The sequence below is a fragment of the Denticeps clupeoides genome, chromosome 16 (genome assembly GCF_900700375.1).
Source record: "Denticeps clupeoides chromosome 16, fDenClu1.1, whole genome shotgun sequence".
Taxonomy (NCBI): domain Eukaryota; kingdom Metazoa; phylum Chordata; class Actinopteri; order Clupeiformes; family Denticipitidae; genus Denticeps; species Denticeps clupeoides.
Genome location: NC_041722.1, coordinates 8,567,010 through 8,711,188, shown reverse-complemented (window position 1 = coordinate 8,711,188; position 144,179 = coordinate 8,567,010). Strand labels below are relative to the sequence as shown.

Here is a 144,179-nt window from a genome sequence, read left to right as displayed (position 1 = left end):
TACACAGGAGTCCACAGACAGTTCCTCTGGATTGCAGCATAGATAATACATAATGCATGTGTTTATGGAGTTCACACATTAGAATTTTGTAATTCTAATGTGAAAATCTTCCATGTGCACAAAACATACCAGACAGACTTAGACATAGTGGTGGAAGCAATAAACTTATCTAAAAGTGACTACAGGGCTTGCACTGCATTATCCCTTGTTGAGGAAGGCTTTACTCTGATAGGATTTGCAAAAGAGACACACTCCTTCTGAGCATATGTTGTCAGCTGGCGAAATGGGATTGGCAGTTAAGACAATATGTTTGTCTCGGTGAGCTTTTATTCCATGGATAATCCCCCGCTTCGGCACAGTGGGGCCTCAGCTGTGTGCTAGGCCTGGTACAGCAAATTCCATTCTGTCGGTAGAGCCACAAGAGGAGGATCCGCTCTCCCTCCCCGGCACTTTCTTCCTCGAAAGAGCATTAAGAAAGGAGGCCTTCTTTCATGTTGTGTTCAAGGCTTGAGAAGGATGCTTCTTGCTTTTGGGACTTTGTTTTTGTGGAGTAGAAGAGGGGGCGTTTAAACAATTTTTTGGTCTCTACCTGCTGTGGAGACTGCTGTGTTTCTGGTAGAGCGGTTGCCATAGTAACAGGGCGTTGACAGCTGTTGGTGTTTTTCCCTTCCCATGGGAGTCATTGTTTAGAAGATGTAGTGATTAACTGGAGTCCAGAACCTGGGGTTAATGCTCTCATACTCTGTTCTAGAGCTGAATCAGACATTAGATGAGCAAGTCAGCCTCCGAGTAGCTAACAGTAACTAAACTCATTCAGGTTTAGCTCACTTTGCACAGTATGGGAATGAATGCTTTTGTGGAGTGATGGAAGAATGGCTGAATGACTTTTTAATGTTTTCTGTGAATTTGTTCAAAACCTTTTTGCAGTACATTATTTAAATGTGTTTCTATTTACAAATATATCTCCATAATGGTGAAATTGCGCAATTTTCAAAATGGAATAGTTGACTGACTTGTTTGCATCGGGAACAGGAACAGCTTTTTTTTAGTTTCTTTGCATTTTATCTTGTGGTAGACTCAGGACATTTTTCCTCGTCTCTGTCTGCACAGTCGTTGGTCAGCTGTGTGTACTGTAAGCGAATGAAATAAAAATTATTTGCTGAAGCTGAAATTCTTTTGAACTTTAATAGACAAGGTCCTTTCACATTCTCAATGGAGTGAAGTCCATTGGAGTCAAGTCCATTGAGATTTTTGTATGCCTGTTTATAAAGTATTATGTCTCTATAAAGTATAACAGTGGAATCCCTTTATTATGTTGGCTGGATATGAAAAACACACACACACCCACCCACACACACACACACATCCATCATGATATCCATATTAACAGATAATCTTTTTGCTTTTAACTATGTGTCATTACTTTTCTAGCCTTTCCTGAAATAACAGGAAGCCTGCATGTGTTGCTCTCTCTTCGCTCTTCTTCTCACCACCTCCATTGGCACACAAGGCAGAGAGTTGGGGGGTTGGGTTGTGGGGGGAATCAGGGACATGTTGGATTGTCACTGCCTCCACACCACCTCTCTTTAATCAGTCTTTAAGCAGTAATTCAATTAGCCTCTAATTCTGAGGGAGGAGAGAGAGAGTGACGTGTTGAACTCAGCCCTCCTTTTACAGAAGAGTGCCATATTCATGAGCGTATCACCAGCCACATCCATTATCCTCCCCTGCTGTAAGAGTGCCATTCATTTCCCTCCTCTGATTGTTGCCAAAAGCAGAATAGCTTGCCAAAGCCCATTTTATGTGAAATTTCAGTGTTATCAGCCCTTCATGGTCACAAAGAAAATTAATTAGCCATTAATGAAGCCTCTCGCATTACACCAAGCGTTCTGTATTGAGAATCATGATAACATGAGCAAAAAACCTTCATTGTACTGAATATGTAGACGCATGGGGAAGGATTCATACTGCATGCTGTATTCATACTGGTGGGGGATGGTGGGGGGGCTCAGTGATATTAGGACTAACGAGGACAGAAATATTGCACAAACAATTTATACAGAGGGCTGACATTTAATGAACCTTGAGCAGTTTATGAACAGATTTTTAAAGTATATATATCGAAACATATAACATATGAACAATAGCACACCAAAAGGATCATCAAAACCTGTATGCTATATAGTAGGGCTGCAACCATCGAATATTTTTGGAATCGAGTATTCTGTCGATTTTTTCATCGATTTATCGGATAAATCATACCTTTGTGTTTTTAAACATCTCTATCGATAGTGTGTTATGCAACATGAAAATCCTCTTAAAATGAGCAAGCAATGGGCTGTTATTCCTCACAAAAAAGCCCATTTAATCAACCTTTCTGTGAAACATTCATGATGTACATGAAAAAAACAACAACTAAGAAACATAGGTTAGCCTATTTGTCCTTATTTTAGGGGTGTACCCCATGGGGGTGTACCCTATGCTATAGCCCATCTGAGAAAAAAGTATAAAGGTACAAAATTGTAATAAGAAAAAATAAATAAACAATTCAAGTATTCAAGTATTACTAATAATTCAACAAACAATACAGTTAAGTTTCCAGTTGTATTCAGATGAGGTAGGTCGGTAGAATGTTTGTCTTTGTGCAATGTGCATAATAGAGAGAGAGAGAATTTGTCTTTGTGCAATGTGCATAATAGAGAGAGAGAGAATTTGTCTTAGTGCATGTGTGTGCAATGCATGTGCAATGCATGTGCAGGCCTGCGCGGCTGTGATGTACTGTGGGGAAGAAAAAAAAACATTGATTTGTGCAACAAATGCTATAAACTTGCCTAAAAGTAAATCTTTATGCTAATGAATGTCGATTTGTCAATCTGTTGCATTTATTATTACAACCTTATGTATAGGGAAGGCGTGTTTTCAGATGTAGCCTATCAGTGTGTGTGTGTGTGTGTGTGTGTGTGTGTGTGTGTGAGAGTGTGGTGCGTCTGTGTGGTGTATTTGCTCTCTTGCTACTTATCATGCCTCATCACTATCGACTCATAACACAAATAATTGCAAATAATGTACGTTCTAAGAAGCGCTAATGTTAGTTAGCAATCCTAAGAATACAATACCTTGTAGAAGCTCTGCTTGCGATTCACGTGAGGATTTGTTCGGTTAAGGTGCAAGATAATAGATGCGATACGATAATAGATGGACTTTGGTGATGAATTAAAATCGGATAAATCATACTTTTGTGTTTTTAAACAACTCTATCAATAGTGTGTTATGCAACATGACAAATTAAACGAAGCCTCGATGCAAAGAATTTTCCTTGAACATTAACTCGAATCATTCGAGTTATTCAAATATTTCTTTCAGCTCCTTTCACTATATAGACTAGATCTGGAAATCTTGGCCCGGGTCAGGTCGGGTTCGTACTCAATTTCTATCATTTTAGTCGGGCTCAAGTCGGCTCGGCTCGGTAAGCAAACACAAAATTCCCGTCTATAGTACCCATTCTTTTGGTTTGATTTGCTGCCTTGTAAATTTGTTTTGGTAATTGGTAAAAGGGTTGTAAATTTGTTTTTTGTTAAATGTTTGTCTGATTTGCATTTCTTGACCACCGTGGCCAGATGATGCATTTTAATTATTGCCAGAGAGATGGAAAAATGGATGCTGAAACAGAATGGTGAAATGGAGACAATCAGCTGGCGATTAAACCCACACATTTCCCTGCCCGTATCGCCCACAAAGAAGGCAGCGGTTTTAAAAGGCTGAACATTGCAAGAGCTCATAGGGTCATGGCTGTATGGAAATGGCGCCGTAAAAACCTGACTGGGGAACATTTATATAAAAGCACCCCACATCCTAACAGTCGGTCCAGGTCAGGTATAACTTTTTAGGGATTATTACAGCTCTAACATAGACTCTAACTTCAGGAAAAAAGGTTGGGAACCACTGGCTTAGGCTATAACCCCATGAATTTGGCCACAACTGCTCACGTCTGTCCGTCTGTCTCTCTGTCTAAACCTCCACTGATGCTTATCAATACTGTGGCTGTTTTTTTGGCAAGTAGCAAATGATGATTACCGCCAGGCCATTCAAACTGATATGTAATTGTGAATCACATTAGATATGTCATACAGACCCACCTCCCAGATTGGGCCTAATAAAACAAGAGATAAACTGCACAGGGTGAGATGCGCGTAGAATGAAGCTGCCTTCAGCAGAAATGTCATTTCATTCCACCTCATTTTTATTAGCTCATAACGGTCTTTACTGTCATGTCATTTTCCCTGTTAAATAATTCATTCATTCTATAATTCAACTGGAGGGAATGTTTCGCATCCAGACTACCCTTCTTCACTCTGTTGGAAGACCAGAGACAGGGTCTCTGTACAGGGTCTGGAACTTGAAAACGTACAGGTTTCGTACAGGTTCGATTTTTGGCTGAAGAACCAGTGTATTTTGAGTTTGGTTCTAAAATATCACAAAAATGTGAAGTCAAGCTTTTGAGCCTTCCAGTCTAGTGCCTGCTAGAAGAAATGACAGTCTCTAAGGTATCATCCACCTACGCGGGTCGAGATTAATGGGATGTTGTGAGTTTCCACTGCTGCTCATGTTTGATAATTTGATTCCCCTGAAGAAAATCTCATGCAGATAAGACAGGGATATCGAGGATTAAGTTATAGACTGGCTGGAGGACCCACCGCTGCCACTGGCTCTGGGTTCCGTGTGTGTTTATCTGTTTCCCTGCTATGGGCAAATGCTCACTTTATCTGTTTGCTGATAACTGCAGAACCAGCATGATAGGAATGCTTCTTCTCATCGGCTGTGCCTTTCTTCACATGAGCCGGTCACAGTCCAGACTGGCCTCGTTTCTTGTGTATTTTTCGATGGTGGAACGAGGATCTCCAAAACAACTTCTACACTGTTAACATGGCTACACCTTAACATGGCTTTACATCATATTTGAAAGTGAAGTGACATGTGATACACAGCAGCACAGCACACAGTGCACACAGTGAAATTTGTCCTCTGCATTTAACCCATCACCCTGAGTGAGCAGTGGGCAGCCATGACAGGCGCCCGGGGAGCAGTGTGTGGGGACGGTGCTTTGCTCAGTGGCACCTCAGTGGCACTTTGGCACATTACCGGGCCGCTTCCTTAGGCCACCAACTGCCCCGTTCATGTAAAGCGTGTATAGCGTTGTCCACCTAAAGTCCAAAGCTTTATGTTTGGGTCACCAGTTGACATTGGTGACCAGGTTAATTGTTTGCTGAATTCAATTGTCACTCATTGATAATCACCTCAATGACATCACATTAGAGTTCCCAACTTGGTACCCACCTTTTGATCTATGTCTCGTATTTCGCTGGCATTTTGTTTGAACTGGCCACCTCGTTTGTTAACAGTCTCTTCCTGTGTTTTTAATCCCATTAAATATGGGAACATGGCTCATGCTGTTCTTGTCACTTGTCTTATTATCATATTGTCAAATAAATACAAGGTACTGTGTCTAGCAGCACACCATTTTACGGTGGCCGCCTTGAGATCAGGTAATGTGCAAGGCAGGAAGAGCCATTAGAGTCCCATCAAGTCATAATGGCTGTCCGAACACGCTGGAGCCCCGGTAACGAGCCCTGCTCTCCCTCTAGGGAGCCGGGGAGCGTGCAGGAGGTTGGAAATGAATAAATGCATACATGAAAAGAGAGAGGAGGGAGAGGGAAGATCAGGGCGATCAAACCAAAGCTTTTAATCTGAGCCTGGTGCTTTTTTGCGCAGGCTGAATTATTTTTCTGATCAGAGAGAAGGAGAAACAGAGATGGGGAAACTGGAGTGGATCAACCAGAGTGTTTTAATTCTTCGGCAAGGCACCTGCTTTATGCACGATATTGGTGTTGAGCTGGAGCCGTGTGTAGTGGATCATGAGCCCACCTCCCTCGGGTCGTTCTGTGGTTTGGGTTTTGCTTCAGGTGATTTTTTTCCACCACCAGAACGCTTCTCTCTAGATGCTCTCAGGGAACAGAGATGGGGGAATTGGGAGCCCATGCGAGCGTTTGAACAAATTGGGCGTGTTTCTGAACTAGGCTGTGGTACGGTGTCTCAGGCGCGCTCTCCCTCGCTCCATCTGTACCACAATTCGCCATCGTCAGTGTCCTGGTTTTCCAGTCATTTCCTTCTTCTGACTGCATTGCTGCAAGTTAACTGTCTGTCTGTCTGTCTCCTTCTGCCTCTCTCTTTGCCTCCTCTCCTATTTCTGTTCCTTGCTGGAAATGTCACCGAGTGGAGTAAGGGGCTTCAGGATGTCCCAGAATACATTATGGTGAGGCGGTGCTCTCATGTGGAACCGCCTGGGGCGGCTGAAGTTATTTAACTTCCGGAATGAAAAATCATGACAGGACCCCCATCCATCCTCCCATTTTCTTCACCCGTGTCCTCCTGCTCTCATATTCAGCATTTCAACAATGTGTTTCTCAGTATTTCATTCATGCAATGCCACATCAGGAAGTTTCTGCCTTTGGCACAAAGAAAAGATGGTCAATGCAGTCCAGATCTATCGGAGATCACTTTCCAATGATTAGATTCTGACCTACTTTGACAACCTGTGTGTGTTCATGTGTGTCTGACAAGTAGCTTTCAATTACAGGGCTGGGACATTGCAGTCTGTCAGCATACCTGCACGTGAGTGTGTGTTTGTGGGTAAAAAGCTCCTGACAGAGTGCTGAGGAAGGTGGGGTCGGATGACTCCGACCTTATTTATGTATGTGTTGATTGACCGGAAGGTCTGCACCATGAACAATGCTGGATTCTTATTTTAATGTTTATTATTAAGAACTAAAAAGCACAGAAGCCCCACTCATGAGCCTCTGGGTGTGTATTATGGTGTGTTTCGTCCTCCAAGGGTTGAAAAGATCCTCAATGTTTTTTTTTTTAATACATTCTCAGTTTGTCTCCGTCGCTATAGTAACCAGCCCTGGTACTTTACGGTTGCCTTCAAGCACCTCTGAGCTCTTTTGTAAGGTTGTACCTGGATGAAGTGCCCATGTTCGTATTATTTTGTTTTCATATAAATCTGCTGGATTCTCTGCGGCTATTGCAATTAAATATAAGAGCATTGTAATTAGCATGCCACTGCTCTGAACCGGAAGAAGGCATTAAATTAAAGTTTATGAATGTAGAAGGAGGGGATTTTTAATGGAACCACTTTTGGTTTTATTTGTATATCCTGTCCATGATGTAGGTCTCTCCCCCTAAGGCCCTTTGCACACAGCAGCAGTCTGAAAAAATGGCAAGAATATCAGCAATATAAAGATTTAAAAGGTTGAACTCAGAGCTGCAGGTTGTTTTTACGACATTCCCAGCCAGGCAGTGCAGGGCATTTTCCAGAGAATCACTCAGGGCAGACTGCAGATTATATAGATACAACTATTATATAAGATCATATAAGGTCTTTATTGTACCGTTACCTAAATTTACTAATTTACAATTCAAAAAGTTTATATTATGAATTAAAATTAATATTATCAATGCACTGCTCAATTGTCAAAAACCTTTTATAATTTAAAGCTTTTTGCTACAGGATCCAACTACCGGCTGATCAGATTACCCAGCATCCTCCAGGACTGTGAAACATCTGTTACACCAGCCTGATCGGTGAAGAGTTCCATTTGCTTTTGGCTGTCAGGATTTGAAAGCTGAAATATTTGACAAGAACATAAAATTTGACGGATGGAGTATGGATGTATTGATGGGGGGATGTACTTTAAGATGGGGTGTGTGACGGCAGTGTCTACTGATATTGACAGTGGTTTGTGTTTATTAATTTTAATCCATGGCTACAATATTGTGTCGATTCCAATAAAAACATTGTTTATTTCATTTTAGTTAATAGTAGAGTTTGTAGAACCTCACTGAAGAGAATTTCTAGATAAATTGTAAACAGGTTGGAGTATTTATGTTCGGCTACATTATGCAGATTTGTAATTTAGCTGCACATCTTGTCTCACTCTAATGAAGTGCAACAGAAATCGGTCAGGTGCTGGAGTTTTTCCTCTGTGCTCTTTGATCTTGTTGGGGGTGTGCTTTTTTTTTACTATAAATCTCTTCTCCCACCACCAGTCTGGTATTTGTAAAGGGATCTCAAACCTGTGGGGGCTCATTAGTGAGTGTTAAGTGTTGCGCTGCTCATAGCAGGGAGGCAGTTAGCTGTTTAGTGGAGTTTGTGTGATCTCCCGGCTCTCTGTAGCCCTCTTTAGATGGTCATTTGCATCGGCCCAGTCACCGTAGGATGGGGAATCAGCCCTCCAAGCTACTTGTAATGGTTTTAGAGAGTGAAAAATTCACTTTGTGAGATTATTTAACATTAATACGAGTTCCCCCAGCCTGTCTATGGTCCTGCAGTGGCTAGAAATGCGGATAGGTGTGTAGAGTGCTTTGACCACCCTGCTTCGCCGTTTAGAGAACGGCAGCTCAGATCTGGAATTTTGCCCTTTATGTCGTCATAAGGGGAAAGATTAACTCCCCTTTTGTTATGCTTACTAAGGTAATTGGTTAAATGCAGAGGACACATTTCGTTCTGTGCACTGTGTGCTGTGCTGCAGTGTTTCACAATAACAATCATATAATTTTCACTATTGCTCTTTTAGAATATTTCAGATCCAGACCTATTTTTCTAATTTGACTGAGAAAGGTGATAGCAAGACTCCTGATGGTTTCACCAGATGAGAGACAGAGAACGTAACTCCAACATTTCAAACGATCAATTCTCTGAAGCGAGGGCCTGACTGGCATATGGATGGGAGATCTATTTAAAGGCTGCTGCTGCAAGAGGTGCTGGTGGAGCCAAAAAGGCGCATCACCATGTGGTCTGAATGCATCCCAGTGCCCTAGCACAGAGATGTACAACATGCTGTAAAGAGATTCAGTCCTTAAGCGAAGCTCACAAATTCCTGAGGTCGTAGAAAAATCCCTGAGTGATTTTTTAAATAAGAGTCATTTTGAAAAGAGTGGCTCCCCAGTGCTCAGTGCAGGACCCCTCCCCCTCATAGCTGGTTTGTGGTGAGTGGGCTGGTTCGACAACCACATCATCCAGGTGGATTCTGTACATCCGTCGTGGTCAGATGCCCCCAGTGTCTATAAAATGCTGTGTGCTTCAAATAAAGTGCTCAATTGAAAAAGTTCTTTGTCAGATTTTTTTATTTGTTTTTTTGCTTGTAACCTGCTAAAATCCTTGGGATTTCTCAACTTAAGATAAAATATTCTCATGCATTTAGGATCAGGTTCTTCATTGCATTTGATCACAGCTTTAGGTCTAATAAAATGTCTCCTTAGTCAGTATCCCACAGCCCCTCTTCTCCACGCTGTGTGCATGCGATGGTGGTGGACAGAGAAGATGAGGCCATTTTCCTGAAGTGACACGCATTTCATTCCACAAAGTCAAAGTGTGTAACGGGGGGTGCAGCTTGCTTTGTGTCCATCATATGTTTGTCAGATGCGGTTGGCTGCAGAAGGATGAGGAAACAGCCGCCGCTGTCTGCGGTTATAGAGATTTCTCATGTTTTTCATGCTCGGCTGGCCCTGTTTCACGCCGGCTCCATCTACCGATGTCCAACAAAAACAGTGGCGTGTCAGAGGTGATGGCAGGGCAGTGTGCTGTCCATCTGGAAAGTGAGGACTGATAAAAACAGATTTCCCCATGCTACAGTTTCGCTCCTGCGCCGTTGCTTGAAGGCTCCTCTGGGTCCGGTGTGAGTTGTTAGCGGATTGGGCTGATGTAATGGCGAGGCTGCCGCAGTGTTGGCAGGGATATCATATCCTGTCACACCACAAGGATAATGGAGTGTGATGCCTCGCCCAGGAGCCCAGAAAGACAGACGCTGGGCAGAGTGGATTGCAGCCTGCATCCTCAGCATGTTCTGTCCACAAACCAGAGAGGGAGGGACAAAGAAAAAGAACACCTGAGATTGCATTTTCGAGCGACGGATACGTGTGAGGTCAAGTAAGAATATGCAGTAATATGCAGTGAAAAGGCAATGTCAGTGTCTTGGTGTGTGTGTGTTCAGGTCCAGAAGCCTCGTGCAAGGTGACTTGGTCTCCAGAGGTTGTCAGGGAGCCGGTGATTTATAACCCCCCAGGGCTGCTCTTGGCCTGGGGGCCTTACCAACTCGAGGACCAGGCTTCAGCAGCAGTGAAGGCCGTCCCTCATGCTCTGACAGAAGCCCTTCCAGCGAGGATGGATGGTCCATCCTCTGAGATTTGGCTTGCTGCCACTGAATGACCCGGTTTGCCATATTTAAAGATAAATTGTTCATTATGTGTCCATTTTAGCCTGTCACCACTCGGCTCTTATTTCAAACCGTCTTCGGCAGTCAATGTAATGAACCTGGGTCAGGTTATGTTCATTAACGAGCTTTTAACTATTGTGGGGGAGGCACTCTGGATCCCTGAACTGGTTTCGGTTTCATGTAAGACTGGGGTGGGCAATAAATTTAAACATTATAGCAATTTGCAATAAACGTGAAATCCTTTAGCACACAGCACTCACACAGAAACAGGCCTTTCGAGACGGACACGGCTCGATGCGTCACAAGATGTTAATAAAAGCTGTGCGCTTTACATTATATTTCAGGCATTATATCTCTGTTTGCACTGTACATGATACTTTGCTCTTTCCTTTGCATCTGAGGTTACCTTGTGTGCTTGGCACATGCAGCGTTCCCCTTGAACTCTTATTTCCTTCGTGGTGGTCAACAGTAAGATTAACTTTCTCTCCTTTGTCCCGCCGCTTCTACAACGCTTTCGTTGCTGTGAGTAACATCCTGTCTGGCAGATTCATTTCCTGTCTGGTTCCCAGAACCCTAACCCTAACCCCAGAACCTTTTTTGATTCCCATCAAACTGAATAAATCTCACTGATAGAAGAGATAATGTGCGTGAGGTGCGTGAATGAGGTAAATATTCAGTGACCGTTTGCAATCCCATGTGGTGCTCAGGGCTCATTTTCAGCTCCCCGAGGCTCTGTGAGCTGTTTGCTCTCCCTCCTGGGTAATTAACCAGCGATGGCACCGCCCCCGCGGTGCATAGGTCATTAGTCCTCAGAACAGTTGTGCTCCGTGGCCCTCCTTTAATAACCTCATTAATCCTCATTACATGATGGCCAAACAGGGACAATAACGCTGGTCACAGGTTTCCTCTTTTTCTACATTTTGTGTGAATCACTGCGCTGCTAAACACTACGTCTTCAAAATGTACTGTAGTTCTGTTGCTTACTCACAAGAAACTGCAAAATATTGACATGAATTTTAAGGTCTTTGCACACTATCAATTTCCTGAATATTCAGAGACATTGCATCTCTTCTGAGGAATTAGCACCTACCAAGATCAGAGCAAGAAGGACACAATGTTGATGTGAAATGTTTGTTGAGGTGAGATCAAATGTCGGGTGATTTCTAGATATACCCTCCATGTAAAAATAATATAACATTATAATATGAGCTGTTTCAGTATATAGGCACTTACATAATACTGTCAGGATCCAGTCCGGACGGGGCTATTCCGGGTCCAGAGTTTCATCACTTTGCACAAAATGACTGCGCTTTTTACCTTACTGCTCTTTTTTTTTTTTTGTTTATGGCCCTTTTTCTCCTTTCTTTAAACATTGTAAAAAAAAAAACTGTAACTCATTTGCACAACTTCACCCTACCAGTTACACATATTTTATGTTAAAGACGTAAAAGTGTAATATTTGGTTATGTTTGCAATATTTGCATATTGGTTCATTGTTTACTTGCAACATTTGCAATACTGTGGTCTGTAGCAGTTGCAAAAAGCATTTCATTTCACTGCACATCATACAATGAATAGGAAGAATTTAAATGGAATATGAAAATATGTGTCACTACAGGTGTTCGAGATTATTTTCAGTAAAAGAGGTTTTACTTGCCATTTAGTGTATAGGGCTGCATGGTTTCAGATATTTTAACTCAAAGATTTTAACACGATTTAAATCACACATTCTTTGCTGTTCTCTCTTCATTATTTGCGACTGTTCTTTGCTTGTCCCTCTTGGGGTTCAGATCATCTGTTCAGTCATCTGCTGACCAGCCTGTCATCAAGTGCCAGCAAGAGATGCTTTATTTGGATGAATGGGGAAACCATCCACCATGATCAGAGAAGAAAAGGCCACTCCAGATAAACAGCAAAAGAGGGGCAAAAGAGAAATCAATAAGCTGCCGAGGGAGGGAAGGAGGGAGGGAATGAAGGTGCATTTGGGGTCAGCGGTCTGACTGTTCGAGTTCAGAGCCAAGTGAGTATAAATGGGGATCTTTTAATGCACTTGTTGGTGCTCTGAGGAGGTTTTTCTGCTGAAGTACGCAACATTGTGTGTGTGTCTGTGTGTGTGTTGGCAGTACATCTTTACTGAAAATCAAATGTTGTTATAAACGTGACACAAAAAATCTGGTCCCCACTAGATACCAGCATGGGACAAGCATAGATTTTTGCCTACATGCACATGTTTCTTATTTATGACTGCAGATGGAATAAGCAGGCACATCAAGCTTAAAGAGATGCAAGTAATAAGTATCACTGATTCTGTTTGATTAATGGTTAGGTGGCTGTTAAACATCTCTGTCGGTAAGGGCCGTCTGCTCTTTTCCATTCACTCTGTGTGCGTTAAATTATGAATGAAGAGCACCGGCCATTGTGACAGGAAGTGAGTGAGTCAGCGAAGGAGAGAGAAGGATAATGTGGAAGATGAAGGGAAGGAGGCATGGGATGGGTGGGTATCTACAGAGCGAATGCTGGGATGTTGGACTGGATGCCTCACATAACTATCCAAGAAAAGATGAAGGTCCCACCGGCTCAAAGCCTACAGATGGCGAGAGAGATGGCGAGAAAATGTCCATGAATATAAGAGAGAGTGAGTGTGTGTAAGTACAGTTGCTGTTTGTTGCGTTGTTTATTGGGCTTGTGTGTTAATAGTGTCTGTTCCCTGAAACTAAAGACCGCAGACAGATGGGGAGAGTGCAGTAGGGAAGCTCATTACAATTACTGCACAGCAGGGCAACCTGCCCAACCTGGCAACCTTGTTTTTGCCTCTATGCTATTTTCCCATTTGATGCAGCAAGCAGGACGGAGTGAAAAGCTCTGGCAACCTGAAATAAAAAAACATCCGTACCCTCTACCTGTTCGGAGCTCATTGGCATTCATGGTCTGCGGCTAACGCGCCGTGAGCCCCCTGAGCGATCCGTCATCTTGCTGGCTTTGAAGGTGCAGCGGAAAAGGAGGTTCAGACTGTGCATGTTAATTGAACATCACTGGCTGACTTACTCCACTGATGGGCTGATATCTTAGTGCACACCGTGTCCTTTAATTAAACAAACGGGACATGAATAGTGATAGAGAGCAAGTGTGGCATAGCGGAGAAAGAAAGTACAAAAGACAGCAAGAAGAGAATTGTAGTCCTTCTTTAGAAAAAAAGGTTTCTGTTGCCACCTGCCAGAACTAGTGAAAACCATGCTGAGTGCCAGTGGAAAGATGACGATAAGCATCAGCCTGGCAGGGATGATTTGAGTCTCCTGTTGCCTCAGTATCTGCAGGGCCACAGCTCCCCTGTGGAGTGTGACTAACAGTAAGACGCCCTGGAGAAAACGACCCACCACCTCTCCCTGAGAGGTATCACAATTACTCTAAATACTGAAATAACTCGATTAACAAACGTCTTTCACTCATGTGGCATGAATCAAAATTTCATGAGGCAGCAAATCAGATGTACAACAATTTTACGTTGGCAAATCATAGAAAATTCCATGCATAAAAGATCTGGCACCTGTTTTTAAAGTGTATATTTTGTATGAAATTTTTTGCTTATTAAAAGTGGAGCCAGCACAGGTCTTGTGTCCCTGCTGGCAGTTGTACTGCCAATGGTCACTTTTCTTTCTTGACAAAATTAGCTACTTACAACCATTGTGTCCCTGAGCAAGACACTTAACCCTAAGTGTCTCCAGGGGGACTGTCCCTGTAATTACTGATTGTAAGTTGCTCTGGATAAGGGCGTCTGATAAATGCTGTAAATGTAAATGCCACCGCACACCAAGGGTGATGGGTTAAAAAGAGGACACATTTTGTTTTGTGCATCGTGTGCTGTGCTGCAGTGTTTCACAATGACAATTAATTCACATTCACTTCACTTTATGGATCCATGTATGATGGTCCAGCCCAGTGGGATCTTGCTATTGATCACCCTTTTCTATCAATCTTTACTGGCAACACATCCATGTTTTTGGCCATTATTGGTTGGTTTTAAGGTGAACTGTAATTGTATTAATTTTTTCAGACATTTAGAATTTAGTTTTATACACGTGGTTATTTGTGTGATAATGTTCTGTTGTGACAATTAGTACATTTTTACTCATAGTTTAGTTATGGTTATAGTAAATTTACTGCTCAAGCTATGTCCAACTCTGCTTTAGAGGGGGAGTCTCATGTCCAGGTCAAATTGGAGTTGCTTGACACTCTCGGAGAATTAGCTGAAAGTTCAGTTTTGGAAAATTTGACTATTAATACTTTGGTTGATTAATTTTTTTTCTAATTTTATGTTAACATTTTGACATGTTAATATCTCTTTAGCAAGGATAGGACCTTACATTTTTGTCTGTGCCATTTATTTAATTTTTTACTTCAGTCACACCCCTTCGTACCCCCTGAAACTTGCCGCCTCGCACTAATAGGCACATTACACCAGCTCTACCATCTCGCCCCCTCACTCCCACTGTTTCTGCCCGAGGGGTGAAACACACCCCATATTTAACCCTTCCCTTCTGCTCGCCTCATGAGCCCCAGTTGGAGCAGTACAGTAACCAGACGACACACCCTCCACGCTGCCGGGTTCTCCGCGCTGCCAGTAATGAGCTGCTTGTGTTACCTCAGGTTATATCACTGGCTTTGTCCCATGTGTGCCGCGGTGGTTGATGTATATCCCTTCATGGTCCTAATTCAGGCAGCGCTGCACGCCCCACTTGCTGTTATTTACTTGTTCATTTTTTTTTAAAGGCTGATTGGTCTCGACAGCTTACACCTCCGAAGCTTTGAATGAGGAAAGCCTCCACGGAGTGCATACGCTCTGCTTCTTGCTCCCCTCCCTCTCATTTTTGTAGGTTTCCAAGGATACCCCAGTCAATCATTCACTCGCTCACTTGCCCGGCCATCCACGTCCTGCTGAAACATCTACGGAGTCCTTTAATTGGGTTCAGCCCGTTACCTCCTCCCCCCTGTCTCCCCACATGCCAAGAGTTCTGCCCTGTCTGAGTATCCCCTCATCCTCCACGTCGAGATTTGAGGGAATATTAGATGGAGGTGCAGGAGGTCCGAGAAAACTGATTCTGTTTTCTGTTGCAGAGGAGATCCTCCTCACAGATGAAAGGGAATGTGTGAGGGATGCTGGTGAGAGGGTGTGTGAGGGAGAAACTGGTCTCTACTCTCCCGTTCAGAGGATCAGTAATATGAGGGGAAATGTTTTGTGGGAGGGGGGCACTTTTTTTTTCTATTTACTTATTTATTCAGATTTAGGGAATGTCATAGATTGTTGTTCAGTTATCGCTGTGTGGTGACCTGACACTTTTTGATTGGCCTCTGAGGGGTTTTTCAGTGGATCTGATGTCCACCAACGTGACAGAAGCAGGACTGACCCTCTGGGAGCCTGTTTTTCATAACAGGCGTGATGACCTCCTGATGATGACCCATGCAGTGGTTGTGGTGCTGCCACCTTGTGGGGAGAATGTATTGTGATCTATGTTTTCTCATCGTTTCGAGTATTTGTCTGGGAAAACGTTAGCACCTTTAATTTTTTAAATTTCAGAAACTCTCGTGAAGTTGTTTTGGAGAAAAGCATTTTAATTGAATACAAAATTAGATTTTTCTAACTAGTTACCTACTTACCAGACTAGTTACCTCCACATATTTTCTCCTCTTTTTTAGATACTTTAATTTCCCCGCATACTACACATACCTGCAGTCTAAGAAAAAGGTTCTTGTTCGGATCCTGCACTACCATGCAAACATAGGTTTTTGGGATAAGATACTTGAACTGAAGGAATGGATGGTTGCCGAATAGAAATGCTTTGTATGAAATGATACAGAGAATAGGGTTGCGTGGCAGCTCACAACTTCAAGCTTTGTGTTTGAAATCCCAGCCCCTGTGTGTATGTAGTTTGCCCATACACATCTCCCCATGTTGGCTCCCCACCATGTGCACCCTGTAGTGGGCTGGGCCCGCATTGCACCCTGTAGTGTCCTGGGATGATTAACAGGTTGAAGCTGTTAAGTCAGTGTGGATAGTTAGAAGCTAACTTTGTGATTGCTGACATTGCTCGTGCTTGTATTAATGCACCAGGGGGAGCTCAAGCTCACGCTGACTCTGCATCAGCGTAGATTTGTTTATTTTTACATTCTGAGTAATGACTTTCTCTGATGCCGCTCTGTGCACATTAGGATTTTTCTTGTGACAAACTGAATGGGACAAATGACCACCCTCTTCCAGTGAAAATTGCCACCCTGAATTAATTAAGGCCTTGCACCAGCGGCAGCCAACCTAAATCACTCATCTCAGCTGTATTTACAATGGGGGTGGGGGACATGCATGCACACACACTCACACACAGACACACACAATGGTCTAATCCTGGGAAAACAATGGCTGTGAAATTATATCATTGCTGGATGTCTTCAGGCAGAATTTAATCTTGTTAAACATGCTCAGGAAAAGCCGGCGTGATAATCGTAATGTTTTAATTAGAGTGGATTTCACTGTGGAAGCCAGACACAGCCATTTTTTTCTCATGGAGGGTCTTTCCACTTCGATCTAATCTCTTATTCAGTCACGAAGAGATTCAGGGGGCTCTCCTTTCTCCTCAGGGACTCGGGCTCTCAAAGACGTGCCCATGGTCTTTTTTTTTCCGTGAGATTCACTGTCAATTTCAGCAGAATTCAAACAGAATACGTGCATATACAAAATGTAATTTTGTATACATAGACACACATTGAACAATTATTAAAAATTAACAGCCTTCAGTCTTCATAATACTTTGCAGTGCAGAACTGTAAGCAGTAATTTATGATTATTTTACAGTGTGACGTTGACACTGGTGTGTTGTCCTGGCTGAGTTCAGTAGATCAGCACACCACTGCCAAAAACATTTTTTTTTGTAGATAATAGTGAGGTGCCGTTTTCAACACCATTTAAATCTATTCGATTAATTTGTTTTGTTTAGATTAAGTTGACTGAAATATACATTTCTGCACATTTAATTAATGCAAGTAAAGCATATAAAATCTGGCAACACATTTACAGCATTTATCAGACGCCCTTATCCAGAGCGACTTACAGTCAGTAGTTACAGGGACAGTCCCTCCCCTGGAGCAACTTAGGGTTAAGTGTCTTGCTCAGGGACACAAAGGTAGTAGGTGGGATTTGAACCTGGGCCTTCTGGTTCACAGGCGAGTGTTTTACCCACTAGGCCACCACCACCCATCAACACTGGTGATCATCTGACACTAATTACCTTCCTTAACCTAGCGGTTAAGGAAGCGGCCCCGTAATCAGAAGGTTGCCGGTTCGAATCCCGATCCGCCAAGGTGCCACTGAGGTGCCACTGAGCAAAGCACCCCCGGGCGCCGGTCATGGCTGCCCACTGCTCACTCAGGGTGATGGGTTAAATGCAGAGGACAAATTTCACTGTGTGCACCGTGTGCTGTGCTGCTGTGTATCACATGTGACAATAACTTCACTTTATTATTATTATTATTATAATTATAAAACATTGTATTTGGTGCAGCCCTTTTGTCCTACTTTCAGTATTTATTTGGCTTTTGCAAAAAGAAAACAAACAAAACAGAAACAAAATTTTCATAGATCCTAAGCAACAAATCATATTTCAGTGAGACTTGTCGTAATGTCGATGTTATTGAATATTGCCAGACAATCCGAATACAATCCGTTGAGTGGATTGAGTGTAGTAATTCCCAGGCTCCCTCTGTGATGTTAAGTAAAACTGTTCAGGAACCATGCTATTTATTCTCTGTTTGATTCTTAGAAAAATGCTCTTTTGGCTAAAAAGAGCACAAGTGGAGTAACAGTATTACTATTAATACTATTAGATAAAGAAGCTACGTTCCACCATTTATCCATCAGTCCAGTTTACCACTACAGAACTCAGCATTGGAAAGCGAGTGGCCACATCTCATACAAACTTCGAAATTGACTGTCTGCTCGGAGAGACCTTTGTTACAGTAGCTCCAATGTGAACACGAGGACACTCCAACTGAGCTATTTGTTTCCCGAGGAAATATTTGCAGAGAAAGAGAAGCCAGTGGAAGTTGTGCTGGACCACAGGGGGTTTGGATTTGATTCCAGATCGTCTGTGCACTTCTAAAGTTCATCAGGATTGAAATTCGGCCTGTAAAAATTCTCCTGTATCCATCTCTTCTTTTCATTTTATTCCCAAAAGCCAGATGTGTCCTCCCCGCTTGTGTTGCAGTGATCAGTGAGAGCTATTTTTGTGCTGATGTGTGAAGAAAGCCACTAGGTGGAGTTAAGTGCCCTTCAGCTGGTGAAGCTGACCCTGTCCTTCCACTGAGGGTTATGTTTAAACATAATTTTTTGGCTCTTGTGTCACCAATTTGAAGCATAACCAGCTTCACTGGACTCAGTAATTAGCTTTGATTCGATATCAATGATTTCAATGAATTATGATGAATTCTGTAATTTTCTACATTATGTTACAGTGTGTTTTTAGATACAAAAATATGCATTTGTAGTTAAAAACACCAAACAATGTAAACACATTGAGCTTCACATAAATTGTAAACATACAACCTATAGCCTCTGTACATAGCATCACATTGAACTGTAAACCTGAAATAAATAAACATGCTCACAGATACACAGATAAACGTGCACCACACCCACGTGGTTGCTCTGCAAGGTATTGGTTCCCTTTCATTTTTCTCTCATTTTTACACTTGTGTTTGCTGCACTGTGTTGTTTATCTGAAAAGAAAGCCGGCTGAAAGGATGTGTATATGTAGGGTCCTTTCCTATCCCCTCCTCTGCTCTCCAGTGGCCAGTCACACACTCACTCCCTCTGCCATGTGTCAACACAGCATACTGTATCCTGGCGCGTTCCCATGGCAACATCACCTCCTCCTGCACTATAGCAACCAGGCCCTTTCTGGGCTCTGCATGTCCAATTGGTGCTCTGTGTTCCTGCACGTATGCATCCTTGACTTGGTTGACAAAGGCAGTCAAAGCTCTTAGATCACCCACTACCAGTAACAGGATGTGATGTCATCTCGGGGGTGGGTGAGGTAGCATTTGTCCCTCAGGATGTGGTGTGAAGGCATTGGTGTGTGATGTATGGAGAGCTGTGGGTGTTTGTCCTTGATGGAGGTGGTAGAAGTATTCATACACACAGGCTATTGAGCAAAATTGTGTGATGAATGCAGGGATTATGAGTGTGTGTGTGCATGAAAAGAATAATAAAGTTGTATATATATATGTGAGACTGGGCAAAATAGGAATGGGAGATATAGGAAGTGAATAAGTACTGTGGGGTAAATGAAATATGTGTTTGATTGTGTGTGTATGAGAACAAAAGTGACATGAGTGTGTGTGTGTGTGTGATTGACACATCCCTGTGGAAAAGTGGTGTTACCAGTGCACATTCCCATCAGCCTTTTCTCAATTATTCTCACTTTGCTGGGTTACCAGCCATGCCACAAAACCACTCATAGTGCCTGTATTTAGCACAAACCAAAAGTTGCTGATCAATACATTTCAATGAAGAATTGATGGATTAATCTCTGTGAAATTAAAAATTAATCGGGAAATGCATGAGTCTAATAGAACACCTCATGATATGAATCATGATTTGCCACATTACCTGTTTATCAAGAGACCTCAGCATACAATGAATGTGGCTCTGTGCTTGGTGTGTGTGTATGTGCGTGTGTATTATGATGCTCAGTAAGATAAGATCACTTTTTGGGTTATTGTTGCAGCCCAAACTATCTGACTCTACAGCAACGTTTTAGCTGCAATCGATGAAAAATGAAACCAACTGTTGTGGTCAGGTCATTTTGGAAGGACTATGGATTGTAGTAATTTTTAGTACATACATTATTATGCATAAGTAAAAATAATTTGCATCCCTTTCATGAAATGTGCAATTTCTTATATTATAAAATATTGTTTTTCTCTAAATATAAATCTACCTAAAAACCAGTCCACTGAGTACCCCATGTGTTTAACAAATTTTATCTTTGCCTGTATTTCCTTGAAGACTTTAATTTTCTTTTTTATGCAGTAGGGTTTGCCACCACTTAACTTTTCTGTGTTTTTATGTGCTCACGTGTGTGCCATGCGCATGCTTGTTAAAAAAATCCCCCCCCTTCATCGAAGGCCCATCTGTGGCAACGTGGGTGAAGCTTTACGCACTTGCTCGTCGGTGTAAGTCTGGGATGCAGCGCTTCTGCGCTGAATGTGTGGGAGATGTTGCTGTTAACACCAATGTTCTTGGAGAGTGCAGTCAAAGTCGTGGGCTTTTTGTCACCATACTTCAGTTTAAATAAGTTTCCCCTGTTTCAAAGCGATTGAGCGTATCCATTTGCAGGCTTTGAAGGTCTCCTATTATGAAAACTGCATTAATACAAGTTCCCCTAGTTTATCTATGGTCCTGCAATGTATAAAGAGTGCTTTGGTTATTCTGCTTCGCCATTCAGAGAGCGGCAGCTCATGCGGTCTGGAACGTCTTCCCTTATGTCGTCATAAGGGGAAAGGTTACCTCCCGTTTCTCATGCTTTGTTCACCCAGAACAAAAAAAAGTAGCTCCTCCGACCATCATGGCATTGCAGTTGCTCGGTGATTGGATGAAAAACCTAGCACAAATGTATTTTTTTAGTTCCGTCACATGAGACTCTGAAGAACCAGTGGGTTAATAAAATTTTCAGGAAAACGCAGACACGGCCTCCCGTTTGCGCCAAACATTGTGGCTGGTGAATTGCGTTGATGCCGCCATTTCTACCTGTCGACTACTCCACTGTGACTGACGGACCTCAGAGCCTGCCTGCCTCTTTCTCGCCCTCTGTTCTTGGTTCGAGCACTAGACTGTAGGCAGTGTGTAATTAAGAATTCCCATAATAACTGCCATAAAGAGCTGACAAGGAACAGTGGGCCATCCAGCTATAATGCCTCATATCCGGCCCACATGCCCAGCGGTCTTTCAGCTTTATTCTCTTTCTGTGCCATGCTGTTAAATTTAATGCTTCCTTTCTATATTTCATATGTGAGGTGTGAGAGTCGACCAGAGATTGTTCCTGAACTTGGAGAAAAGAAAATTTGTTTACAATATTAGCATTTTATATTTTAAAATATAGGTTTTAACAACCAACAGATATTGCTCATTTCATGAACGTGCTCTGTCAGCTCTCTACCAAACATAGCCGACAATGTTGTACCTGGTATAATTTTGTAGTATTAATTCACTTTATGATATGTGTGCAAACCATGTATTTAAGCAATGCTTAACTAATACTGATAAATTGATTTATGAATCACAGCAAGATATAAAATGAACTCTTTGGTTCAGCATGACGAAGTCAATTAAGGCATTATGTGATTACTTGACACTTAATGGGGAAGTGGTGGCCTAGCGGTTAAGGAAGAGGCCCCATAATCAGACAGTTGTCTGGTGAATCCTGATCCACCAAGGTGCCACTGAGGTGTCACTGAGCAAAGTACTGTACCCACACACTGCCCACACACTGCTCACCTAATGACTCACTAAGGGTAATTAGGCAGAGGACACATTTCGTTGTGTGCACCATGTGCTGTGCTGCAGTATTTTCTAATGAGATCAAATATATAGATTCCAACCTGAAGTGGAGCTATTAATTAACATTGACTTAGGAGAATGACTACTGCTGATTGATTGATTTAATGAATCACAGCACGATATATAATAAACTTTTTTGGTTCAGCATGAATCAAAAGGAAGTATAAAGTAATCACTTACAGCCACAGTGACATCATCATTTGACAACACTTCAGTTACGAGTCCACTTCCTTACCTGAAAGGCCACCACTGCCCCAGCTGTTGAGCAGTTTTTGTCACCTGGCACCCTGCTGTGACCCTGCCAGGCCTGGATGTCTGGGCTGTGCACCAGGGGGTTGTCTGTTTCATTCAGATCTGTGTGGATGTCTCCTTGACGTGGGAGTCTGTGTATGTCTGCGAGTCTGTATTTATTTTGAGGAATGGCCTCGAGAACATTTGGGAATGCATGCATCTCCTTCAGCTGGGTCTCTCTGTGTCTGACAATTACAGGTCACCTTGTTAATATGACATTGCATTCTTTTTATTGTTAGAATATCTGCCAAGACCTTGACAGAGATCGAGGAGTGACGTTATTTTGGTAACATAACTGGAATATAACTAAGAACATGACCATGATATGATACGATGATATGAACTTTTCACTGTACACCGAGCAAATTGGTTTGTTAAGAAACTTGGAATGTTGTCTTATCAAAAACTGCAAGCCCTTTCCTGAGTATTGTAAGGTTATCCTGGGACTCATCACAATTGTGTACATCACCACAACACCGATAAGGGTGAACAACCTCTTGACAGCTTTAGCTGTTGATCCAAACAGCAAGACAAGGCGCTCCAGAATTGACACCAGTCACAATTAAAAAAAAAAATCCCTTTATGTAAGATTTTTTTTGCCCTGTGTGAACATTCATAATGGTCGTAGAAAGGTCTGAGGTTGAAACCTGCGGAAGCCCTTCTGCATCGTCATGAAGCTTGTTTTTCCAGAAACCTACAGCTCCATCACATAGTAAACATGGAAGAGGGCCTGGCTGTGTTTTTGCATGTGTGTGATCCTGCTGGGTGAAAACAGAACTCTTAGCTTGCGTCATTTCCTGGGCCAGTGGAAAATATTTAATGACGTTACACAACTGTGTAGACGAACACACACGTTTATGTCAAACTCAATCTAAAGATACTCATGGACTGCACTTGAGAGTGAGACACAGGCAGTACCACATATTTTTCTTAAATCTGGACCTAATAACGTGATTATTTAATCTCAGCCCCCCGTCTCTCCTCGCTCTCTGTTTCCATCTCCTTTGCACAGGGAGGGGTATGAATTTGGCCAGTGCGCTCTCTGTTAAATCTCTGCTGGTGGTCTTCGGCTGTGGGGGGTTTGCAGGGGGTGGCAGCTTTGTCTCTGTTTATTTAAACAGAACACACTCGCATACAGGCGCGCACACACTTGCGCGCAGACCCACCTTCTGTGTTAAGTGCGGGGCAAAGTCAACAGGCCAAAAAAACTTCAGCTCACCACTTTGCACTTCCAAGCAGTTTATGCGTTCCCCCTTGAAATGAGCTATATTTGGTAAAGACTTGTGAATGTGCTGCGCTTTTGCGTCTTTTGTTGACCCTTAAACCCAGGGATATGCTTTGCTTGGCCACCTCTATACATACACCAATAAAACTGACAGGTTTGAACATATTTGGTCACTTTGGCACCACCTGGGGTGACCAAGCCAAAGCCGCTGGCCTGAGGATCGGTCCTTCACACTCCACACAAATATGGCTCGTGAAGTCAGACAGACCTTTTTATTTGTTGGACGAAGGGTTCTGTGTTAAACTGAGTTCGAGTTTCCATAACAGAACCTTTCTATTAAAAGCATAGCCTCCTTACCTCCATCCCTGTCTCAAACAAGCCTCGCTGCACCCTCTTATGTGTCTCTCCACCCATGCCCCCCCAGCAACTCCTTGCGTGCCATCCCCGTGGCCAGGTCGTCTCTGCGTCTATTTTTAGCCGCTGTGTGGATGTCTTGGTGCTCGGCCCTGTTTAGGGTTTCCAGGCCGTGGCTGGAACGCGGCCCTCCTGGAGGCCCGCTGACGGTCTGGCCCGCCGGTGCTGCTCTAGTACGTAGAGTTGGGAGTGGTCAGTGGGAAATGTGCATCACACTGAGCTCCGTGTTCCTAATACACAGCATGCTGTTGTAAGTGAGCAGTTACGGTAGGCCGGCGTATGCCATCATCGAGATTATTTCCTTTGAGTGTGTTTCTTGGCTATACTTTTTTCCTTCTGTCTGCCTTCCACAGCTCATTTTAAGTCGTCTAAAGTGCAAATGGGCAAAAAATGAATGTTTCTTTCTCACTCTGCACCCATTATAAATGGCTGAAACAGTGTGGTGGTCTGCAGGTGTTTGATGTGTGACGTTGTGCTTGAACCTGGCCCCTAGGCAACATTTCTCCCGTCATCCTGCTGCGTATAAAAAGCCTCGAGACGTCCACCTGAAGTTGTCCCGTCCGCTTTTGCAACTTGTCAACGTTTTTGTGTGGAAAGAACGTTTTTTTTTTTTTTCATTGCAGAATGCAGGACAGGAAAGCCGAGCTGTCATGGGACACATTACGGCTGGGGCTGCGGAAAGTTTTGTCATTAAACCCGCTACGCACACATCTTTTTTTTTTCATGTGGCGCTTGCACACCCTGTTGGGCGGTTTCATTAGTCTTTTAGGGGTGCCGAAATGGAACTTTGCTCGGGTTTGAAGGGAGGCACTTGCGTCATAGCTGAGTAAATTAAGGTGCATTGTGGCTAAAATGAGGCTCTGAAGGGACAGCATGTGTGCATGTGTCTGCATGTGCGAGCTCATGTACAGTCATGAGCCACTTCATTAAAAATAGCACTCATATATCTATAGTTTTAAGCTATAGATCTGCACTGACCCTCTAGTGTGACCTGTGACCTACATGTCCATAAATTGTGCCATGTATTTCATTGTTCAATTGTACAAGAATGATTGACAACATTAAAAATCTGTTGACAGTGCAATGACTCTGATGCTTGCAGGATCAACATATTTCAAGACATTTTAAATTAAATTCAGTATATTAAAGCTGTATATTAGAGCTTTTTATATCCTTCATATAACAAAAGCTGTAGCCTGGATTTTTATGGCACAACTGGTGTGCTGTGGTGTCAAATAAAAAAAAAAAAAGTATAGGTGTTAGGTTATAGAATGCGCCACGTTGTGCCACATCTGGTCTCTTTTCTGAAGCATGCAGATCCCAGTTATTTATCAAGAGTCCGTTTCTGATCAGAAGAACACTGCTTCCCAGGTATGATGCTGGTCTTCTGTTAGGAGTGCATCAGGATATGGAGACACTTTTAGAGCACCTTCAGTGCACCATCGTTCTAAAAATATCCAGGCAACCTCCAGCCAGAAAATGACAATGAATGAAGGGCAGTTAGATTTATTGCACTGTAGAACAATAAAATGGCCACCGAGTGCACATATATGAGTGTGTGGCTGTTTGAGTCGTGATGTTTATTTAGAGATTCTCGTTTGTTCTGCTCCCATGAGATTGCATCCCACTGAGAAAACACTGTGTGTTTGGATTTGGGATAAGTGGGTTGTTGTGACCTCCGGGGGTCAGTGGAGAGGTAGGTCACTGCTTATTTGCATTGTGGTCTGGAGCAGGTGGCTTTTTTATTGGGGCCATAAGGACACTCAGAAACCTCCGTCCTTCATTTTACCTACAGAGTCTAAGAGCCACAGTAGTGTGGGTTTCTTGTCTGAACCCAGAAGAACAGGTGGTGTGTGCAACCTGAAGAAAAATGTGGAACTCCTCCAAGGTTGTGTACTCGCCCCTTCTTCTGCCCCCATTTTTATCGACTTCCTTCCTCTTACCCTTTGCTGCTTGCAGTGTGAGTGAGTTTGTGGAGACATTGTTAACTCTGCTGAACTCTGCCAGCCCAAAGCTGTGGGACTCTGTGATTCCTGCTGTGCCAGTCCCAGACATCACCCCGTCCGGCTGCGGCATTATGGGATGGAGTCTAAATGAACCTCAGCGGGGTGCCTCGGCTTACAGCATCTCTCTCTCTCTCTCACTCCCCCTTTCTCTCTCTATCTCCCTTCCTGCCTAATAAGTCCTGTTTCATCCTCCACTCTCTCTCCTCTGTTTACTTCCCTTCTCGCTCCGTTAAGCCGACTCTAAAGGACACTTCCTCTCAGCCTGGCACCGATCCACACATCGCCTCTTGCGACCTGAAATACTCTTAAGACCACCTCTATTTTCCCCTCGGCCGCTTTGACAGGCCAGGCCCATTCACCGTGTTATCTGACAACCTATAATATTAAGAGGGGTTGTTAGGGGGACTCCTGCCAGGTCGGCGGCCACACGCTCGGCCTGTGTGAGGGCTGCCCCCCCGGTCACACAGGCGAGAGCACCATCCATCTGTCCCCGAGATGCTAAAACTCGTAAGACACCCACAGCCCTCCATCCAGGCCTTATTAAAAAGCCAGCAGCAGTGTCTTAAAAACACGGCATGACCAGCGCTGGGCAGATTTATGGTGCACAGCAGACCACAGAGTTGTGTGGGTCTGTGTGTGTGTGTGGGGAAAGAAAAGAGCTCATAACCGCGCCTTGTTTGATTGAACCCCTCAGTAAATCTGGTTTATTGGTGGGCCGAGGGTGAGGAGGTGACAGGCCTAATTCAGCAGAGCAGCTCCTCGTGGTACGAGCACGTTTGTGACTTTCTGTGCCACAATGCAAGCAGAACCTTTCTAGCTGGCAGAGCAGTCTTGGCATCTGCAGAGATATGCCTCCCTTTAATTAATCTCTTGGTCCGGGAGGAGGAAGCGTACTTACTGCTGAGAAGCTAAATTAATAACACTGCTAGATAGGACACACAGGTTCATCTAAATAAGGACTTATTTTTTTAACGTAAGAGTTCCATTATGATGACTGTATTAAAAAAGAAACTCACAAGAAAATCCTCAAACAACCCTTCTAATTTCTCATTGCGCAATGCAATCTTTAAAATGTGTACCTTTAAAACCTGATCTGTCTGTTCCTAAGAAACATGTTGCAGCTTGTTTAAAGAGATATGTTAGATATTCTTAATACGATTATATCACAATATATTACATATTGTACATATTGAGAACTCCCCTATGAAGAAGTATTGCTAAAAGTTAAGTAAAAAGTCCCATCCATTTGCTAAACATGCTTGTCTTTCTTTGGGAACTCCTCAGTATGGTTCCATTAACATTCTTAATTTCCACATCCTAAGAATTGACCTTCTGCTATCTTGAGGTGAGCTGTGTTGTGTTTTGTAGGAGAGTGTGTGACGTCGGTTGCTTGTCATTACAGATATGTTTAGCGTCTGTCCTTGAGGAGACGCTTCTTCACTGATTGCTTAACAGGCTGAAACAGCCCAGTTTTGCATGTTCATTGTTTTCCATCTATCTGCTGTGAATTGTGAGGTGTGTTTCCATGGAAACTGCAGGCAAAAGTAGTGCGTGCTCAAGTGTGGGTGAGGTTTTCTATATTTGTGTCTGAGTGTGTGTGTCTGTGAGGGAGGGAGAGAGAGCTGTGCGTTGTTCAGACCACCAAACGTCCATTAGATCATTCTATAAACTCTACAGCTATATTAATCTCATAAATCACTGCTATGTCCTGCATCCACAGTATAAAAGCACGACTGTGAATCATGAATCCAAGATAGGATTATGATGCTGATTATGAATCACTGTATAGAAAAAACACGATTATGAATGGTAATGATTCATGGCTTTGTCACGTGGCTGTCTACTGTACATGGAGAGCAGTGTGACAAACATCCTGCCACTTGAATTTCAGTTTTCAAAGGCAACACAAACAAGGTATCTAGGAAATACGACGCACTAACTTTCATATAGATTCCTATCCCAAATCACCATGTGTTCTAAAAACAACAAAGCAAATCCCACAAACTAGAAATGTTTAATGCATGTCTTTAACGACTTGGCCAAATGACCAGCTTTCTTTCACAAAGCTGCTTATGTGTTGAGTATGCCACGTACTGCTATGATCCTCAGGATCCTCCATTTCAGGAATGTCAGGTTACTCTCACTGACACTGACTTGGATGGTTTAAGTTTTGTTACGTGTGTGTCTGAATAATTGCCAAATAACGAGCAATTATAACTGTTTTAATTATAGCTTAATGTTTGAATTGAGCTAAATCAGCTAAATCTAACATTTTGACAATATCAGATAAAATAGTCACAATTTCCTTATTAGTAGGTAGGAATTATGTGGCTGAAAATGCATTCTGAAGAAGGGTGTTAAAAAAATCAGCTAAATAAATTAGAGGCACAGCATTATGCTAATTCCAGTTTGGTGTTTTGGAGGATTGCTCTAAGTTATCACTTTGATGTTTTATTTTTTATGTTTATTTAGATGAAGATCAAAGATAACTACTTACTTGCATTTTTCACGTATACATTGTCTACCTATATTTTAAATGTACCTTGTATTCTGGGAATATTATTACTGTGTGTGTGTGTGTCTTTTGATGTTTTGACTTCTTTAGTGAATAGGCACTGTGTATCTGTGGATGAAAAACCTTGCATTCCATTTTATCTGAGCATAACTGAATAACTCTATAAATTTATAGTCCTTGATGGAAGTTCTTGGACACCTTTATGAAGCAGCGAAGAAGAGGAGCTGGTTCTGCAGTAGAGACGGCGTTTAAGTTTCTCACAATGGCGGTGATGCTACTGTCTGCAAAATTGTTTTGAGTAATTTCACTCAAAGGTCTTTTTTCTGTAGACAATCAGATTTTTATACTTGTTTGCTTTTCTTAAGGGCTGTATAGACATTCACCATATGTTAAAGGGGTGTGTGCATGTGTGTGTGATTGGGGAGGGGGACCCTTTTTAATTTTCCTTATTTCTAGGGAAATAACTTTTAATGCCATCCAGCATCTCATGTGGAGGATAGTGCAGTAAAGTCTCCCATTTACTGCTTTTCTGTTTTCTCTCCCCATCATATACCAGTCAGCATCTTTCTGTCCTCACTAAGTGGTCCTGGAACTGTGGAACTGCAACTAACACTTTTCCCAGACCAGGGGGAAGCAGCATTGGGCTGATCTCCAGAATCGGGGCATCTGTCCTGCTTTGTCCCATATGGTGACGCATCCCCACTGCCCCCGAGACTCTCCATGTTCCTTCAGCAGCATGTGACTCCTTCAGCAGCACTGGCCCTTTAAAACCAGCCCTCCATGTCCTCGCAAGCAGAATGTCAACAGCGCCTCAGCAGTGTTTCCTCTCAGCTGTGATTCATGCCCCTCGGTGCTGGAAAGTATTGTGGGTTGCGGGCAGAGGAACACCTCCTGTCACTTTGTGAATTGTATTGAGGCTTGCGCTGGTGCCTTCATGGTGCAGATGCAGACTAATTGCCTTTCAGTTCTTTCAGAACTACAACCGGGACCCACGTAACCTAAATCCAACAGATCTTACATCTCTGATGTAAAAAAAAAAAAAAGGCCAAGCTCAGCAGCCCTGTGGTCTGGTAATTGTCTTGTGCGCTAATAATGTCAAGGCTCGGTAAGACATAGACTCGCGCTGTGACAGTACAATAGCCTCAGGCTGTTTTGAACTGCTGTGTAGAGACCAAATGGTCCCCTGCTTCTGGTTTGAGGGGACAATATCAATACCTTGTGGTACAGCCGTATACGGGCTAACTTTAAAAATGCCCCTGTGTCCTGGACATCTCAGTGTACAAGTGTGTAACTTTGTGAGTGATGACTGCAATAACACTCCCATTTTCCATTGCACGTTATTGGTCTCCATAAGGACTTCGATTGCCAATAATTCAATAAACACACTTGGGCCATGCAAGTTTTTGTATCCAAATAGCATTAATCTCATGTAAGATTCTCTCAAAGCAGCTTCCATTTTTAGGATTGTCCTTTTGCCATTGGTCTTAGTGGAAGTACATCACCTCCGCAGGAGAGTAAAACCAGTGACCCCATTTTCTCTTATCCCCCTCGGAGTACTTCTCAGCTCTACTCAGCAACTAATTATTCTTTCCCATCACAGAATGGGATGGTGCAGAGGATGCACTCTACTTTGTCAGAAATGAACAATAATTACCAGGCAGTTGGAAGTCCTGGTCTCTTTGTTTTGCAGTCTTGGCTCTTTTTTTGGGACGGGAAAATTAGACCACAATAAATCATTTCATAACTATTAGTTTACAAGAATATATTGTACAGAGTGTAGAATAGAATATTTTCTCAATGTCAAAATTAACAGCAACTAAACTGTAAGTCAAAATAATAATTTTTCTGCCAAAATACTGGCATATAATAAACTGAATTATTAAAATGAAGGTTTCTCTTTAAAGGAAACGCTTCCTGATTCCCAGGAAGAATGAAGAGCCCGTAGTCGGCCACCACACACATCTCCAACACAGGCCTGCAGGGATGGGCAGCACGGGAGGCAGCCTGTCCAAAGCTTCTCTAATCTGGGTCTGCAGCAAAGTTTATCTGCTGCTGAGGGTGAAATAGTGGAAACAGCCGCGTGACAGAGACGTAGTTGCCAGGATGGTGAAGAATGAAGGTCGCGTGAAGGACTCATAGTAAAATTGTATATCTCCATTAAGTTTTAAAGACTAGTGCTCGATAATCAAGACGTTTTAAAGGAGCCTGACTGGTGCAGAGTCCCTCTCCCGAATCCTCTGTGTTCTTCCGCTGTCGGCACTGTGCGCAGGGAAAACCCAGTCGCGATGCTGATGTGATCTGACATGGGTGAGGTTTGCAGAGGACACTGCGAGGCCTTGTCGCCTTCTGGCACAAACAAAACAGAAAAGATTCTAAGCCCCGACCCTCGGTTCCAGCCTCTGCTGCACGTTTCTCTGATTTACGAGGCCTTTTTCTTTTCTGGGGTGATTTCATGCTCCTTTAGAATTGGTGTCATCGCGAGGTCATGATGTGCGCCACCCACCTCCCTTGTTTTAACCGCTGGCTACCATCGAGTGAACCACAGTATGATGTGAACACTGTAGCAGTGGATGTTGAACGTGTACCATAACACAATTCGAGTTGAAATGAAAGTTCATATAAATTAGAACATCTTAATGAGGATGGTTTTTAATTTGCAATTATCAGCATTTACTATGTATTTGGATATTTGTGGAAAATGTAACTTATTGTTGTTGTCACTTAATGCACTTTACTGGCATACTAGAACAATCCACAAGTTGCATGACTCGGTTGAGTAAGGAAAGAGCTGTCATGGTCCTAGTTGACTCGGCAATGGGTTTTTGTGTTTCTTTAGTTTGTGGGGTTTTTACCAAGCATTCATCCGGTCTGCACAAGCTTATCCCATCTAGCTCTATCTGTGCCTGCTGTGTTATCCGGGCAAAGGCAATCATGTGTTCTGGGAAAGAGAGGATTATGACAGCAGACAGAAAGGGAAATCTGTATTTTGTGGACGTGGCGTACGGCGGCACACAGCTTCTTTTAAGCTATTAAAAGGATTTGGTGCTGACGGGGCACTCGTCTTTTAATTTGATTGGGCACTCACGTTTTAATCTAATCATGGGATTTCCATGTATAAATTGGACTTGTATTGTAATCCTGTCTCTGTCTGAAGCAGTTAAAGGTGACTGGTTTGTGGGAATGCCGTGTGACCGTGCTGTCCCATCCCAATAAGAAAGAACTGCTTGGTAGTTTTGTGTAGTAACTTGTTTAATACATTTAATTGTGTAGATCTTTAATACGCTTGTGACGTTGCACTTGGAGCTTAGTTTGAAAAATGGTGCCCGTTGTGGTTATTAACTCCCACGCCCTTTTTTTTACAGCATTGATGATTATTCTGGGAGCTCTGTTCTTTCCCCTGCATAGCATGCCAGATAGTTTCCACCAATCTGCCGCCACTGGCACAGGCTGGTGTTTCCTTGCTCCTCTGTGGGCTCGTGCCAGAGGTTGTTGTGCAGATTTGGTGTGTGGTCCACCCCAGTCTGAGGTCTGCTTTATATGAACTCATTCCAAGCCCTCAAACACTTATCTTTCATTTCCATTCATTAGTTTCATAAAACAAATCAGCAGCCCCCTATTTCAGAGCAGCTGTGTGAGCACTCACTTCTTCATGGTGAAGTGAAGTAAACACAAGCATGTTCTAAAGTTAAAAAAAAGAAAGAACGAAATTCATTGGTTCTCTGCAGTTTGACTCTTTGCCTTTTCTGTCTCATTCACCAAGAACACACTGAACTGATCAGGTTCAGTGTTCTTGTGTGTTCTGCTTATGGTTCCATGATATGCAATAAAACAAAATGCAATCAGACCAGGCTGACATCAAAGCTGTGGCGTGGTGTTAGAGGTTTCCTCTGCAGTCTCATTTGTTCTCTGTGGTTTTCTCTCATCTTAGTCATGAATTTAGGCCTGGTCACTGGGAGACTTTTTTTTTAATCACAACACACGGACACATCCTGGTCTTGCAGATGTCTTCTGGTTCTGTTTATGGACAAGCAACGCACAACTCTTTCAGCAGACACCACCCAGAGGCTGATTTCATCTTTGTAGGACATTAAGGTTGAGTAATCTTTTGTCACATATTGTGCAGGTTTAGCTATAAGAGGATTTGGTGTTTGCTGTTGATCGCACAGCCTGCCAGGCTGGAGACAGGTGGGCCAATTACAAGGGGGCTGGGCACGGTAGTAACTGCACGTGTGTCGAGGAACAGGGCAGGGGGTCAGCTCAGGTCAGGGAGTTTTATTCAGTGCAACTCACAACATTGACTGACTCGTTCTCCATGATTACATTTTATGAACTCAAAATTGATTTTAGCTGAAACAATTCTAATGGCCATGGTATGCAAAAATAAATTCATCTGTTTCAATATGTTTAATATTGTTCCTTTGGAACAGTTAGGCGTGTATTTTGGTGCTTGAAATATAGGGGTATATATCTAACTCCATTTCTTCCTTTTTTCTTTTTGTGCTCCTGCTCTCTTGCTGTGGGACTTGGCTTTGCAGGTATGACACAATGCTTATCAGGTTATTGTCATTGGTTGTCTCCCAAACCCTCTCTTCTATTCTGGGCCATTTTCAAAGAGCTTTAATTTAGATTCATGCTGTATGAATCTCTGAGTCTTATATTGGAGTTTATTTCTAGATGTGATTAGTTCATTGCTGATGGAGTAGTTAGCAGTAGGGCTGTTTGTCACTGGGTATTAGTGATGCTCCCTGTTCATGTGAGATGACATGCTAAAGCTATGCCTTTGATCTCATGAGGGAACGCTTATGACAACTAAAGGTCACTCTGGCACCCTTTTCTCATTCATTTACTGGAGATTTTGGTGGGTGGGGGTGTATATGTGAAGGAAAGTGATAGACAAGGTCTCCTCTCCCCCACATGTAAGAAGCTTTTTTTCCCCATAGATGTGGAAAGCTTTGACATAAAAGATCTGAAGTAATCCGTCAGTCCTCCATCCAGTCAGTCACTCAGTTCTCTTAAGTGGGTGCTGGTGTTATCTCTGTGACCTTCACTTCCTGTGTGGGGCCTGAGGGTTTGTCATGTACAACAGCACGATGATGCATATCGAGAAAAAAAAGAGACACAGTCCCGATAAACACAGTAATGAGGTTTTTACTGCAAGGACATTTTTGATAGACAATCCGTTGTACTGTAATAGTGCATGCCTTCATATGATTTCCATAGATTGCATTTATGGGGAAGTGGGGGATGATATGTAGTGTGGTGCAGTAATGTATGATTTAACACTTGCATGTATGTGTCATTCCAGTGGTTTACCATGAAAGCAGCAGTTTTTAAATTGGTCAGGTATTCTCTCCTGGCCACCATTGGAACAAATCCATGTTTTTCAGGACAGATCTATCACTGACCATCACAAACGGCCTCTAAGAGCCCATGGTGGATTTTTTTTTTTTTAATCTCTTGAACGATAACTGTGCACCAGCCCCCGAAGCTGAGTTGGAGTGTTGCAGACCTTTATCTGCTGAGGCTTTCCAGCACTCTGGAACTGACTGGCTGATCAATATCATCCGCTTCGGTGATCAGACACTAACACGTAGACAGTGTTATCTTTTTTATTTCATTTAGATTCCTCCTCTCTCACAGCTCACTGGTTTAATATTGAACATATTCTGCTTCAGCAGACTGCCAGTACTTGTAACAGTCTGCATAAATATTTAAAGGAGACTGTGTTAACGCTTCCGGAGCCCTGAGAAACGGGGTTTTATTAATTAGCATTTACTGATTCTTTTCCTTAGGAGGGGCTCTAATAGGCAGGATACTATAATACAGACCAATTATTTGTCATTAATTATATATGCGTCATTAAAGATCTGCACACATCTTCAGATTTATATTGTGGAAAACAACATCTGATTGTTTATATCTGAATATAAATCATTCAGATTTATTTTACTCATCGCATTTATTAAAGGATACTTTGCAAATGTATATGCGTGATGAATGGATCTTTTGTGCCTGTGACTTTTCCGCTGACTCCTCAGTCTCAGGTTCATGTGTCGGGCTTCATTGAAATGCAATTAGACACAAATGAGTTTAATGCTGTCATATTGCAGAGCACTGCGCTTAGAGATTATTACAATTTTAAGATGATTATGGTAACAGGATTAGTCTTTGTGTATGTGTCTATGTTGGGTGGCTGCACAGAGGACACAATCTACAATCTGTTTTTGCCCATCATAGGATGTCATCAAACATTCCAAAGTCGTCAAATGATGATGTTTTTTGAAATACTCAAATAAAACAAAATTTGTTTTTACTTGCAAGCGTAAAAACATGTCATCTTGGATGTTTCAACTGAATTTTCTGTCTACAGCCACATGGATTGGCTAATCTTGCACATGGTGTAAATGACGGCATCGTTCCAGCTGATCAGTAGAATTAATTGACTAGACAGAAGTTAAAGTGTTTGCCGATTCTGTCACTCTGAGAACAATGACGAGACTACATGGCAGTGTATGGGTGACAAAGCTTGACACCCCATCCGGTTCTCTTATAGGTCGTTTACTTAGATATCTCGTTTGAGGCTGTCACTGGATGGATGGGTGTTTGCTGTTCACACCACGGTGAATGGAAAATAATCTTCCAAGCAGCCCAGAGACATCCCTGTCCTGATGGGATGAGTGACCAGACACAACTCGACCCCCTGATGGGCACTGGCTACCAAATCAAATTTCCCCCACACACCCTCTGTTGACTTTAGAGTGAAAACTGCAGTTTTTTTTCCAGTGCTGTCAATTTAAAAGTCATTAAATCTGTGCCAGGAGTGTGCCTGCCCTGCTTTTATAAGTCTAGGGCCTTTATTAAATTTTGCCTTTGTATTATGGTGTGCTTCAGTGTGAGTGTGAGTGTGTGTGTGTGTGCGTGTGTGAGTGCAAATAAACAGTCTATAGTCATTCATAGAGCCAGTGAAAATGTCAGCGCACACCGCTGAAGAATGTATGACGATGAATGCAAATACATCAAGGTTCACTGGAACAAGAAATGCAAACAAAGAGACGGGCAAGATATTTAATCATTAGTCATTAATCATAAAATAATTACATACATTCATCCAGTCGATACTCTGAACCCGAGTGAATAATGAAAACTATACACTTGAAGTAATCTGAAGTCTGATACCACTAGCGGTTAAGGAAACGGACCCATAATCAGAAGGTTGCGGACTCGAATCCCTAAGGGTGCTGGGTTAAAAGCAGAGGACACATTTTGGTGTGTGCACCGTGTGCTGTGTGGTGTTTCACAATGACAATCACTTCATCTAATATCTAGAAGAACGGCCGAGGATGTATGCACACGAAGCACACCAAAGGAAATGAACACAGCCTGTCTTTTTGCTCTTGTAGGTTTAGTTGGCTTTTGGTGGTGACTCTTCTGGTGGAAATTCACAAGAAGAGAAAACGCAGCCCTTACGTCGACCTTAGGTTGAAAGGTTAGACAAAGACTTAAGTCATTTGTCCTGAGATTCCACTATGGGATTTTTTTAAGGACTGTGTGCCTTTTGTGAAATCCTGGCGTTATGTTCACTAAAGGTTTGTTACCCCTGGGTTAAGGGAGTTGCCAGATTTGTGAAAGTGGGACTTGAACAAGAACAACCTCTCCTGTTTGCCTACAGGTTGTATTATTCCAAACTATATTTAGTTCCCGTTGCTGGTTCACGCTGAGACTATGAGGCTAATCAGTCAGGGTCTCCGGCAGCATGTTCCATGAGATAAGCTTCGTGCCCTGCACACGCTTACGTGTAGGGAACAGATCTGGTGCCAGGCCTTCTCACGCATTTGCAAAAATCTTTATGCTTGTGGCCCCTGTCTCCCTCGTCAATGCTGCCTTCATTTGCATCTCGTCCTGTGGGGCGGGGGGGGTTGTGGGGGGGGCAGGTTGGAGGACTCTAGTTTACGTAAATTGGATGTTCTGTCAGTTTTGCGGGCTCTAAAATTAGACCGGATCTGGCTGACAGCCGCGGACTTCAAAGTGACGCAGAGCGCTAACTGCTAGAGTCTTCTCTCCACTCCCTTTCCAAATGCAGCCGTCACATGCTCGCTCCGGTGAAACTGCAGGGTGAACCGTCGCGATTTCAGTCTACCTCTCTCCAACTCTCCAATTTCCCCCTGCGTTCGAGCTAAAGCCTGGCTAGCTGGTATTCTGCATTGGCTTAAATTATTTTTTTTTGCAAGGATCTCTCGGTGTGCTTCTTCTTGTGTGAATCGGAATCTGGCCTCTTCGCTCACCCCTCTGCTTTGGCAAATCTGTCGATCGGACACTTTGACACGTTGCACAGCCCATATGCGGTTGTTACGGCCTCGGAAGCAGAGTAGTGCTTCACAGAGCTGAAATAGTGCAAGTGCTGAGTGTGTGTGTGTGTGTGTGTGTGTGTGCAGCGTGGGCTGAGTCAGGTTTCTTACCGCTGCCTGCAGGGGAGGTTGCTGTGGGCATACGGAGCTTTGCTACCGCTCGGCTCTCCCGGCCTGCGCTGCGCGCGGTGCATGGGACGAATACTAAAGTGGCTGCGTGTTGCGCGTCGGTAAAAAAAACACTGTGCTGCTGCAAAAGTGATGCTCTGGTTGCCAAAGGGCTGCTGCCATTGCAATGGTGATGCCGGAGAATGACAATATAGGGGCTGCGCTTTTTTCAGTGTGTCGGGTGAAATGGGTTATATAACCATTGTATTGCCCGGAATGATAATTTTGTTGTACAAGCTGTGGTGTTGTACTGAATTATTGATCCATCATGGCAATACGAGGTAATGAGTTCCCTATTGTCCTCAAACTGACCCTAGTGGAGTTGGGGTGCTTTGAACTCTCCTTTTTCAGTAAGCGAGCAGAATTTGAGATACCAGGACGTCCTCTGTGATATCCCCCTCCTGAGTGTACCTAAGTGTGTGGAAAGACTTTATAGATATTACTCAATTAGCATTTTTTCAAAAACATAAAGATGCAAACTCAGATGATTTGCATGATATGGGATTATAGTAACAGGATTTCTGCGTGCAAATCCAAGTGCTTTTAGGGGATGCCGGAACACCTCAGAGACCAGATCACCCTCAGACATCGGAATCTGTGTGTGCTGCTGGTTAAAGTTTAATGTGTTCGGGCTGCAGCTTTTCACATCTTGTCTTTAAATGGGCCTGACGGGTGTAAAATGTATGTTGTTTTAAGATGTTGCAGTCATGCATGAATTATACGGTGGAACTGGAGTGGTTTCCCCTGCTAGTGTTTGGGTTTAGCTAGGCAACTCTTCTCTGCATGCTAGTGGTGTGAACCTTCACTGGTCTCACGATTTGATTACAATTATCAATGCCTCACCATGCATCCCAAACATTTTCTACATTTTAAATACAAAAGTTAAGGTCTTGTACACATGTGTGGACGCTTTGATTTGCTACAAAGAACAGAAAAACGGTCCTTGTAACCCTGTAACGGTTGTGTATACTGGCAGTACTCGGCACTATGCTGTGGGCGGAGTTAGTCAGTAACTACCACAGTCACTATGGGCATCTGTCGCCTCCAGAAAATCACCAAGCAACGTCATTATAATGTAAGCGATTACGCTCTGCACTGCATCGATGCAGAATCGCCCATGTCTGCATCACGATGCATCGATTATGCGCTTAATTTCAAACACCCTACTGTTTGTTGCCACAAAGGATGTGTGTATTTGTGTGTGTGGGTTCTAAAACTCGTCAAACAATTTCGTCCATTTAGAGTTTGATAGAAAGAGGACAAGAACAGGAGTGGGAGCAGACAAGGTCAAACGCTGCACGAGTAGAGACTGACAGGGTGAATGTAGAACAGTACGCAGAGTAAACCTTAAGGTTATGATGATACACAAAGCGTAATATAGAGGATTGCTACCCAGCAATGATGTTATCACATGTACCCAGTGATATCTGGCAATGACTTTTTAATCAATACCTCATCGGGCATAATGAGGAATCTTCTCCTTATTTATTATACATTTTGTTCTTTTGTCTTTTTGTGCATGATTCAGATAAACTGACTTCAGCCTCTGTCTTGCTAACAGCTTGTACCTCCTGACCAGCATAGCATGCTAGCACATAATCTTGCCAAATAAACCAAAAAGAGAACTTAAAATGGATAGGTATTGACATTTAAAAATAAAACTCTTCTTCCAACATAATCTGAAATTTGTATTGATTCCATTTTTAATCAATAAATTCCTATATGTGCACACAAATACACATACATATATATGCCTTCTCGCTTCTTTCAGAAACAGTTAACCAACAATTAGCAGATAGATTAAAACCCTGTTTTTTATGTATTGTGATTGGTGTCATGCTTTGAAACCAGCCCTAATAATGTGGTCTGAGTGTGTGTGTGTGTTTCGACTGCCTACACACAGCCTGCTATTGCATCCACCGCCTCTGCTGCTCACACACATCTCATCTGCTTTCACATCCACACGAGGGAGAGCGGGAAAGAGAGAGAGAGAGAGAGAGAGAGAGAGGGGAGGGGTTGTTCCAGCTGAGTGCAGAAATGTTCGTCCTTCTCTGAGTGTCGCTGCCTCCCCAGAGCCACACCTGCTACTGGGCAAGAGCGCGCGAGAGGAGGGCGTTACGACAGAGACGAGGTAAAAAAGGAGAGCAGCCTAATCCCTCCTGTCACAGGCTGAGCAGCCGCCGCGGTTAACGCACCTCGTTTGGCTTCGTTTGCGATCTTCCACCCGGTCTGTCAGCCTCCTGCCACGCTCCCTCACTCCGGACCAGTGGGCTCAGCCAGCGCCACTGCCCTTGCAGAGGGCTTCTCTGGAATCTGAGATGCGGTCGAATGGACGCTTCCCTTCACCCGGAGCCCAAACTGAGACCCGTGGCATCAGAGGAGATCTGCAGTCTGGAGGAAAACCCCGAAGCCTCCGATATCTTCTGACAACAGCTCTCTGCTGAGCTCTGCATCGTCGACCTCAGTGTGTCAGAGTGTGTTTCTTCTCCTCTCCTCCGTCCCACTGGCTGGGACGCTCATTCCTTGGCTCTGGTCGGTGGAAGATGCCGGCCATTCTGCTGGCCTCCAAGATGAAGTCCGGTCTGCCCAAGCCAGTGCACAGCGCCATCCCCATTCCGCAGCTGCCCACACGTGCCGTGGCCCCGCAGCCATGCGCCCTCAAGCCCCCCTACAGTGGCCACAGCTCCATGAAGAGTGAAGCCGGCCTGGGCACTGGCCAGAAGAAGAGCCAGTCAGCTGACAGCAGCAGCGTGGACACCCAGGTTAGAGGGACATGATATTTCAGTCCATAACTGATTGTGTGTGTGTGTGTGTGTCTCCATTCATGCTTTTTGCATTCAGGCATCTGGCTCAGTCCTCACATGGCCTCGCATGATAGTGAGAATCTGCGTCAGCCAGCCGTATTTATCGGTGTGCGGTCAGTGTGCCAGGCAAACCAGCAGAAACCTCTCCTCCACCAGTATGCATGCTTAACCATTTAAGGCTGTGTCGAGGGCAAGGTGTGTGTGTGTAAATGTGTGTTTTATAAGTGCATTTTGAGTATGTATCACAGACGATGTGTACTAGGGTCTTTGTCAGCCCTGTGAGACCAGCTCCTCTCTGTCAGTGGTGAGCACAGCAGGCGGGTGATGTAAAAGCCATAATAGCTGTACGATCCCCAGTCACGCCTCTTAAACCCTTATGCGACTCCTATACAGCTGTATATGAAGGCGGGAGGGCGGCTTTACCACATGAATATATAATGTGGGACCATGAGAAGTCAAGTACTGTCGAATGGAATAATGTTTGTTTAATTAGCAAAGCAGTCTCCTCCCAGTTCATCTTTGGTAAATCCTACAAGCGGGCACAAGCCTGTTCCATTCGGGGGTGCATTACAACTCTCACTCAGTCACAAAAATTCATCTCAAGATCGGCTTTTATCGTGTTGATTCCAGCATAACAACCCTGCTCTTCCAGACTTATTTTAAAATAATAGATTTATAAGACCATATTGTTTTCATGCAGAAGAAATCATCTTTTAGATACGTTTGTCACATTGAATTTTAGTAACATAGACACGTGATTATTGCAAACATCAATAATAATGAGCAAATAAACTGCGTATCTGGCAACACTGGTGGCCAGGGTGTCAGAAAATATCGTTTTTGGAGCAATATTTTTTGACATCCCTTTGTATTGTATTTCTGTGCAGTTTGAAAGAACAGAAAACATGCTATAGTTGGACTAATATCCGTTTAGTCCAAGCAGCTTCTCTGCAGACCCCGCTGCTTGTTGGAGGTAAATTTAGCTCAGGAGGGAGCTGTGCTTGGATAAATATTTCCTAGAGTTTCAAATGTGGGCTGCTTTATATATGGTGTGAATAACTCTACAGCAGCACCTGTGCTGGCACACAGGGTTGTGTGTGTGCGTGTGTGTGTGTGTGTGTTTCACCAACTGCTCTCTTTATTTGATCACCATCACGTAAAATTGCCCCCTGTAGGGTTACACTCTTAATTCCATTTGCTCCCATATCAGCAGCTGGTATTACAACACGGTTGATGTGTTGAATTCATTTTGAAGACGTTATAGCCAAACACGGGACTGCATTGGGGTCAACATGATTAGACGACCTATTGGTTGAAATTCAGGTCCCGAGCCCTGCTGTGAGACGGTAAAAAGCTCGGTATGTCTGTGCCAGTGCCTCCCGGACCTGTATGTTTATACACTGGCTTCATGGGGATTCTGGTGCAATTGAATGTGTGCGAGTCTGAATTAATAAGCAAAGACAGCTCAGTCTGAGGCTGCACCAATGGACACACAGAGAAACACTCATGCACAGCACACATGTGTGCTCGACCAAGCACTGAGATGTCACTGTTCATGTGGTGAGAACTGAGGCTGACCAGGCTGTTGTGACGAGTGGGATAGGTGTTTGTGTGTGAGTGTGTGCGTCCACGTGCATGTGTAAATAGGTCTGACTGTGTTCAGTGGTGTGTTGTTGGTCGACAGCATGGAATTATTCTGCTTTCAGTTGCACCAGCAAATTACACAGGCTGATTGCCTGCAACTGACGCTTCTCTTTCTCTCTCGTCCCCCTTGTCTCTGGGGAAAAATAAATGAAGCACGCTGAGGAGAGAGTGCAAATTGATGTTCAGGTGGCTGTTGACACAGTTTTCTGTCCTTATGGCAGTAAGGGACTGTGCCCTTCAGCATTCCTGTCCTCACAGAACAGTAGCACTGAAGGTTGTCTGACAGATTTTTCTTCCCCTTATCTTAGATCTTGATGGTAATAAATGTTATCTGATGCAATTTGTCATTGGCTGTATAGCAAGGTGTGTGTGTGTGTGTGTGTGAGGCTCTTTCTTGCTTTTTTTTTCAATGTGAAGCTGAACCAGAGTCTGAGGCTTTCCCCCGACTGAGTTCACCTTGTGCGCTCTACCCACACACCTACGCTGGAGAAATGGGTCAGAGTTGAGATGTGCAAGGCACGGTGGCCCATTGCAGAAGGTCTCCTGAGAGCATGTATAATGCAGTGTCTGAGAGAGAGAGTCTGGGTGGCTGCAGTCTGACTTGGTTCATGAATACGGAAGCATGCTCGAATACACACTGCACAGAGCCTCTGCCGTGCACACTGCTGGTCCAGGGGAAATGAGTTGGGGTAGAATGAGGTGGCTGCATGGCTTAATTTGAGAGGAAGTCGAGATTGGTTTAGGGTGTAAACATCAGACAGTAAAAATGTGTGTATTTTCCTGTGCCAGTTTGTCTGATATTGACCAGGATACCATCAATGGTCAGTAAAAAGTGGGACATTTGGCTGGTCTGCATAAGACGAAATGCTTATTAAGTTTGCTTTTGGTTACTGGACTTTATTATATGGTCGTTTAAATTGTTCCTCACAGCTATAATAATAATAAAAAAAATAATAATAATGCATTATATTTATAGAGCACTTTTAAAGGTATGCAAAGTCACTATACTAAAAGAGTTAGTTACATGTTTACAGTTTATTAATTATATATTCTAAACCAAGATCCTCACAATGATGCAGTCTGTGTGTGTGTGTGTGTGTGTGTGTGTGTGTGAGGGAGTGCTTATATCATGTCAGAATCTGGATCCTCTTGCTACATTGAACGAATGGGGTCATCTTCATGACCAGTTTGGTCATCTTCTAGTTCCCCCTAGTGGTGTTTTTCGGTACTGCTTGCTTTTAATTGTGACAGGTCAGTCAAGTTTGGGAGCTTTTGGGTTTGTAATCTATAAAAGGAAGACCAAAGTAGCCTAGTGCATTGGAACAGCATCTCTGTCTGTGTCTGTGTGTGTCTACACATTTAATGCATTTTAATGTAATTCATGCATTCACAACTATCCCTAACCCGATTGGGTGCTTTCAAACAGCACCGACATTCTGGTCACCTGGGTGCCCTTTTTTTACACCTTCTATGTCTTTCTTGATCCCAGTGAATTCATCTTGCAGTGCTTCTTAATAAACTTTAAATTTGTGCACACACAAAGTCATGGACATCTTGGGCAGAATGCAAAAATGCCAGTGGCGTGTATGTAAGTAGTGACCTGTTGACTATGTGCACCTAACTTCTCTGAACTATCCTATCTGTCGCAGAATGTAGACCTACATTCAGCAGCAGCCCCAGGAATGTGATGTCTGTCAAAAAACTATTTCTCTCTGTCTCTCTATCTCTCTCTGTCTATCACACACACACACGCACACACACACACACACACACACACACACACACACACACACACACACACACACACACGCGCACACACACACACACACACACACACACACACACACACACACACACACACACACACACATACCAAAAATTGGATTTCCCCTGACAGTCTGTCTATTAGGCCTTTGTCAGTTTGATAAGGCTGCACAATCATAATAAGAATTTCCAAATGATAAGAGGCCTCATTTTGAGGTTTCATATAATACAAAATGGCTTCCATTAAGACTGAATCCTTATCAGGTCCTGGGTCATATTGTGCAGCATAATGTTGACCGCCTATTTGATTTAATTTATTGGAAGGTTACATCTGTCAACACTGTCTCTCGGATATTAAAAGTAAACAGAAAAGACCATAGGCCCATTCACAACTAATGTGAACCAACCTGAACTGAAAACCTAAATATTTTATGACCTTTTTACTTTTTTTGAGGAGCTGAATGCAAAGCTGATTTGTGGCCAGGTTCTATTAGCCTTGTCAGACAGATTAAGCCAGGCGCCTCATTGGTAATGTTAATGAAGATTATTAAATTATGTCTTTATATCAGCCAGCGAGAAATTGCTCTAATTGAACAGCTTGCATGTTTCACGCTGATAGTTTGTTCTGCTGATTTGTACTACTGATCTGAGATTACTGTGTAATGTGGTTAGCATGGATTTGGGTTGGATTATCACATGACCCCTAGTCTACTCTTACCAAGTAATGGGGTTTTCTTGAGTCCACCTATGGTGACATCAGCATAAGTTCACCTAGTTACCCTCAAATTTGGGATGTTAACCATATGGCTGATGGCAAAGGATTATGCCGTTAAATGCAGTTGGTCTCTAATAGTTTCAATTACAGCTGTACAGCTGTTGTAGTGGTTTTTACATTGCATTTAGATTTATGGCTCTGAACAGATGCCCTTATCCAGAGTGAATTACAGTCTGTAGTTACTGGAGCAACTCAGGTATTAAATGTCTTGCTCTGGGACACAATGGTAGTAAGTGGGGTTTGAACTTATGACTTTGTGGTCTTCTGGTTCATAGGCTTTTGTGTTACCCACTAGGCTGCCTCCACCCCAAGGGTTTTAGACACTTCATATACATTTCTGGGTACTGAACTGCAAATATCCAGGCAGCAGTCAATGCAGAGTATCCCTCAGTCAAGGGTAAGTGGATATATGATGCAATTAATGGTATATTACATTATATACATTCTAATCCGTGTAGCAGCAGCTTGAGTGGGCACATCGACGGCCATAACGGCAGGGCTGTAAATCTTAGGTGTTAAAAGTCGCTTTATCCCTCCCTATCCCTCGCCATTCTAATCCACACAGTAAGGCCTGCAGCACTAAAAAACACTTGCATTGTCTCACAGCTCATTACATTTAAAGCTTCCTGCCCATGAGTCCGGCCTGCGGCTCATCTCCATATTGTCCGGTATTCAACACTGAATAAAATTAGCTAATTCAAGGTGTGGGGATCTCGACAAAAAGGTCAGTTTTTTTTTGCCAACATTAAGCTGCCAGGAGCACTTGCAAATTTAACTAATCATAGTTTGACAACCATGCATTTATAATGACTGTTAAAAATAGGCAATGTGGCAACGTTGAGCTTCTTTTGTCATTGCTTTAATGTCGTCTGTTTTTATATTGTTATATTTGCCATGCCTCAGTAGCCTACATTTCCCTAATGATGCCTAGCATGACTTAGAACTTGGTGAGAAGCTGTTTTTGTAGTTCGAATTGGTTGATCTCATGATGTGAGCTCAGTGGGTGGTCTAAATATGCAATGATTTAAATAAATAAAAAATTTCCTTGTACTAAAAAAATCTTAATAGCTGTTTTCTTTTTTCGTGCTCTTTTATCCGATGAAATGCAGGCACTGACTGACTGGAAATGAAAGAAGTTGTCAACTGCCGCTTCCTCCTTTTCCACAGCTGTGTGGAGTTTGATTATTGTTCCAGACATTTCTTGCTCCCAGTCTGAGCTGGGATGATAAAGAAAGGGCGGTGAAGCTCGCACTTCTACCTGCAAAGGTGTTAACTCAGACTGCACAAAGCTTTGATTCCTATCCCACCGTACGGCAGGCCAGAAGTGTTCTCAGTGTTATCAGACCAAAAAAAGTCAGCAGGAGTAAAACGTGTGGCATTCGCACCCAGGAAGGAATCACGTTTCATTGTCAACGTTACCCAACAAAATAAACCTGCTCCCTCTTATCACACAGTCCCAAACACGCACACCATGTTATCATCAAGTGTGTCTGTGTGTATCAAATGCATGAATAATTAATTAGTGCAAGTATGTGTTTGTGTGTAAAACAGCATATGAAAATGAAAAAAAAAAGAGAGTGAGGGAGCCTGTTTTGATGTGTAATTCGCGAGTCGGAATTTGGAGCGCGGAGATAAAGTGCGTGGTGGAGATGCTGTATTCCTACGTGGCTCAGTTAGACTCGCAGCTCGCTGTTTGTTCCTCTTAATATTTCAGATGCAGCTGTTCTCCGTCTGAAGCGGCAGACTCCTTCAACAGATTTTTATTTTTTTTAACAAATAATAAAGCTCATGTGTATTAAAATGAAATCATCGTTTCTCACCAGAGAAGTGGAGTGTTCATCCGAACACATGCGAGTGTCCTTCCTCCACTATGAAGAGGAACAAAAGATGTCAGGCCTGTGATGTGCCTGCCTGCCTGTCTCCCTTTCTCTAGCATTATTAAGGACTCTGTGCAGACATATTCATTAGTTTGGAACATCTGTTTCCTCCGTGTGAATTTGCTTTAGCGCCCCTCTTGGCTCCCCTCCTTATGGCCTTGTGACACTAAGTCTCCATCACCCACCCGTGGCCTTTGTGTGTCCCACCCTGGGGACCTGGGAAGGGGTGAGGACTGATCATTTTAAAACTATTTTACCCCCTTCTTGAGAATAAAAGACAGACAGTGAAAGAGAAATATGCTTTGTTTGCTTAGGTTCACTTGGTGTTTAGGTTTGAAGAAAGGTGAAAGGTCACCCGTGATGCCTGTTTGAGTTTATGACCCTGGTTGTCCGATTGTGATGAGCTGAGAGGACTGCATGCTTTTTGCAGGTGTTTCTTATCACCCCTCCCCCGTTTTAAAGTTGAACCTGACCATGCATCAGCAGTGAAGTCTGTTTGGGTTAATAATAATATGCTTTGGACCCAAAGATTGTTGGTTTGCTGTATGTAACTGCAAACTCTTTTACTTTTGACACCCACAACTGAAATGGAAACATAAAAATTTAAAAAATGACAAAATTATAGACAAGCTGTCAGTGACAGAAGTCTTATGACCAAAGGTTCTAATGTATCCATTAATATTGAGCATTATGCTGTCTCACTCCTTATTATTATTTCTTACATTTTATTTACGTCTCTTTAATAGGTTCATGCACATCAATCTAGATTAAATTGTACATGCATCTAGTAATAATAATAGTTTGTTTTATTTTATTTTGTTTTATTCATACAGACTTTTAGCTATCAATGTAACATTGTTCTTTATAACCAATTTTGTATCCATAGTAACCATAATCTCTAGCCATTATGAAGGATTTAGTTTTTTGTTTGGTTTACCAAAAGCTCTCAGGCAAAGCCTGCAGGTAAATGGCATTTCTACATTTTAGAGTGGAAGGTCCATCTGTACACCAGTTCTGGCTGTGTTGGTGTGACTCTATAGCGAGCCCAGCTCAGTTCCAGGACTCCCAGAGAGTTCCTGTGTCTCCACATTTTTTTTTTCTTCACAAAGCCCATATGTTACAAACCCCCTGCTCTACCGTGACAGCATGGCAGCATGGCCGACCGGGCCCCCAGCAGCCCCCCGAAAAGCAGATGAGAAGGGTCCCGGAAAACAAAGGCCGATCCCCACAAGGAGGTCCCTCATTGTTCTACCTACCCGACGAATTATTTTCTTGACTATAGAGTGGGGTGAAAAGAAAGTCGGGCATGTGAGTCAGTGCTCTTGTTCTTAATGAGCTTGTTCATTGCAGCTTAACACATGCCCACCATGTCACCTCTACTTCCAGACAGAGTCAGTAAATCAATAGCAACGTTGGCAACTTTCAGGCATTGGTATAAAAAAAAAAACATTGACTGGCTGGTCAAATGTGAGATTGCACAGAGGTTTGCTGAAAGTAAAAAAAACATGAAAATAGCATGAAAATTGAATATTTCTGGCAGTCTCCAGGCATCCCCCTAGTGTGGGAACTTGTGCTGGAAGCCGGGCCAAGCACAGAGGCTCAAATTCGTCTTGTAATTTTGCGGGTTGTGGGGGTTTGGAGGCCATCCAAGCGGAGGACACCCCGTGCCATTTCCTGCGTGTCCCTGTGATGTGCAGATCCCGGCTGCTGCCCACACGCCGCACACATCACAGGCTCCCCCAGAAACGCGGGGATCGGCCGCTCTGTTTTTGTTTTTATTTTAGAAAACAGGCAGAGGTTTAGAAGCCTCTCCTCGTACCCTGACGTGCACAATCTGTCCTCTTGGATTATTCCATGTGGGGGGTGGTGGCGGGGGTTAGCACCAGGCCCCAGAGAGGGCAGGAGGTTAAGAAGGCCTTTTTTTGCTGGCATCCTGCTGAAGAGGAGGAACACAATGAGAGGGCTGCAGTGGACACTGAGGAATAGGTTGGGAAGAGAAGGGGGCGGGTTAATGGGTGGGGGGAGGTGAAGAAGAGGACCCCCCCTTCCCCATTCATGACTCCCCCCTCCAACTTTCTCTCCTCTCCAGCTGGTCCCCCTCCCCGCCTCCTCCTAATCTACTTGTTTGGTTTGGCTCTGTTTTACAGAGACCGTGGATTCTCCCATTTTAGCATATTCTCCTCCTCCGTAGATTTGGGGGCGGGGAGATGTTGAAAGCGACCGCCCCAGGCATAGTGAGAACCGTGTGGCCGGAGCAACCATAAGAAGATGTCCAGCTCTTTGAATGCAACCCTTCCATTTTCTGTCTTTTTTTGGCTTTTGCTTTTTTTCACTTATGGACCTACCCCATGCCTCTAGTAAATGAATGAATGGATGTAAAGCTTGAGAAAGCTGCTTTGAGGAAGCCATAGAGGAAGATGAGTGTGATGCTCTGGCGCTGGGAGCAGAACAACCTCACCATGAAACTGGTAAAACGCTTCCTGGTGATTTTTCATGGCTGAACTTTGCTTCTGTTGCACCTTGCAAGTCTTCTATAAGCCATGTGCAGGATTACATATAACTCTCTGAATTTCATTAAGCATGACATACATCATTTAATTCATATTTTGTTGACTTTCTTTAGCTAGCTCTGCAACAGTAACTTTCTGGTTTTTGTTGAAAGCAGGCTAAATTTAGCTGAATTCAAACTTGTAATCATAGCACCTTGAGGTTTAAGGGCTTTTAAATTTATTCCCCTGCCTGGTTTGCATTGACAAATTTGCTGAATGGGCATTTTAATTCCATTTAAGTCCGTTCAGATTCTTTAAAGACTTGAAATAGATATGTGATTTCACATGTAAAATCCTCACCGTTGTCGCTGTCAATTTGCAGAATTTAATTACATTTTACAATATTAGTCCCTCCCAGGTTGGTGGCCCTTACGGATGAATATCTCTGCGGACCTCCCTCTCTATATTCCCCCCTAAGCTCTGAGCTTATCTTCACTTCCTAGAGCCCAAAAAGGCAGAGCTCTTCATTGCATGTCTGGAGATGTGCTGATAGGCAGGCTGTTTAATTATGCAGCGTCCATGTAGCGCAGTGTGTGAATGGCAGAAGGCTGGCTTTATAAGCTTTGGTGCGTGTGATGGATAGGCTTGGGGATGAATGGCCTTGTGTGCTGGCTTGCTCCAATCTTTTATAAGCATAATGACCTCATGTAAGATCTTTCTCCTGCAATATTGAGTGCATGTGTTATTGTTGCTGGAAACAAGTGACAACGGGACACAGAAGGTGTGGTTTAAATGGGACACACCCACTTGTCTGTGCTTCCTGCAAATCAAACGTGCAAAGTGCCCCCTTTCTGTCCACCTGGGGATTTTGATAAATTAAATGTGACCCTGTTAAAAAGCACTCACCAAGCCCACTGTGCGGCCCTCATCTAATTGTTAATAAAGTCTATTGATTATTGATCATATTGATCTAATAGTGACCTGCTGTGCACTGCCATGTAAGCATAAAAGGCCATAATTTCCTGGAGTATATAAGACCCAGCATATAATGTCACAAACAATATGTGTAATGAAGTTACATACACACTTAGTGGATTATAAAGTTTAAGAAGGAGATGTGTACACTTCCACTCCCCTCATTTACATTTACATTTACAGCATTTATCAGACGGCCTTATCCAGAGCGACTTACAATCAGTAGTTACAGGGACAGTCTCCCTGGAGCAACTTAGGGTTAAGTGTCTTGCTCAGGGACACAATGGCAGTAAGTGCGATTCGAACCTGGGTCTTCTGGTTCATAGGCGAGTGTGTTACCCACTAGGCTACTACCACCCTCCATTCTTTATTATACCTCCACTCAATAATACCTCTGGTCTACACATACTGTCTGTTATACTCCTAATGTTACATAGTGCCTAGCAAATGGTATCATATGCACAGTATTACATCAAAGAGTTTGTGTGCTACTCCAAAACACATACACACACTGTGTATAAGACAAAAGTACAATGATTTGATTACTCATTTTATACCCGGATTAACCAGAATCCTCCTCTGTTCTCTGTTATACCAACCAACTGCTGGAAATCATTTCCAGGATGAAAGAAACATTGGGCCACAACTTGACCGGACTGATTGCTGGTGTCGTTTCTTCATCAGCTGTACTAGTGAATCTCACTCACCCACTCACCAGCCACAGCAGAGGCCAGTGACAGGAGGCCCAGAATTGTAACGCTGCCACCCTGATGCTGGCACAGTCACAGGCACCAGATGGCATAATGATAAACTGTTGTGCCCCATCTTTATTTTATTATTTTAGGTGTGTCTGGGTATACTGAGGATAGGTATCAGGAGGACAGGTATCCCTCACTCAGTCAGTTGAACTTTGACCTCAGTCACTGGTTACAGCTTTCTTTCCCGGCTGCAGTGTTATGATTGACTCAGGGAAAAATGTATTGGCTGGAACTGCTTCAGAACTACCACAGCTTTTCTAAACTCTACACCTTTCTCCAGGATCGGGTGCGATCTGATATTCTCACTGGACAGAATGGCTACCGCTTGTTCTTCCTTCGTCCTGTTTCATTTTTATTCGGTCAGCTTTATGTCAGGCCCAGAATTTGCAGAGTGCGGGGGAACCTCGATTATTCAAGGCAAACGCCACTCTTTAAATCTTCAAGCCGCAGACATTACAACTCATCAAGAGTCGGACCTTAAGTTGGACTGCCACCTCGAGGCCAAAACCACTTTTAAAGCCCCTTTCACCACACAAAGAGAGGAGTCCCCCGACCAAAGCCTCAAATGCTGGCAGGGAGAAGCTGCTTATTCTCCACCAAACCTCACCTTCCGCTGGCCAAAATGTACACTGGATTCTGCCAATGTGCATATGAAAAGAGTTTATTGTACTCATATTCCTTTTTTTAAACTTTGTTCTTTTGTACATCTTTGTTTGCTTAACCGGCTAATTCCTCTGCAGCAGTTGAGGTTTCCACTGCCTGACGGGCGAACGGACACAGATCATTTAACCGAGCGGAAATCTAATCGCAGGTTGGACGGAGCGGGAGCGGCGTGCTGCTTTTAAAGGTCATGCTCCGGGGATAATTACAGTCTAGGCTAGCGGGGAGAGGAGGCAGGGACAGAGGGGGAAGGTCCCCACGTGGAAGCCTTGTCTAATTTTTCACAAAGCCGTTACTGTAGCCATGAACGTTTGTCAGATAACCACTGCATTTATTTTTCACATGGCTGAATGGCGGCGTGTGCTTCTTTGTGCACATATTGTCCTGGACCAGCAGTATGCCTCACATTGTTTCGGCCTGGTTAGAGATGCGGACCACAGTTTCTCCTCATTCTGTGCTATTCATCCCCTTTTTTATCCCGGGTCTTCCCCTGTCTCAATGTCTGGCGTTCAGTTCAGTTTTCACTACCTCTCCCTCATTTAATTTTTCCACTCTCTTCCTCACAGTTGTCTCCAATCAACCTGTTTTCTCTAAAACCATCCAACCGATGAGATATGATGGTAATTTCCATGGCTTACTCAAGCACTCACACACACACACTTCACAGTCACTCCCTCGCGTTCAAGCAGAACTGTTTTCATAGTGTAGCTGGGATGGATATTGATTTCCTATAAGCCATCTGTCTCCCATTGGTTTGTGCTGACTGTGAACCTGTCTTGAGAGTGTGATTGTGAGCGTACCTGTGATTTACCACTCTGCCGGCCTTCGTGGAAAGGGGGCTGAAGAAGCCAGGTGAGGTGAGTCTCAGTTCGGCTCGCGGTCAGCATGTCAGCACTGGAGCGAAAATGGCCCGGAACGCCTCAGCCTCCGTAGTGAGAGGACAGAAGACGTCTGTTGGCTGCTTGTGATTTACGTGAGCTATTACACTGTGTTAGAACAGACAGTGATCACTTGTTTCTTGGCCGGATGCCTTGATAAACGCTGACTGTAAATCTTCAGTGAAATTTTATGCTTTCTGTACCGGTGCACAGTTACGGTAAAGAAGTTAGCCGGCTAAAACAATGCACCTCACAATCATTATTCACATAATGTAAAAACAATATGCATCAAGTGAGTGAGTGCCAGCACTTATTATCTCATCGATATTTATTCTTCTATATATACCCCAGTACTCCTGCTACTTCATAGCAGATATGAAACCCTATTTTCAAAGCGTCATCAAAGACTTGGGTCATGGTTTTTATGTTTGTTTTCAGTATTTTTACAAAAAAATAACATAAGAAATGTTATCTCTACTAGTTATCTGTGTATTAGAGAGACAAGCAGTTTCTCCATGAAATAGAAAATGGAGGTCTGTCGTATCTGGCAACAGAAGAATGTGATTCCATTGCTCCTCTGCCATTGCCCTTCATTTTATTTGTTCATAATGACATCAGTGGACAAAACAAATGCAATCTCTGATTGTCATCTCTGCACTATGTCCATTGATTGGTGTACTAGGTGTCCCATGCAACATGTTCAATAACACCCAAAGATGTGAAGTGAAAGTGAAGTGATTGTCATTGTGATACACAGCAGCACAGCACATGGTGCACACAGTGAAATTTGTCCTCTGCATTTAACCATCACCCTTGGTGAGCAGTGTGCAGCCATGACAGGCAGGGTGTGGGGACGGTGCTTTGCTCAGTGGCACCTCAGTGGCAACCTTCTGATTACGGGGTCCGCTTCCTTAACCGCTAGGCCACCACTGCCCCATAGCTTTCACTGTCATGGGTCTTGTGATATGTAAATCAGGCCATACATGTCCATCACTCCTCTAATCAGGGACACCCTCTGTCCTTCCCTCGGCTACCGTACCAAGCAGGAGGTCTGCTGTCCACCACTGTTCATCATGTGTGCAGATGCTCCAGACACACTAATGCACTGTGTTATGCCATTTTACTTTGCATTTGCTGCTTCTTCAGCATCCAGTCAGTCACAGTGGCTGCATCATAGTTGTTTTTGTGCAATCTGAAACAGAACTCAGAATCACAATGTGATGTTGGGATGAATGACATCTTGTTTTGATTGGACAGCAGTTTGAGACTGAGGTCACTACAGTAAGAGTCTGCAGACCTAGGGTCAAACAGTCTACAATTGAATTTTCTCCATCAACCAGCCAGGGGAAGGTGAGAAAGGCCGACATCTGGGCTCCATGTGGCCTCCACACAGTTATTATATTAGAGGATAAAGCTCCTGTGGAGATTTGTTCAACAATTGATCCTGCCAGTGAGCCGATTTATCCAATCAGCCGCTAGCAAATATGTTGGACGAAAGGTGCAACACAATGAATTCAGATAAATTAACTTCTTATTGAGGGAAGATAATATATATATTACATTATGTATATTATATGTCGGTAATGAAAAGTGGGCCCTTTTTATAGCTGACATTCCCCTTTCTCTCTGAATCTGTCATATCATCCTCCTTTCCCTCTTTTATCTACTGACTATCTAACTATTTCCACTTGTTATGCACTTATTGTTATTGTCAGTCAGTAAAAAACAAGGGTTTAAACACTATAAGAGTTTAATGTAGAAGTTTATACATTATAAGCTGGTACAGACATACATCAAATGCAGCCACCTTATTCACATCCTCAGTGATGTGGCTGTGGCAGAAATATGAGAAGCAACAGATGTTGAAAATATTGAAAAACCATTAAGGCATCTATATATGTAAGAGGTCTCCACCCTCAGTAGGAAGAAATAAACCTTGGAGTAAACAAACTGGAAGAGGTGGTGCTGTAAGGCCAGATGTTTGACGTCTAGGACACGTTGTGAAGGTTTGGTTTTACTAGGCTGGCTTCTGCTGCAAGATCTTTTTATTCATTCACTTACGTGAGACTCAAGCAACTTTTATTAACTTAAATAAGTCTCACTCTCAAGACCACAGATAAATGGTCCTGGGGAAGTGTCTCAGGGCTGGCTTTATCTCTGCCAAATCAGACAACATTCAGAACAGGACTCTTGTTGTGTGTCTTTCTTGTACTGTCTTCACTTCTCAAAAGCCTGTCGGAACTCCCACGAAACAGCTTCTCTTTATCTTTAGGGCCAGGTGTGTGTGTGTGTTTGTGTATGTGTCACAGGGCAGTAAACCCTAATATGATGACAGGTCCCAATGGGAGTGTCTGGTGGATGTATGGCTTGTGTGTGTGCTTGACAGAAAGCACTAAACTCCTTACCTAAGGGCAGGGACCACCGGAGACTGTGTTTGTGTGCAAGTGTACAAGAGAGGCTCCTCTCTACCTAGAGAGGGAGGTGGAGATTGTGATGAAAGGAAGGGGTGGAGGGCTGAGTTAGGGTGGGCTTACAGACAGCCTGCTGGAGTCATCCTTAGTGTGTCAGCCAGACAGACAGACAGACACACAGGGGGAGAGAGGGCAGCATTGAGAATAAAGAGTGTGTGAGAGAAGACAGGAACGGAACGTCTAAAATTATCTCCTCCCGCGCCACCGTCAGCACCCCTCAAGGACAGTTTGGATCTGTGAGAAGTGAGAGGGGACAACACCCCCTGCCTGTGCCGGCCCCAGCGCTCACCCCGGGGGCGAGAGCATGGCGCTCAGAATGGGCCTCTGGGTGCCTGAGCGGGGCCACAGCAGGTTGTCCTGCGAGCACTACAAAACGGTAAGGCTCGTCGGTGCTATGCCTCCAAATGCAGTCAGGCTGGTCAGGCCTCGCGTGGGCTCACGACAGGAAGTGGCGGCTATTTTAATGCCTTCCAGCAGGTAGCCTGCTTTATTGTTGAATTGTACAGATTGTGGAACTTCAGCTACTCTGAGGTCAGACTCGGGGCCTGGGATCAAGATGGCTTTGATCCAGTACATTAGTGATGGCTAATTTATCATTGAACGACATCGTTATTCTTTTATGGTATATAGAGATATTGCAGGAAGTTCCGTTCCATGCAGACTGACAGCAGTAGGCGATTTGAACGCTGAACGCTGTGGTGATATCTACATGCGTCTCTCACCCCGACACTCATTGATGTTTTTTTATATGCGCCCCTTGCCTCATTTGACTATAATGGCCTGTAAGTGCTGTTATTGTAGGTACCTCTCTCTGGATAGGAGTAATGGAGGGGAACAGCTTGCCCGGGAGCCTGTGAGCATTTTTCGGTGCGCGCATGCATTCGCTTAACTTTCTATAAATTCCATCACCTTTCACACAAATGAATTATTTTGATTCCCCGCCACGGTACTGTGGCGAGTTTAATCAAAGATGATGGAAGTCCCCATCTCCAAATGAGCGGAAGAAATGCACTCACAGATGGAACACCTGTTCAGTTGTCCAGATTTGTCATGACAAACACTCCGAAAATCCAACTCCACATCAAAGGGTCCGTGTCTCCGGTGATTAGGCCATCAGCAGAAAGTCCCTACCGACATTAGCGGAGGGAGAGAGAACCGCATAAAGTACATCGTGCTGCGTGACCTTTCCTCTCTGACGTACGACTAGACTACAAAGCCGCGTGCGCGCATGTGTGTGTGTGTGTGTGTGTGTGACTGCAGATGACAGATGACTCAGGCGTCCGGAGCTCTGTAGTCTCTTGTTGTGGCACATCCTCCCCTGCCTCAGCATTAGTGTGGACTGACTAATTTGGCGTGAGAGTCGGTGTTTGAGGTTAGACTCTGTGTGAGTGAATGGGTGGGTGGTGCGTACATGTGAGTGTGTGGCAGTGTGTTGTGCTCCATGTGACCTCCACCATGCTGGTGCATTGCTCAGCATCGTCGGCTGGTGGCGAAAGAGAGAAAATCCGACGTGGAAGGCTGCGTGGCACATTAGTGGCATGACATTGTCATAACTGCTGAATCACACAGCACTCTTTTGAGTAGATGGGAGAGCAGACAGGGGCCCAGACGGCTTCTGATGGCTGAAGCATCCGAAGTGTCACATTGCTCATAGGGAATGTCCCTGTGTCCAGTTTACTACTCCCAAAAAAAGACCCCCAGATCAATTCCCATTGCTGCTTGCTTGCCTTGCTGGAAGAGCCATTCGGATCCAATATATGTGTCCCTCATTCAGAAACATTATTGTGCAGCCCTAAAACATACCCAGCTGGTTTAGTTGGTAGATGATCTTCAACCCTGTCAGTGTCACATATATTACAGATTAATTTTACAGATTTCAACTTTAGCTCCTGTAGTAAGACATTTTATTTGCTTTTGGTATTATTAAATTCATAATTGTACTGATTGTACTATAATATGCTCAGCCATCTTCTATTGCAAGGCTTAAAAATGCCCTAATTTCCCCAAGGGTAGGTCTGTGGTGATATCTAGGCTCAGATGATTGACAGCTGTGGTTTTTAATTATCTTTGCCGAACTTTGACCTCCATAACAGGACTTGACAGAGCCATCTCTTCTCCTCTGTACTTAAAGCTCACTCCCCCCTGTTGTTAGCAGTGTGCCTGTGTGCACATGTGGTGTGTGCATGTGTGTGATCGCTTTATGTGCCCAAGGAATTAAGAACACAAGGTGTATGTAGCCACGCACGCTTTTGATGTGACTGGAGTCGTGGTGCACCTGTTGTTTTCGGACACCGGAGAGCGGCGAATCATGCAGCGCCCCGGGTCTGTTTCCCCTAAAATCATGACACCGAGCACCACAGGGCACAGAGGGATGGGGCAACACAGCACACACACATGTGTAAAGTTTTGATCTGCTATTGTTATTCTAATGTGCTGGAGATTACTAGTGTTATTTGTTAGTCATTATTAAGATCAAATAAAACGAAGGTTCATGCAACAGGAAAGTGTTGAAAGATTGGCTGGAATTGCATCATGAGAAGGAACCAAAATACAGTAGAGGCCAAATGTTTGGACACACCTTCTCATTCAATGTGTTTTCTTTATTTTCATCTCCATTTACATTGGTAGATTCTCACTGAAGGCATCAAAACTATGAATGAACACGTGGTGTTATGTACTTAACAAAAAAAGGTGAAATAACTGAAAACATGTTTTATATTCTAGTTTCTTTGCTCTGATTACTGCTTTGTACACTCTTGGAATTCTCTCGATGAGCTTCAAGAGGTCGTCACCTGAAATGGTTCTCCAACAGTCTTGAAGGAGTTCCCAGAGGTGTTTAGCACTTGTTGGCCCCTTTGCCTTCACTCTGCGGTCCAGCTCACCCCAAACCATCTCGATTGGGTTCAGGTCCGGTGACTGTGGAGGTCAGGTCTCCACTTTTTGTTAAGTACATAACTCCACATGTGTTCATTCATAGTTTTGATGCCTTCAGTGAGAATCTACCAATGTAGATGGTCATGAAAATAAAGAAAACACATTGAATGAGAAGGTGTGTCCAAACTTTTGGCCTGAACTGTATGTTTAAAATTGGTGTCGGTCAGAATTGATAAGATAGTTCTGGCAGCTTTGTATGTTTTATAAGCTGTGACATTAGCGAATTATCACACTGTTGCAGTACTTAATCGTCATATTCACATCATTTGTTCCTGCTGAATCCAGTTTAAACCTGCAATATTTTTCCTTGGCCTGAATCTAATTACAGTTTCTCATGGTTCTCGGCGAGCCTCGCACCCCCCCGGTGTCACAAGGTATTGTTCGGGCCCTTTTCCATGCCCCGAGCGCCCCGTGGGGAACCGCTCCGCTTTATTTCCCGCTTTAATCCCTGGAGCTGGCCCGCCGTGTCCGTCCGCGGTCCACACACACACAAACACACACACACACGCACACACACACACACACACACACACACACACACACACACGCACGCACACACACACACACACACACACACACACACACACACACACACATAATGGGATTCCGAAATCTCGAGGCAGAGAAGCTGATGTAAACCAGCAATTATAACCGAAGCCATTCAGATTATTCATTCTAGCAGCCGCCATGCTGGTGGAGAGGGGGTCTTTCCTGGCTCTCCCTGGCCGGGGCCGTGATGTCACAGAGCACCTCTTTTGAGGCTCCGGCCGCGCACAATAGCCGGTGGATTTGAATACCGCGCGTAACAAAAGGCGGGGAGGAGAGAGCACCACGCACCACACCGCGACACATGTGCGCGTTCAGAATGAAGAGCTACGCGCTGTTACTCCTTCCGAAGTGTGTTCATGTGCAGCACGCTTGTGTGTTGAACAGATTTACACGGACTGGGCGAACCACTATCTGGCCAAGTCCGGACACAAGCGACTCATCAAGGACCTGCAGCAGGACGTGGCGGACGGGGTGCTGCTGGCCGAGATCATCCAGGTTGTAGGTAAGTGAAGAAACTTGCTGACCCCATTTTGACCTCTTGTCATGTGCATTGTAATGATAATTAATTTGACACTTCTATTTTGACACTAACAGGAATCTCTCTCTGTCTCTCTCTCTATACATATATATATTTATAGTGATATAACTTTATATTGTTTATATATATATATATATATATATAGAGAGAGAGATAGAGAGAGATTCCTTTTATTATATTTTAATTTAAAATGCACATATATGGGTATTTATTATAAGTTTCTTGCTTCTTCATTATTAAAAATTTAGTTGAAAACATAGCAGGAAATAGGGCTCACGTGAAGTTAGTCTAATCAAACACCATTTCACCCATGACCTCTACTTTTTTGTGTAGCATTTATAAAGGGGGGATATGGAGGGGGGTAGTCTGAGTTGGCACTAGCGATGCCCCCTTGGGTCATTAACCCAGCCTGTGTAACAGCATCAACAAGACGCACCGTGAATGACAACACTGTTGACCTTCCTCTCTGAATGACATCATCTCAGAGTTGCTGGGAAACGGGGGCGGAGCATTCCCACTCTCATTCTTCGACTGGATGTCTGACTGCCGAAGAGTGCTCCGATGGGCAGAGCCCAGGCTTAACGTAGGCATCGGGGGATTTCAGTTGGTGGGAAGCGGGTTACACAGTGAGGGCCCTTATTTTTCTAATGTTAACAACGCCGTCCAGGACTTCACCTCAGGGTCGTGCGGGTGCTTGGTCTTCAGTGGCGGCATAGTTTCCGTCAAAAGATCCCATTCTCTGACGACTCTTTGAATGGCCACTTCGGCCACGGGGAAAGCCCTGGAGAGATCTTATTTCCTCTCTCAGCCGTTTGTCCCTTGTATGCTCTGTCTCCAGTGGACACAGTTTGCATCCAGTGGCACCCTTGTCTCGCTTAGTCCAATGAACGTGAAGTACATTTGGGAGGAGACAGAGGGAGGGGTGTCTGTTTCAGCACAGAACCACAGCTGACTGAGAGAGCGGAGACTGCTGAAGACCCTCTCCCTGCAGCTGACGTCTCTCTGTAGATTACTTTGGCATCATGTGACGCCCTTCACCCCTGTTATAGCTCTATACCCTCTTGGGCCTGTTGTCTGGTATTATTATTTCTCCCCCATCTGGAGAGGAAAGGGGAAATATCAAACCGGACGATTGGCCCTGAAACCCGATAAGCTCTGCATTTGTCACCGCATGACACTCGTACCGCCTTTGATTTGCCCTTTGCCTTGTTGACTGGAGATGCCAGTGTCTGACAAGTGGGACATACCTTAAAAATGAATTGTGAGAGTGATCATAAGGAATTTAAAGAGGGTTATTAAGAGGTACAGCTGAGTGACTCTTGAGCCTCTTATCCTGCTCCTTCCCCTTATCACATCAACTGTAAAGGATGCAATGGACGATTCCCCAAGTGGCATTGAGATCTGAGACCCAGTAGAAAATCCTATAAAGTCTTCTGTGCATGCAGCATTTTATTTTACTTTTAATTCAATGTTCGATATGGCAACTCTGCCTAATGCTTTTGCAGCATAATGTGGAACATTCCAACACAATCATTCTGATGTGAACAATGGGCTATACCTAAACGTTAAAATACGATTGATAAACTCTCTGCATTATAGGAGTTGACTTTTTAAAGTCAAAATCAACTTTATCATCACCTCAGCTATATGCAAGTTTGCAACTTGCCAGGCATCCAACGAACACAAATATGAAAAGACTGTGTGCTTTAGCAAAAGTGAAGTGATTGTCATTGTGATACACAGCACAGCATACGGTGACACAACGAAATGTGTCCTCTGCTTTTAACCATCACCCTTGGGGAGCAGTAGGCAGCCAACCTTCTGATTACGGGTTTCCTTACCCGCAAGGCCACCACTGCCCCTTTAACACTGCAATATACATGATTATCGAAAATATGACATTTAAACTGAAAATTATAAATAGGAAGGAAAATAACACAGTGCTAACAATTCAATAGGCAATATGAAATTACAATAACATATTGTAATATTGGCTGTTTTTAGTTTTTCATGCAGTAGCAGGAATGTCACAAATTCCACTTCTCCTGATAAGACATAGACCACACACTGAAGGTTATGTGTCTGTGTCTGGAAGCTCACATAGTCACTGTTCTCCCTGGAGGGTCCTGGTGACAGAGCTGCACCGTGGGCCCCGTGGGTGCCCGCCACAGCACAGATGTCAGCTGTGAGGGGACGGCTCCTGCCTCAGCTGCTGTGGGCCGGGCCTGGTGGATGGGCAGGGGGAGCTGCCCCCATTCTCGCCCCACTCCCCCTTTTCTCTTCTTGGTCTGCCTGGCCCCCCTCATGCACATTTGCTGCATGTAGATCTGGTTTCACCATGCTGGAGGCAGCGGACATCTCTTTACAAACACAGAGCGAGCCCTAGGCCTGCTCTCATGACTCTGCCTAAAATAGGTACAGCATTGAGAAAAGAGGCATCAGTGGTGAGGTTTAAACCGGGGATTAAACCTGGTTTCGTCTCTTCTGTCTTTCCCACGTTGCAGCCAATGAGAAGATTGAAGACATCAATGGATGCCCAAAGAGTCGCTCTCAGATGGTGAGTAGACTTTTCTTGGTAACAGTGTATGTCTGTTTGTGTGCAATTGATCCAGAGACAGTGATAGATGAGCAGGATGATGGCACCGCTATTTTTACGTTGCTGGTACTTCTTGCGGTTCGTCTTTGTGCTTGACTTAGGCCAGTTTTGGCATGCAATTAGAAAGCTCTGGACGAAGAGGACTGGATCCAAACCAAGACCGTGTTGTAATACTGCACGCTCTTGATCTTCACAAAAGGTGGTTTAACATTTAGAAAGAAAAAAAAAACTTCATATCGGTGGCAGGCTGAGGATGACAGCATTCTGTCTAGATTATAGGGGCTACTGTACGTCCTGATTGGTAAACGGGTTAAATGCATGGCTTCCTGACATCCGAGAAGGCCATTGGATTCAAGTGCATGTGTTTTCTGTTCCCCCCGCGGTTTAGCCCTCCAACCATTTTAGTGCATTGTTGCCAGAAATCCCTCTCTTGAATATTGCTGGTTGCGAACAGGGCTAATGGGTGAGCTAAATTTGGGCCCCACTCCAACCCAGTGAGGTGGTGCAAGGTCTCAAAGGGCCACGCTGCACTATCTGTCCCCCTCTATCAATTAGCTCGGACCCATCGAGGGCTAATTATGCCCCCCAGAGCAACTCGTCGGCTGGGTTTAACGCGTTTTAAACCCAGTGTTTCGGTGTTTGTCCCTTTCCTGGCTCTGTTATTATCCGCTGCTTCCAGGTTCAGTTCGCAGTCATCCGATAGCATGTGCTACATTTCCACGTTTCGCTTTGTGTGACTCAAAGACTGTGTGTGTGCTCTACCGGCAGACCAAATCACTCAAGCCGGGCTGGAAGCAGGTGCAAACGCAGCCATTATGCAAATGGAAATGAGCGTGAGCGGTGTGTTTTTTTTTTTTTTTTGGCCTGAGTGACATTCCCCTCGTTTGTGTGTGAGAGGCTTTAATCCGGGGTTGCGGGCTTTGGTCAGATCTCCAGACGGGGCTTCCTGTCGGTAGCACAGCATTCGTCTCAGACGGGCCGGAGCAATTAGCACCGCTCCACTTAACCTCAGCGTTCAGAGTGTTATACGTGTAAACACACTCAACACATCCAGCAATTAAAACCACACTGACGTGCAGGGAGACAAAGGCTCGTTAAAGCAGAATGTGTTTCACGAGTCACAACAGGGTTTCACACACACACACACACACACACACACACACACAGTCATATACATCCAGCTTTTCCCTCTCAGTTTAATGATATAATCACTCATTCATTCTCACAACCCTTTCAACCTGTAATTGTACCTCAGCACTCCACCATACACCCACCGTTCCTCCACACACCTCCGCTCATTCATTCTCTTTTAAATGCATCCTGTTATTATACAGGCCTCTTGTCTCCTAGCGGTACGGTGAATAGCAGTTTCTACAACTGCTTATTTTGTCCAGCCCTCTTGAAACAGAATCCCTTAGCACCCGGCCCTGCAGGTCACCTTCTTCCCAGGAGGCCGAAACACACAGGTCCCACTCATCTGCGTGCCCACCAGTCGGGTGGGGAATGAGTTCACACTGGGCCGATATAAAGTACACAGGACGTGGAAGCGTCCTTTGAAAAGCCTGTGCCCTCCTGCGGTGCTGTGGGTTTCTGGGCCAGTTTGTGTACAGCAGAGTCGTATAAGAAATGCATTCAGGCAGGGTAGCACAAGGCATGCAGATTTGGGAAAGTGAAGTGATTGTCATTGTGATACACTGCAACACAACGAAATGTGTCCTCTGCCTTTAACTCATCAGCCTTGGTGAACAGTGGGCAGCCATGACAGGCGCCCGGAGAGCAGTGTGTGGGGACGGTGCTTTGCTCAGTGGCACCTCCGTGGCACTTTGGCGGATCGGGATTCGGCAACCTTCTGATTACGGGGCTGCTTCCTTAACTGCTAGGCCCCACTACATCTGTGTGTGATCTGTAGCTACATCTGTGAGTCTCAGACCACAGCGATGCTACTGAGCTGGAGCCCTGGCTCATTTTTAAAAATGTCTTTTCTGCGGCTATACTACATGCATGGATGCTGTAGCTACGGCGCTCTGTTGTCTTGTCAGATTTATGTGCCTGTTTACAGGTAATTACAGGCCCAGACTAGCCCCTGCAGATACACTGTTCAGTTTTCTCCGGATTCGGGCACCTAGGGGCACGTTTTCATTTATAAAGCGTGTTGAGGATGTTTGCGGATGTAAAATTCACGAGTCCCCCAAACAGAGTTTATCAATAAAAGTTCAAATAATCTGTCTGCATGTTTGGTGGACGTGGTCCTGTGATGACTGATGCTGTGAGGCAGTTTTATTACAATGCAAGAGGAAGAGGGGAGATAACGCTTTGACATAATTGTTGCCAGATTTGTATCATTTGCAAAAAATAAGTAATTGAGGAACCCAGTCCTAAATGAAGTAAGTAAACATTTTACATTTGCAACATTTATCAGATGCTCTTATCCAGACTGACTTACAATCAGTAGTTACAGGGACAGTCCCCCCCCTGGAGCAATTTAGGGTTAAGTGTCTTGCTCATGGACACAATGGTAGTAAGTGGTTCATAGTCGAGTGTGTTACCCACTAGGCTACTACCACCCAAGTAAAGTTAAGTTTGTGTAGTTTTGTGTCGTATTTGCTTCATTTTTTGTACAATTGTGTATCTGGCAACACTGTTTGGCATATTGACATCCTGAATGTGGGAGTAGAGTGCATGATAGCTCTAAATAGCACCCTTTTCAATCTTAGTTTGTAATAACATTGTTAATATTTATCTCCTTCATAAGACTGCTAAACTGTGAGGGCTGGGTTTGTATGTAGTTTTTTCCCTTCCCAACGTATAGATAACAAGCAGACAGCGCACTCTTGTTTTTATCTAACTAATGTCACGTACTTGATGTGACATTAGTGAGTGCTATGTCATTTACAGCTCAATTCTTCTTTACTCTGAGGAAGGAAATGCAGACTAGGAATCTCATCAGACTGGTCCAGCTCACACATTTCCCCCCCTCTTCGTAGAATGAAACCTGACCTCGTCTACACGTCTTAGTGTGAGGGATTCATCACAAATTTCACCTGAGCTCCCACATTTCACCTGTCAGCACGTTGTCGATCAGAAAGGCTGAAACACTGTAAATCATCTGCGAAGGACGGGGTCACACACACTTACTCACACGCTATAATGAATGGCGGGTTCAAGCTTGTCGCATATCTTGCCACAGAGGAATTTTAAAGCCTTTATGGATGAACCTCATGTCAGTTCAGTATATGACTAATGTACTGTTCGTCATGTCTGTCTCTGTAATAGACTCATTTTAATACCGTGAGACTGGAATGATCACCAACAATCTATCTGTCTGCGACTGTCTATCTGCCCGTCTGTCTGTCTCTATACTAAGGCAGCGTTTTGGCAAGCAAATACCACTGTACACATTTTTTATTTTATCCTACTGTATATTGTGTTCATAATAAGTAGGCTGCATGTGGGAGATGTCACTTGTTTATGATCAGGTGTGGGTCAGTAGAATAGATACCAGGGTTAACATTTAACCAGGTAGCACTGGGCCCAAGTCGCTGTAACACACCTTGGCGTGTGTCTCATTTTCTTAGAGTTGTCACTTTTCTGCACCTCTAATTGTGCAGAATTAACTTTGCGTTTTTTTTGGTTCAAAATTGTGAGAGGAGGAGAAAGCAACTCCCCAATGCAAAGCACAGAAAGCGCGTTATCACGAGGGCCAGTGTGTGATGGGTGTGACCACTGCTTGTGTGTGGTGGTGAGTTTCTCTCATTATTTATCCTCTCTGAGCTGGTGTGTATACAGCGTATGTGTGTGAGGTCCTCCCTTCACGTCTCTCTCTCTCTGTCGGTTGAAGGTGAGGATTTATTAATATTTAATGTAGATTCGTATTAACCTGTGCGCTCTATATAATTGTATTATACTTTGCAATCTAGATATTTGAATGGTTAGTCACAATAAACATATTATTGTTTTGTTCTTCGATGGGTACCATTTCCAGACACTGGTGGATTCCAGCAGGATAGAGACGCAGACTTAGGTCTTCCTCTGGGACGTTTAGACAGAGAGCTTCTGGTGATTCTGTGTTTGGGGGGACGGCGGGCCGTGTTGATCTCTCCTCTGTTTGTTCAGAGGGCTGGCGCTCTGACGTGTAATGTGTACTGTAGCTGGGCACTGTGGCCAGAGCTTTGAGCTGTGATGCACTTCAGAGGTCACTGGAGGTGAGGTAAGATTCCTGCTGGGTTATAATTGTTATAAAATATTCACTGGTTCACATTTTAGAGGCTGGTTTGATGAATTTATGCAGATGTCTCAATGGAGACTTTAGTGATCTCTCTACATCCCCAAGAAAATCGTAATATGTTCACTTGTCCCTCCGTATTCACCGTATCTGGTCATTGTTGATGATGTAAAGAACTGCAGGTGAGTTTAAAGATACCTGTTTACCAGTTTGGGCGTGGCAGGCGGTGTTGTCCCAACTATTTGTATATGACATTGAAAGCATTGAAATTGATTTGCTTGCATTGTGCCTTTCTTCATGATGGGAATGAATGTAGGTGGAGATAGAACAGCATTTATGAGAGGCTGCTTTTGTTTGCACCCAGGACAGGGTGCCTGAAAGCTGCATGGTGGACATGAACTATTAGGGATGCCATGAATCTTGTTGCAATATGTTGCTTAAATACTTGTGCAAATCTGTCTGTCTGTCTAAAAGGTTACAGAGATTATTTGTTTCACTGTAAAAAAAAAATTAATTATTAGTCAGTTTTGAGGTCAGTGAGGTCAGATGTTCTTTTATTGCTATGCCCACATGAATTCAAGACTCAAGTGATTCATGAAGCACAATCTGCTCTCTGTCCTCAAAATCCCGCTTTGCATATAGCCCACGCCCCACCCCTTTTCTCAGTTTTAATTTAGAAGCATCATTATTTTTACCTCTCTGTGTGGGTGTGGATGCGTCAGAGGGGCAGTGGTATTCAGACCAGGGCATGTTCGGGATTCCTGTCAGTCCATCGTCCCTGTTCCCCTGACCCCACAGTGCAGCATGTGTTGCCAGTAAACAGCTGCTCTGGGGTGAGAAGGGTCAGTGGTCTACTGTTTGTTAATAACCTCTGAATTGGGGTCAGTCGAGATGTTTATAATAAATGCTATTATAGCTACAATCATCATCTGTATGTGTGTGTGTGTGTGTGTGTGCGTGTGTGTGTGTGTACATGTGTGTGTATTTATCAATTGTTCCGGGCACTCTTTGTTTGTTCACCTGAAACAGGCCGTTGGCAGACTTTGATCTGTTTTTTTATATCTGATATCTTTTGTCTTAATGTCACTTAGTATTTAATAAGCTCGTAGCTGGCCTGAAGCCCAACAGGGCCATAGCTGGGCTGTAAATTATCCAATCCGAGCATTTCCTCGACCGGATCTGAGTGACATCGCAGCATAGCTGGGTCAGCAGCTGGCCTCACTTTTGCCATCCAGGCTCGAGCCCTTATTTCTCAAGTTCTAAATCTGTTTTGAATGTCTGCTTTGAATGCTGCTTTGACTGCGATGTCATGGTCACCTATAGCTTTGCTAAAGGCAACATAAAACCACTGCTGTACAAATATGTCCCCAAGAGGACAGCAGCATATGCTGCTTCTTCTGGCTTTACAATTGAAAAGGCAATTGATATCAGTTATACAGATTGTTGAAGCGGCTTGTAATTTTACAGTCGTCCTATATTTTGTCTTTAGCCAATTCTTGAATTCAGGAATTTAAGTGTAATTCCAGTAAATTGTTTCCTTTACAGATTGAAAACATTGATGCTTGCCTGAGTTTCCTGGCAGCCAAAGGTGTGAACATTCAGGGTCTGTCTGCAGAAGGTAAAATTCCTATTTTCATAATTCCAAATCTTATCGAATGATATGTATGCAGTCGTGTCTCTTAAAACATGTGATTTGATACGTGACCTTAGCCAATTTAATGTTTGGTTGTGTCATTATCTGTTGTATTGTTAAACAATTGCCCTTTGTGTGCTTTGACATTTACTGGTTCGTTATTGCCCCTCCCTGCTTCACCCCATTCGGCTCCTTGTAGAAATTCGGAATGGGAATCTGAAGGCCATTCTGGGGCTCTTCTTCAGCCTGAGCCGCTATAAACAGCAGCAGCAACAACAGCAGGCGCACAGGCAGAGCTCCCAGCATCCTCAGCAGCAGCCGCAGGCCTGCCACACCACGCTGTCCCAGCAGAGCAGCGTCCCTGCACAGATCACCCCCTCGCATGGGCCTGCCGTCCCCACTCAGGGTCCCTCCCAATCACACAAAGCACAGGCCGACATGCAGTCCAGGTGAGCTGAAGCACCATCAGCACATAGAAATGATCACATTACTATAATAAATGTACAAAACAGCTTGTTTCACTGTATTTTACTATATCACCAATGGGGTTATTTAATAGTAACAAACCCTGTAGAGACCATGTAAAGATCATAGAGGTTCCAGATTTGAGTGAGCATTTGTTTACATTATAGATGACATCAAGAAATTATTTGATATATAATGTATATTAAATACATGTTCCTTTTAAGGTATTGGAACGCGTACAATCGATGTCTTTACTGTATGTGTATTATGTCTGTGCCAGCAGGTCTCTGCTTATAGAGATGTGTAACTTTCATCTCTTTCGTATTCATTCTCATGCTCTACCTGTGTCCTTAACATTCTCTTTTTTGCCTTCATTACCTTTCCATTCATTTGTGTCTCCTTCTGTCTCTTTTGTCTTTAATTAGGGATGCTTCTCAGAGTAAACTGCTCAAGTTTTCCCTTGGTCAGAAAAAGTCTTCTAGGTCAGCTCTTTTGCTCATGCTCGTGTTCCCTACACTCTACTTTTTCCTTTATCCTGTTCCTCAACCACCCCATACCCCTTGCATGCTTTTTGAAAGAAGCCCCACCAATCAGAGTGCCCCACTTTCCTTTCTTGGAGATGTATGCGTGATCATGCCTTATTTAACTAAACTGCTCAATGACCTGTGAGAGACCTTAAGATGACCTCTGTGCTTCTGTGTGGGCGTGTGCACACCTGTCTGAAAATAATATTAATTATTAACTCTTAGTGTGCTGTGGTTGCAGGATGTGGTGGGAATCGTCTCTACAACAGGCCAAAAATAAAACCCAATCTCGTTAAATTATTTGGTTGGGTCTGTGTTAACTTTTTTCATTACATTAGGCCTCGTGGTTCTTCTGTGCATTAATCTGTTCAGGTCAGGGTTCCCCTTTTTTGGCATGGGGGTTTATTCAGTAACCTTTTGTGATCACGTGTCTCCGCCTACTGGCAAATGTTGGTAAGTGCAGTAAGAACTGGCTTTATTAAAGAGCACAACCTTTTGAATGGTTCAGTAATATCAGGCATGTGCTTGTGATTGGTTGAGGACCACGTCTTTACCCAATCAGTGTTTTTGTACCCATTCAGGGCTTCCTACATCATACATGTTACTCACATCATTCAGCATACTGGTGGTCTGGGTTTTGATGCAAGTGTAATAAACGAGAATTTTACATAAACATTCATTCATCATTAGTCACACAAAGAAGCTGACACAGTAAGTGTATTTGTTTAGAGTGACCTCTGACCTTTTCAGAGTGGATGAAGATTTAGAACACAATTTTAGTCTGTCAAATGTAATGACAGGAAATCTATTGGACTTTTGATCTTTTGAGGGGAAAAGGCATAATCTCCTTATCAGCAACTGTCAGAGTGAGTTCCTGTTGGCACATATCCAAATTAGCAATTCATGTGACCACGACAGGCTGACTGAGGCATCGTGGGATTAATGAGTATTGACATGCCAGGCTGGTGTTGGGGATTACACTGGCAGTGATATTCATGTCAAACTTATCAGCACTAATCCTTGTCAGTGAGCAGATTCGTCCATGTCTAGACGCTCATGGATCTGTTCTGTCAATTCCCTGTTACTTTTCAGCAGAAGCGATAATCCCCATGTCCGATAATCAAAGGTCTTTGTTAGAGTTTTCATCAAGTCGTTCATGATGCAATGGGAGCTGACCGCTGTCTAGTTGTAAGTGATCAAGAGAAAAAAGTTGGAATCCAGTTGCCACTTAAGCAGCTGATTGGATATGTGCTTGAAGTGATTGCATGAATATTAACGCATGCTTCCCACTTCAGAAATAAATAATAAGAAAAGAAGAGACTGAGATACACAGATTCACTCCGATTCAGAGCAATGAGTCCCATCCCAACTGGTCTCTTACTCCCTCCCTCCCTCCTTCCCTCTCAGACTTCCAGGTCCCACTTCCAGAATATCCGCTGCAGGCAGTGAGAGCTCTCCTCGTGGGTCTGTCAGCGCCGTAGGCAACCGCCGCAGTCTGGGCTTCAACGACAAGCCCAAATCTGTCCCAGCATTGGCCAAAGGTAAGTCCCTGCTGTTAACTGGCATACATTATTAGTAAGGATGCTAAGCTTTGTGACTATGGATATCTTCTGGCTGATGAGCAGATGAGAATATTTCATCAGGGCTGGAGGACGTTCCTTGTTCTGAGTTCAGATGTGATAATTATGGTCAATGTGAATGGTTGCATGTCTGAATGTTCTTTTCCATGCACAGATTAGTCAAGTTATGGTTAAAGCTCAACTAGGCTTTTTTAATTGAACCACTATCCTGTTCTCAGTATATCTGTAGGGGAATCAACTTTGCTACACTAGGTGGCAACAAGGCCTCTTTCAGCATAGAAACAATTTAGCTATCAGTAGTCTGGTGTTTTAATCAGCTTTACAGATCTGTACGTTTCCAATGTGTGGTGCACATGGCTATGGTGTTATTCAAATGCAAATGTTCTGGCTTCTTCTGCTGCACAGTCCTTTTTGGTCCAACAAAATTATCACATTATATCACATTATCACATTATATGAGTTGATTTATTTTAAAAGCCTGCAAACCCCACAAACACAGAGCCAGTGTTTGAGCATCACCAGCTCTCTTTCAATTCTTTTCTGTTGTATGAAGGGTCGTAAAAACTCTCTCTACCTTACACACACACTTTTTACTCACAAAACGAACTACATTGTACACTACATTCATGCATACCTGGTCATATGAACTCCCTGACTGGTGGCTCGAGAGGTGTGGAGCTCAGTGAGGGACCATGTGGGTGATGAGATTTATAGGTGAACAACCACATGAAGAATGAACCCAGTGACATGGAGGCTAGGCTGTTTTTAGATGTCAGGTTCACAGGTGCTATTCTATGTGTGTGGCATTGTGGTGTGTGTGTGTGTGTGTGTGTTGTGTGAGAGTTATGCAGTAGCACGGAAGCTTTTTCAGTAATAGTTGGTCTCTGGCTGAGTGAAACCAATGATCTGTAAGAGCCCAGAGGCATCAGCTATCGCCAAAACTCCGGAAAGCCCCTCTCACAGCACTTTAGGTAAGAAAGCAACTTAGTGTATGCGACTGAGAGGGAGAATAAAATATGCATTCCTGTATAAATGTGAGTCCTGACTCTCAGCAGCTCCAGAACAGAGGGCTTCTTTTGCACCGAGTTTGGCCGTTCGCTGAGCACTGACAGGGCGCCAATTAGCGTTGGGGAATGGTGAGAGGATGTGTGTGAGGTAGAAGAACAAGAGGGATGAAAAGAGTGCGAAAGAGAGGGAGGAGAGAAGGCTGGATGGCATAAGCCCCTCAAACCCTTCTGAGCATCAGTGGGATCTGCGAAACCCTGGCTTGTAGCTCGTTTTTCTTGTTGGTTAAAACCACCTTTTTTCATTTAGAGCTCAAAGTGCTTCAGTGACATTGATGTAAGAGTTTTATTCGCTGATTGAAACATCATAAAAAAATCACAACATCCCTTTTGTAGCGAGTGTATTGTATGTTAGATCTGAAGTGTCTTCTCACTCTTCCACCACTGGACCTGCTGGATCCTACTGGAGTTGTATGGTCGTTGATGAATCCACTGAGCAGGTGGGTTTGTGCTCATATTCATAGCTAGGAAAGCAAGACACACACTTGTCTTGATTTTTTATTCTAATATTTTTTTGTCGTTGTTATGTTTGACCAGAACTGGGTGTGATTTGTGAATAGCTCCGCAGCGGACAGTAGCCGGCGCTGGGCTGTAAGTTTAAAGTAGGTCATCTTCGTGTTTTGTTGTACAGTAGCTGTCGACAGCCTCGCTGCGGCCGTCCTCTTCTGCTGAGTTTGCACGGCAGCTTCGTTTACACCACCGCATAGCTTTCAGTCAAACATGGGTAATGAAAACCAGCCCATTGCTCCAAGGTGTGGTGTGTGTGTGTGTGTGTGTGTGTCCATTTGAAGGTGCGTTTGTGTAAGAATGTGTGTCTGTATGTGTGTGTGTGTGTGTGTGTGTGTGTGTGCTGAATGAAAGGACAGCTGAGCTGTATCTGTTCTATTTATGTTTACTCAAGTGGAAGAACTTTAGGAGTTGAACCATGGTTCTGAACAAAGGCAGACTGTCCTACAGCCAGAGAACAGTGTGTGTGTTAGACAATTATTAAATGTATGACCTCATTTTATAGTTTGTTCCCAACAAGTATTGGGTGACTGTGTGTGTGTGTCTGCTAATTTACAAAATACTTCATAAATTACAAAAGACCAAAAGAAGATATTAATTGTTTGTCTCTGAATTTTATGGGGTTAAATGTAGCCTTAAACTACATTGGGGTAAGAATAATATTTAGTACGCACATTTAACACATCACCTACCCTAGGTTCTTACAAGGATGTAAAAAAGTGTATCTCCAGAATAAGTATGTTGTTCTGAAAGTCCAGGATGATCCAGCAGTGTACATCTCTCTCTCTCTCTCTCTCTCTCTCTCTTTCTTGCTCTCTTTCTCTCTGTTAGTGACCTGAAATTCACACAGCTCACCGGGGCGCTCTGCATGAGTTTACGCTTATAATTAAAATACGCTGGTGGCTAGTTGAACTTTAAAGAGATTTATGGGCCCATGTATTGCAGGACTTGCAGGACGTGGAAGGTGAAGTCTGCTTATTGATGTGTTTAGAAGCAGGGCAGAGTATTAGTGTTGACGGCTGCTCAGATGGGAGTCTTGTGACTGTGAGAGTGGGACTGGTTAACAAAACAGGGTCAGCCAGCCTCTCTGATCTCTCTGAGATGTTTAGATTTTTATTTTCATTTATCTGAATGCCATCCTGCACCAGTGGACTTTTCCAACCTTTCCAATCCTATTGCTATTGAGAATACAGATACATGTGTGTGTGTGTGTGTGTGTGTGTGTGTGTGTGTGTGTGTAAGTGTGTGTAAGGCCTTTGATGTCAGCAAGCAGAACAAATAGCATCCGCGCATACAGTGTCCCTCTCAGCCCACCATGAAATGGCTGGCTGTGTCCAGTCCCGCAGATATCCCACGATCTTCTGATTTTAATTGACTCTTGGTCGAGAGAATGTAGAGAATGGCTAAAATGGAACAGTATTCAAAAAAAAAAAAAAAAGAGCTTATGGTTGAATACGTGTCTATATAAAATATAAAATGCAAAGGAAAGAGCGAGCACAGTCATCTGTAATTTCCACTCTTAATGATGGTGGGGTAATTGACTGCTTCAAAAATAAACACTTAAATGTGGGCCTGTGAGACATCAAGGGGTAGTGCCTTAAGGGCACACACAGCAAGAATGGGGCAGTAAGGGGTCAGGGGGCACTGCCGTCCACCTGACCTTTCAGGTTGTTGGTCTCAGGGTCAGGATGTCAGGGACTGTTCTAGAATGGAAGCGCCATAGTAAGAAAAGGTTAAAGGTGGTATGCAAACAAAATTGCACTACACATTACCATGAAATGTTTTGTGAATCTGCATCTCTCATTTTCACACGGACTCGCTCTTCTTCCTTTGGAAGTCATTAGTGGTCTGACCCACTTTCAACTCACTGCCATGGATAATTGGGCATTAATCACTTCCTAATTGCTCTGTTGTTTTGCCAGGACTCGCTAAATGCAAAAACTGGAGGAAGTGAGAGCAGTTTTCTTCCGAATAGGAAGTTAGTCGTTTGAAAGAGAAGGGAAGGGAATTAACATAAACAATTGACTAAATGCTAAAAGGTATTCTCCAGAGCTTCAGATTGTAGTATATGCAGGCTAAAAAAAGGCTTTTACAACAAGCAGACCATTGCTTTGCTCCGTGGAATGTTGCCTGGCATTGCAGATCCTTGACAACCCCAGGCAGTCCGAGTCTAGGCTGGGTTTTCGTCCGTAGTCCCCAGAAGTTGGAATGAACTTTCTGCAATGATCAGAACAGCTCCTTCACTATCTTTCACTAAGTGTAATCTGTTCACCTGACCTCCTAAACATGTGCCTCATGCCTCATTCACTCACTCATTTTCAAACTACATACAGTTTTATTTTGTCTCCCATCATCTTTAAGATTAAGTGTTATTATTTTGCTTTATGTGGCTTTGGATAAAAGCACCAAAATGAATTTAATTTAATATTATATAGGCACGAATTTGCTGAGAATTTTATACTTTCATGCTAAATATAGAAGGTGATTTATGTTTTTTTAATAGGATCATTTAGATTTTTACTTTCAGGGATACATGTCTTGGCATGTTAGATGGTCACCTGTGTCAGGAATGGCTGTGTGATGTCTGGGTTGTTTCATGGACTGTATTTTTGGTGTGTGGCTGTTGGGGGAGGTTGACTGTGGTGGGAGGGTCTGTTGGTGCTCAGAGAAAGGGTGTTGGTCAGATAGGCTCTGCAGACGCCCTACAGATGCTCTGTGGACTGGCCCGCTGTCCCATGCTGCCTTTGGAGCTCCTCCACGCCTGCCACTACTGCTGTGCCTGGTCTGTTCATCAGAGCAGAGAGAGAGGAAGCAGAGCATACGGGTTGATGGGACCGGGATGGCACAGAATTGCACACAATTGATGATAAATCCGGTGTGACGTTGGCCCAAGTTCCTGCAGTGGACAATAGCTTTTATTCAGGACTGCTTCTGGTAGGTCAGAATGAATTAAACGCTCTATCTCCTGAGGTGCTTATTATGGATAATCAGTCTTTTCTCTTGCATCCTCCATTATAGTGTGATGATGTTAGAACTTGTTTTTCCCTCAGTTTTTAAATAGTAAAACCTAATAAATTTCCTTTATAGATTTGTATTATTGGATTGTCGTTAGTGACATTGAATGGGCGGCTTTTTGAATCAGACTGTTTGGACAGACCTAAAAGCACTTTCTCTCATTGTTACTATAAACAGTTTATAGTGGTTAGTGCAGGAGCACAGAGCCATGCAGAACAGTGTAGACTCAAGTCTCCTTCGGCGGCTTTCCTTATATGGCTGGCAGATTGTAGTTCCTCTACCTTCGTCTTCTCCTCCCTTTACCACCCACAGCTTCCAGTTCCCTTGCCACCCTCTACCCATCTAAGCTCTGTTTTTCCCACTTTTTCTACAGACTCTTCAGTGGGTGTCACCTCCCAGCTGCCAGGGATGACTGAGCATGCTCCGTCTTCCTTGGGCTCCCTCAGCACCCCTGTTATCACCAGCAGCATCAGCGGCTCCATTACCTCCTCATCCTCAGCCATCCCACAGCCCAACTCTGCCGGCAAGCCATTCAGGAGTAAGTCCCAGAGTTCCAAGAATACGGCTACCTCCAGCATGCTCTCCATCAAACAGGAGACCCAGGCTCCATCGAGTACCACCATCACCACCAAACAGACCGTGCCAGCTGAGGCACCCACCAAGGCTGCATCCCAAAAGTCCATGCTGGAGAAGCTGAAGCTCTTTAATAGCAAAGGCGGCTCTAAATCTTCATCAGGCCAGCAGTCAGAAACAGGAGGTGCAGCATTGCGGGACTCTGGCATTGTTGTTGACCGGGTGGAGGCGGGCTCCAACACTGACCCCCTGGAGGAGTCCGAAGGCAATGTTCGGCCCGTCAGTGGTGCTAACACTCCCACCACAGCCTTGACAAGCAGCAGCCCAAAGATTGCCTTGAAGGGCATTGCCCAGCGGACATTCAGCAGAGCTCTGACTGCGAAGAAGAGTTGCGTAAAGGGCACAGAGAAGGAGAAGGAGCGTAGCAAGGAGAAGGACAAAGACAGGACCAAGGATGGCTCCAAGCGCTCATCCAACACTGAGAGAGTGGAGCTCAGAGACCACGAGCCGAAAGAAGAGGTTGGGGGTGGAGGAGGGGTTGTTGGAGGAACCGTGGACTCTGAGCCTAAAAGGGCTTCTAAGATCGCCAGCCTTATACCCAAAGGGGGAAAAGCTGGAAGTGCCAAGAAGGAAAGCTCCACCTCAATTCAAAGTGGGATACCAAAGCCAGGAGGCAAGAACTCTGGGACAGGACTGGTGGTGGGGCTGGGGAAGAGCTCAATTGCCCCATCCTCTGGTAGGGATGGGGAGAGGCCACGCAGCGTACGCTTGGGTGGGGGTCTGGCCTTGCACAGGGACAGCAGGCACTCATCGTCCTCTTCCAGCCTGGCCTCCACAGAGGGCAAAGCACAACAGAGCCACAGCGCCGCCCTAGTGTCCAGCGCTGGGACCACACAGTCCACAGCTAGCAATACAGTCAGCATCCAGCTGCCCCAGCCCCAGCAGTACAGCCACCCCAATACAGCCACTGTTGCACCTTTCTTGTACAGGTACTCACTTATATATGTGTGTGTGTTCCTTTTAATGCCTAGTTCACGCTTTAGTTAGAGAACATTTGATCAGTCAGTGGTGAAAGATTGTGCAGTGTGAGACTCATCGTGGATCAGTCAGTGTTGTATGGAGTCAAAAGATGTGAAATGTGTGTGAAATATATAACAACACAACAACTACAAAAATGTAAGCTCTATGAGCTGTATCAGCTGTTTACGCTATATTTGAATAAATTTGAGTCTTTAGTACCAGCATCTCGAAAACTGCTCACAAAACACAATCTCATAGCTTAGGGCATATATTGGTGCATCATCTATTAAGTTATTGTTCCAGTGCATGTATAATGGATGAATTCACTGGATTCTTAGAATATTTACTAAGATCAGTCCAAACTGAGGTGTGATGCAAATCAAGCTAGAATAGTTCTTTATTTTCATATTTATGATGGACCATCGTCATTTTGCATGGTCTTCTTAATTATTGAGTTTAATAATAATATGAGGCTTTTAATCTTGTACAAATTTGTACAGGAACAACCCCTTCATAAAGTGATTGCAGTGTGCTTGGAGACTAAAAGTGCACAAGCACTTTTATCAAAAGAGAGAGTTACACAATAAGATAGAGGTAGACATGTTTTTTTTTAATCAATGAGATACAAGAAGCTTTGAACACATTAGTTCATGCCTCTCTACCTTCTCATCAAGGCTAAATTCATCACTAGCACACAACAGCTTGAAAAGGAATTTACTTATAAAGGATTAATAGAAGTAAAGAAATCCAATTTTCCAAACAACGTGCATAACAGTTTTCCCAACAGCATAAGATTTACTTTTCCAGGTAAAATGCACTGCTTTGTTGTAGTATATAAACAGTCATAATCGATTAATCCTGACTTTCTTGCTATCCTGACACGACACGCAACTGATCAGCTCATGCTTCCCTGTAGTGCCCAGCTGCTTAGTGTTTGCCTGGTATTTCCTGCAGAAACACGTTTTAAAGGCTGTTTGTTTTTCTGGAATTCCAGCCCTGACCTGTGTGTCACAAGTGTGCCTAATGAAAGCCTGAAAGGAGATGACAGGCTTTAGATGCCCTACCTTTATTCCGCCCCTCTTGCCATACTTCATGCTTCCTGTGCAGGCCAATGTCATTAAACTGCCAAAGAGCATTAGCTGAGCAAACGCTGAGGCTCGTCCAAGCCAATATCTCCAGATTCTGCTTTGGTTTAACCCCGACCTCGCTCCCCTGTCCCTTAATCTACCAATCACTTCACTGCCATGCAGCCTTCTGTAGCATCATGTCCAATCCAGTGTGTGAAATAAATAACCTTCCTATTTTATCAGTATATTGTGAGCAGACAAAAATCTTCACCACCACGTATTACATACTTAAAAATACTTCTTATTGAACATTTTGTTTTAGATCTCAGACAGATGTTGAGGGAAGTGTGACATCAGAATCGGGGTCAGAAGGCAGAGCTGACACAAACAATTTCATCAAGACCAGCCAAACCTCAGTGGAGGACCTGTCAGGTGAGGATCTTTCAGGCTGACGTTGCAAATGACAGATTGTTTTAGTTTGCTTCTCTCTCTTGAGAAAAATGTGTATCTGTGTGTGTGTATGCAATCTTAATATATTCTTTTACAGGTAATGGGGGAACGTTTCCTGTAATTATAGGAATATTTATTTACATTTGAGCCATAAACCAAGAGCAAATGTTGCATATGTCAAGAAAGCATCCACGGTTTTGAATATCACTGTCTCACAATATGTACTTTTTTTAAGGTGAAGACCCTGAGACCAGACGACTACGAACTGTGAAGAATATTGCAGACCTTCGGCAGAATTTGGAGGAGACCATGTCGAGTCTGCGTGGAACACAGATCTCACACAGGTAAAGTGCCTTTTAATGGCTAGTAAAAGGCAACTAAAGTCACTAATGTCTAATCAGCCACATCTACTTACCACTTTTAATAATGACAGCATGACCCTGTTGTAATAGCTATATAACTCTCATCACCAAAGTGGACATCAAAACATATACTAACCATTTGGTATAAATCACATGGCTTGTAAACAGAGCAGCTAGGCCTCCCAGATAAATGTAAACCTGTCTCCAGACAACTTATAGCTTTCTTAAGCAGTTACTGTCTGCTGTGCAGCTTTACTTTACAGTCTGTGTTATTCATTCAGGGTAGTGGAGCTTGTCTGTACTAAACTTTAAGCCAGTGATCCACCAGTGATGTCAACACCACATGACTTCTAAAGTCAGTTACAAAACTGTAACTGTGTTCAAGCAAAATATGTGTTGTCTTGATGAAAGTGAAAGGCAAGTGATTGTCATTGTGAAGTACAGCAAGCACAGCACATGGTGACACAACAAAATGTGTCCTCTGAAATTATCCCATCGCCCTTGGTGTGCAGTGAGCAGTGGGCAGCCATGACAGGCACCCAGGGAGCAGTGTGTGGGGACGGTGCTTTGCTCAGTCAGTGGCACCTCAGTGGCACCTTGGCGTCTCAGGATTCCAACTGACAACCTTCAGATTGCAAGGCCGCTTCATTAACTGATAGGCCACCACTGCCCTGTGTGAAATATGTTGTCTTAAAGTTAAATTATTAGCTCACTGTGAACTTTTGTGGGTGAGGGAAAAGACCTGGGATGCCCCAGAAAGATCGCTAGCAGGAAATATGTCACACCGGCTGAGTGCAGTAGATGGTGCTGGTGCCCTCAGCTCTAGGTTCACTGCCAAAAGTGAGGTCTGTCTGTGTGAGGCGTGCAGCGCAGTTAGCCTCTTGCACCGTCTGTTGGAATTGCCCATGTATGGATGTGAACTTATCGGCACAAGCGACCCCAGTGTGAGGACACTTTTATGACATGCTCAGTGTATGTTGTGTGGTCGACAGCCAAAGTGTATTTGGCTGTGAGTACTAAACTTCAGACGTGCATTGGCCAGCTAACCCTACTTTTGGTTCTGCTTATTTGACCTTTAAGCAAACCATAAAGATAAGCGATATAACCAGTTAGGATGCATATTCTGATGTTTTTTACCCTCTTACTTCTACAGCACATTAGAGACCACCTTTGATGGCAATGTAACCACAGAGATCAGCGGGCGCAGCATCCTGAGCCTGGGACCACGGGCCACGCCACTTTCATGGAGAATGGGCCAGGCGAGCCCACGGCTGCAAGCCGGGGACGCTCCATCTGTGGGGAACGGCTATGCGTCGTCGCGTGGTGGCGCCGGCGTGGGGTCGGGACAGGGTCGGTTTTTGTACCCGGGGGCGTTGCGGAGGCAGCTGGCCACGCGTGGCAGCGCCCTTTGCAGTCTGGAGCTGGCAGATCGCGTGGAGGATCTGGAGCTTGGCAGCCTCTCCATGGATGTGACTGGGTACATGAGCGACGGAGACGTGCTCAGCAAGAATGCCCGCACTGATGACGTCACTAGTGGGTGAGTGCCACTCTACCTCTAAGGTGATGAAGGTGACAGGGTGGGGTCAGGGTAATGGTACTCAAGTGTCATATTTATTTATATCAGCAGGGGTTGAGAATTCTTCTTCTACACAGTGACATAATGTGAACTGGGGGACAGCTTTCAGCCCTATCAAGTTACTGTAGTAATGTAGAGTTCTACAGTGGTGTAAAGCAAAAAAGATTCAATCTTAAGTGTATAGTAATTAATTGGCAGGTGTCACATTAAATAACTGCTAAATGGGTTTCAGACTATTTTTATTGACACATTCATTAATATTATGTATATATCTGTGCCTTCATGCATTTATTAAAAATGGATGAAACAAGATAGAGAACTTCCAGTTTGGATTACGTGCTCCAGACCCACTAGATGGCGCCATAAAATGTGCATATAGCCAGTCCAGACTTAACCACTCATCATTGTTCATATGTGTGTATTGGGTGTGATGATTGGTTTTACAGTGATGTGAAGTGAACGGTCACGCCTACTGGTCCTCGGCTTTTGCTGTTCCGCTCTGTTCCAACTCTACAATGTTTTAGATTGTCAGGTTGTACAGGGTTACCATTAAATGCAATCAAAAAGATGTTGGTTCTGTGAATGTGGCTATGTGTGACAAAGTAAAGTGAAGTACTGAGCCTTTTTGAACAAACGGTGGGCACGATGACGTGACTTTGAGAATATGATATGCCATCATTGTTATTGGAGCATCTATGCAGCCAGATCTGTCACCACAATGCAGTCCTGTCCCAAAAAGATATTATTGTGAACTCTGCGATGTTACCTTTGCCAAAAAGTTCACAAAAATCCCGTCTTCAAAGGCCTGAGTCCGTGAAGACCAACATTAGGAGCAGGATGTATTTCCATTGGCAGATATTTGTCTTTTCTGCTAAATATAAAACCTGGAGCCAAAGGTCTTTAGCCCGTGTTGTTGTATTCTGGATCCAAGCTGAGTGGGGGTGCTGTGGAGGGATTTGGGGTTTACTTAGTCAGTGAGGTGGAGAAGTTAATGTGTTTGTGCTGGCTCCGTACACATGCCAGTGATGTGCTCCAGAGCACTGATACTTTGGTGCTAGATGCCTTTGTGGATTTCACTGCTTGCTCCAAACCTATGGTTATAATGTGTCCATATGTACTGTGACTATGTGAAACTGATATATATCCAGAGTCGATTTCAATATTGACTTAATAGAAGCTTTTGTTAGACGCTCATATGAATTTATCAATATTGCATTTGGACTTTGTATTCTGCGTTTGATTTGATTGTCTTCCCGAGCAGCGGGGACAGGCTCGCCTCTGGTCACGTCTGATTGATGGAGAGTGAAATTAGCTCTTGTTCAGGGCCGCGTCACGGTTGCCCGGTTACTAGATTAGCGGCCAGGGGAACGGCGTGGCCCTCCAGGCCCGTAGTCTGTAAAAGCGGACGCTGACGAATCGCTGTTTCTGCCCCAGGCGGTGGCCACTTAACCCCACCATCACCTGCCTGGTGTTTGTCTTCTAGACAAGTGGCAGACGTAACCAGAACGTAACCTAGCCTGACTCCCAGCATCAGCTTCTGTAAGACGGAAGGCTTCGTTTTTTGCTGTTGTCCAGTTCTGTCCATGCGGTCTGAGTCAGTTGTGTGCTGAGAACAGGCTGGATAAAGGCTGGCTGGTAGTAGCCTAGTGGGTAACACACTCGCCTATGAACCAGAAGACCCAGGTTCAAATCCCACTTACTACCATTGTGTCCCCTAAGACACTTAACTCACAGGGGTGAGTTGCTCCAGGGGGACTGTCCCTGTAACTACTGACTGTAAGTCACTCTGGATAAGGGCGTCTGATAAATGCCGCCGAAAATGTAAATAGGATGTTTTGGTGAATAAGAATCACTTAATATTTCTATTCCTTTTCAGATTAAGTTTATTGTTTTTTTTCTCTATTGATCTTTTCAGAGGTTTTGCTTGTAACACCTGATTTTACTGTGCTTATTTTTCATGTACCCATACGATAAGGATGGTTTAGCTAATTGTAATACCGTGTAGTTACTGTACCTTACAACTGTTAAGCTGTTCAGTGAAGAACTTATAACTTATAAGTTATAACTTATAAGAACTTATAACTTATATCTTCAGTGACTCGGCACAACCTCTCAGCTCGCCAAACTAAAATATGTCCACCACATAAGGATTTAATGCATGTATATATATTTTTGTGTTACATTTTAGATAACATTATTACGTTACATTATATTAATATTATTGTCGTGCAATACTCAGATATACGGGATATCTGCCTGTGATAACAGATTAATGCTCCTGTTACACTCACCAGAGATGTAGCAGCTGCCATTTTATAAATGATGGGGGTTTTATATAATTTGAAAACAGACTGTGTTATTAGTGCAGATCTGAGGCCTGTGGGTTTATATTAATGTGCTCTTCACATGATGGATGGGCCCACAGCTTCCTGCTTCTTAATGATAATGACCCTCCTTGATACCCTCGTCCCTTTCATCTGTCCATCCCTGTAGGCACCCAAGCTCTCTCTCTCCTTTCTTCTCACCTGCTCTCGCTCTCTTTCCTCTTTCACCAGCCAGTTTCTACATCCCCTCCCGCCTTTCTGCTATCCCGCCTCTCTTTCTCAGCCCCCCCTCGCCCCACCAGCCTGGCCCTGGAGCTCAGAGTTGCCGGAGGGGTGGGGGGTGTAGAGTGAGTCCCACGCAGCCTCCTCCCCCTCAGCTAAGGAGTTGGGCAGACTGGTGGACGGGCTCCACATTCAGCTTATTCACTCAGGAGGGATGTGTGTTTGAGCGAGAGAGAGAGAGCGTTGCTCACTTACCACTTGCACAAACATATATATACGTACAGACTCTGGATCCCAGCCTCTCAGTAGTCTCACCCGGATCTGTGTCCCTGGATCTGGATCCCGTCTGCGTATTAAGATGTTTAATAGAGAAAGGTATGTGTGAATGTTTCTAGAGATGATTTTATGCTTACAGCACGGATCCAGTTCTAAAATGTGTCTTTTGTTGGCATCAGAGTTACATGGTCCTAAGGGGGGGTTTACTGCTGGTTCACAGTTTATTTACTTTTTCCCGCTCATGACTCTGTGGGATCGTGTTTAAGCTTTTGGATCTGAATATGTGGAGCCAGTTGTTTTCAGTTTCAGAGTAACCCCACTGCCAGGATTGAACTTGCACCAAGTCCCGCAACTGAATAGAGACCTTTCTCTATTAGAGCATGGACTGGTGCAATTGGCAGAGACGTTTGCTCATCCTGACATCGGGCTTTGGTGTCAATAGGATTATTCATCAAGAATCAGTGAGAACAAATATTGAAATAATTATCATGAGCAGGACCTGGCGAAAGCTTTGAAATTGTGAAATTTTATATTGTATTTTGTGAGCCCAGACAAAATTGTTTAACCATTGCTGTGTCATTCACCCGGGCATTTACGCTCCTGGTGGTTTTAAATGAACAGGCACTGAAGAAGACTCTCTCTCTCTCTTTCTTGCTCTCTTACTTTCCATTTGTCATTGACCATTTGTTGGGTGCCATCATGTGTGTAGTTAGCCACGGATGCAGAATAGTCCAGGCAACACAGTGATGACAAATGGAGGGAGTGCTCTGAAAACCCCTCTAAATAAACCCGATGAGAGGTGCCCTCCCTGACCCCGATCTGCCCGAGCGCAACGCACATGCTTCCCGTGTCCTGATACAGAGTTAAGGAGCGGAGCGCAGGCTGATTTATCAGCTTTCACGTGTTTGGCTTGGACGGCGCACCATTGAGCTGCTGCTGCAAGTCCAGCTTTCCATTGTGATTCTTGTGTGAACACTGTCTGAACATCTTCTATTGAGGACTTAATGTCAAAGTTGAAATAAAAAAAAGAAAAGAAAACGGCGGAATGCAAGTGTGATCTTAGTGTTCAGAGACACAAAAATGCAGTATGTAAGCGTGCTTCAGAATTTGCCTCTGACCAAGCTTTGGCCAGCACTGCACCACACATCAGAAGTTAACAACTTAACAATAAAGCAATAAACAAGTGTCGCTCTACTCTTGTTCCTGGGTTTAAAATGTGATTTCTGTCTTCCTACCTCAGGTACATGACGGACGGGGGCCTGAGTCTTTACACGCGCCGCCTCAACCGTCTTCCGGATGGGATGGCGGTGGTGAGAGAGGGCCTGCAGCGGAACGCTGGGCAGGGCGACGCAGACAGGTCAGACCACACACCCACCCAATCACGATAGACTGTGGCCCAATTCAGACGTTAAGAGCCACGGCATGGTCCTACGTTGATGGGTTTATTATGTTTCCCTGCAACTTAAAAATTGTGTACTGCTGTCTGTGCGTTTTACTTTAAGTGAGCCTCTGTGTATTTGTGTGTGTGTGTGTGTGTGTGTGCATGTGTGTAGCCAATAGAAAGGGGGAAGTTGCTAGTTTAGGAGCACTAGCCTGAAGGAAAATGTGCTGGAAAATGTGCTCAGTGCATTGGGCTTTAATTGAGTCGGGAGGAAGCTAACCACATTATCATACGGCTCGCAGTCAGCATGATGAGTGGTGCTGCAGGCCGGGCTGAGATGGGTGAGATCGGGTTAATTTCGTTCTTCACGTCTGGGTTAATGTACTCTGGTGCAGGGGCTGCAGCTGAGCCCACGTTTCGCCTGCGCATCGGAACATAGGTCCTTTTTGTTTTCAGCTTCTCAGATATTCGAATACACCCTGTTTATAATTATATCACTTTCCATGGGCGTGCACCGACACAAGAGAGTTTGTTGGGTTTGTAAACCCAGTCTGAAGGAGTTCGCTCATAACAAAGCAGCTTTGGCGGTTACTTTGAAGCAGCTGAGGAGTCTTTTCCTGTCAATTTGTCTGTGGTCTGACCTCATGGCTTCTATTCTGCTTTTGCTTCTGCTCCTGTATGGTTGTATCACAGCTGCAGTCCCTCAGCAGCCAGTGTGATGCTGATCGCCGCTCGGTGTCGGTTTCATTGGCCTCCGGGCGGTTCAAGTCCAAATAGTGGTTGCCCTGTAGGGTTTATGAGTTCCTGCTCTATGAAAGATGCACATTTTACATGGAGTAGGTGAATCAGATATCACAGAGTCAGTGTTTACTGCACTCTGAATGGATCGGGTTTTATCAGGACTGGCTTACAGTGGCAGATTCCTTCACTTAGCAGTTAATAGTGTCAGCATTGAGCCGTCAGCATCTGTTCTTGGAAAAAGTACTTCATTACCTCACTATGTTTTAGTCTATGCAGGGGATATGGTTGATATGTACATGGGTCATTCTGGCTGAACTCAACAAATATTTGACGTTGTCCAATCCTGAACCTCCTAGAATTCAACCAGTTTGAAAATATGAAAATATTTTCAGAAATATGGGAAATCTATTTAATATGGACTTGTTTATAATGAATTTATCTCACGTTGGGTACATGTTACAAGCTAAATATTAGTGAAAGTGAAGTGAAAGTGAAGTGGTTGTCATTATGATACACAGCACAGCACACAGTACACACAGTGAAATGTGTCCTATGCTTTTAACTTTTTTAGTGAGCAGTGGGCAGCCATGACAGACGCCCAGGGAGCAGTGTGTGGGGATGATGCTTTGCTCAGTGGGACCTCAGTGGCACCTTGGTAGATTGGCAACCTTATGATTATGGGTGCGCTTCCTTAACCTTTAGGCCACCACTGCCCCACCAAATATTAATGGAATTTTGAAAAATATCAGGAAATAATATTGAGAATTAGAAAAATTTCCACATTTCTCCACGTTTCCATGAAAACCACTACATGAGCTAGCCCAGAGAAATTTTCATATGGTCATATGGGTCAAACAGAAGCCCATAGAAAAATAATTTTTGGGGCATTACATGGGGCATTTGTTAAGTTTAGCCAGAATGACCCATATGAGACCCATCTCAATTTTTATTCTTATATGGTCAATAATTCTGGTTATTGGTTTATTGTTGTTCTTTGTCCCTTCCTGACTATTATGTTGGAAGTGACACTCACACCTGTTACTGTTCAAGCCCTGATTTGAATTTCTTTGGCTCTTCAGAACAAAGAGCTTATCTGACTTTTTGCCTGTATTTGCATGGATTGGTTGAAAAGGGTCTGTCCTGTAGAACATTTGAGTGCAAGATACCCTTGTTCCTCATTCTCAGTTTGGTTTGGCTCCTGTTTCTCCTGTGCTTATCATTTCGGTTTGTGGCAAGCTATTTAAATATATTCATATGGAAAGGAACCAGTAATATTATACATCTTGACTGGGTGTGGCTCTGCAGAGGGTTGAAAAAGAGGAAGTCCTTAATTTATGGCACAGTGGCTTTTTGCTGTGATAGCATTTCATTACTCCCCTAAGGGCTTCAGGCAGATCTCTCAGAAAAAAAAATGCCGCAGAGCTTAACCAGGATCAAAAATCAAGCGCAGCTAGAGAGGGGTGGCTGGTAGAGACCCTGAGAACTGTACAGCTGCGGTTCATGCTTGAGCCTTAGAGGCTGGCAGGGCCGGCATACCGGCTGGACTTCAAACGGCTGCCTGCCTATTAACCCAGAGCCAGGTCAGCACCTCATCGCCACATGGCCACGCAAAGGGATTTTCATAGCAGCGGGGCAGTTATTGTTCTTTGCAAACATTAACCCTCTGGAGGCACAACCAGGCCAAAGCTGGTGTCTTTTTCTCACTGGGGACATAGGTGTGCACGTGTTACAAAATAATAAATTGTCGTAGAGAGAGGAAACCAGCGAGGACAGAAGGTTTTTGAATGAGCTGATGTAAGCTCAGATTTTGGTTGTTGTATCCATGGTTACAGGGCTTATGGACATCCCCATCCCCCTTTAGTATTGCTCCATATTTGTCTACAGCGCACCTGTGTCACCAGGGGATAGACAGGTAGGGAGGGGCTCCTCTCTCTCGTATCTCATCACTGTTTTTTAGGACTTCCCTTCCCATGCATCCAAATTGCCTACAGTAGACAGATGCAGCGTCGGTGGTGCTCGGCTGTAGATGGGGAATGAGTTTCTGTTGGCTCTGCTGATTGGAACTCACCTTCGGACACGATAAAGAATTTTCACTGATTCGTACAAGAAGGATCAGGATTGGTGCTACAGGTAAAGTTTATTCTCTCTCTCTGAATGGCATTTGCCTCTGATGGTGTCGTACGCCCTAGTACACAGTCATGGGTTGATGGGTAACTGATCCCCCTGTGTTGCTGGGGTGTGCAGCGATCTCCCGGCATTTCTGGAGCGTGTGAAATGCGTCGAGTCTGCAGCTTTCACAGGAGAGGTAATGGGATCAACATGATTACGTCTGCTAAGTATGTGTGGAAGGTGCTCCTCATGACCAGCAACAACTACCATTTGCATGCAGCATTTAGCCAATCAGAAAAGGGCACGGTGAGAGAGTTGGTGTGGGGTCTTCTATGTATATGAATCCCTGTTGGCCAGGTTGTGTTCCACCACAGACCTGATTTTGGAGAAAGATCATTCGGTGAGGGATGTTTTTCATGTATTTGGTATTTGTCTGCCTGTGGGTGTGCGTGCATGCATGCTCGCAGGAAAACCCCACGGTCTGCCTTGGCCCGATCAGGGTCACTGGGTCGACTCAAATGGGATGGTGTTGACACAACAAATAGGGCTCGGAGCTTGCATGCTGGTGCTTATTGCGAAGAGACTCTGAACAGGGCAGATGGAGGTAGAACAATAAATGAAGAAGGCAACCAAAGAAAGAAGAGGACTCCTGACCTCTGCTCTGGGTATCGTCTCAAGCAGCGGATGCTGTTTTGGGAATGCTGTGTCACCACCATGCCACGCAGCTCCTCAGTGCTGGGAATGTCCGGAACGTGCGGGAACCAGTTGCCTCTGCCTCAAGAGCTGCACATGAAACCATCTCCTCCTGGTCACTGGCCTCCTCCACCACATACTGTCCTGGGGTCAGGGGTGAGGTTTGCTTAGTGAAAGCTGACCAGCCTGGCCCTGTGTGTGCAGCGGAACGCCGAGCTGTTGCCAAACACAGCCCTAAAATACACAGCGTTCACATTCCAGAACAGGAACAAAGGAAAATTTGGGTTTGTTGGGGATTTTAAGGCCAAACTTAGATCTTTCTTGACGATCGAGTGATTCTAAATGAGATTTAGGGTTTTGCCTCAAGCACGCACACACATTTTAGTTACACTTAAGTGCCATGGTAATTTTCCATAACGACATATGGGAAGTAGTGTTTTGCCCAGGTGACACTGCCATAACTCTTAACCATGAGTCTGAAGAGCTTTCACCCTACATGACCTCTGATGTCATCCATTGAGGTCCAGGGTTGTAGAATGTCCTCTCCTACATTGCATGCTGCACATTCTCCGCATCATTCTTCAGCTTTGACCAGTGCTCTTTAAATGCCAGGTCATCATGGCTGAAGCCACCATGTCATGACATGGTGGAGAGGGAGGTGGTCAGAGGAATTTCCCCTCATGTCTTATCTTGGCGTTTTAGCATTGTGAAAATGAACAGGGTAGCAGGGTGGACGCATTGTTGGACGAACCCGATGGCCCCGCGGTGCTTGACTGTATTTTTTTTTGCAGTCTAATGGTGGAGGAGTACAGTGTTCCAGCATGTTTCAGTCCCTGGGGGGACATAAAGACACAGAACAGAGGACACCCCTGGCTTTCCCAAGGGTCTGCTTCCAAAGGGAATATTCCTATTGGTTAACCTCGTCCCTCTTCCTGCTTTTTAAACAACAACCCTGCTCGACCTCTGCACTCCGACCTCTCTGGGGAGGGAAGGAAAGAGGCTTCATATGACAGCTTAGAAAGCAGCTGCCTTGGTATGTGCAGGTCTGATAATATCCATCCTGTGTCTCCTGTTTATGCTCAGTGGTAAAGTCATATACCTCCTGGATCTGTATTTGTACACATTTTGTGGATGTGGAACATAGATCAAGAGAATCATAATGATGAAATTATGGAAGATATATCCACTTCTTTTTGGTTTTGTCAGAAGGGTGAAACCTTTCGGCTCTGAACTGCAATCTAGTGGATGTGTCAACAAAAGGCAGAATATATGACATACAAAAGTATATGGTTGGTGTGGGTTGAAACATTTGGAACAGACGTCTATGTTTTTATATGTAAGTGGAGCGTAGATTAACCTTTACTGAGTTGCTTGTAAGTGTTTGGTAATGATAATCAGCATCTCTGTCAAAATAACTGCAGGAAGGAGAACCCCTTAATCTCAGGGAGGATCAGGGCAGCCAAGTGTGAATTCAGGTCATGCCCACCCAGTGACGGAATTTTCTTCCTTTTTCTTCCAAGTACCAATTTTCTCAGGCTCAGCAAGCCCACTTGTTGGTTTGCATTAACCCCGATCTTTTCATGTGATGCTGCCGTTCTAAACGGTCTGCCTGGCTGTTTAATAGCAGGTTGGCTTGCCAGTACTAAGTCTGCTACCAAGTGGGCTGATCTCTAATTAACATCCTGCTGTCAGTCAGAGGGCATCTCTCTCTTTCTCTCTCTCTCTTTCTTGGTCTTCCATTTGACTGCGTTGATCTTGCTCTGCAGGTTTACTTCACGGTCAGATCAGGTTACCAGATTTAGAGGAGCATCTCGCGCACAGCAGACAGAGCAAGGGCGGAGAAAAGGGACTGGGAGAGAGTGGTAGCCGAGGTCTAATGAGAAAGAGCTCTACCAATGTAAATGCAGATCTCATGTCGAGTTGCCTCCCCAGATTCCCAGTGTCCGTGGAAATTAATGTTGCCCTCACAGGTTTCTTTTCTACACATTCAGACCCAGATGTGGGATGTGTTTGAAGTTCAAAGGGAGTGAAATGTACAAAGCAAAACCATCAACCAGTGGATTGTCTAACCCTGATCCAAACAGTCGATCCTGAGCTTTGGAGTTTACTGCAGCGCTGGCTTTAATGTGACTATGTTAAGCCTGATTTAAAAGTCAGTTTCCCAGGATAGTGGATCTCCTCATTTCCTCCTCTCACTCACGCTCCATCTCTCTCTCTCTCTTTCTCTCTCTCTCTCTCTCTCTTTCTCTGTATGTTTGGCATTAGTATCATTATTTTAGTTCAAATCAAACATGTTCCCTTATCTGGCTCTTTGTCTTAAGATAACACAGCAGCGGTATTTTTTTACTACAGAAACAGTATGTATGTGTGTTTTAATCGTGCTGTAGGACTGGACCTCCTCTCCATTCAGGCCAGAGAGATGGTGGCCGTGCTGTCAGGTTGGTCCTGAAAGCTTGTGCCTTTTATTTGATGGCATGGTGGAAGTTTGTGTACTCTGTCTTCAGAGACAAAGCCACAATGCCGCCCCTGTCACTTCATCCGTCTTCGCTGTCAGCTCCTCCATCCTGCTTCAGAGAGCTGGGCTCTGTGTGTGTTGCCTCTCCCACCACTGCCTTTGTCATCCCTGGGTTCCGGTTGTCATAGAGAAAAATAAAAAGACCTGGTACAATATGGTGGCCATTTACTCACCCAAAGCCATTGTGTGCGAGGCAACTCTTGTTTGTAAAAGCTTCTGGTAGCTCTTTCTTTACTAGTGTTGTTTAAAAGGCTGGAAAAGGAAAGGAGACCCCCACTCCCGAGTAATTTATACCCTACACTTACAGCAAGTGTGGTGGGATATAGATTATTTATTATTTGATATTGCATTTACTACATGAAGAAAATGCTTCTGAAGTAACCAGAGTAGAGTTAGATGTCTTTTGATTTGAGACTATTTTCGGTTCAGTCTTGGCCTGTGTGTTTGTAAAGGTCAGTCTGCGATTATTTCTTCATGTAATGAAGCCAAGTTTTAAATTTAGCCTTCAATTGACATGATCATTTAGGAGTTAAGATTAGCTACAGTGTATTTTATTTAGTCCATTACAGATGGAGACACTTTTTACAAAAAAAAAGCATTACAAAAAAGCATTTTTAATAACCAGCCCAATTGAGACAAGTGTGGGAATGTATGATGGTTCTGAAGTTATACATTTATTCTATCTTCAGAAAGATGGGATTTTCTCGATGGACAGGGGAGCTTTTCAGATCATTCATGCTGGATTACTCTCAACACACTCTTCCTTCTTCAGGCTTTAAGTGGAATCTATTTAACCCATCGATTTTACAGTGAGCGGCTGAGGGCATTGACTTTATAAAATCCACTAGAATGGTTCTTTGTACAGGTTAAGGTCCTTAATTAATCAGCAGCTATGGGTGTTTGGTGCCGATTGAAAGGAATGCTTTCTTTATTTGAGGTGTAATAGACACAAGTTCTCACTCATTCACACACACTGTCAGACTTGAACACTATGATTTATTCCCCAATTCATTTCCCTTACCTTCTTCCAGAATGTGGATCTTACATCATGGTGGTGTCACTTAGAATTAAGGTGATTGAAGGTTTAAGTCTCATTATTGAGGTCTGAATGTTAGTCCCCTGTCAAACTGTGTGTGTGTGTGTGTGTGTGTGTGTGTGTGTGTGTGTGAGTGTGTGTGTGCTATACTCACATGATTATTATCTGGGAGGGAAAGTGCAGCAGTGCACCATCTTTTTGTTTTACATTATGCTGCGGTGGGCTGTGGTGTTTGTATTGTTAAGGGTCACCATGGCATACCAGGTTATGATAGACAAATTATTTATAGACAGATGTGCTGTAACATATCAGTGACTGTGTCCGCTGATGTCATTTAGAAATATTTTAAAAAGCCAAAAAGATATTCAAGTGGATGGACAATTCATAAAATTTTTATTAGTTTAGATGGAATTTTCATAGCGTTGCTTAATGGTGCTGTAATTATGAGTTATCACACTTTCAAGAGCTGCTGAAAATGACATTAATTGAAAATATGATTGTCCGTTTATAAAAATGTTTATGAAAATGACTTTATATTTACACGTTTTTCATGTGCTCAAAACTCATAATTCCAACATTTCTGGTAGTGCATGAAGGCAGCATGAGCCAACATGTATCTCTCTGTCTCTGGTGTAGCTGGGATGACAGCAGTTCTGTTAGCAGTGGAATCAGTGACACCATTGACACAGATGACATCAACACCAGCTCCTCCATCAGCTCCTATGCCAATACACCAGCTGCCTCCCGCAAGGCCCTGAACGGACGGGTAAGAGCTGGCAATAACCTTCTCAGGACCTTTCCTGCATGTTACACTGATTTTGGGTTTTATTCTAACTGGTTTTGGTTTAGTGGTGTCACAGGTTGATGTTATTCAGTCCTTATGTTATGGAACCATTAAATACAGCCTTAGAGTTCTAAGAGTTTTTTCAAATACCATTTTACACCAACAGACTTACAGACTTGGTCATTGTCAACAAACTCGGCTTTTCAGTGTCTCCCTCCATTCACCTTTGACTTTGCTGCTGAGCAGTGCATACTTTTGGGGTCCAGGGTGCTGCAAAAACAAAGACCTATACAAAGAATTCACTTATGAGCCAGGTCATCTCTATATATTAAACAGCGGATATGGTTTCCCATGGCAACAAAGAGTCCACTGAACCAGTCTAATTATGAGCTTGGTAACCCCAGTCTTTAGAACACAGACTAAATCCTCATGTTTGTGTAATCATCTAATAGACCACTATGAGAAACTGTCTGTCTAAAGTAAATGGTTGAATTGTGCACCTCCCTGCAGCACCAAACGGATGCAGAGAAGCACTCGGCCACAGAGCGCCACTGGTCCAGTGACGAGGTCAAGAGGTCAGACGGGGGTTCCGACAGCGGGGTGAAGATGGAGCCAGGATCCAAATGGCGACGAAACCCCTCAGATATGTCGGACGAATCAGATAAGAGTGGCTCTGGCCTGAAGACCCCTGCCATCTCTCAGACGGGCTCATGGAGGCGGGGAATGACTGCTCAGGTTGGCGTCACAGCCCCGCGTACCAAGGGCACAGCAGGCAACGCCGGAACCGCAGCACTGAAAGCACATGGAACAGGTCTGTCTTCTGCTCTTGCTTGTTTATATGTGCTAATTGAAGTCTAATTATGGTTCTCTTGTGAACTTTTTGCAGGGAAAACAGATGATGCCAAAGTTTCGGAGAAAGGGCGAATGTCCCCACGCTCCAACGGCATCCAAAGGTCACCATCAGATGTGGGCCGTAGTAGCGGAGACGAAACCAGCAAGAAGCCATCCTCCACTTCCATCACCAGCACCACCACCATCCGGGTCCCCACCAGCACATTTGGTTTCAAGAAGCAGAACCCAGCCATGGTAACCACCAGTGGTATCACCATGGTGACTGCCAGTGGTGCCACCATCACCAGCGGGTCGGCCACACTCGGGAAGATCCCCAAATCCTCTGGCCTGGTAGTGGGGAGTCGGGGGTCTGGAATAAAGGGGAGTGTGGATGGATCCATTGTCTCTCAGGAGGATGCCTACATACCCCCCGGTGCCCGCTCCACCTTGCAGTACCGTAGTTTGCCCCGGCCTTCACGCTCTGGAGCTTCTGCCCGCAACGGCAACCGCTCCTCCACCAGCAGCATTGAGTCCGGCCTCAGCACCCGCGCTCCGGGCCTGTCAACACTCACCTCATCCAGCAGCAAGACCCACGAAGTGGTCAAAACCAGCACCGGCGCCATATCAGCCAATCAGACCGATCGAGAGAAGGGTGTGGTGGTCGCTGAGATGGATGCTGTAAGAGCAAGTCACATCGGATCAGGTGGCGGGGCCGCCACGATACCACAGACAGCAAGACAGCAATCCAGCAAATATACAGAAGTGTCTTCACCAACACTCCGCAGGTAAACACACTCAAATGCATGCATACACAAAGCTGGGTGATGTACGAAAAAATATGTTATATGAATACTCAAATTGAATAAAGTCACCAGTCCACCTACCACGCGTGCATTTGGGTGGTGGAACCCACACAAACATAGGTCAAGCATGCAAATGCCTCCCACCCCCTCCACACACACACACACACACACAAAGCTTGAGCCGGGATTCTAACCGTATGGCCCTGCAATATTAATATTAATCTTACAGCACATTTTAATCTAATATATCATTATTATAATTATTATTATTCATCTTAATACACACTTGTTATATACACTGCTCACTTTTCTCAAAGCTGTGCACACATACACTCACACATATAGTGCAACAAAATGTCATGGGAGTGGCTTCGCCCAACATTCACCTTATGGGAAGAACACATCTTGAAGTCTTTTTGCTGTCATCGCCCCCTTCTGGGCTGGCAGTGTAGAGCATAAAAATGCGATGTGTCCACTAGGGTCATTTAGGGTCACGGCCAGCCCCCTTCCCCCCATAGGCCCTGTTTACACAGCGTACAAGGATGAGGCCGCGTGTATACAACACAGATAACATTTTAACCTCAGCCTTCATGTTGTTTATGAGTGGACCCACTTCTATTTTAGAGCCATCCACTCTTTTACACTTTTCAACTTCATGTTGTGTTTTCCTTTTATTAAAATGTTTAAAATGTTCCATATGTGTGTCTCTGCATTTCAGGCTGTTTGGAGGTAAGGCGGCTAAACAGGCTCCAGTCACCACAGCAGAGAGCATGAAGAACTCTGTGGTGATCTCCAACCCCCATGCCACCCTCAGTCACTCTCAGGGTGGGGCAGCGGGTCCTCTGGACTCTCCCTCGGCAGGTACAGGCAGCGGAGCCAGCAGCCCCCTGTATGGTAGCCGGACAGCAGGTGCAGGGGGCAGCGAGCAGGCGTCCAGCCCCGGCTCGGTGTACTCCACTGGGACTGGCACCTGGGGCACCACCATCAGCAGCTCGTCCGCCCTGGGCTACCCGTCCGTCAGCAGCATGCACACCAGCAGCGAGTCCATCGACATGTCAGTTGGCAGTGGGCCTCACCGTGACGACATGCATGCACCACTCGCTAGGACCTGCAGTGCCAAAACCGGCATGTCTGAGAGGTGAGGAAAAGGAGGGGTTTTATAAATGACTGTTCACGGCAACATGTTACTCATCACAGGTGTGAAAAGTGAGAACCAACCTCGCACAGGAGTGAAGTAATGAAAACACTTGGTGTCTCTATGGTGTCATTGATAGACGTATGATGTCTAATCTTGTGTATCTGAAGGGTCATTAGTAATGTGATGAGTCTCTTTCTAATGTCTACTGTTCTTTTCTCTTTATCTCTCTCTCTCTCTCTCTCTCTTTGGCCTCTCTCTTACTTTACTCTTGTCTCCTTCGTTTCCATTTTCCATTCAACTCCCCCATCTCCCCCTCTTTTCTTTCTCCTCCCACCTGTACAGTCCCCTTTCTTCTCCATCTGCCAGTCCCAAATTCAGCCGCAACACGTTACCACGGAAACAGGACAGGTAAAGGTTTCTGTGTGACATGGGGCTGCTGCTTTCCGTGTTCGCTGTGACTAAATCCTGTGGCTTCTGTGTGTCTGTGTGTGTGAGAGGGAGGGAGAGTGTTACATGAACCTTAACAAGCCAATGTGTTTGGTGCCACCTAGTGGAGGTTTTTTTTATCACAAACCAGAGAACTGCTATACCAAGTTCCTTTATACATAGAATGATTTTAAAAATTGTTATATGCAGACAGAAATAAGTTATTGTGAAACTTCTTTGGAGCATTTGAAAATTGTGTATTTGAATTATTTTCTCCAGCTTTGTGTGCTGTGCGCATTTATTGAGACTGAGTGGCTGGTTATATGTGAGTAGGATTTACCAGATATATACACTAGGGGTCAGAGGTTTGGGCCCACCCCAGCTGTTAAACATAAATAAAGAAACAATACACTTTTTTCCAGAACTTTATTACAAGAGAACAGTAGAAATACTTGCAAAACAAATATAACTAACTAATTTTCAAGGTTATATAGTCTGCAGAAAACATTACACCTCAGAACACCTCAGACTATTTTTTATTGTAGTGTTTTGACACAGGTTGTTTCCAAAAGTAGCTGGAAATTATGAAGGGAATCTATGAATTTGCTGCGATGAAGGTATAAACTTTCATTCACTTGTACACTTGTACTTACATTACACTTCAAATACCAGTGGCCCAAAACATCTGGCCTGTAGCATATATATGAATGAATGTAGACAGAGCAGTAATAGCCCATGATTGTGAAGTGAGTTATTCAATGCCTCGCCCCGTCCTGAACCATGTCTTTCCGCCCTGCCCTACTGCAGCGACTCGCACATTGATAGAAACACTCTGCCCAAGAAAGGACTGAGGTACAGGTGCACTGTGGTCACATTAGTGCTGCTCTACTTAGCACTTTTCCACTCTCCTGCACTCTCTCTTTTCCCACACCCCTGGTTTCTTGCCTCCCCTTTCTTTCTCTTTTCTCACACTTTTTCATCTCACCCTCTTAGCCTGGTCAGCCAACTCCTCACAGGCTTTGCCACACATTTATTTTGCGCTTCAGTGTGAAAGCATGCCACTTGTCACTGTGTGCAAATCTGCCTGTCGCTATCGCTGTTTTTTTAAACAGCTTATCTCCATCATATTGGAAAAATAATTTTATGTTATAATGCAGAACAATACACCAGTGATAAACTGACTTGATCATATGTTGCATATTCGATTAGTAATACCTAAATGTAATTAAAGGGTAAATACAAGACTTGCCCATATACTTAAAAATGAACAGATGTGTAGAGAAATGGACTCTTATACTGGTATAAAATGAGCCAGAGTGCTGGGCCAGAGAAATTAAAACTAAGTTGGTTTAGTGTTTTGGTTGCTGATTGTATTTTTGGTTGGTGCTTTTGTGTCTGTCTGCAGTTAACTTGCAGAGCATCCTTGGATAAAGGAATTATGATTTTTTTTTGCTTTTTGCTTCCAGCGCTGCTTCATGTGCCTGCAAACGTGCAGTTAATGAGTAAAACTCACCCTGAACTAGGATGAATGTGAACTCTTAGCTCTGTCCCAGCAGGTACACCCCCTCCCCTCAGCTGCGCGGCCACGAGGAGGCTCGGGATTGGCTGCGCTCACACTCTACCAGCGGCTTGCAGGACTCCGCCAGCAACTCGCCGTTCTCTACGGGCTCCAGCCTGACCTCGCCCTCCGGCTCCCGATTCAACTTTGGCCAGCTTGGTGGGTCCTGATTCAGCTTCAGCTGTTTTTCAACCTGTAAAACTGACTGACATACTAATCTGCATTGTAAGACGTGGAGAATGCTCAGCATGTGTGCATCCTAGTGTGCGGCCTCAAATACCCTTTGCATTGATGTTTGTTAAGCAGCGAGCCCCACCACCGCTGCACAGATCAACCTGGCCAGCTTGCGCAATAACAGCCTGGCCAATCAGGATAATGTGCTGGACGCATGTGGTGACTCCCGTCTGCGCAACTCCTGCATGTCACTGGATGAGAAAACACGCACCATGAGCCGGTCAGGGTCCTTCAGGGATGGTTTTGAGGAAGGTGAGCAATAAACAAAGAATTTATTGCTAGTCCAGGTTTAGTATAAAAACATCTACTGTACTGTAATGTGCATTAAATGTAACATTTGAATACACATAAAGACAAAAGCTGTATTGTTTCCTATAAGGAGTTTGTCATTTACACTGGGACCAGTGAAACTAGGTAAGATTGTTAACTAGAAAATGACTGACAATCAGTGGTGCTTGAAAGTTGGGAAATCCGTTAGAACTCTACATTTCTGCATTAATATGAATCAATTAATGAAATGAGACAAAATATTATACTTGATTTATGCAGGAAAATTATGCAATATTACTTATCTGTGTGTGGCAAAATTATGCAAACTTCTAGGATTATCAATTGCGAGTGATGATGTCACATATTAATAAATATTTTATACTGTGGCCCATTGATAGAAAAATCCCATGATATTGTGTGAGATTTTGTTTTGGGATCCGCCCTGTCTTTCTGACCATACGGAAGATAAGTAGCATTTTGAAACAGAACACTAACACGCTTTGTGAAAAGGGGTGAAGTGACACCTTGAAACACTTACTCAGAAGTAACAGGCAATCGTAAGGAAGTGGGACGAACCTGCCGACCCTGAAACCGGAGCACCTGCTGTACTTCCGTAGGATAGACATTGTCGAGATCCTTGCATACAAAGCCGAGGCGTGTAGAGTGTTACAGCCCTGCAGCAGTTCTCCCATGTTCTGTCTTTTTTTTCTTCTCACATCCTGCTCTATGCCCCAAGCTGTGGTAAAAACACATTACGGAGCACGGCATTCTGCCAGGAAAGAACATGGCCTCCAAAACACACACAAAGGCCCTAATACATCTGAATTGTTACCTCTGCGTGCATCTGTTTGTGTTTTTAGGTGAAAATGCATTTATGCTGGCATGCAACTATTTCAGTTTAAGTATAAAGACTGAAATCTTGGTGTGCTTTTTGCTGAGTTTAAGAAACACCCAGCATCACACAGACTCACATGCTTTGTCACAATTTCCATTACATTGTAATTACTGTAGTGACACTCTCCCAAAACATGTCATCATGTTACCCTACACCTTTCTCCCAGTGTTTAAACACCCTGCACACTGCTGACCTCATACAACACAAAACCATATTCTGTTCAGAAGATGGAAAGATGAAAGCACCGGGTCATTAAAGCAGCGTTATGATAGTTTCTATAGAAAGGACGTGAGAGTGGAGCATTTATTACCTCTTTCCCTCCCCCCCTCCCTTCCCCTGGGTGTTCTTAGTCTAAGATAATCATCACTCGTGCATCCCAGTGATTAACCATTGAGGTCTGTCCCACCCTCAGTGGGCCCAGCTCGGTGTGGTATCACATCTCCAGGAAGTGGCAGACGGCATCGTGGGTGGACTTTGATTTGGGATTAAAGGCGGAGCAGTTTGTTTGATTTATGGGGGCTGTAATTTCAGCCTGCGCTCGACACTCCCACGACCGTATGAGCTGTAAACTGGAACAGGATCATCCATGATGGGGCTAGGACTACTATTATTATTTTCTCTAGGGTGATTGGGACTCACGCCATGACAAGTAAAAGCACATTTAATAGGAGGTTTTAATGACTGGGGAAGAGGAGTCACGTTATTAGATTTACTGATGTAAGACATTAATCAGAAGTTTCACCCCTTTTTTTTACCCCTAGTTCATGGCTCATCTTTGTCTCTGGTGTCCAGCACATCTTCCATCTACTCTACGGTGAGTTCAGTCATGATGTTGTTTCATGTGTCCTAAAAATTTCAGCAAATTAATGATCTGATGTAATGAAGTAACATCCATCACTATAGCCCATTAAAAATGACTCAATTCAGTCCAGACAGCATTAGGTTTCATGTGCCGGCAGGCTGGAGTTAAGAAAGACTGCGTGCAAGGGAAAGTTACTCAGCGTTCAAAACCACGCCCATTCAAAAGGCCCAGCCAGTCAGTGCTGGGCAGCAGCCAGACTGTCCACGCCCCCTCCAGAATAAGGCGCTCATAGGGGGAGTGCAGGTGTGGAGTCCGTGTGTTTATGCCCAGGCTCTCAGGTGCAGTGCTAACTGGCCCTCTAGCTGAGCACAGTGTCAAATCAGAGACTGTCGGGAAGATTACGATCCAAGATGATGGCCACTCTGTCCCTTACGGGAGCCGTGACGGCATGGGGGATGACGGTAGGGACTGCCTCAGGGACCATCCTTCCTTTAGTTTAGATTGGGCAGCTAGTCATGTGACATCCTTATTACTGCTGTATATTTCACTTATACAACAATATATTTAATTCCTAATTTTTATAATGTGAATTTTATATTTTGTATTTGTTCAATGTTTAAATGCTTTGTAGTCCTTGTCCTTTGCTAAGCAGAATAAAAGACTTGTCATGGCATCTATTAGCTCATGTGCTCCAGTCTGATTGGCAGACAGAGAAAAACCATTACCGGGGCTTACAGTGTGTCAGAACACACCTCTGACTGGAGCCACCGTAAACACCCTCATAGCCAGAGCCACAGCGTGCATTATGTAACATGCTCATCTTGTTTTACATTTACATTCGGCTGCATCTGTAGCCAAATGCGAAAGTTGGCATAAAACGTGGGCAAACCGAGACAGCAGCTCCTCCGTGTGAACTGTTTACAGCAGACATGCTGTTCAGTAGACGTAACACCACTTTTCCTGCTGTTCATACACACTGCACTCTGCAACATTTATATGTGCTGAAGTCATATATACTGAAGTCATAATATCTCTCTCTCTCTCTCTCTCTCTCTCTCTCATATATATATATATATATATATATATATATATATATATATATCAATTATGTTACTTATATTCATATATTTTCTTGTCCATTTTTTACAGACAGAGGAGAAGTCACAGTCAGAGGTAAGACTTGCTTGCATCTTTCTTTGTTTCCATTTACTAATCAAATGTTCAGAATCCCGTATTGTGCAGTTTACTTCAGCCTCTTTTCATACTTTTCTTCTTTGCTTTCGAGTTGTCACTGTGACACGCAGGGCGGCTTCAGAGTCATATCCAGTTACGCAGGCCTTGTTCCCTAATGTACACACCTGAACATACAGAGACCAGTCCCACACATGACCCCGCACAATGTTCCCTTTCATTCCCACCCTGCTTTTCCCTCCGAGCCCACCTGTGTTATCACTGCGATTCCGACTCTGGTTTTCTAACCCTCTCCTTTCTTTCCACAATTGTTCCCTCCACCGCCACCGCCCGCCCGTCTTTCTGTCCAGATCCGAAAGCTGCGGCGAGAGCTGGACGCGTCCCAGGAAAAAGTGTCCGCCCTGACGACGCAGCTCAGTGCCAACGTGAGTACAGAGCCCTTGTGTTTGGGTATTCCCTTTGTCGCCGTGCGTTGTGCGGTTGCGATGCGCTATTTTGGAAAACCCCTGCAGGTGCTTTCAGGGCGAGTCACGTTGATTGAGCTGGTCCTTAATCCTGTGACGTCTCATGACAATGGACTTTCCACTAGCTGTGATCTCCTCCCATGTTGTGACAGGCAGGTTCTATATACATATTTTATTTGAATGAAGAACAATGTCATGAGCATCAGAGAAAACACACGGAAAGTTTTTATTACAACTTTGCAAAACGTTGTGAGTGATGAGATGAAGACACACAGTCAGGTCTGAACAGAGCGCCGATCATCCCCGCACACCAGAGCCGCGTTTGATGATTTGTGATTGTTGAGGAGGAGGAGAAGGGTAGGCAGCTTTTGTTCTACGTTTTTTATGAGATGTTCTACACAGAAGTATTGAAAGGACGCTGTAAGAGCAGCAGCACATGGCTTTTGTGGTAAAGGCTGAGAAGAGGCTGAAAAGAAAACCCCTGCAGTAAAGTTCAGCACAGCAGCCAGGCAACGTGAATGCTAAGTAAAACCGCTCTGGCAGGGTGGATGTGAGGAAGATTGTGGGATTTTTCCCGCTTTTCTCAAGCTGGCAGTAAGTTCGTTAGTGTAAGGTCAAACGCATCCTCAGGATTTACATTAATAAATAGATAAAAGAAGAAAAAATCAAACTTTAATGATGTTTTCCACATCTGAACTATTGGCAGGCACGGTTTTAAATATTCTAGAATGAGGAAGTAGTGTGCGTGAGAGCTGTCAATCACCAGGCTCCTCCCATTTTAAACTCTGTTCATGAAAACATCATTAAAGATGTGGTTAACACCAGTTTGAAAAAAAGTGTCCTGAACAGTTTCAGATTAGGGTCCTTGTCAATTGCTTTAAAACTAGAGCATAACTAGAATACATGGAACTTTTTTCTTTCTAATGAACATTAGGCTGATAAATTCAGATATTTATAAATGCATGATGTGTCTATAATATAGATGGACTATGAATAAGATGGAATGAGAGCTCAGGGTTTATAGCCCTGTGTGCGGTTGTGTGAGGTGTGGCGATTGTTTTTGGGGTGTGGATTTGATGTGTCTGAGAAGCTCTGTATCTGTCCGCTGCATTCAGGTGGAGTGTGAGAACAGCTTGTGCTGCTCCTTTCCTCGAAATCCCACTGTGAGAGGGTGACAGGGTGTCCAGATTCTGTGCTGGACTTCCTGACCAATGTCGTGCCAGGCTGCTGAGCCAAGCCTGGCTCCTGCCGTTACATTTATTCTGTCTGTCAGGAGGCAGTGTAAGTGTGTCTGTGCATGGTGCCTTTCCTGCTTCCGTTGGCATGAGAGAAGAGGCGCCAGACATTACTCACACCTGCCAAGGTCTCTGCGGGTTTCTGCTTTGTCTGCTGGAGATATCAGTAGATTGCTGACTGACAATGGGAGCAACTTGACTGATGGGGCTCATTTTTTCTGCGCACAGGCTCATCTGGTGGCTGCATTTGAGCAAAGTCTGGCCAACATGACCATACGACTGAAGAGCTTGACCATGACTGCTGAGCAGAAGGTGAGGACAGTTACCAGCTCGGCACTCAATTATCAACATACCCTCATACACATGGAACTTCCATTTTGTGTGTCTTTCTCTGTGAATGTGTAGGACTCAGAGCTGAATGAGTTGAGGAGAACCATAGAGCTACTGAAGAAGCAGAATGCTGTGGCTCAAGCAGCCATTAACGGTGTCATCAACAACCCAGAGCTCAGCTCCAAGACTGACAGATCAGGTGGGGCACTTCTGAGGCATCATGTAGGCAGATAAACCTGCAAAACAACCCAAAATACTCTAATGCACAAAATGTAAAACTAAAATGATTTTCATGTTGAACTTCTGTATTCAGTATCCTAACTGTTGTGTTCCTGGTCTGTGATTGGCTGACTGTGCCTGTGCAGGTGGCAGTAACGGGTCAACGCAGCCGGACCTGCGCATACGCAGACAGCACTCCTCAGACAGTGTCTCCAGCATCAACAGCGCAACCAGCCACTCTAGCCTGGGCAGCAACATGGACAACCCTGATTCTGCCAACAGCAAGAAGAAGAAGAAGAACTGGGTAAGTGCATCTCTGAAAAACACACACACACACACACACACACTCACACGCAGTGGCAAAGCAGTCATTGAGTGCTTTGCCACTGCTACTTAATATGTGTTCAATATCTGCTGAATGCCGTAAATTTTTTACATTCATATAAAAAATTGCTGAATTATGTAGGATTAGTTAGTTAAATGGTAATGAGCAAATTAGGCCAAAATGTAGCTTTGTTTGATTTTAATTGGTTATTTGATTTTATTTTGTCTTATTTGTGTTTATTTTATATTGGCATCACCAATCTAAAATGAACATTACTTCAAAAGTAGCCAGGTGGCTGAAAACCATCAGATATTCCACAACAAGTCAAACTTTCTCCACCTCCTAGTGAGAACTGTGCAGTGTAAACTCCACCATTTATGTGTGAGCAGTTCAAGGCCTGAACAAACTACTGAGATTATCTGGGGGTCCCAGAAATAACATTAAGTATCCAGCTCCCTGGGCTATAATTTAGGGCGTAGTTAACTTAAAAAGCATCAGAGCAGGATTGTGGATATTTTGCTTGACACTGTATGTCTCTCAAAAAACAGAGAATGCATTTTCTTCCCATTTTTCATCTGCCTTGCATTCTGTTGAAAACTTTTCGGAAATCTCTGTGGAATTCCTGGTTTCACCATTTATAGCGCAGACAGTGCGTGAGAGGGTTCCTTTTCAAAAGCATAGGGGTGGAAAAACCACACACACACACACATACACGAGTCTACCAGCATGGACACCAGCTGCCAGTGCAAAGTAGGAGGTCCAGCATCTCACTTCATACACTCATACACCATTCATATTTTCATAGAATAACGTGGCCAGTGCACTGAAATTATTCAAATTCACAGCTCTGGAATACAGCGGTACACAAGTGACAATGTGCTAATGTGGATGCGTCTCAGCATCTCACTGTCCTGGCTGCGCGCCCCACTTTCCCCACTCAATATGTGTTGTCTGTGTTTCTCTGTCCTCTCGCTACCGCTCCATTTGGCAGGTGTATGAGGTAAGAGTGAATGTGGCTCAGCCCTACCTGCCTAACCCTGCCCCGCCCAGCTGTAGGCTCTCCTCCACCCTCCCTATCTGCTGGCTTTTCACTCTTCCTGCTCACCCTCTTCAGGACTATGGATTTTTTTTTTTATTGTCAACCTTTGGGCCGCAGAGGCACCAGATGTTCTGGTTTTGGGTTCTTATTCAAACCTAAAGCACTGATTTGCTTGAGTAAACAATTTAAAGGCACACTTTTACTTTTATTCCCAGCCTTTATTCATAAGGAGTGTTGTTTTAAGTTCATGGCATGTGTTATTTTCTGACCCGATGGAGTCACCTCTTCCTCCTTTTTTCCCCCTCACCCTGCTGCCAGACTTATTTTCAAGAGCCTCACATCTGACCCATCCACCTCACCCGTATGCACCTCGCACTCACATCCTCTGCCTTTGTTGTGTTGTTGCAGCTGCGGAGCTCTTTCAAGCAGGCCTTCAGCAAGAAGAAGTCGCCCAAGTCAGCCTCGTCTCACTCAGATATCGAGGAGATGACCGACTCGTCTCTTCCGTCCTCCCCAAAACTCCTACACAATGGCTCCACCACATCCACCCCTCTTGTGAGGAACTCCCACTCAAACTCGCTGTACGTGCTCCTCGCCTTGTAAGAAATGTATTCCTTGTGGTATTTTAGCTTTTGTTCTAAAGCCTGTTCCTCTTTGTCTAGGCTGTCAGACTGCTTGGACAGTGAGGCTGAGACGGTGATGCAGCTGCGTACCGAGCTCAGAGAGAAGGAGATGAAGTTGACAGACATTCGACTTGAGGCCCTGAGCTCCGCCCACCAACTGGACCAGTTGCGGGAGGCCATGAATCGCATGCAGGTGCCAGAATGCATAGAATAAGCTTAATCTTAAAATGCTGCAGCACAGCATAGGAATACAGTTTTTGGAATGCGCCCCCTGGTGGCCAGTCCCTTGCATTCCCACTGCCAGGAGGAACTGTAAAGTGAGTTGCCATGTAACTTGCAGGGGAAGTGACCATCTGTCATAGAGCAAACCAGGTTTCTATTAATTTCACAAGGCTTGATCATGGGTATGTGCTGATCTGTCAACAGGTCCTGCTGATTACTTGAGCTGAATTATATGCAAAATGACATTTGCTGTCATACTGGACACTACACAGCACTGATTATACAGAACATGTGAAGTGGACTTGGGGTTGTTTTGTGGGTTTTTAATGCATTTAGGTCTTCTATTTAATAATTACAATGCAATAGACGGCTCTAAATTTTAATTGAAGTTTAACCTTAACCATATTACATTACTTTTACATCACTGGTAGTTCCTATGGTACATGTTTATCCCCACCCTGAATCAGGAAGTAAATCAGTCTCCAAAAAAATTATTTTTCCATAGTTCCTGTTCAAAAGGGCTGAATCTTGGCCAGTAGTTCTTTGAACTGTGAAATACCTCCCTCATGCCTCGCCTAAGTGTTCAGGATTGGAAACGCTGTCTGTAATGAGCTTTGAACACTCCTGGTTAACCACATACTTATGTTGGAAGCTGTGTGAGCAGAGAAACATGACATGTCAGATCTGGATGCTTACATCGGTCCCTTGTGTCTGGGAGCACAGACTGAAATAGAGAAGCTGAAGTCGGAGAACGACCGGCTGAAGCTGGACTCTCATGGCGGCTGCAGCAGAGCCCCCTCCCAGAGCTCCGTCTGCCAGCCCAACCCGACCCCCACGCCCGGCCTCTCCCAACACAGCCTCAACCTCTCTGAGTCCACCAGCTTTGGTAAGATCTGCTGTAGGTGATAGATCGGTGTGTTCCTTTTTACATTGTTTGTGTGGAATTCGACTACATGACTTGTCTGCTCCTCCCTTTTAGCAGACATGCTGCTGGATGACGCCGGGGCTGATGGGAGTTCCTGTAAACATGGCAGACATGTTAAAATTGTTGTCAGCCTGGATGAGAGAGCAGTGAGTACCTTCTTCACAACATGGTGTCTGTGGGTGTCTGCTTCTTCATTTGTAATCCTGTTCTCATTTCTGGTTCCTCAGGACTGTAGGCTACGTGACTTCCTGATTGGCTGCATTGGAGTCAGTGGCAAGACCAAGTGGGACGTCCTTGATGGAGTGGTCAGACGTTTGTTTAAGGTAGACTCTCTGCAGAGTCTTTACCACATAATGCAGTGAATACATTCTGTGAATATATATTAAAAAATGTTCCCTCCTGGTACCTCTGCCCTGCAGGAGTATATCCGGCATGTGGACCCGGTGAGCCAGCTGGGTCTGGGCTCAGACAGTGTAGAGGGCTACCGAATTGGAGACGTGCTCCGATGTAGTGGTGTGGAGACGACCGAACTTCTGCCTTGTGGCTACCTGGTGGGCGACAACGACACCATCAACATCTCACTCAAAGGTCAGTCGCATGACAGCCATGTGAGCTCTATCAAACAATGAATATGCTAGACTTTTCGAGGAAGAATGCCTATTTAACCAGAAATATTTGAACATTTGGATAGTTTAAATGGATTTCTTGTTTGCTTTGTCTCCCCCTGCAGGTGTGAGTGGACACAGTGTTGACAGTTTGGTCTTTGAGACCTTGATTCCAAAGCCCATGCTGCAGCGCTACGTGTCCCTACTGCAGGAGCACCGCCGCATCATCCTCTCCGGCCCCAGTGGTACCGGGAAGACCTACCTAGCCAGCCGGCTGGCAGAGCACCTGGTGCTGCAGCAGGGCCACATGCCCAGTGAGGGCTCCATTGTCACCTTTAATGTTGACCACAAATCTGGCAAGGTGGGCACCTCATGTATCCCAGGGAAGAACCAAAAAACATATATTCCCCTCTATTATTGACAACATTGAGATGAAGACTGTCAGATGGATATTCACTTGTTTATCACAATTCTCGAAAAAAAAATTATGATAATCTATCTACATGTTTGGTCTGGTAGCAGACATGGTCCTGAGATGAGTATAATAACCACTTATGGTTCCATGAATGAGCGGTTTTACATGCAGAGAGGAAAATATAAATGGAACACAGGAGGATGGGAGGAGAGAGGGTTCTATTCTTTGTGTTGCCAGATTGGGCATATAAAAAAATTGTAAAGTTTGGAAACATTGTTATTTTAAATAGATATTGAGTAATCAAAATCATTTTTTTAAAAAGTTTTGGTGTGTTTTGAATTATTTTGGTCTGAAACAATCACTTAACTGGCAATACTGTTTACACAACATTTGCACGTGTGACATGTCTGACCAGAGCAGGTTAAAATTGTGCAGATAGAGGAATTGTGGTGCGTGAGAGTTGTCACTTGACGGTGTGAGCTCCCCCCCTTTCTAAAAAGAGTTTATAAAATCACGATTACAGTTTTTCTTCCAGGTTACACAAACAAAATGTGACTACTTTTTTAGTTCTCTAAATCCTGAACATATTACAAAATATTACAAAAGTGAATATACCCCAAGCAATACATCCCTTATACCTCTGCAAAAAAAAAAGAGGTATAAGAGATTGTTGATTGTTGTTCACGCAGACACATTGTCTGATATTGTGGCGGTAATATGTCTTTTCAGGAGCTGCGTCAGTACCTGTCAGGTCTGGCGGAGCAGTGCAGCGGTGATGGGCATCAGGAGGCTCCACTGGTGGTCATCCTTGACAACCTCCACCATGTCAGCTCTCTGGGAGAGATCTTTAATGGCCTTCTTAACTGCAAGTACCAACGCTGGTGAGGAATCTAACTTTCAATCTGTGCTCCTGTCTCTCTGTCGATCACTCTCTTCTGACAAAATAAAATTAATCTCTTATTCATCTCCCATCTTCCATCGTCGTAGCCCATACATCATTGGCACCATGAGTCAGGCCACATCATCCTCTCCTAATCTACAGCTTCACCACAACTTCAGGTAAAGTTGACTTATTTTTCCCAACAGCAGGGGGAGACAAGACACACAGAGACGCACCATGCCGAAACCCGTTTTGACCACTAGATGGCAGCATTGTGATATCTTTACCTCACTGTAAACGAATGCGATTATGTAACGGGACCGTTCTTTTGTAGATGGGTGCTGTGTGCCAATCACATGGAGCCGGTGAAAGGGTTTCTCGGACGTTATCTGCGCAGGAAGCTGATTGAGACAGAAATCAGAAGTCGAACCAGGAACCAGGAACTGGTCAAGATCATTGACTGGATCCCCCGTGTCTGGCATCATCTCAATTGCTTCCTAGAGGCTCATAGCTCCTCAGATGTTACTATTGGTGCGAAGATTTACAAAATGAACAACCTAATAAATGCTTATCCAACAAGTGTTTGTGTGACGGGAATGATGATTCCATAGCAGGCGTATCTGATCTATGTTCCTCTAACCCTCAGGACCTCGCCTGTTCCTTTCTTGTCCCATGGATGTTGATGGCTCTAGGGTGTGGTTCACTGATCTGTGGAACTACTCCATCATTCCCTACATGCTGGAGGCTGTTAGAGAGGGGCTGCAGGTAGCATCACATTATACTAATATTGTGCAAACTTTATACTAGTAGCTGCATGTTTAAATATAAAATATCACATTTTGTGAAAATGATTTGAAAAATGCTGTGATGCTGAACACACGTCTCTTTATCAATAGCTGTATGGACGTAGAGCAGCATGGGAGGACCCTGCCAAGTGGGTACTGGAAGCATTTCCATGGGCAATGAGTGTCCATCAACCAGACTGGCCACCACTTCTGCAGCTTCGGCCTGAGGATGTGGGTTTTGATGGTTACTCAGCCTCTAGAGAGGGCCCCAACAAGCCATCCATTCAAAGTGACAGCGATGCAGACCCACTGGTAGGTCATTTTTAATTGTGTTAAAAATTAATTATCCATTTTAGAGGAACAGTGAATTACAAACCAATCATAAAATGCATGCTCATTGAGAAATGAGAAAATCTGTAATAATTTGTATATACGAACACTATAAACCTGATATAAGTGGAAAATCCGTAGCCCTCTTTTTTAACACCTCCATCCTCCTGCAGATGAATATGCTCATGAGGCTAAAGGAGGCGGCCAACTGCTCCAGCCCTCAGAGTTACGACAGTGACTCCAATAGCAACAGTCACCACGACGACATCCTCGACTCTTCACTGGAGTCCACGCTGTGAATGAGCCTGTCTTGAAAACCTGACTTTCTTTTTTATTTGATTGTCATTCTTCTGATTTTGTTATGGGTGCAGGTAACCCAGAAACAAAATGAAAGAACATAGAAAGAAAGAAAATGGCACTACTTCATTTTTAAAGCTAAAGATTTTTTTTGTTGTTGTTGTGAACCTTTCTTTTGGATGTAAACTCTTTATGGACATGACAGCATTTAACACTGTGGGGGAGCAATGTGCCCAAATTCATTACCTCACTCAAGACAAGAGCTACGATCACCCACATAAAATCTTGGTGCACCAGTTGGTGCTGACAGTGCTCACCACTCACTCACATGCAGTGACAGAGTGGGACTCCTGTCTCCGGAACGTTTCTTCTTTTTTTTTGTTCACTTTAACCAGCACTGTCGGTGTTAGTGCCACTCCCTCATCATCCCTCATTCTTACCAGCAGAAACCATCAACCATACTGAATGTTGTCAGCTTGTGGATTTTATTTTCTTAGGACGATGCCTCATCTCCATTATATAGATGTCACTGGTGGCTTGGAACTTTGGTCTGGGACTGGAAGGAGAACCGCAGACAAGCGTTCAATATGTAGCTCAAAGCCCTCATCATGGTGCAAGTTGCAAGTTCCTGATTCTGATGAACCGTTAGTGTTGCTGCTTCATCATCATCATCATCATCGCTGTATTCTGGTGAGGTAGCAGCAGTCCATGGATTATAACATGGATTATAACATCTGCAAGTGTCTCTCAATGTTTTGGTGCTGAATTGAACTTTAAAAAAAAACGGATGCCTTATGTTTTGTAAGAAATCGGTACATGGTGCATTAAGTATAAATGTAGAAAAAAAAACAGGGCTGTGCGATGTCACTCGTGGGAGCACAGCCTCTTGCCGAGCCGCATCTCCTCATATCAAACACCGAATGCCATGTTAAAATAGATGGGACTAAGTGCGATGGCTAAACCGCCAAATAAGCTCAACAAAAAAGTATGATTTGTATTCGCATCTTGATGCATTTATTTGTTTAAAAAAAGGTTCTTTGTCATCATACTAACAAGCATGATAAGTTGCAGAATGCTTTCTAAAAAGGTTTTTTTTATTTATACTTCATTAATCTAAGGGCCTTTTTCCTTATCACCATTTTTTTGTGTTAATTGATGCTACGGATGTGTGCAAATCACTGTTCATTTGTAAATGCTGCTTAAGATTGTTACTTTTTGGGCTTTTATCAAAGAGAGGACTTGAGCATTGGAAGAAAGTGAATTTTGGGTCCTCTTTGGAGAACATTGCTTGGCCTGACTTGTGTTTAGAAGTTTACTACCCAGCCTGCAGGGGTGTAGCTCAGTTTCAGCTCTGTCGCTTCCATTATGTTTCACGTTCGCCATCGACTGATCCTATGCAACATCGTTTTGGATTTCACATGGAAGCCAAATGCTCTCGTTTTTAGCACTGCCAAGATTATCTATCTGTACAAACAGTTTGTGAATAATTTTTAGAGCTTGAATATTAACCACAAATTCCCAGGGTTTTCACTATTAATGCAAGCACAAAATATGTGGAACTTTTTTTGTCCCAGAGTGAATAACAGACGGTTGGATGTTTAAATTAAAAGAAGATGTGTGATGAAAGTTCTTCTTCATATGTTGATTTGTACTTTGCCATGTACTATAACAGTGTAAATATCTGAATTACTGCTGCATTTTTGCTGTTTTCTAGCCGTTTATAACAGTGCTTGAAAATTCTTACTATATGTACAGTCTTTCTCATCTAACAAGTGTTTGGAGTTCAATGTTTATGGTCTGTAAAGCGATCAGCTCCGTCAATCACTGCATCAGTCTTAAATTATTTCTAACTCAATAAAAACTATGGATTATTTATTGTTTTATTGGAACCAGGCTGCATTGTTCAATGTGCTCTCTTCACTTGAATTCTGTCTTTTTCAAATCAGAAGACAATTATTAGTAAGGAGTAGCTTTTATTATGTAATATTAGACCATCAGCATATGTTATAAATGTCCACTGAATATAATGCAGAAATTTAGTCATGTAGTTGTTCTAAGCCTAATTCAAAGTCACTAGAAAATAGGTTACCACACCACTCCAAGGCATTTTTTTCTGTTCAGGCTACAGTTTATTTTGTAACTGTGCAAAATATAAACACAAATATACACACTGTAAAATACATGATTACATCCATATAAATTATAAAGGAAATGTCTACGGTTATCAATATAAAAAATTATATCTATGCAAAAATGTCACAATAACTCAATATTCTTGGTAAAAAATATCCATACAAAAATAGTTGTACAAAATACTGTACAGTTTACAGAAGCTGTGTAACACAGCAAATCATTAAAGAAGCATATCCTAAATAAATAAACCCCATGAAGTCCAGTAAGTGAAGTCTCAGTTACATTCGTCTGAATGTGCGGGTTTAAATTAAATGGATACGTCCTCTAGTAAGTGGTTAAATTGGACCTGTTGACTGTGAGGGAATATTAACTTTTATGAAACTGTGATTTCATCGTCCGATTCTGAGAAGTCCGAATGTTTGCTGGACACAGAGGGAGATGGCCAGTTCGATTCTTGCGCCCTCGGGGATGGACAGAAGTCTCGATCGGGACGGTTTTCCCCATCAAAGGCGTCTTCCTCGCCGTCTTCTTCCTCTGACGACTTCTTACCCACATCACTGAGGTCTGGGTAAGGGTTGGTTTTTGTGGGAAGGGTTTGTTCCCTGCAGCCTCCCGAGGAGAGCAGCTCTCTCTCCTTGGAGTTCCTCCATTTCATTCTCCGGTTCTGGAACCAGATTTTTACCTAGCGAAAGAAAAAAACACATCTGTAAATGATTGTGAACTGGAATAATACTTGAATTCTCAGAATAAAAACCTGTTTAGCCAACGGAACAAATGTAAAGGGTGACATTATAAATATAGGCCTACCTGTGAATCTTTGAGACCGAGTTTGGCTGCCAGTTTCTTCCTGTCAGGTTTGCTGATGTATTTTTGCTTCTGAAACATCTTCTCCAGGGCTTTTCTCTGCACATCAGAAAACACTGCCCGTCTCAGCATCCCTCTTCGCGGCTTTCCCCTGGACGCCAGAGGCCAGGACAAAGTCCCAGAAATGGGTACCACCGGTGAGGAAGCTAAAGAAAGTAAAGAAAGAAAGAAAATTATTAATGGATAGATCAATTTATCCTACCATGTTAATAACGAAAAAAAAAAAAAAAAAAAAAAAAAAAACACGAGGATCCATGAAATCGCCCCTTTTCCGGTGGTTGCCAGGTGTGCCAGGTAAATGCCTTTTTCACGCGGAACAACAGCCATGCGCGTTTTCCGCGTCATTCCGTGCCCACACCTGGCAGTACTGTACGCCTGGGCTCTGGCAGTAATCGTGGGTTCCGCGTCGTGGATTTTCTTTTCGAGCTCCGTTTTCCCGTGGTCCCAGCGAAATGGCACGAGGTGACTAATTAGCACATTGGCCGGATCCCCTCCGCATTGGTATGCTAAAAAGGGAGAGTATCCTTTTTAAGGAGCCCCGCTACGAGGCATAGAGGAGTTAATAAAGCGTGAACGGTAATTGTGTAGTAATGAACTGGCGGAGAAAAGACTCCGGGCAGGCGGCTGAGGCGATATATTATTGCCACAAAGGGAGATTTACACTTTCAAACTAAACACAACTGCATGCCAGAATACTGATGACCGGGGGCCCGTTTTTTGCCCCCAAATCATTTTCATTAAATGAACACGAAAAGCTTCTCTTCTTTTCGGGGCGCTGAAGTATTCAGCACAGCCCGTGAAAAGAATCGCACTCCATTATCGTTTGACTGAATAAAAAGCACGAAGTAGCGTCGCTATAGAGGCTAAGCTGCGTCTGAAAGGTGACGCTCACGATGCCCACTCGTTCATTCATTCGCGACTCACACTTATTTATTAATAAGTGTTTTTTTTTTTTATTGCCTCGGGCATTTTGAGAAACCCGCCCTGTGGTCTGGTGAGAATGCCGAGGCGCGTAATGGAGAAATTAGTCCGTGACCGGAGAACGCCCCTCCGCCGGCCCGCCAGGAGTCGGCCGCGCCCGGGCGAGTGTGTGTGGTTCGGCCCGGAGGGTCACGGTGCTGACGGCATCTTTTTTGTCGTCTCCCCGGTGGATTGAGTCGCCGCGCAGTGTGGGAAAAAAGAAAAGCGCCGTGACCACTCGCGCTAATTGGTGTTTTTTTAACCGGGGTGTCAGTGGAGAAGTCGGGGCCCGGCGCTAAATAGGGCGTCGAATCGGCGAGCTTGTCCTGACAGCGCGATTTCAGGGTGCTAAAACCACAATGATCAGCTACGCGCCTTGTTCGTTTGACCTCATGAGCACGACGATTAAAATAATAAGTTGAGTTGTTTTGGTGGTGGTAATAGTAGTAATACTAGTAGTGGTGGTGGTGGTGGGGGCAAGGCGCATGCGCAGAAGTCGCGACACTCACCGGGGTAGTAGGAGGCGCGCAGGAAGGGGTAGAAAGGTCCGTCCATGTAGGGGTAGAAGGGTTTGGGGTGCATGTGATGAGTGGCGGGGGGAGAAGAAGCTGTGGACGAGAAGTTCAATACGTTAAAAATACGTTTCAATCAGAACAATAATACAACTTTTTTTTTTTTAAGTTTTTATATTGCAGATATGACAGTGAAGGGGGGGGGGGCGTTTTACCTTTCTTGGGAGAAGGCGTCAGAATGGCGTTGACGCCAAACTTGAGGAAGGTCGGGTCCTTAGCCCCGGGAGACGCGGCTTTGGGGGAGATGGAGGCCCGTGACCCCACGCTGATGGCGGCCGGGGCGGGGGGAGACGGGATGGGTCTGCTCAGGTACCCCGTCGGCGAGCTCTTGCGCAGAAGGTCCTCCACCAGGAAGCCGGAGTGGGGAGGGAAGGTGGCCTGCAGGGACGGGTGCAGCGCCGCGGTGGGCCGCAGGAGACCCGGATAGATCGCAGGGGGCGCGATGAGGCTGGGGATCATCATGGTCCCGTTTCTCGGCTGTCTGGGGTGGGGACAGAAAAAAAAACCCAACTTCTCCAGTGAGACTCTGCTGAAGCGCCTCTGGAGCTCGGAGCGGGGACGCGGGGTTTATAACGGGACCCTGACAGCCGCCACAAAGCCCCTCAATAAACTTCCTGCCCGCGAGCGCGCGCGCGCGCCCTGATTGGCTCGCGCGCGCACTTCGTGATTGGATTAGACGTCATCAGATCGCGATAGACCTGTCCCGGCCGGTAACGCTCCTTGTTCGGAAAGGAATATTATTCTTCAAACGAACACAGGACTCCCGTCAAATCCTTTCCCCACATAAAAATACAAACAGCTTTTTTTTTTTTAAATATATAAATATAAATAGAAATTGCATGTATAGTACTGTCTATATCTACTTCTAGTAGTGTATTTATATATTTTACACATAATTGAAATAATTAATATTAAACACGTTCTAATGATTTTTATTATTATTATATGCTTGGACTTGTTTAAAATTGTCCCTCATTTGAGATGCAGCCTGGTCCCCGTCATGCGGCGCTATAAACGGATTTATGGCTGAATCGCTTTAACAGATGTGTTAAATATCGCGAGTTTTAATAAAAAAGTCTTCATTCTCGGCGCACTTTGAACAGAAGTGTGCGGCTCCGGCCGCGCGGACCTGATCCTGTTAACCATGAACTAACTGTCCCCCCCCGGCCGCTCCCCAATAACAAAGAGCCTTTTTATTATACTCGCGACGGGTTTATTCTGCGGGATTAAAGGCGTGAATAATAATAATGCTAAAATAGAAAAAAGTGCATCTGCGAATTTGAGACGCGTTCATTTAAACACACATTAAACTCGTATGAAACCTGGGCGGGGCGGCGTCACCTTTACCCCCGCGTTACCCCTCTTTTACTCGGGTCTAAAAAGAGCTACTAAGAACCCAAAGATCTAGTGCATGAAAAATGTATCTACAAATATCGAATTAACAACTTTTCAACTGTTTTTTTAAACATCCTGACAATTGAACATTGTCCAAGATCAAATTATTACAACAATGCGATCGAAATATTTGAAACATACGTTCCGCTATGATTTTATTTTAAACCGGAAAGTGCGGTGCTAATTGTTGTTTGATTTTATTAATATAACTTTCGTACGTGTAAAATTCCCCGTTGCAACTGTCCAAACTATTTATTCATAAAGAAAGAGCTTTGTAAGACGTGTGGTATTACAGTATAATATCCAGAGTTTAATTCCGTTATTCGTACTCATCCCTGTTCCTTCCCCCCTTTTTTTTGTGGCATGTGGAACGTACCCATATTTATCCTTTATGGGAGATAAGTGTTTGCTGTATGGATTTCTTTTTTAAAAAACCATTAAAAACCTGTGAATTGTCTTTACTCTCATTATTCAGCATTTGGTTAAATCCTCTTTGTGGCGCAGCAGATGGTTTGTAAGAAACATCCCACAGTTCCGATCGGCGAAACTAATTTCACCGCGTCCGCTCGTTTCTTTTACTAAAGATCCCCCAAAACAGCCGGCGCGTTACAGATTTTTATTTTTTTTTAAAGACGGATTTATTGTAGTTTTTTCCCCCTCCTTCAGCAGGTCGAGATCCCGCCACATGTCTTGTTTTAATATAAAAGGTCGATTAGCGGGAGAACTGTTACGTGACGGCCTGAATGACGGTGACAGCTGCTCATAACTCTTCATTCCGCACCGGACCCTGTATTCATCGTTTTAAAAAAAAACCTTTAATGTGTTTACATCTTAAGTCTCGCTGCGGCCTGCTCTTTGGAAGCATCTGTCCCCGGAATAAAAGTCCCAGCAGCGAGCGACGTTGAGAGGATTAGTAATGGCGCGGGATGCCGAGGCGCGGTGACAAGCATTAAATCGATATTAACTTTGAATTTAACATCGCCGCTCCTGTTGCAAACGGAGGAGAAAAGGGGGCGCACAAAAGCGCGGGGTCCGGACCCTGCCTGCACCTGCCCGCCGCTTCTTATTCCGCCTTCTTACTCCTCCACGCAGCACTTATCTGATGTTTCCAGAGAGGCCCGCGGGAAATGTGCGAGTGGTTCCCTCCTCAGACCCCAGAAAAAAAGATAAAAAAGAGGTTTCATTCCCGTGTGCAGAAGATTCTGCATAGAACTTTTTTTTTTCTTCCCTTTTATTATTTTATTTGTTATTATTCAGTCCTCTAATGATAAAGGCCGGCCCTTTCCTGCCTAGAAGTCTTTTGTAAGAATGAAGTGTGCGGTGTTTTTATTTTTCCTGAACAGTTGGAGCCCCACACCCTGTTTACAGCCCCCCACCTCTCCGTGATCCCTACAGGCCTCAGTGAAGTACAGGTCAGCCGTTTTGCCACATTGGGTGGGGGGAAGGGGGACGTTCGCACCATTGACACGTTTCTCGGTGCATGTAATTGGATTGTAAGTGAGCCTGGGTACTTATGTCACTTTACGTCTTGTCAAATAATGAAAAAGGGCTCACATGATGAAAAAAAGCCATATTTAACTCACGTATAACTCTGATCGAGACATTCAGAAACTGTAGTGTACATTGTCTTCCTCCGTCTGAGGTTGAGCAGGAATACACGTAATTAATTGTAACCAACATTAGATGCATAATTTAAATAAGAATGATGTTATTAGGCAAAGACGTGAGCATAAACGTATACGATGTCCAAAGAAACATTACGCTTTGTCATAACCTCATCAGAACTCCGATGAACCGTGCGTATAAGTGTGTGTTTACGCACTATAGAAGCTGCCGAAAGTCCATCTAACTCGTTTATCCGTCCCAACACCTCATTCATTGTGAGGCCGTGAGCCGTGATGACTGGTGCGGCTCCCGCGCACAACCAGAGCCACGGTCAGGGCCTTTGGTCAGAGGGAGGCTGCTAATGAAGTCTGACTGACTTTACACTCAGCCGCAGCATGGGCAGCCTCCCATTGTCTGGACCCCAGCGTGACAAAAGCTTCCACCTTGATTGTTTAAACATAACGGTCATGGGCACAAATGCAGCTTGTAATTGATCCTGTTATGTCAGTAAGTGCTTTCAATGGCCCTGCGCTGAGGTGACAGTGTGGTTCCCTTTGGGGTTCGGTGGCTTCTTAAACTCCAATCCCGCCCCCCTGAACCCCTTCTTTGGCACAGAGGCACACTACCAAACATTTTAGCTTTGCGAGGTAGAATTAATGCCGTCTAAATAGATCAAAATGAAGGGCTGTTTGATGCACCGGGACTTTTTATGCCGACACAGCACTACCCGGATGTGAGATTAACCCAAGTCTCCTGCTTTTTGTGCTGCAGGGCATGAGGGCAGGAAAGCAGGGTCGAGCCGGTGGACAGATTGGGCAGAAAGGAAAGCTCTTGGCCCTTTTCAGACCCTGTCCAGACCATTGCAGATGTACAAAAGCCATATTTTCACAATGTTGATAAAAACTTGACTGCATTTGCTCCTGTTGTGGTGACTTGTTCCAAGAATAACAATGATGGATGGTCAGCACCCTTGCGTCTGTGGTGGCGACTGCACTAGCTGCCATTATATTGAATCTTGGCAATGCAGGCGTGTCATAGAAGTTCAATATACATGGAGCGCCATCGATTGAGGGATTTCTGGGAAGTGATAGTCTAGTCTAGTCTACAAACTCACAGCTTGGTCTCCTCCTTTCCATTGCAGTTTGTCGAAATAACAACATTTGAACCCTAATTTGAAGGTCAATGAAAACATGACTACTGATATGAGGTCCTCAGGTGAGGAGACCCCACAGAGGCTCAACCTGCTGTGAAAACCACTCAATAAATCCAATACACATAGAAATAAAATCTTCCGTATCTTGAGGTAACTGTGCTTCCCACTGATCTGAAGGGACATGCCCAGGACTGATTTATTATTGATGTTCAACATGCTTCAAAACCAAGCGACAGACCTTGAGAGGCCAATGGTGTTTTTTTTTTTTTTTTTGTGATTGTAAGCCATCTCCTGGACACCCCCCACCGCCCGCTCTCCACACACCCGTTAAGATTTATAGACATTTTCTATGGCAGAGTAAAAGGCCCGGCTTAAATTGGGGGGCCTTTGCACAAAACCCAGCCATGAGTGAAGAAGCCTTTTCTAGAGCACGCTAGCTGCCCCAGCTGCCTGCTGCTGAATGGACCCTCCATCTAAGGCCTCCTTCAATGCCTGCTCCTCTCGCTCACTCTCTCTTCCCCTTCTGTCTTTCGCACATACATGTGTATGTGTGTGTGTATGTGTGTGTGTGTGTGTGTATATATATATATATATATATATATATGCGCGCTATTGCTTGACCTATAGTGAGATACGGGTGTCTGGGATCATGTGGTATCAGTAAAAAACTGACTTAAAGACCCTGAGGAATTCAAAAGATCTGAAGGGGACATTGAAAAAGGAATCTTGTTCTAAAAGAGAGAGGAATGTGAAATCATTGTAAGGGATGTTCAGACAAAGTCGTTTGACTGATAAACGTCTGCTCCTTAATTGCATTTTGGGCGATGCATGCCCACCACACACATCTATGTAACCAGAAAGCACAAATACAATACGAGAAGCGAGTGTTTAAGAACTGGGTGGAACTATACATTGCAGTACTACGTAATGCAGTCTTGTTATAAACTGTACATCTCATGTGGCCTTTATGTCTTGTTTTGAATAGTGTTTAATTTTATTTAACAGTCTGTCTACAGTGCACTTCAGGATCCATGATGGTTCCTCAATTTACGGCATATTTACATTTACATTTAAGGCATTTGGCAGATATTCTTATCCAGAGCGACTTACAACGTGCTTCCATGTTATAATCAATGAACTGATGAATGAAGTGAAGTATTTACTGACTTATATACCACATAGAACTAGAAAAAATAGATTCACCAAGAAATACATATTAATGATATTTACAATGTAAATGTGCAAACCAAAATATTTTGCACCCGGGTCACTGGATGATCTCCCAGGCATTTTTGGCTCTGCTCTGTGTCTCTGAATACTTTCTCAGTGGCATGGGTGAGAGACGATTTCATGGGACTTGGTCACCCTCTTTATACAGACAGTTGGAAGACGAGGACGAGAGAGTTCTCATGTTAAAATGATCCCAGCGAGGGTTTGGCTTTGTGTTATAGTCAAACTGGGTTATCTTTATGACGTGTGTCTTACACTCGCCTTGAGAAACAACGGATCTGTCTGAGAAAGGTCTGCCATGTTGACCATGTGTGGTTTTGTGATCACTAGTGTCACAGTGTCCAAAATGCTTGATTTGCTCCCCTCTTTGAACAAAAGCTGAATATTAGATAAGATAATTCTATATTGTCATTGTCACTTCTCAAGGAACAACAAAATTAAAGGTGCAGTCGACTCAGGTATATAGTTTAGTTCTGGTTTTAATTTCTCTTTTGCCTGATGGCAAGAGCTGGGAGTGGCAATGACCAGGGTGTAATGAGTCCTGGTTAATGTCTATTTCTTTTTTGTGGCATCGTGAGGTTATAATTTGTAGGTTGGAGAGGGGGCAGCCAATTGTTTTTTCCGCTGACCTGATGGAGCACCTTCCTTTCTGAGGAAGTGCAGCTGCCGTACCACACACACAGTCCCATTTATTTTTTACTTTTATTTTTCCTGTAGTCAACAACAAGCTCTTTTGTTTTTGTGGTGTTTAGGAGCAGGTTGTTGACCCTGCATCACATTGACTGCCGTTCAGCCTCTTCCCTGTATGCCAGCTCACCTTCTTTGCCTGAGATGAGTCCAACCACTGTCCTCGAATCTGGGTATAGAAGAGGGTATATAGAGGGTATAGAGGGGTGGGCTGAGCATGCACCCCTGTGGCGTCCTGGTGCTGAGGATGAGAGCAGTGGAGGTGCCCGACCCTCTGGGAGTGACCTGACAGAATCCAGTATCCAGCTGCAAAGTGACAAAGTGAAGCGATTGTCATTGTGATACACAGTGAAATGTGTCCTCTGCATTTAGCCCATCACCCTGAGTGAGCAGTGGGCAGCCATGACAGGCGCCCGGGGAGCAGTGTGTGGGGACGGTGCTTTGCTCAGTGGCACCTCAGTGGCACCTTTGTGGATCGGGATTCAAACCGGCAACCTTCTGATTACGGGGCCACTTCCTTAACCGCTAGGCCACCACTGCCCCACCATCACACCACTGGTTAGTGATGGAGGTCCCAGATCTGCCAGTTTAGACACCAGTCGTTTGGGAATGACATTGAACACCAAGCTGAAGTCCAAAAGAACAATCTAACGTAGCTCCCCTGCTGCTCCCGGTGGGTCAGGGCAGTGTGGAGGGTACTGGACACAGCGTACTCAGATGATCTTGCTTTGTTTGGCAATCTGAAATGGCTCCAGGTCTGCTGGCAAGCAGGCAATGACATGACTCCGCACCAGTTTCCCAAGCCCTTCATGATGACAGGTGTGATTGCCACTGGGCAGTAGTCATTCAGACTGTTTGTGGTGGATATTTTTGGCAGTGGAACAATGGTGGAGGACTTGATGCAGGATGGGACAATATCCTGTGACAGGAAATGGTTGAAAATTCTGGTGAAAATTCCAGCCAGTTGATCTGCACAGTCTTTCAGCGCTCGTCCAGCCACACTGTCGGGTCCTGCAGCCTTCTACAGGGTCACCATCCTCAGCTTCCACCTTAGCTCACACTCCTCCACCACGATAGTGTGGATGTTGTGTAGCTGCTGTTGGTGTCACCTCAAAGCAGCCAAAGAAGATATTCAGCTCCTGTTCTAGAGATGCATTGGCTGAGAAGTATCCATGAAACTTAATAAAGCAGAATCTTAATGCATCTTCATTTGAGACTTTACAAATAATAAAAAAAAACCCATGTATAATTATTTTTTTATTCATTGTATCTAAATGACAAACACATTCTATTTGACTTTTATAAATGAGTGTATCATTAAATAGTTTCTAAACCATCTGTTAGTGTGTGAAATTTTTAGCAGGCTTTTGGATAATTGTTGTTGTGCGGCATTACCAATGCAGGAACAGCAGGCCCTTTTGTTGCCAGGCTTTAAATCATGGAGCAGATCTGATTATTAAAAGGTGCCGCCAAATTATTCTCCCACTGTCAAAATTGTGCCGCTCATGTGAGACTGCAGGCCAGCATTAAAACTTCCAAATGCAGCCCCTTTGCATCTGAATGTGCCCATGATCCTTTAGGTTCTCCAGAGAGGGCCACAGTGGTGACATTTCTAATCCCCGAAATATTGTTGGCCCTCAATGAATGGCGGAGCATCAGAGCGTGTGTGTAATTATTCTGTAATGCTCCTTTCACCATTGTGTGATCTCGCGCGTTTGCTTAGTGGATTGGCATCTTAAAAAAATCGCACACACATTCATACACAGACCACTTCACAGATACACGTCCTGCGCAAACACACACTACCCGACACAAGGCTTTGTGCGATACTCTTTCGGCAAACACAAAGGCAAGATCAAGCGCTATGTAATTACTTGTTTATTAAGACTGACAGTATCTTTCCTGAAAATGAAAGTAAAAATTTACAATATAAAGACTTGAATGGTCTTGAAATATTTGCTGCACTGCAAGCAAGTATTTGTTGTAATTAATTAAACATATTTGCCTTTCCCCCCTTGGATCTTGTGTTGTATCTATGGCAGTGGCAATGACAGAAAAATACTCTTTTTTTTTTTTTGCTCTGTGCTCCATTGCTCCATTCCCTCTGTTGATGACACAAGGAAAAGTGACAAAGAGCTTCGGTTAATTAGCACGAAACAGTGTCTTGGAGAGGATGCTGAAGAAATCACTCCTTCCTTTTATCCCTGTCACAGTCTCCTGAATGGAAAGATAATGAGGCCGAGGTGGGTAGATTGGACAGAAGTGCCGGGTTTTAATTTGTGCCGTCGCATTTTAAAGCACCGTGTCATTGTATCTAATGACGACCACCCCCTCACCTCCATTGAGGCCTGGCGGAACAAGTGGGGTCCTGAGACTGCAAGTCAACGATGCCCCCCGGTCTACAGATAAGACAGAGGGTAAGCTTATGAAGTGTGGGATACCGGGGGAGCCGGGTTTTAATTAAGACTTTTCATTGCGTCTGTGGAGAGCGGGCTCAGCTTAGAGCCGGGCAAGTGTGCCCAAAGCACTGCAACGTATTTTGAAGAGTGCAGGAGAGGAGCTCATTGAGAATCAATTAAAGAGAAAAGAATGGATGCTCCACGTTAACAAAGGATCAATAGATACTAAGAGAAAATTAATTTCTAAAGGTATTTCGGACATAACACCATCAGATTCGCATCTCATTCGTTTATTAAATGAATGCTTTAGTCCAGTGAAAATTCATTCCCTTCCTTCTCGACATTGTGACAGAAATGTTGTCAGGATTGTAAATGGACAGATAAGTGCAGAGGATGTGAATTCGTCCCCATCCATCGCAGACTGCCAGGCAAAGGAACCGGCAGAGCTAATAGTTAGCCACACTCCCAGGGTCGGCTATTCTAATGGCGAGGATGTGGTTTTACATCTGAAGACGAGTGACAACGCACTGAAAGGAGGAATATGCATTGGCGAATTGTTTCTAATGGTTAACGCTTGTTTCTGCTGACTTCCAGCGTGTTTTGAAATACTGAAAGATCCCTTTTTTTTAAGTTGCATATTTGTCGGCTGTGTCTTCTCCATCCTTTAAAAACTCATCAGCAGAAAGGGGAGTTGACTGGCTGGAGGAGGAGTAAGGCTCTATTCAACCCTCCGTTTGAGGATGGCCTTTCAGGCCCTGAGAGCGACTGTCAGTAAGAGGGCAATCAAGCATGGGGCGGAGGGGGCCGTAGCTCAGAGGACCCCCTCTTTCCAGTACCTGTGACAGGCCCTCATATGCGGCCCATTCAGTCGGCAGAAGGGCAATGGCCCAAGAGAGACAAACAATCTGCAAGAGTCTATCATTCTGTGTGGTGTTATCTTAGGCTCTGAATAGAAGGAGAGTGCCCTTACAATCACACATACACACACACACACACACACACACACACACCACTATTTCTTTCTTTGGGTCGGGGCCCTCAACAGGAGGTTTATGACACACAATCATATATTTCTAACAGCAGTGTAGTTTCACTCTTCATTGTGTTTTCACATGCATTGTAAGTTGTTAACTATTGTGTAGCCACTTTGTTCCGCAGTTGAAATGCCTCCTTGTCTCCTCGTCCTCGGACGAACTTCACCCTCGGAGCAGGGGGGTCGAGAGTGTGACACATCTAGACATATGCTTCTGTTATCATGGCCTGTGATGCATCTGTTGCTATGATGGTGCCGCATTAAAAAAAATGCTGTGACGGAGAAAAAAAACGGACACACACAATCGCGCACGCACACACAGACTCCCAGAAGCCATTTCTCTTTGCCCCATTACCCACAAGTCACCGTGACCAATCAGGCTTTGTGACTATTGGTCAGGTCATTCTGTGGTGGGCTGCTTTTCTCTCTCACTTTCCCTCTTTTTTTTCTTATTCCAAACCTCCCCTCCTTTTCACATTCTCACTTGCTCAGCTGTCACTTGCCGAAAAACGTAAAGCAGAGGAAAGAAATACTTAAACTCGTTTTTTTCTATTTTGATTTTGAAAAGGGAGTAAGTCATGCAAGAAAAGAGGAAAAAAGTTTTAAGATTTGAGGATTTCTCTACAGGAAACTGCAGGGAAGCTCCTGGTTTCAGATATAAACCTTTTTCTTCTAACCCCCCTCAGCTCTACAATGAACAACAATTCTGAATTCTCAGACAATGTGATATTCCACATCAGTCAGCATTTGTAGTTTTTTTCTGCTCGTCTACATCTTTTCTTGGATAACTTTTTAATTGGAGAATATGTGCTCGTATTAAATTATAGAATCTTTTCAAAGTGCTACCTTGTTTGGTAACTTTTGGATTGAATCAAATTTTGGCTTTTTTTGCATCCCTAATCACTGTGAGCCTTACTATTTGGTGCAGGTCCAGCGTTGCCACCATCTGTGTGCCTGGTTGTTTGTGTCACCTCTCACCATCAACGGACATCCAGCCACCTAGCAGGCTCCTAATTCCCTGTGTCAAATACAATAGGGCCAATTATATGGTAATCAGTGTTCCTCTGCTGTACCTTTCTCCTGCCCGCTGCCTCTCTCTGTGTCCTGGCTGGTGCTGTGCGGCGAGGTTAGTCACGCCTTATTACTGGGCTATTACTGCCGTCACACTGCAAATCGACTTCATTCAGCGCAAAGGGCTCATTAGCATTATTTAGTAATGATGATGATAATGAAACAACGATTTGGAGGCTAATAATAATATCAATTTGATCATTTTTGGAGTACTTATAAGAGATTCAGATTGGTGGCATTGGCTAGATAAGATCGAACAAATTGAAAAGGTACTTTATTTTTTCTGAATTTGGGTCGTGGCTTCTTACCGCATATGTTTTTTGGAAACTGTGGGCAAACATTCACATCTTACGCCTGACTAGTGTTTTGGCCGCTTACAAAGCCGATCTCCGACTCAATGGTGCGCTTGACAAACGGATTGTTTTAAAATGAAGCTCCCTGTCCAAGTGTTGACTACCGCGAACGCCGCCACCCCCTACCTCAGAACTCCCACTCCGTGCCCACCTCCCACCCGAAAGCAAAGCCCCTTTTGTTAACCTAATGTGCTTTTACCAGTTGCTTTGGCTGGAGACATCTGCTGGGTGCAACCAGTCAATATTGTGGCAAGAGTTCAAAGCAGCCAGTTCATTATTACTGTCAGCTTAACAGGCAGAAGGTTGCAGACTCAGAGAGAGGAGTGACAATGCTGGGGACAATGGTGGTCTCATTAGGAGGTGATTTATCAGGACGGGATGCTCAGTTTAACCTTTGGTCAGGCCTAGTCTCTATCCCCTTCCAAAAAATTCCCCCCATTGTTAATATGTTAGCTGAAAAGGGGCTATGGTGTTAAAAAGGGGGAATAAAAAATAAAACCAGTCAGAGCCGGAGCGTGTCTTGAAAGGGCTGAAATATTGTTTTCGAAAAGGGAGATGTGGGGTTTTATATCCATTGCTTCGAACTTTGTTGAGGACTTTCTCTCCTGGCCCTTTGTACTGGGTAGACTGATGGCCAATCCAGTGCCTACTGGGACGCTTTGGGCCTTCAAAGTTGCTAAGTCACCCAGGCATGTCTCAGTTTTATTGGGCGGTGTATAGAAGCAGTTGAATACAAGGCCTCTGTTTTGCATTCATTCCATTCAAATCTCATTTCATATATTGGGCTTAACCGTAAAAATTGGGCCCTTTATGACATTGGCCACCTCTGGCCTTTATGAAAGTCAAGTATTCCACTCATGGCAACATAAATGCATCGTATGGCCCAATAAGGCTGTGCCATCCATGCATATGTAGGAAGATCATAGTGTGTCCCCTTCGTCTACTCCTCCAGAAAGAGCATAATTGGCGTTTAATGTATGTAAGGAGAATAAATTGAATAGAAAAAGGAATATTCAGTCCAGGCCCATGTGGCGTTTTGTTAAGAAGACACGGCCACTCCCCCAGCTGAATGCATTTGCCTAAATCAATCTCTCTGGAGGCGCTGTGGATAATGTACCAGCCGAGGTTTGTAAACTGTTTTGTTAACAATGCATTATAAAAGGAGAGAAAGGGAGAGAGACTGAAAGCGCGACAGAGAGAAAAAGAGGAGGACACTGCTGAATGCCAAACAGTTGGGTGGGTGTGGAGCTCCGCTCTGCTCAGGATGGGTGCGAGCTGACATCCCCCCACCCAGTCCACATGGTCCAGTCAAGACCCCCCTCCCACCCCCAAATCAAAACCATCCTACGCCTCTTATGCACCAGTCTGCACTTAGTCACACCACATGGTTCTCTCATTTTTTCTCATGCGCCTACAAGCAGGAGTGCGGAGACAGACGGTGACCCCTCCCGCCACCATACGCTCTGTCTTCTACATTTGCCCCTTGCCCGTCCCACCCGGCCTCTGTCTTCAATGGCAATTGACACAGAAGCCACTCATAAATTGAGAGATCAATAATGGCAACATCACGGCATCTTCTGAGAGGGCTTGCCAAAAATGAATAAATGTGAGCAGTCATTTTCTTTATCCCTTTCAGGTACATATCAGTGCAAATGTTATTTTAGAGGAGAAACAAAGATTGGAAAAGTTTTTTCACATTATTTTATTGTCACGGGTGGGCTGGACATGGCGGTGAAGGAGGACACATTCGCACGATCACAGGACAGGGGTTTAATACATACTACACGCGACAAGGGAACATGAACACGCACAATGACCCGACGGTGAACAGACACGAACAGGATAGCTTTATACAATTATATAAATATACACCAGGTGAACACGATCAGGGAACATTACACGAGACGAACATGAAACACCGGTCCGGACCCCGGATCCGGAGACAACCCCTGCCGGTCCGGATCATGACATTTATATATACAACAGCATACACAGTACCCTTTAGCAGTCTGCCAGCTTAAGCTCAAGTTTAGCTTCTGCCTACAATGAACATCACCAACTAACCCACCACACATTATCAGCGATCATGCTCCAGCAATCCAGCAATGATGGGTGAGAAATCTCCCGTAGGAGCTGGCCCGATCCCCGCCTAATATGATGCTCAAGAGCTCTCTGATTAGTCGTCCCATCAGGGGTATCGCTCTGGCAGGGTAGCATGTGTAGCTGCCTGTTTTAAGCCCCTTGTTTCACTATCTTTCACTAATTGGCACAGAGGGGTATCTGACAGGACCGTAGCCTATGGGAATTGTCGGTGACATCTGATCCAGTACTCACTTAAGATCAAATTGATGTTAAACTGTAGCGTCTAGCCGGCTTCACTGCGGTCTCCTAAGGGACCTTGCTCTCTGAAGTGTCAGAAAGTCAAGGTTTGTGCCATATGTGTACAACTGGTCAAGAGCAACAAGGGAAGGGGTGGCTTCTTTAGGCAGTATTTTTATACTCCTGATAACAAATAAAGAAACATAATATTGCTCATTTTCTATTGCATTATGCGTTCGGTGATTTATGCAACATTATATTCATATGAAACGTTAAGGGTCAACTTGCTAGTCAGAATCAGAAACTAAAGGCCCTAACTACCCACCAAGAACTTCCTTATTCAATTGCTTTCATTTCTGATTTTGTGGGAGAAGTTATGTGAAAGAGGGGAAAATTCAGTCTTCAAATCTTCAGACAATTTTTTGTGTTTATTCAGTATTATACAGTTTCAAAAAACAAATGTAAGATTTCTCATTATAAATATCCACTGATATATTTTAGACTATTTATCTAGACTCAGTGGGACCTATTTTAAAGTGTTAAAAGAACAAATAAAATATTACTTTAGGCTGTGTCCAGTTGTACAGGACATTGACCACTGTTTATTATTGACCTGAAAAAGATCTGCATTAAAGACTTTTCTCTATGTTTTTTTCTGCCCAAATGTCAAAAACATTGTGGTGAAAAAACATAATAAACGTAGCATAATTCTGAGAGTTTAAGCCCATGGACAACACACCTTGAGTAAGGAAAGTCGGATCATTTGTTCATTTAATATGAATTTAAAAATATTTTAATTATATTTAAAATTCAGGTTAATTTTATATTAATTGAACATTAAATCAAATGAAATTAATATATGCTTAAAATAATGTAACATTAAATGGTTCATTTGTTCTAAAATATATATTATTTTATTTCTCATTAAATATGATGTATGTGATTAACGTTCATCAAGATTTTGGTGGTTTTGCCATATTCTTGATGTGACAGCTTGTTGTGGCAAGAAACATCTTACAGACATGGAAAAACCTAATATTTATCATTTACCACTCCCCACGTGTGAGGTCTCCTCCAAGCTCCCACGTTTTCACACCCTGCAGCTAGATAAAAATACGGAAAATGATAACTGATAACTTTGCACTTACCGAATCATCATTGCAAAATAGATCATATTTCCACAACTACAATTATTTTTTATTAATTTATTATTATTTACTCAGTGTTTATACTATATTAACCTAAGGAGATGTTCTTACATTCACAAATTACAGAAAAACTGATCTTTCTGCTCAATATATAGATACAAGTATCATTAATTTATTTTTGTGTCAATAAAAAATTTTTTTTTTTTAGAAGAGGATAACAAATGCCTCATAAGCCCAAAGTAGAAAGTCATAGATCAATCCAAATCTTTTTTGGGCCACCTGGGCCCAGTGTGAAGAGACATGTTCTTATAGGTAGCATGATGGCATAAGAGTTTCCATTAAATATAATACAGAATGAATGAAGACTTTGACAGAAGCTTGATTGGCTCAAAAATTGGAATTCAGAAACGTGCCTGTTTGACAGTGTAGACTGTTCAGGCAGAACATTGGAATGTCCTTACTTGATTAGCTTTGTAAAGAAACTAAGCACTCGGCAAAATGTCAAAATTCATTCATGGGGCCCGTTTTTGTTCCGCATTATGTGATGTTGCTCCTCTGCAGATTTGACTGAGTGTGGTCCAAGTCTGCTCTGATCCTGCACTTGAAACATTACATTTACATCTTTGTTGCTTTGTCACAGAATCAGATTAGTCATTATCCTGAGAACTCTTGGCTCCCTCTCAAATAGAGGCATTGCAGCACCGGGTCTTAGATTGGGAACCAGCACCGGCCCGACTCCTGAGCAAACAGACCAGGCTAATGGATTTCCCATCTTCTCCACCCCTTAAATTAGCTCTGATTGTAGCAGTGGGGGAATGCAGTCTGTCTACACTGGCACACACTGATGCTAATACGAACTAATCCCTTGCACACACAGAGCGCTCGCACTCATCAACATGGGTACCAGATAATCAGACAGCCACCCAGGCAGTGAGAGCGAGAGCGGCCGAATGCAGGCCCCTCATGGCTGAAAAACCTGCCTTCTCCAGGTTTCTACATGGCCGAAAGGGAATATGCAAATAGTGATTTGGTGGGAGGGAAGGTTTGAGCTTATAGGGATTAGCGCATGTCTGCCTTGCTCCCCGCCGTGCTAGTGCACTAATACAGGTGTTGGTAAACTGCCGTTAGCCTCTAGCTAATTTGGCTCTTTTCATGGACGCATTGTCCGAGCGGCTCTGCTATTTGTAGCAGTGTTTGCTCCTCGGCAGGGAAGTCCCTCTGTGCTGTGGTGGGTCTGATATGATCTCCCTTTCACTGCAGTATGTGAATCCCTGGCTGCCTGGGTTCTACTTAATGAGCCTTTTGGCACCAAACGGAACCTAGAACCGGGTCCATGCTGAGAGAGCATAAATCTCTTAGCGCCACTATTTTGCAGGCTCTCAGTCTTTTTGACAGTTTTTGCCATTATTTTTGTTTCATTTTTTCTATTTGCTCCTTGGTATGGAATTTAATACCGATTATTGCTTTTGGCCTTACGCTCATACTCTGTCCACTTTATTAAGACCTATGGGAACGTGCAGCAGATCTATGGGAAAGCCTTTCTATGCACACATAACAGTGCATGTGAAAGGGAAAGTAGAAGGTCAAAGTTTGACTACTCTCTGAAATAAGCTGGGGGAGATGAGCATGGACACATTCTGCGCAGACATTGCGAGTTCAAAGAAGTCATTAGGCTTCTTGAGATGTCCAACAAAGGGGAGATTTAGATCCGCAAACAGGTCTGATGGAGAAAACCAAAACCAAACACACATATCCTCTAAGAGGCTTTCTCACACTATAGGGTCTGATAGAAAGTGTCTCACTTTCATTTTTTCCCTTATGGGAAAGTGTTTTTTACCATGAATCTTGTTTTACATGTTTTACATGTGAAGTTCATCAATATAACAGGAATGTTCACTGTTCTAGTCGTTTATATCATCATCATCATCATCATCATCAAGTTTATACTTGTTACACTGCAAAACACTGACCCAATAATAAAAACCACCCTGTATTGTATTGCATCTATTCATGTTACAAATTATACATTTAAATAATATAATTCATGCACTCATTAGCCAGAGCAAATTTTTCATCTTGCATCTCATTTTCATCTAAGGCTAGAAAAACCTTGAATTTTAAATACAAATAGTTTCCCCTCCCCAATACACGTCTGTGCCAGCAGCAAGGAGCTTAGAACCCTGGCCAGGACATTTGTCATACAGAAGATTATGTCCGAGCTTAATGAATATGAAGAAGTAAGCAGTGAGAAGGTGGAATGGGACAAAACCAGCATTTCCCAGTGACTGTGGCCCGGGCAGATGTGCTCGGCCTTTTTTTCTGTGTATTAGCCCTACCTGCTGAGGTCCTGTCTTGACTCCTCGCCTAAACCTGGACTAATCTGTTTGCTCATTTAATCGCATTGTTTTCTAAAGGTCCACACATGGTTAAATCAGATTTCTGCTTTCATGCGCATTTGTTCTAAAATGTCACTCAGACATAACCAAGAGTATCCTGAGTACCAAAAAACGATGCAATCTCTTCCTTCAGGAATGCATTAGGCCAGGACCTGTGTGTCTTGGGTTTAATTAGCACTGCATAATTTATTATATGTGTTGCACAATGCATTTGTGTTACAATGAAAGACAAACTGGCAGATGGCAACATGCTGAAAGAGAGATTGTCCATTATTACCAACCACCATCAACACAAGTATAGCCTACACGCAGATGAAAAGTAAAGACTTTAATGACATCATCCCCATTTAGCAGCTAGTGGTCCGCGGGGAACGGACAGTGGTCTGGACCGAAGGGACTACGAAATAAAGCACAGACCACTGCCCTGTCATATTAGTCTCTCTTTCCTTTGACAGTTGCTCCCGAAAATAAGGCTGTTGAGCCCTAATTAACCTAATCCTCACCCAGGGATCAGGTGGGACAGGGCTTGTCCCCATCGCAGCCACAGCCCTCATCCGCCATTCCGCCCCCCTACCACCACTCTCTACAAAGTCTGTCCCCGGGTACCATCTTTACAATTTGCACCACTGTCCCTTGTCACCCCGTGGCCCATGTGAGCAGCAGTTCTTCCAATGGGGAAACAATGAGCAGCAGATTGTGCTGTCAGGCCCCATTAATTACCATCATTAGCATCACACTCCAGTTAGTGGCAGTACAGTCCTAAGCTTTCTCTGTGTCTGTGTGTCTATTTCAATAGGCCAGGATGTGGCACATATTGCCCCATGGTAAAGACTTAGACCTCCAGTTTCTTTTCTTGTTTTCGTCTTTAAAGCATTTTCACCAATATATATATATATGAATGCACATGTCAACACATAAATTCAATAATTAACACATACATTTAATGCAATTAAATCTGCCTGTATAGACTGTTCGGGTTTCAATTAGTCAGCAAAACTGACCCAGTTTCCTAAACCCACATCCCGTTTGGTAAATGTGCAATCACAATAGCTCAACATGTGTGTGTGACAGATAGCCATCAGCCCTCAGCCCTCAGCAGGCTCCCACAAACCCCTACTACATCATGACAATGGCAGGCTATTATGTTTTTAGTTGGTGGCAATTAACAAACTTGCCTCCTCTGTCCTCGTTGAAGAGTGCTTGTCACAGTTTCCTGTTACTTTCATTCCGGGATGTTTTCTTTATTTCTTATTTTAATATAAACATGATTGACATCCCATGCATTTAACAGAAGCATCAAGCCTGATTCATTAGTATATCAACAAAGCAAAAATAAAAAGAAATGACCAACAATCAGTGATGTTCATTTGGACCTACAATTTCCTATTCTAATATTTGAATTTCATAATACACAATACTCAATACTTATTAATGCCTAATTAATGCCTTATTTGCAACTACACAAGAACAAAAGTTTTTTTTTAATATCTTCATGTTTCAAAAACTACACAGCACAATATTTCATAAGCAAGCTGCAAAACATGCAACTAATGGACAAATAATGTACAAATAATGTTGTTATGAGTAAAAGTTACATTCTGAGATTTAAATGTATAGAACTAGACTCATGTTAGCCTTTCTATGACATGCAGGTCAACGCCTTTACCGCCCCCTGCTGGAACCATCTGGGTCACTACATTTAGGCACCAATATATATGTTTTTAAATGTTTCTCACAAATTATTTTCCAAACTATACAATTTTTATTATTCAAAAAAGAAAAAAATATGCAACACCATGTGTGTGGTTCTTTGTCGCATCAAAGCTGTGAAGGCATCGGATCTGTTTGCCTGCATATTCGGAAAATTACTTATGTGATGCAGTTATGTGAGTTGACCTCTTATCATGCTTAATTTTTAATTTCTAATGTAAAAAAAACCCCAAAATATTAGTATACCTTGCCAGTAGGTAGTGCGCATGCGCAGATCTTCCAAAACAAAAAAACATGTAACCAGGAAGTCCGCGCGATCTCCGTGTTTTATGGTTTCTGTCATGAAATTATTGGAAGGGAATTGCGGAAGAACGCTGACCCTCTTGAGCATTTTAGTCGCACTACTCGCAATTGTTCTGTACGTTTTGGAAAGTTCAGAGCAATCTGCGGATTTAGCAGGGTAAGAAATGCTTGGAATGCGCGTTTTATTCCTTCTCGTATGAAGGCGGGTATTGCTGCGGTCAGTCCGGGTTTTGCGTTGTGAGCCCACATGCTTCGTAATTCAGTGAAACGCTATATGAGCCCCTGATGCAGCTCCTAGCTGCATGTTAAACATGCTAAATGGACTTTTAGGATTTGAACTGCGATTTTGATTCATGTTGATTTTTCCACTGAACACTCTTTCTTTTCAGCAGTGTTAAAAACGGCAGGTTTGTGCCGTTTCTAACCCTGCCATGCACTGTGACGTCACGTTATCGTATTAATAGAGACGCAGACCCTGCACTAAGCAAAATAAGGGACGTTCTAGCTGCACCATTCAGCTCCTGTCCCTCTCCTTGGCTGAGCATTTGCATTATCTTCAGAATTAATATTGTCAACGCGTAAAACATGAATGTTTGTGTGTGTCCTTGAACAGAATGGACATACAATCTCTGGAAAAGGCGTTCAGGGAAATGAACAAAAGCTGTTTCGTGCTCGGAGCTTCTGGGGAAACGGGGAAAGAGTTACTGCGAGAGCTGGTGGATCGAAAGCTGTTCTCCAGGATCACTCTCATTGGAAGACGACTTTTGACCTTTGAAGATGAAAGATATGAGAACCTGGTACTTCACACATTCACTTCCATGCTTGTGTGCATTCACTACAAATATGACATTTGCATTTATAGCATTAGGCAGATTCTCTTATACACAGCGAATTACATAGGTGCTACATACATATTCATCATTGAAATCCCTCATTAGGTTAACTAGGAAGATCAGTAGATACCATTCGTTATACCATTCGATACCAACACAACCTCTTTTTCTATATACAGAAAAGTGTTCTTAAGTATTTTCTAAAAAGGAGTAAAACATGAGACAAGCGACTGCAATATGTTCAATTAATTACATTCATAATGTTTATTCAGAAATGTATTCTGATGTTATATTCCATTGATATTGAATAAGTCCATAAACTTTGTGTTGCAGAGCCATATATGATTCACAGATATGATATATATTATTTACTCTTGTTTAGGTTCAGGAAATAGTTGATTTTGAAAAGCTGGACAACTATTCCGCTGCGTTTCAAGGCCATGACGTGGGATATTGTTGCCTGGGAACTACAAGAGCCAAAGCTGGAGCTGTAAGAATCAGATCTACAGTACTGTGCAAAAGTTTTAGGTAGTAGTGAAACTAACTTCCCAACAGTAACTATGAAATCGATTTGAGAATGTGCCAGAAGAACTGTGGGTTAGTCTCTCCCAACTTCTTAAGCTAAGAAATGATCTCTACAAGCAAAAAACAATATTCTATTGCTGCTCAGAGAACAATAGGATAACAGAGCTGTGGATACTTCCCAAGTTTTATCTCTTTCTCTAAATGCATAATGTCAATTCTGCAATAAACAGTTTAGTTACATCGAAATTTGATTGATGTCAGACAGGGCTTTTGTTACATTAAAAAAGCATATACTTACACCATTCATAAAGAGAGACAGACATCTCAGTCTCTCTTATTTTAATATGTTTTTGCTCAGGAAGGCTTTGTACGGGTAGACCATGACTACGTTCTCCAGTCAGCAGAACTGGCAAAAGCTGGAGGGTGCTCCCATTTCAACCTGGAGTCCTCTAAAGGAGCAAACAAAGACAGTAGCTTTCTGTACCTCAAAGTAAAGGTGTGTTTGTGAGCTCAAATTTGATTACATTTGACATCTCCCAGTAGCCTGTATTGACGTTCTTTATTTTCACAGGGACAAGTAGAGGCAGACATAGAGAAGCTTAACTTTGACCGCTATTCAGTGTACAGGCCTGCGTAAGTTCATACATTCACCCCAATCATACACACTTAGCCATTCAGCAGGGATGGGCATTTCCCAACCAGCTGGATTGTGTTTGTTTAAAGTCGTTTGCTTTGTCATCATTGTTATGAGTATTGGCAACGTTCAAAATAATGACATTTCATCTGATTTAAATGCTTCTGCAGGGTTCTCCTGGTTGACAGGCAGGAAAGCAGGCCAACAGAGTGGGTGTCAAGGAAGTTTCTGGGCCTCGTCTCACATGCATTCCCCACTGCAATGTCCATCCCTATCAGCTCAGTAGCAAGGGCCATGGTGGCTAACACACTAATTCAGCAGGACAAGAAAGCAGAAATTTTGGAAAACAAGGCCATTTATGACCTTGGCAAACTGGGGGGAAAGTAAAATGGTTCATTATAATGGTTCATGCATGTGTGCCTACAATTAATATATCTTCAAGGGAAATCATTAAGGGAATCCTTAAAGGGAAATCCTAAAGTGGACAACACTGAAGTGCAATTGGGGTCTTCAAGATGAATAAAAAGAAATAATTCATCTACTTCTTTAAGCTCCACATACTTTTAATTTAATGCAACATACATTAAATATATTGTCAAATAGCTGGACACATCTTTCTCTTGGTATTTTTTTTTGTCATACATAATATGACCAAAACATTGGAAAAACTATGACTAAAAAGTCATGATCTTTTTCATAATCGGCCTTTTCATTTATGGAAAAATGCAGTCAGATAGGTCTGGAGGTTTAAATTGTACTCTGAATGTATGAAATGTTTTTAAAAATTGTGGCTTAACCCTAATCTGTGGTTTTACCAAATATTCCTTTTTTTAATAATACATGTATAAAGCAAAATGTTAAGTCTGTCAAATGCATCAAATGTAAATGTAGGAATGCTTTCAGGTATCATCATTTTCCAGGTTTTCATAATTTTTCCATCTTTTATTCAATTCTGTTACTTAAATTCAAACGTAAGCCCATAAAAATAATGAAAAAAGGAAATGACAAATAAAAATGCATTTTTCAACTTGTGAGCTATGTTATGACATTTGATATTAGCCTAAATTAATTACTTAAACAGTCAACCATTTATTTAAAAAAAAACTGCTTGGGTGGAAAGCAAAAGAACAAGTTGACGAGCTTTAAATATGCTTTTAGATATGCTCAAGTTCACTTTGGTAAGCAACAGTCAAATTGTATGAGATTCCTCAATACACACATTTTAATGAATAAGTCGATAAATGAATTGGACAAATGTTTATCATACTTTAAAATGTAAACATGTATGATGCACTTTATTCTTTTTTATTTATGTGATAATTGCATTTGGTTGTCTTTGTACCTGTACATTGCGCAATGAGAATAAATCTTAATTAAATGTTTCTAAATCTAATTGTTTTCTTGGTCTGGTTTGTGTTGTATAAGATCTGAAGCCCCTATATCCGTTTTCACACACAGTAACTTTCATTCATGCTCCTGAGGAAAAGGGTGATCTACTCACTTGTGCCACTGTCACAAGTGGTCTGCAGGGTTGTAGGTGTTCCCATTTGTCCTCGTTTATTCAACTTGTAGTGCTCTGACCTCAGAGTAGGTATTTAATACCATAATTTTTCACCTGAAATGTTAGGATATTTGGAGATCCAGGACAGAGAAAACCTGTACAGACATTCACTTATCCTGAGTGGCATCTTTGAGTGGCCTGGCGGCCGAGGCCTTTGTTGTCTATGTTATCAAGCGGCCTTTTAGACACCTTTGTATGGGCAGTAAGAAGGAGCGGTTAGTAAGCTAAGACAGTAGCAATGCTGGACAAATGATCTTTCACCTTTTGACACACTCAGGTTAAAATAACAAGTCTGAAACACCTCTTTATCCTCCAACACTAACAGGAATTAGCCAGTGTTTGCATACAGAATAATTACCTTTTGTGTGTTGATTAATTATGTCTGTCTGAACCTGTTAGGCTGGTTCATTCTAATTTTCACAGAATTATTGTTCTTGTTACAGCCATTATTAGCTACAATTTGATATTTATGCTATGAACATAACTTTTCTTAATAATATGTAACATTGTTGTGATGACTGCCAGGATATAGCATTCTTGGAAAGTACTGACAATATAAAAAAAAACAATATATGAGCTTTATCATAATGGGCCTTGTTCTGACCAAATACATGTTTTCAGCACATTTTTTCTGTTCACAATTTCAGGCATTTTTTTTTTAAACGAACCGGACCTAGTCCCACCTTTTGCTAGGTGTTTCCTAACGTCCACCACTCCTGTTTGCCAAATAGTGGGTGCAGTCCGGTACAGCAGATAGGCATTGATAAAATCTGTTTGCGTAATATAATCAGCATAATGATGAAAGAAGAATGACCAATGGCAGACGTGAGCCATTGTTACCATATAAGTCTGTATGTGAGTGTAATGTGAAGACTTCTTCTGAAATGTTTAATTGCTGTGACACCAGAGGCAAACCCAGTAAACTATGCATCTACACCTCAAAATATTCCTTTTGATTACTAGTTAACACATATATTCAAAATAGCCTCAGTAAATCAGTACACTAAAATGCTGGCTTATCTGCTTAAAACCTTTATCTAATGACGCACGTACCAACCAACAGTAACAATTGAGACGGGGATCGTACGAGAGAATATATGCACAATATAAAGTATTCATATCACTGTGCTGTTCATTGTATGGGATGATGTATGAATCCACTATATACCAAGCTCAGCATGTGTTTAGAACCATGACCCATAAGACAGGAGGAATGTGCCTTGCTCTGGTACTGTTAATATGTCACACTCCTTTGTGTTGATATGGCAACAAAGGTAGGTTTGGAATCAGTATTGTCAATCATAAAGGTGGTTCCACTGTTTTTTCAGTGTTTGTAGAGCTGTGCTTATTGATCCTAAATATCGATACTATTGATACCAAGTGGTATCAGTATTGGATCAATAATAGCACAATGGTATCAATATTTTGCTCTTCTATTTCTGTGCCACGTTCCTCACACATCAACGTGATTCCATGATGTCACAGAAAGGGGCGTCCCCAGCCTGTTTGGTGCTCTGGGCGAGCACCAGCCCAACCCCCAACAGCTCAGTACCTAAGACAAACACCACAACCCTAACCCTAACCCTAACTGAAGGAAGGATGTATGGTGCAAAATATCAAAAAGGAGAAATTACCTAATTTTGTTGTACTCATACTTACAATAAAGATATTCTTATTGACTCTGGGAAGGGATGAATTGTTAGGTACACTCAGGCATGCTCACAAAAACAACAAAAAAAAAAGCATTTGCAAGGAGGTAATTGTTTTTTGTAAATTAAAAGGTACAAACCAACCAAAATTACTTTTAAATTCTTGGTTGTAAGGGAACAAAATAGAAAGAATGCCAAGGAGGATGGTGGGAGATAAATGCTGAATGTTTTGATGTGTGCATGTATTGTTGTGGGTCTATATATTTGAACTGCTGACTGCTTGCCTCTTGGGGACAATTAAAATAAAGACTAGATTGACCTGAGCCAGAATTACAGTTCCCTGTGATGTGGGTATTTGGGTCAATGTTTTGGAAAAACATTGTTTTTTTTAAGATATTTGCCTTTGCTACAAGCTTCACCTACTTCCTGTGCAATGTCAGTTGAATCACTGAAAATCCCATTAAACATATATGAAAAGTGTTCAGTAAACCATTACCACAAATTTAAGCCATGCCCCATTGTCACCTTTTGCTGAGAGCAGAAAATATTGGTGTAAATATTGGTCAATATCTGCTGCACATTTTTTGTTGTTGTTCTAAATTCAAACTGTGAGATTCATTTTAAATAATTGTAATAATTTGATAAAGCATTCCCACAATTAATCTGCAGTCATTTTAGTTAAGTATATAATAATTAATACATGCATATTACATAACCCAGTGACGCCAGGAATACTTGGGTATTTTTGGCATTTCAGGAGCACATTATTAAGTGACAATAACTGTCATATTAAAATGTATACAAACACTGAATTTAAATCCAAAATGTTCTACTTGTATTTCCATCTTGATCTTTTGTTTAATTTAGAGGCTGTAAGGGTGCATTCCAAATATTTGCAAAAGAACAGGCAGAACAAATATTGAATTGGTGACGCCCAGTCAGCAATTAGTAGCGTTTATCTGTTTCCTACATATCAGGAATAGCATTTATAAATCTGGCCTGCCCACTGTAAGTTCCACGAATATACTTATGCACGTACGTTATTTAAAGGGAAGAAATATTCCTCTATTTGCACCTGGAAGCATAAACATTTAATCTGTTAGAAAGCAGGCCTCACATCATATCTAATGTGCTAATAAATAAGGAGAAAGCATGTGAGAAAGGGTGACACAAAAATAAAAAAAATATTATTAGGTACCCGCTGTGGCACCTTCTGCATAAATCCAGGAGGGGAAGGACTTGTGCATGGCTCCATGGTTGCATGTACAATAAAGTAATCTGGCTACTACTTTTCACTTATCATTCTTGGGTGTCTCCCAGGAATTGGTCAGGCCTTGACCTGAAGCCTGAACACCTTTCACCTGGTTATAAAGACCCAGCAGCACTTCTCTTTCCAGAAAAATTTCATACAGAGCATCTCAAAGCAAGAGCACCTGAATGACATTATTTGAGACACCCTGAGACACCCTGACCCGTCTACAGCTATATAGCCTCATACCCAACAAACTGGGATGAACTGTGTGTTTGGAAACCTTTCTCTCAGAACCAGCATTATCTTTTTTCAGCAATTTAGACTAGTCTACTGAATAGTACACCACAGGTCAACCTGTGCATCAATGAGACTTGGCTTCCCACGAACCTGTCACCAGTTCCTCATCTCACTTCCACTTTTGGAATGTCTGGACAACTGTCCCCAATTCATCCCACAATAGCTGCAGTTTTGGAGATACTTTGATACAGCGGTTTAGCCATCACAGTTTGCCCACCAAATCCTTAGACCTGCTTACAGCACATCATGTTCAAGGTCAAGATTTTGAGTTGCTTGGTAGTACATCCCACCCACATCCTCCCTATCTGTAAGAAGATAACATCACCTGTCAGTGGTCATTATGCTGACGTTGATAGCTGATGGGATAGCTGATTGGTGTATTTAAAAACTCTGTTTCATGTGCTGGTTAAGTGATCCTTAGATCTCAGAAGAACAGTGGTGGAAACAGAATAATTTAGTAGTAGCAGAACTCAAATCACTGTCTGCTGGAAGTAAGCAGTGGTGGGGTTTGAGTTAAGTAGAGTTCTGTTTTGACCTGTTAATGCAACACAAGTGAAATGCGCGCCTCGCTGAAACTGCAATGCCTCAATCTGTGCATTTCGCAGGGTGAAATGAAAAAAGATGCCATGATACCAACAGGATTTTGAAAACTAACTGATAATTTGTCTGCATGTTTCTAACTTAAAATATAGGCATCCTTGAAAACGCACATTTTCTCCATTACAGGAACAGAGGGTCTGATGAGAGGAATTGTTTGTGAGATGGCTACGGCTTTTACACAGACATGTTTCAGTGCTGCTGGGCACCGACTCATGTGGGATCGTTCTTAATTATCTGGGAATGTAGCTGGGTACAATTCAATTGCCATTTTGTGCATCATAATACTGTAGATTTGATTTTCCAGCATGAAAAGTTAAAATCACGATGATCACTTTTAGCAGTTTATATTAATTTTATTGTTAGCACTTTAATCACATTTATCGCTGAAAAACATACCATACTATAAAATATACTGAAACGACTTACACAGCCATTGAATTGAAATGGATAAAATAACTTCAGCCTGCTACTGCGATTTTGGGTAGCAGAGTATTCCCAACCTATCTAGAAACTAGCCACCAGAAATCAGAACTCTTACATCTACATGTTTCATTAGATTAGACAGTAAATTCGTATGGGTTCTGGCAAGCTGGACCTGTTCTCCCTCTTAAATGCTGGCATAAGCAAGTTCATGCAACCAGTAGTATAGCAGGCCAATAGCAGCTCTGTAAATGTACATTTTTAAATGTAAAAATGATTGCCTTTGGAAAATGTAGTGGAGTAAAGTATGGTACTTGACATTTAAATCTACCAGTGTTAAAGTAAAAAGTCTCTACAAATGTAAATACTTTAGCATAGTACGTATACACAAAAAAACTACTTAAGTACAGTAATGAATTACATTTACTTTGCTACTGTCCACCAGTGGGTTTAAGTCATGTTTGGGGAAATCAGAGAAATTATCATGCAAATGCAGATCCTATTATTCCAAAAAACAAATATATTAATATATAGCATATTTTGCAATTAAGCATCCTCAAATGCGATGATCCTATGAATGTCTGGGACATAGTAACTGTGGACTCTGAGGTGTGTAAGGGGCAATTAGTTGGATATCCAGTAGTGACTTGTCAGTTTAGATGTGCTGAGTAACACTTCCAGTTAACACGTTGCTGTGCCTCCTTGAGTAAACTTTGTAATCAACATGATCTATTGCCAAATTAGAAACTTTCATTTAGCAATTTTCTCTCCTTAAGATGTTCATTATATCATGCTTTAGCTGTGTATACCATATTGGAAATTAAATGTGTTTAAGACCAGATGATTTACCAGATCTCCATACTGGTCTAATCAATTAATTGTCATGTCCCTTTCCATTAGTACACTGGTGCAGTTCAAGTGAGTGAAGTATTCTCATGGCATTACAATAGAAACATGACAAAGTAGAAAATTAAGAAAATTAAGCATATGTACAAACTATGGACGTTCTATTAATAAGGGCACAATAAGTGCAGCGAGTACTGAGTCAGTGAGTCTGTTTGAGTGTTTGGTGGCCACAGATCAGCAGTCTGACGGCATGGTAGAAGAAAATGTCCTGTAGCCTGCTGCTCTGGGAGTACCATTTGTCTGATGCTCGCAGTCTAAATAGATCATCATTGCATGAAATTGATGTCCTGGAAAGAGGGAAACTGTACCTCTGTTGTAGAAAGTCCTGAGGATGCAGTATTTCATGTTAATGCTGTTTATGATGATGCTGGGGTTGTGTAACAACATTTAGGATTAGGCAGTGAGGCAGTTCCATTCTAATATGTCACTTGTCATTGTATGATGATAGTGTACAGATGCCAAAAGACATTTAAAAGGTTTGTGCCAGTAAGGCTTCTAGCAACATAATAACTAAGTGATACTAATATTCCATTTGACATAACTACATAACATTTCAGATATTTAAGCAGACAAATTTCTTATTAGCCAGATATTGTGTGCTCCTGTAGGCAATGCAATGTTGTTAGAGCTCATCAGACTCACATATCAATAAGGATCACATTTGAACAGTTCACAATAAACCCTGTAATCAATCTCAACTCCTATCTAAACATAGTAAACACTATAATTATTAGTTAGAGTGACATTGGGCCAGCCCTGCCTCATTCCAGGTTTGAATGTTGTGGGGGTAGCACCTGCCACAGCTTCTGAAAGCTACCTGCTAGTCCTTCAGAAGTCCTAGTATCATACAGCAATGTATCATTATTAGTTTGCTTATCAGATGTTAAAAAGGAGTTGGTGCTGACCAAAGGTGCAAATCTTAAATTATTGTTATATTGTTATATACATTGTTATAGCTTCATTGTTAATTACCAATACCAGAATAAATCATATCAGCTCCTATTGCTTTTTGGAAAGAGATCCGGTGCACAAAATGAATTTGGCACACAGTGTTTTGTTTTATAGAAATTGTGGCCTGTAATGAAAACCCTGCACATACATTTTTTCTTTTGTTGCTCCCTTTTCTCTGTTGTATCTTATCTTAATAGAGTTGAATTAAGTGTTCGCAGAGGCCGCACTGTAATGCGGCTTGGCAGATTCTGCCCATTGATAATATGAAACCAAACCAGTGACCATTAATCTTACACTTTATCTTAAATCTGTTTAACATGCATTATACCTTAAGACTTATTAGATGGTAATTTATGTATACATATAATTTCCATGAGGATTAAAACATGTGCTTCTGCATATGGACCTATATTACAAATGCGTGGACAAAAAGAACAAAAAGAACATTTTGTTTTATTAGAAATGTAGGCACATTCATAACATTCTTTAGCAGCTAAGGAATCAGGTCTCTATTATTCAGAAATTACATTTTATTAATGCATTTTAAGTTCAAGTTTGTAATAGGCAAGGTCGGGTCATTTTTATTACTTGTTCATCAATTTCTACAGACTTTACTCAGTATTATTACATGTTATGTATCTTTAACAACTTCTTGTGTTGATGACACTGTAGATTCTGCATCTGCTGATATAATGTTGTGTAAATCAGATTGACTTAATCAATGTCCGGCACCAAATGAACTGACTCATTCTGGTGTGGATCCCACTGTGAACAAGCGTGTGTGCATTTCTGAGCATAACTGATAAATAATCTTTAAACAGGGACACACCTGAGTTGCTGGTTAATTGAACTATTTTTTATTTAACCTGATAAATAATAAATTATTTTGTCTCATTAATTAAATTACAATACCCATCCCATCTCCCACATCAAGGGAAGAGTGTGCTGGGGATCTCCAGTGATGCTGATGTCTCTGTCTATGCAGCATTGATGGAGGGTTTCCAGCAAAGTGGAGATTAGTTTCTTCCTTTTTTCACCATTTTATTCAGTTGCAGCTACTAAACCACAAAATGATGCAGTAGGTGATTTCCAGTGATGATGACTGGGGAGGACCTTCATTTTGGTCTCTCACCTCAAAACTAAAGTTGAAGTTGAGCTTTATTGTCATTTCAGCTATATACATGTTAGACAGTACATAGTGAAATGAAATAATGTTTCCCCTGAAACTGGTGCTACATTTAACATTTTAACGATTAGACAAAGTTACATAGTGATTCGAAGTGCACATATGTGACAGAAACAAACTAGGCTACATAAGGTGCAAACAGGCAGTGCAAGAGTAACATTTAACAAAAAAAAACATGAGACAACAATGAGACAGACAGTGCTAAAATAGTGAAATGAATAATAAATAAATGTTTGAAGTAAAATAGTGCAAAGATTGCTGTGCAAAATGGAACAGTGCATTAGCAGATGATATTACGGATAGATAATCAAAAATGGAATGATGCATGAATAGATGAAATTACAGATAAATAATATTACAATATAACAGAGGTAGTGTGTGTGTGTGTGTGTGAGAGTGTGCCAGTCCAGTCCCTGAGTGTTCAGGTGTCTGATGGCTTGTAGGATGAAGCTGTTGCAGAGTCTGGCAGTGAGGGCCCGAATGCTTTGGTACCTTTATCCAGATGGTAGGAGGGTGAAGAGTGCATGTGAGGGGTGTGTAGAGTCCTTCACAATGCTGGTGACTTTCCTGATGCAGTGTGTGTAGTAAATGTCCGTTATGGATGGAAAAGAGACGCCGATGATATTCTCAGCTGTCCTCAATATCGGCTGTAGGGTCTTGCGGTTCGATGCGGTGCAGTTTCCAAACCAGACAGTGATGCAGCTGGTCAGAATACTCTCAATAGTCCCTCTATAGAAGGTGGAGAGGATGGGTGGTGGGAGATGGGCTTTCCTCCGCCTCCGCAGGAAGTAAAGACACTTCTGGGCTTTCTTGGCTGTTGAGCTGGTGTTAAGATTCCAGGAGAGGTTCTCCTCTAAATGAAGACCGAGGAAGTTTGTGTTCTTGATGATCTCCACAGAAGAACTGTCGATGTTCAGTGGAGAGTGGTCCCTCCTTCGTCTTCGGAAGTCAACAATCATCTCCTTCGTTTGGTCCATGTTCAGAAATAGATTGTTGACCTTACACCAATCTGTCAGTCATTGCACCAGCTCTCTATACGCTGACTCATCATTCTTGCTGATGAGACCCACCATGGTCGTGTCATCAGCGAACTTGATGATGTGGTTGGAGCTGTGCATTGCTGCACAGTAATGGGTCAGCAGGATGACCAGCATTGCACGGAGCACACAGCCCTGAGGAACTCCAGTGCTCACTGTGGTGGTGTTGGACATGCTGTTCCCGATCCAGACAGACTAAAGTCTCTCAGTCAGAAAGTCCCAGATCCAGTTGCAGAGGGAGGTGTTCAGGCCCAGCAGTCTAAGCTTCTCAACCAGGTGCTGAGGAATGATGGTTTTGAATGCTGAACTGAAGTCTATGAACAGAATTCATGCATATGTGTCCTTATTGTCCAGGTCATATGCAGGGTGGTGGCGATGGCATCATCTGTGGAGCCGTTCGGACGATAAGTGAATTGCAGTGGGTACAGGATGGAGAGCAGAAGGGTCTTCATATGTTTCATATGTTCAACAAATATCCTGAGAAATTATTTCCTAATTCGTACCAAACCGAATTTGTGTCACAACATTCCTGCACAGGTACTTATGGCCAAAGATGCATCCAGCACAATGACCATGATTGCAGCTGACACCAACAACCACACTCATTTTGACCATATATATGACATATATGGTCCTATATGACAAAGTACTCAAAAACATTCTGTACTTTTGTAGTCTGATCATTTTCACTTTTTCACTTTCAGAATGTCATTTTTGCACCAACAGGAAGTCACTTTTAGCATACCAAGATTTTTGGAGAGCTTCAAGATATTTTGAAGAGCTACATGAGTGTGCACCAGTGCACAAAGCCAAGTCCATGAAGATTTTGAAGATTGAGTTTGGTGTGGAGGAACTTAAATGGTCGGAACAGAAGACCCAGTTTCAAATCCCACTTACTACCATTGTGTCCCTGAGCAAGACACTTAACCCTAAGTGTCTCCAGGGTGGACTGTCCCTGTAACTACTGATTATAAGTTGCTCTGGATAAGGCAGTCTGTTAAATGCTGTAAATGTAATTGATTTGGACCTTTTGAATAAATCAGTTTGGTAATTGTGAGCTGGGCAATATCACTGCCAGAAGAATGTTAAAAATTCCCATCAATGCACTCCTAAATCTTGTGGAAAGCCTTACCTGAAAAGTTACTGAATGTGAAGTGATTGTTATTGTGAAACACTGCAGCACAGCACACTGTGCACAAAAAGTCCACTGCAACAGTACGTCCTCTGCATTTAACCCATCACCCTTATGTGTATATAAAATATATGTGTATGTGTACGGATCTATAAAAAGTGCATGTATCTATATGAGTTTCAGTGTGTAATTTTATAGTTCACCTGCACCTACCCTTTATGCATATTCATATTTTGTTTGTTTGTTGATCTCAAATGCCTATGTACAATGTTAATGTGCCTTTAAAAGTATGATGCACGCATTCTCGAACACCACCCAGAGAAATGATATGAATA

At 43.4% G+C, this 144,179-nt stretch overlaps 3 protein-coding genes across 10 annotated transcripts; 2 read left to right on the top strand and 1 right to left on the bottom strand.

Annotated features, from left to right (window-relative positions):
- Positions 1-38,876: 38,876 nt before the first annotated feature.
- Positions 38,877-109,419, top strand: nav2a (neuron navigator 2a). 8 transcript variants are annotated; one of them, XM_028955793.1, is made up of 40 exons: positions 38,877-39,599; positions 57,800-57,917; positions 60,458-60,510; positions 66,317-66,389; positions 66,604-66,853; positions 67,295-67,351; positions 68,801-68,934; positions 73,933-75,121; positions 76,542-76,651; positions 76,905-77,013; positions 78,185-78,568; positions 82,670-82,786; positions 90,541-90,670; positions 91,199-91,499; positions 91,575-92,304; positions 93,041-93,460; positions 93,803-93,868; positions 94,694-94,738; positions 95,443-95,603; positions 95,751-95,930; positions 97,605-97,657; positions 98,795-98,818; positions 99,187-99,261; positions 100,764-100,847; positions 100,941-101,064; positions 101,231-101,388; positions 102,401-102,409; positions 102,857-103,029; positions 103,111-103,264; positions 104,017-104,179; positions 104,276-104,364; positions 104,446-104,541; positions 104,638-104,806; positions 104,949-105,184; positions 105,968-106,119; positions 106,226-106,297; positions 106,453-106,649; positions 106,765-106,883; positions 107,015-107,215; positions 107,407-109,419. In XM_028955793.1, exons 1-40 carry the CDS (start codon positions 39,381-39,383, stop codon positions 107,530-107,532), a joined length of 7,320 nt encoding a protein of 2,439 aa, XP_028811626.1. In that variant the 5' UTR covers positions 38,877-39,380; the 3' UTR covers positions 107,533-109,419. The 8 variants fall into 8 exon arrangements, with proteins under 8 accessions (XP_028811626.1, XP_028811625.1, XP_028811624.1 ...); XM_028955792.1 differs by having other exon boundaries at positions 95,748-95,930; XM_028955791.1 differs by having other exon boundaries at positions 95,748-95,930; positions 104,273-104,364.
- Positions 109,420-109,926: 507 nt separating this feature from the next.
- On the bottom strand, positions 109,927-112,538 carry dbx1a (developing brain homeobox 1a). The gene is made up of 4 exons (XM_028956964.1): positions 112,215-112,538; positions 111,997-112,095; positions 110,471-110,673; positions 109,927-110,345 (listed from the first exon to the last, which is right to left on the bottom strand). Exons 1-4 carry the CDS (start codon positions 112,519-112,521, stop codon positions 110,037-110,039), a joined length of 918 nt encoding a protein of 305 aa, XP_028812797.1. The 5' UTR covers positions 112,522-112,538; the 3' UTR covers positions 109,927-110,036.
- Positions 112,539-130,843: 18,305 nt separating this feature from the next.
- On the top strand, positions 130,844-134,246 carry htatip2 (HIV-1 Tat interactive protein 2). The gene is made up of 6 exons (XM_028956823.1): positions 130,844-131,018; positions 131,475-131,658; positions 132,077-132,184; positions 132,578-132,715; positions 132,791-132,852; positions 133,024-134,246. The coding sequence occupies exons 1-6, from the start codon at positions 130,888-130,890 to the stop codon at positions 133,238-133,240; spliced, it is 840 nt and encodes a 279-aa protein (XP_028812656.1). The 5' UTR covers positions 130,844-130,887; the 3' UTR covers positions 133,241-134,246.
- Positions 134,247-144,179: the final 9,933 nt, after the last annotated feature.

What these genes read in the sequence shown, in the direction of transcription:
- nav2a (XM_028955791.1), top strand. Translation starts at nt 39,381, where the DNA reads ATGCCGGCCATTCTGCTGGCCTCCAAGATGAAGTCCGGTCTGCCCAAG. An exon ending in GGTCAGAAAAAGTCTTCTAG is followed by an intron (nt 67,352 to 68,800) that starts GTCAGCTCTTTT and finishes CTTCCCTCTCAG; the next exon opens with ACTTCCAGGTCCCACTTCCA. An exon ending in CGACGCAGCTCAGTGCCAAC is followed by an intron (nt 99,262 to 100,763) that starts GTGAGTACAGAG and finishes TTCTGCGCACAG; the next exon opens with GCTCATCTGGTGGCTGCATT.
- dbx1a (XM_028956964.1), bottom strand. Translation starts at nt 112,521, where the DNA reads ATGATGATCCCCAGCCTCATCGCGCCCCCTGCGATCTATCCGGGTCTC. An exon ending in GACGCCTTCTCCCAAGAAAG is followed by an intron (nt 112,096 to 112,214) that starts GTAAAACGCCCC and finishes TCTCGTCCACAG; the next exon opens with CTTCTTCTCCCCCCGCCACT. An exon ending in GCGCGCCTCCTACTACCCCG is followed by an intron (nt 110,674 to 111,996) that starts GTGAGTGTCGCG and finishes TACTTTCTTTAG; the next exon opens with CTTCCTCACCGGTGGTACCC.
- htatip2 (XM_028956823.1), top strand. Translation starts at nt 130,888, where the DNA reads ATGGTTTCTGTCATGAAATTATTGGAAGGGAATTGCGGAAGAACGCTG. An exon ending in CAATCTGCGGATTTAGCAGG is followed by an intron (nt 131,019 to 131,474) that starts GTAAGAAATGCT and finishes GTCCTTGAACAG; the next exon opens with AATGGACATACAATCTCTGG. An exon ending in TTCTGTACCTCAAAGTAAAG is followed by an intron (nt 132,716 to 132,790) that starts GTGTGTTTGTGA and finishes TTATTTTCACAG; the next exon opens with GGACAAGTAGAGGCAGACAT.